This window comes from Aricia agestis, chromosome 13 (genome assembly GCF_905147365.1).
Source record: "Aricia agestis chromosome 13, ilAriAges1.1, whole genome shotgun sequence".
Classification (NCBI taxonomy): Eukaryota; Metazoa; Arthropoda; class Insecta; order Lepidoptera; family Lycaenidae; genus Aricia; species Aricia agestis.
Genome location: NC_056418.1, coordinates 2,248,738 through 2,392,916, shown reverse-complemented (window position 1 = coordinate 2,392,916; position 144,179 = coordinate 2,248,738). Strand labels below are relative to the sequence as shown.

At 38.5% G+C, this 144,179-nt stretch overlaps 3 protein-coding genes and 2 long non-coding RNA genes across 7 annotated transcripts in view; 2 read left to right on the top strand and 3 right to left on the bottom strand.

The window, feature by feature from the left end:
- Positions 1-1,308, top strand: part of LOC121733095 (membrane-bound alkaline phosphatase-like) — a 20,567-nt gene extending 19,259 nt beyond the window's left edge. The window contains exons 7-8 of the mRNA XM_042123241.1: positions 388-711; positions 983-1,308. Of these exons, the coding sequence (XP_041979175.1) occupies positions 388-711; positions 983-1,284 (626 nt within the window). The 3' untranslated portion in view covers positions 1,285-1,308. The remainder of the gene's footprint in view (positions 1-387; positions 712-982) is intronic.
- A 6,289-nt stretch (positions 1,309-7,597) lies between these two features.
- On the bottom strand, positions 7,598-27,629 carry LOC121733097. The gene is made up of 3 exons (XR_006036500.1): positions 27,619-27,629; positions 22,636-22,640; positions 7,598-7,708 (listed from the first exon to the last, which is right to left on the bottom strand). It is a non-coding gene; the product is annotated as an uncharacterized LOC121733097 (long non-coding RNA).
- On the top strand, positions 8,883-29,519 carry LOC121733096 (membrane-bound alkaline phosphatase-like). Its single transcript, XM_042123243.1, has 9 exons — positions 8,883-8,991; positions 14,847-14,926; positions 17,218-17,391; positions 18,836-19,028; positions 19,784-19,947; positions 24,831-25,155; positions 26,854-27,059; positions 27,965-28,073; positions 29,155-29,519. The coding sequence occupies exons 1-9, from the start codon at positions 8,910-8,912 to the stop codon at positions 29,343-29,345; spliced, it is 1,524 nt and encodes a 507-aa protein (XP_041979177.1). The 5' UTR covers positions 8,883-8,909; the 3' UTR covers positions 29,346-29,519.
- A 1,409-nt stretch (positions 29,520-30,928) lies between these two features.
- Positions 30,929-36,253, bottom strand: LOC121733142. Its single transcript, XR_006036507.1, has 2 exons — positions 36,022-36,253; positions 30,929-31,131 (listed from the first exon to the last, which is right to left on the bottom strand). It is a non-coding gene; the product is annotated as an uncharacterized LOC121733142 (long non-coding RNA).
- Positions 36,254-47,885: 11,632 nt separating this feature from the next.
- Positions 47,886-138,433, bottom strand: LOC121733219 (calcitonin gene-related peptide type 1 receptor). 3 transcript variants are annotated; one of them, XM_042123402.1, is made up of 8 exons: positions 138,388-138,433; positions 59,212-59,244; positions 53,433-53,558; positions 50,731-50,841; positions 50,081-50,181; positions 49,871-49,962; positions 48,905-49,667; positions 47,886-48,844 (listed from the first exon to the last, which is right to left on the bottom strand). In XM_042123402.1, exons 3-8 carry the CDS (start codon positions 53,506-53,508, stop codon positions 48,776-48,778), a joined length of 1,212 nt encoding a protein of 403 aa, XP_041979336.1. In that variant the 5' UTR covers positions 53,509-53,558; positions 59,212-59,244; positions 138,388-138,433; the 3' UTR covers positions 47,886-48,775. The 3 variants fall into 3 exon arrangements, with proteins under 3 accessions (XP_041979336.1, XP_041979339.1, XP_041979337.1); XM_042123405.1 differs by having other exon boundaries at positions 47,886-48,820; XM_042123403.1 differs by lacking the exon at positions 59,212-59,244 and having other exon boundaries at positions 138,388-138,423.
- Positions 138,434-144,179: the final 5,746 nt, after the last annotated feature.

Sequence of the window (144,179 nt, the reverse complement as noted above, 5' to 3'; positions counted from 1 at the left end):
TTGTCATAAATTATATGACACTTCCAAGTTCAAACAGTCTTTTCAGCTGTAAATAAAAGATAGTGTCTGACATTGAGCAAAGCCTAGACCCAAAAATCACAACGTGATACCACGCACAGACATCTTGACACGTTTACTTTTATTTACATTCTTAATAGATAATTACTTTAGGCTTTGATCCATGACGACTATCTAATCAAAACTGACGTCAGTAGCTTTACGAGGTTGAACCTTGAGGCTATTGTCTTTAGATTGAAATTGCAGCAGCATTTCAGAACTGTGCTCTGAATATCCTTTAAGCCTTCTAACAAATTCTCAAATTGTGGTCTTGTTAAGTCTTATTTACAACGAAACAAACACTTAATTTTTGCTATATTTAATTTTCAGGAGGCAGAATAGACCATGCCCACCACGACAGCCTAGCTCAATTAGCTCTGGACGAAACAGTGGAATACTCCAAAGCTGTCCAAAAAGCGAGAGACCTGACTAACGAAGAGGATACCCTGATAGTCGTCAGCTCCGACCACGCGCATACCATGACAGTAGCTGGTTATCCATCCCGAGGCAATGATATTCTGGGAGTGGTAGATACTACTAACGGTGATGATGGAATACCGTATACCACCATCAGCTATGCCAACGGAAAGGCTGCATCTATATCGCCTGAAGGCAAACGAGTGGATGTAACGACTCATGAAGGATTCAAATCACGTTAGTATTTACTACCTTTACTACTGCAAGTTGCCTAGCACTTGTATATTTGTATCATAGCTAGAGCTGATGTTATCCAGTTGATAGGAACTGTTTAACCTTATTTTTTATGACAGGAGTTTATCTTTACAATAGCGTTTCTAATTTTCAACCAGTTTAAATCAGCCAATCAAAAGGATTAGCAAATACATAAACCTATATTTTTGATAGGAAGCCTCAGAACCTATACGAGTAGCCGCTCCGCTTAGTAATCTTTGAGGTGACTTTTCAGGTGACGTAAACTACGCGTACCCTAGCCTGACGCCGCTCGATTCAGAGACCCACGGAGGTGAAGACGTAGCAGTATTCGCCCTAGGACCCTGGCAGCACCTCTTCACAGCCAGCTACGAGCAGGTTCTGGTACCACATATGATGGCATACGCGATGTGTCTCACAGACAATCCTCATGAAAACTGCAACTTGGAGATTCCCGAGAGACAAGGGCCTTTCTGGTCGTCTAGTAGTTTTAGTATTACGCCTAATAAGTATTATTTGTTAAGTTTGAGCGCTGTGATATTTGTTTTAAGATATTAAATAGCTTAGTCAATGCGGCAAGTACTTAAATGTTATTGACTACCCACAATTCGCTCACGGTTCCCACCGCTGCCACTAATAAAAGTGGGATTTTGTGAAAACGAAAAATATTATGATAGGGTTGAGTACGAATTTAAAAATAATATCAGTTAATAAAAGTGGATTTAACTCCAATTTTATTATTAGTATAATGAATATTAAGTAAAGCATGAGTACAAAAATTAATATTCAACGATACAACTATAACACCTAACTGTTTTGGTGTATTGTTACATTATTTTGCATTTATAATTTATATTAATTATAGTGTCTTATTCTTTCCTTTTTATGGCAGTGACGTAGCCACCAGCACGACGTACACGTTTTTTTTCTTTTCTAAATATTACGGTTTAGATAAAATTGTATAAGTAATTATTTTACCTATGAAACCTTTTTGATGATCTATTGTGTTTAGTTCGAATACAAAATACCTCAAGACTTATCTAGTCGATAACTGAATAATAACTACGGTTTACAAAAACCGATTTCATGTGAAATTAAATAATATCAATGAATTAAATAATAATAAAATATATGAGCTACGTAGCAGCTATTTTATTTTGTATTCTTGTAATTTCAATTTTTAAACTATGTTTAATAATGTTTAATTTATTGTTGTACTATTCAGTTACCTATAATATTATTATTTAAAATATAAGTAATAAAAATTATTACGTTTTTGATGTTTTGATTCTATATTCCATGTATGTATGGCTTAACATAGAAAATATTAAATCCTAACATAGCTTGTCCCATCTTATTTTTCCTAAAATTTTCTTTATGAGCATTAAAAGTAAGTAAGGGTGAAGCCAGACGAGCGTAATTTGTGAGTTGTGAATCGTAGAATTTCGGCTAGCAGAAATTCTGCTGCATTTAGTTGCTGCTAAATAAAATGCTGTTTGATTCACCCGAGCGTAATTATTTTGTGAGTCATGATTGGTATGAAAAGATATTTACGCGACCGAAATTCTGCGACTCACTACTCACAAATAACGCTCGTTTGGCTTCACCCTTAATCGTTTTTCGTAATAATTACAAGTTGATGCTCATAGTCTAGATAATAAATTTTTGAGTAAATAACAATGAGCTTTTGACTTTCACCTAGGAAAGTTCTAATACATAATATCATAATATTATGCACAGCAATATTTGCAAGTATTTTTGATTTAAAGTTACTTGCAAATAAGGAAAAGTTATTTCCTTATTTGCAAGTAACTTTAAATCAAAAACCGCAGGAGAAGATTTTCTAGCCTGCCGTTTTCTTAAAGCAAACACGCATATTACTAAAAGGACAAGGTATGTTTAGGTTTTTGAATAACAACTTTAAGAATGGGTTGCACCAACTAACTTTAACTATAATTGTAACTATAACTTTAACTACAATGCAAAATGTCAAATCTTTGGTAAACTCAATGGACGCCATATTTAACCATAAAATTGAGCTCGACAAGGCTTTGAATGAACGTGGCGAAAAAAGGAACTAACGCTGTCATCATACAAAAACGCCATTTTTGACAGTTCTCCCTTACCAGCAGCGCGCCCACGTTAATTTCAAGCCTGGTCGGACCAGCTGTCATCTGTCAAATTCTGTGGTCAAAGTTAAGGTTAAAGTTAAAGTTAGCCTTAACTATAAGCATACCTTAAAAACCAATAAAATATATCGATTAAGTTTCTTTCATAAAAATAATTAATGTTTGAATGTGTCAATCTCAACATTTGTTATTTTCTTTTTATAATATCACATTACCTCCTTCGTTTTATATATATAAAATGAAAGAGAAGACATAACATTTTAACACGCCGTTAAAACTAACAGACGTTAGTGAAATTGGGCCTTAGAGTGGGTTGCACCAACTTACTTTAACTACTTACATAATATTATAACAAAATATCAAATTAACTGTAAAATTTTAACAATGGGTAAAATGACGCCATATTTAACGATAAACATATTCTTTTGGTCGGTTATCGTTATTGTTCAATTTGAAATAAGGCTCACAGTTACGTTTTTTCTCACAACACATATTTTTTCCCGTCAATTCTATTCCCGGATAATTCATTTTTTGTGCTCACAAACTTTAACTTTAACTCCTAAGTCCTAACAATAAAATGATGGTACAAGTGACATTTGTTAAGTTCTGTGGTCATTGTTATAGATTGCTAAAATTAATTATTAACCATAACTGTAACTATAGCAACGCTTGTGGTGCAACTCACTCGTTGTTTATAATATGCAATCTTGTTATCCTTGTGAGCAAACTCAGTGAACGGCTGCAGTTCCTGTTAGAAAGTGATTAGGCATAATAAGTCTTAAGAGCTCACCTGACTCTAAAAATCAAACATCGTCCTTCTCTCTTCACACTCACGCCCGTCTTTCATATGCCAGGTGAAAAAGGACGGCAAAGTGTTTTGAGCAAATTTAGGTTTTATCAATACCTTTTTAGATATTGAAAAATATTAAAGAAAAGACAGCAAACTTCGAAGATCCAAGCAAGAATGTGTCTAAAACAAGGTTTTTTGTAAAAAAGAAACTATCGAGCATTTTTTGAGTAATCGTGTTTTCGTCTTGAGCATTTAATTTTTATGAACTGAAGTTACTTGTGTCAAAAAATCAGTTTTCTAGACCTTACAGATTTTGAGATCTAGGTTAAAGTATGTAGTCAAGTTAGGGTCATATGGGCTCTTAACTCAGAGGTTCCCAAACTTATTTTATCTGCCGCACTTTAAGCACAAATTATACTATATATAGGGGTGCTAAACCCCCATTGTTTCAATTTAAAATTCATCCTGATGAAATAAATCACCCCCCAAGCCTCTACACAACACTCCCATTTTTTTCTGGGTCCCACACCAGACCTTCAGTGCCCACAAGGGGGCGTTATCGCCCGGTTTGGGAAAGGCTGTCTTAACTGAATAATTATAATGTTCAATAAATTATAATAGATGTCGCCCGCAATTTTGTTGCGCCAAAATTCGTTTATTGTGCGGAATCCGGGTTCTTTGATGGAACTCAAAGTATCTCCATACAAAATTTCAGCGAAATCAGTTCGGCGATTTGAGTGTGAAAAGGCAACAGACAGACAGACGGACTTTCGCATTTATCTTATATCTTTAAACGAGCAATTCTTGTATATATATAAAACTAGATGTCCCGCGCGGCTTCGCCCGCGTAAATTAGAAATTTTACAGAATCCGTAGGTACATTTTCCCATAAAAAATATATCCCCCGTTTTTCCCACATTTTCCTGAGTTTCTTCTGTCGTATTAGTCTTAGAGTAATAATATAATATAACCTTCTCGATAAATGATGAGTCTTACTCGATAAATGATCTATCTAACACTGAGATAAGTTTTTAAATCGGACCTGTAGTTTCTGAGATTGACGCGTTCAAGCAAACATACTCTTCAGGTTTATAATATTAGGTAGATATAGATTTTTTTTAATTATCGCTTGACAAACTCGAGTCTCGATCTAAAAGACTATGAAATGGTATAATATGGTAGTGATGATGATGATGATGATGATGAAGAATGTAATTTGCATAGTAGCATAATATGCTTTCTGTTCTTAAAACAACGCCGAAACTCCCAAACTTGTATCTATAAAGAATCAGGAATTCTCTCAGCACCTTCCGAACCACGGTATACCAGGTATATCTCGGTGCAAAATCTTACTTGTTGGTAGCATATGCTTAGAATACTTCTCACGAAACCGAAGTCACCATATGTTTCCCTATAAGTTTTGAGGAGTTCCCTCGATTACTTATGGATCCTTCATCAGATCACCACTTTTCTGAATATAATACCAAATTGGGATGATACCCTATATACCAAAAGAAAAATTTTGAAAATCGGTTAACAAACGGCGGAGTAATCGTTGAATATAAGAAAACGAACATAACACCTCCCCCATTTTGAAAGTCGGTTAAAATTGTAGCCTATGTGTTATTTATTTAATATTTTAATCAGCACATGAATTGAATAACAAATTTTTTTTCAAATTAATCGTAGCACCATCTGTCAGGACAAACTAAAATTGAAATAGAATAATATTGAATGCGATGATAGCGCCGTCCGCCGGATCTAATGTAAAACATTCCAAAATCAACAACTCCTTATAAATAAGAAATTAATTGAAAAAACATTTTCCAGTAGACCAAACTGTAAATCTAAACCATTCTCGAATCTCCACGAACACACACAAAAAATTTCATCAAAATTGGTCCAGTCGTTTAGGAGGAGTTCAGTCACATACACACGCACACAAGAAATATATATATTAAGATATATGTATAATAATTGGAATCTCGGAATCGGCTCCAACTATTTTTATGAAATTTAGTATATAGGGGGTTTCGGGGGCGATAAATCGATCTAGCTAGGAATAATTTTTAGAAAATGTCATTTTCTTCGTGTTTTATCGAATACCGAGCGAAGCTCAGTTTAATAGCTAGTAATATTAATATGGATAACATAATATTTGTTATCGATATTAATCTGTATCGGTTGTATCACTCCCCGTGATACAACCGATAGAGGATGCAGAGTGAAGCTACATGTCGGCGTAATTCCAAGGGGTCCAGCCTGTTTGAAACATTATGGCAGTCAACAATTCGAGCAGCCCTTCGTTGGATATGATCCAGAGGGAGTAGTTGGTATTTTGGCGCCCCTGCCCAGAGATGAGAACAGTATTCCATATGAGGCCGAAAATGCGCCTTGTAGAGTTGTAGGCGTTGGTCCGGACTGAAATGCTGTCTCGCTCTGTTAAGAACACCAAGCCTTTTCGAGTTTAACTTGGCCGTACCCTCTAGATGACATCGGAACTGGACTTCTCTCTCTCAATTCTTCAAATACTGTAGTGCCCAAGCCCGAGCCTAAGAAGATACGGCATTCTCATAGTCAGCCTAGTCCAGACTAGGCTGACTATGAGTAATGAACAGGTTAGTACCATGTGTTTTTTTTATGAAATAAGGGGGCAAACGAGCAAACGGGTCACCTGATGGAAAGCAACTTCCGTCGCCCATGGACACTCGCAGCATCAGAAGAGCTGCAGGTTCGTTGCCGGCCTTTTAAGAGGGAATAGGGTAATAGGGGAGGGTAGGGATGGGAAGGGAATAGGGGAGGGTAGGGAATGGAATAGGGTAGGCGATTGGGCCTCCGGTAAACTCACTCACTCGGCGAAACACAGCGCTAGCGCTGTTTCACGCCGGTTTTCTGTGAGAACGTGGTATTTCTCCGGTCGAGCCGGCCCATTCGTGCCAAAGCATGGCTCTCCCACGTATAATTTCCTCACGATGTTTTCCTTCACCGTACGAGCGCGAGTGTCCGTATTATGTACTTAAGATCTGCAAAATGTCTCATTGGTCCCTATCGAGTTAGAACGAAAGGTCGGACCACCAAGGCCACGGACGGTCTGGTAGTCATAGTATAGGCTATAACAATATTTATCTGAGAACACAACAGCCTTAAACAAGCACGGTTTCTAAGGTGAAGTCTATACATAGGCTTAACCGCTTTTCTATTGCCAATAACTGTACATAGACAAGATTTATTCATAGAAATATTTGAATGAAATGCAAAATATTTTAATGACTTTAAGACAGTGCAGGTAGAACAAGGCCTCATGTTTTTGTGTGAAAACTTTTTGTTTAGCAAAGAAGTATTGTATTCGACTCAATAACATTTATTGTGCGGACAATAATAAAGCACGTCGTCGAAAGTCACACAGAACACCATTGTGCTCTTGAACTGTTTATTATATATTGAGAATCGACCGGACAAAAATCTATGGAGAAGCTGCGTTAAAAATTTTGGATAATTAGCTATGTCCACACCGTGCCTTTTTATGTTCATCAAGGGCATGCGTTATAGCGCAGTCAACAGCGAACGTGAGGCATGCCAGCGACTCATGCGCTCTGACCGTATTCAAAACTTTCGCTTTGTTCTTTTTTTAAGAACCAATAGAATTTTGGAATAAGGCTATGGACTTAAAACAACGTTATTGGTGTTTAAAAGGGCAGTATATTTCTTTTAAATAGCACTAGAAAGTAATAACGTCTGAGTCGACTAAAGGAGGTGATAACTGATAATAATGGCGGACCGATGGTGGCCAATGGCGGGCTGTCAAGTACAAAAAAAAAAAATGACAGATCGAATAAATATGAGTCAATTGATATCCTCACTTAATCAATTAAACATAATACCATAATTGAATAATAACATAATTAAACATAAATCAAATTGATTGATTTTTGTACATACAATCAACATAGAAACGCATCATTTGCTTGACCACGTTCAGCGCAACGATTCAGCTATTGGTTCTTGTAAAGCACATTCCTCACAACGCAGCTCAGCTCCTCTCCAGTGGAAACGCAGCCTAAGTCTTTACATTCTTATGGCTGGATAAAACTAGCTCAATAAATTGGATCACACTAATTTCTGGAGCTGACATAATATTTGTAGTCTAGACGGAAGAAATATAAATTTAACTGGGTTTACGAGCAACGAGACTGTTAATTGTCAAGTTATTGCAGCTAATTGGTTATTATTGGCAGAATTTATACCGACCAACAATGGCGAAGATAAGGGTAACAATTTTGCCAACATATTATTTTGTATAATATTTTATATATCAACATACTAACGTGCTGAGTAGGCGTCAATTTTTAAAGTTTTTGATTATTTTTACTCTACATATTTTATTGTTTTACCAAATAAAGTTTCTGTCTTCTACTATCAGAAAAGTTGATTCCTAGGCAGATGTAAGAATTTGGTCACGTTAAGTCAAACCCATCCGACCGATCACAGCTAACATTGAATTGACATAAGCCGACCAAATGACGTAGGTCCGTCAACCGCCTAGGAATCAATTTCCGCGATGCTACATAATTTCTAACCTAACCTAACCTATCCTATTATATTATGTAGGTATCAATATATATCACAATTTTAAATTCTTAATTTTAAATAATGCAATACAGTTATACCTTCAACAAACATTACTCCAACGACCTTAACACGTTTAGCTGCGATTGCATCAATAGATTATGTATACTAATTTCGTAATTTAGTTAATTGCTATATCTCTACCGGCTAACCAGCTGACCAAGAACGGTTTACGTTTTCTTTTATAACTACTTCAATGAAAATATTAATAGTGTTCTTGTATACTTAGAATTATACCGTAGTATGTTTCTCTCGTTAAAATGTTTACTTGATATTGTATTATTTAAAAGCCTACTTCGCAATTTTATTAATTTAAAAAGAAGCTCTCAAGGTATCTAAAGATGTGAGTAAGGACAGAGCTCAAAATAATAAAACAAAAATGTGTCTCTAATTTTTTTAGTATGAAGCCGCTCCAATGACGTTGTTCGCGCCCGAAATGCAGTTTTAAGTGAGATGAAATGAGAATTATTGGCAGTTACATAGTGAACGCCGCGCGATGCAGGAAAAAGCTCGAAAAGTTAATAATAATTCATTTAAAAATAATATTATTGTTAATAATATTTTAGTAATACATAATATAATATTTTCAAAGTTTGTCTCATATAAACTGATGGATTAGTGACTTTTGTGTGCGTAAAATGTGTAACTTATTGAGTTTGTTGTGTTTTGTGTGTACATGTGTGATTTCAAGTAGTCGGACTATACAGGATAGAAAAAGTCGTAAGTTATTTTAGGTATTTTTAATTAATTGGCTGCATAATTATAGTCATATTATATTTTTATGTAATATTGTATGTACCTATGCTTGAGCCTTATAATATAGAGTAGATTACTACTACTACTAGACCAGTCTTTCCCAACCTTTTTCAGCCACGGACCCTTAGAAAATCAAGCACAGTTTTCACGGACCTCCCTCATAAAATAAACAGCAAAAAATTGGTTAAGGCGATGCCTTAATAATTTGGCGGTAGCGATATCAACTTTTCTCAGCAACTAAGAAATTAAAGTTCATTGTCAGTATAATGTCTTTGTCTTTGAATTACCCATAGCATAACACGATTGGTCAACTTTTATAACACAGAATAATCAATCAAAAAGACCTCTGTAAGAAAAGGGATTCCTATTTCGCCAACAGAGGAGAGTGATTTAAGCTTTCAAAATTTGTATGTACTTACATAGATTGGTTCAAGCATACACTTTAATTTGCCCATAGCTTATACGAAATGTATTTATGGTTTTTAAATTACGCGACAAAAACCATTTTGTCGCTTACGCCCTTTCCATTTTTTGCTGTTCCATTGCTTGTTTTCTATGAGAGGCCGGCGGGCCGGCCTCTCATAGAAAACAAGCAATCTATACAAATCCAACACGGTTTTTTACTTTAACGCGGCGTCACTTTAATGTATGGTCCAAAGATGACAGCGCGAACCACCAGGGGTTCGCGGACCACAGGTTGGGAGACACTGTGCTAGAAAATGGAATTCTCTGGCATACATAATATACAATCCCGAATTTTATAGTAATTCCAGGTGACCCGGTAAACTTCGTATCACTTCCCTGCTATTATTGGGATATCCTTCCCTGGGCGTCTGCGAATTGTTCAAGACTAAAATTAGCCAAATCGGTTCAGCGATTCACGAGATTTAGCAAGACAACAAAAATGAAAATTTATTTTTATTTATATTATGTATATGGACATCTCCAATTATTGTATTGCTATATTTTAGAATTTTTAGATATAGCTTGTATTTTATCAAAATTCAAACTCTTACCAAAAAACAATGAATCTCTATAGAAACTGCTAAATGATAGCGAAACGTTTTATTATTTATAAGATTACGGAAAACGTATTAAAAATACTAGAAGATAGTTCCCTTATCGGGAACTATCTTCTAGTATTTTTATATGATAAGGTATAATATTACGTAGTGTACGCACAGCTATAATATTATGTAGCGAAAACAGGAAAATTAAGAAAAAAAAACCCTGAAAAAAAACTACTAAAAGTAATGAAATAATATTATAGTACCTACAGGTTCCCTAGAACCCTAAAACGGAACCCATAACCAGCTGAATTTTTGTATATTGATAAGTTAATAGTTATTACTTATTACTTACATACTTTTAGAGTAACATTGTCCTACAAATAGAACAATCCATATTTTAGGACCATCAAATCAAAATATTATCTAAATCCTTTCAATCTCTGTTAGCTACCACTTTCGCGATTTTTCGCTGAGGAAATTTTTGTTCATCTTATCTAAATTAACGATTTTTTTAAATGAAATAAGGGGGCAAACAAGCAAACGGGTCACCTGATGGAAAGCAATTTCCGACACCCATGGACACTTGCAGCATCAGAAGAGCTGCAAGTGCGTTGCCGGCCTTTTAAGAGGGAATAGGGTAATAGGGGAGGGTAGGGAAGGGAAGGGAATAGGGGAGGGTAGGGAAGGGAATAGGATAGGGGATTGGGCCTCCGGTAAACTCACTCGGCGAAACACAGCGCAAGCGCTGTTTCACGCCGGTTTTCTGTGAGAACGTGGTATTTCTCCCGTCGAGCCGGCCCATTCATGCCGAAGCATGGCTCTCCCACGTGTAGAAATTAGCTTGATAGTAATAAAGAAAATGTTCTAGGGAACCCCAGCTGTACCAATAGTATATTTTGCTGACTTTAACTTTTAAGAACTCCTTTAAGGAAAAATTGTTTTTACGGTGTGTCGGAGGACCGCCAAGTAAAGTTTAGGGTCAACAATTACACGAACAGCGACTTTTGCATTTTGTATCGCCGCGCTAAGGCGAGAATCGTCTCGTTTCGGTTCGGTGTAAACTGACCCTTGAACTACATATGTATGTGAAATCGGATATTTACATTGGCGTCGGCGCTGCTCCGCGACAAAATCCGTAAATTAGCCAAAACATATAACCGCGTTTAGGCTAAGCACCACCAAAATCGGCGGCAAAAAAATTCAAAACTCATAAAAAAACTAAACAATTCCGCCAATTTTGGCCGCAACGCGGTTATGTGTTTTGACTTTTTTCAGCCCTTACGTAGTACTTAACTATTTAGTAATCTTTGCCGTAGGTACTTCGTTTAAACTGAACAAGGAAACAAAATAGGAACACATATAATACTGCATCAACAGATGATTATGATTCATTTCCTTTTAAAGTTGGTTAAGGTCTTAAGGATATTAAGATGTAGTTGAAACAAAATAATACAAAAAAAATGTTTTACAATCGAAAGTAGAAATACTTGAAGTTTCAGTTTGGCCAAAGTGTGGCCTTTTTCATCAAATTAACATAAATTATTTTTCTTTTTAAAGATAAGAATAACACGATAACAAAAATGAAATTTAAGCCAGCACAATGTACACTATGCTGGCTTAAATTATTAGAAACCCTGCACAGTAAAAAACTTATGAGCAAATCTTCTTAGAAGAAACATAATTACTATGGATTTCGAATTCGTAATCATAAATTATTTATGTTTATTTAAACTTAAGAGTTAAGACCATACGAGACGCTATAGTCTATCTAGACTATGAATTATTATTATTGTCATAAGCATTAGACGAGACATAAAACATATAAAAATAAGTGACAGGAGTTACAACTAACTGTGCAATTAATTACATGTAACAAACTTCCCAATACAAATAGACCTGCTGAATATTTGAAACTGGGAACCAAAGAGCGACCAACGTACTACGCAAAACCACAAACCAATAGAACGCACCATTTACTTAGTAACATAAACTTATTTGCCTTTCACGGTAAGCAGACGCTAGATATTTAAGTCGATTAACATTTAACGACGAATTTGATTGATTAGATCATTTCGCTTAAATTGGTACTATGAGTATTGGTATAATGAATAATTTATTATGATTGCAGTTACAGTTATAATAATACACTAGAGTCTACGAATAATATAGTCACAATAGACATAACTACCAGTAGTTCAACTGCAAAGAGACGGACAGGTTTCAATATCTGTCAAATTCGTCGGGTTTCACTAGTTAACTAGGATTATGAACGGAATGTGCCCCGCGCTGGCTGATATAATTTATTTTTAAATATTTAAAATAAAGAATTCAAAATTGGATTCTGACAATTTTAATCGCATGTGCCAAAACAAACACAACAATACGATCAAAGAGGAACACGTCCAGCGAATATGTCATAGTTTTAAATTCGTAGGTTGAATTTAACAACCCTAGTGACGATTTTCGTCATAATACGTCAAATTTAAAAATTTCAACATCAGTTCTAAGTCGGCATACTCTATCATTCTGTCTACTCTGATATAGTCTTTATTATTCGTAGACTAGAGTAGATACTAGATGTTGACAAGATAAAACTATCCTTTGTTTTTTCTCGGGGCTCAAAGTATTATCTATATTATTTAGGTACTTGACTTGACTACGTCACCGCTTATTAATAAGTTCGGGGGTACTAGTGAGGGTAGTACGGATAGTAGTAGTAGCGGGGCTCGATAGGGTATAAAAGGCGGTGTTTTGGCCGGTGGCGGCACTTGACGGACGTTGTTCGTAGAGTCCACATCCTGAGGATGCTCCGGTGTTGGGGCGAAACGCGCGTCGAGGTTTTCAACCTGCATGGTGGTGAGGGGCCTTGCACGGATTTGCCAACATTATTGCTTGTGTGGTGGTGGTGTTTGCAGGTTCTTGCATGCGAGTGTACATAGGCAGTGTGGGAGGAGGGAGGTGCTGTACGCATGCCTATGCGTACACTCACTCATTTACTTCAAGGTGAAAGTTTATTTCACGGACTATTGCTAAAAAACTAAATTTTAAGCTATGGATTTCCGCAAAGTAACGCCTGATTCCATTAGCTATTAGGTTCTATTCAAAATCGTCCTTGCGGTCTAAGCATGAAGCGATTTAAACAGACAGACAGGCAAACATAGTTTTCGCATTTCTTTTTGCTATGAAAGTGGATTTTACATAGCCAGCGGACCTAAAATGGTCACATTTTGCAATTCCTCTCAAATCAATTCAGTAAATGAATTGTCAAAACTGTCAAACTGACGAATGTCAAATTAGTATCAATTACTAGACATGAATTGCAAGCATTTTGCGGTTTTTAAAAATGAATCATATTATGATTCATAATATTATGATTCTCCAAAGCGACCATTTTAGCGCCGCTGAGCTTGTGACTGACCGGGACCTCTGAAACCCCCGTGACGGGATTTTACACTTGCCCAGCAAGAGGAAATTCTTCGTTCTAGCGATAATAGCTATGATATGTTACAGGAATATGGGATTTACAATTTGTTAATGATCTCAGACTTGAAGTTGTTTTTGGAACGATGTTCCTTATCGCGTGTTCGAAGGCTAGATATGCTAGACAGAACGATATTTGACCTCGACCCTTTTTTATTAGTACCATGGTAGGGGCAGAGGGCGTTGATAGTATTCCTGTGCATCAACTAGTTGGCGTTTTTTGAGAATGATCCGAAGCGTTGTTAGTATTCCTGGGTGTCAATAGATGGCGTTTTTTATATTTTTTTGAGTGTGTGTATAAATTATGTATACAGGTTTTTAGAACATAAGAAATAACTTCGTTCCATTCGGGTGTCCCTTGACACCTCTCAAGTTTTTTTTTATAATTGAAGAAATGAGTGGATGAAGTGGGTAACTAGCATTTTATAACATAAGAGCAGTTACCTATTCATTTTTTCCCTTACAATTTGTACCAATCTAGTAACTTACCTTCATCATCTAACTAATATAATATCCTATACAATATACATAGAATCCACATTGTTTTATTTAAAATCATTTTCCCGGTCCTAACGCCTTCATTCATAGTTACCCGTTTCATTCACTTATGTCTTAAATTAACTAGCTGTCCCGTTATTCTGTAACACCTACTTATTAAATTAAAACATCATAAAAATAAATGTGTCCTCAAAGTTTTTTCAAAATTTCACGTTATCTGATACGATTATTTTAGACTAAAATATCCATACTAATATTATTGTAAATACGAAAGGGTGCCTGTTTATCTGTCTGCATGTCTGTCTGTGTGCCTGTTACCCTTTTACGCCCAAACCGCTGAACCGATTTTGCTGAAATTTATGAAGAAGAATTCATCACGGAAAAATGTACGGTTTCCGCACGATGAACGAGTTTTGGCGCAACGGAGTTGCGAGCATCATCTAATCTAATATAAATTGGTCCAAACTCCAGCCTTTTCTAATTTTAGCGAGACAGTCGAATTGAAATTTATTTAAGCAAATATTAATTCAATAGTTCGTCAGTAAACTTTAGATACCAACTTTCTGCATCTTTGCTTTTCGCATCCCCGGCGGAAAGAGGACATCGGCCGGGGACCGGGTTATATGGACCCCAGGCACAGTAGAGCTACTACGAAACCGTTTTGAGACTCAAACAATCGGACAAGAATGCCGCGTCCTGCTCTAACAACGTCATTTCACGTTTATTAGAGTAGGATGCGGCATTCTCGTTCGATTGTTTCTGTCTCAAAACGGTTTCGTGGTACAGGCCCTGGTTCTAACCACTAAAAATAAATTAAATGAAATGTTACAGATTATCATGCGAAGTCTTCGTTTGACGAGAAGAATAAAGATCACTGGCGGATACAAGCACAGATGACCCTACTGGCAAAGGTACAATATTAGTTATTACTATTACGAGTACCTAGATGACCGAGCTTTGCTCGGTATAGCAAACACTCATTGACTTCGTGTTACTTAATAACGCCATCTGCTTGTCGTTAATACAATTTGTTGCTAACAAAATAGTATTATTATTCGCCAATAGCTGTCAGGAAGAGTCATATTTTTCAGTTTATCGATTATCGATAAAACACGAATAAAAAGACATTTTCTGAAAATGATTCCTAGCTAGATCGATTTATCGCCCCCGAAACCCCCTATATACTAAATTTCATGAAAATCGTTGGAGCCGATTCCGAGATTCCAGTTATATATATATATATATATATATATATATATATATATATATATATATATATATATATATATATATATATATATATATATATATATATATATATATATATATATATATATATATATATATATATATATATATATATATATATATATATATATATATATATATACAAGAATTGCTCGTTTAAAGATGTAAGATAAGATTAGGGCTCCGTCCAAATCCTATAGTACGGTACAGTACATGCATACATCTAAATCTACATCTGAATTAATTAAATTCAGTCGAAAATAAAAACAATATGCATGCCCGATATCGACTACGAGCTGACGACCAAATCGGTCATGTGGCTTCAGCTGTATTAAAACTGCGTTAGCTATAGGTCTACCAGAATATGATGACAAAAAGTGAAAAAAGACATTGACTCTAGCAATACCGGGGTAATTGGAAGTATCAAATCCATACAAATTTAGAAATGCATCTACTTGTCGCGTTGCGGTCTGAATTGACCCTAAATAATTATTAATAGTAGGTATAGGTCTACAAGGATCTGATGGCAAAAAGTGAGAAAAGAAATTGACTCTAGCAATACCGGGGTGATTGGAATAAAACATTTTGATCCTTGTCTGTCCTTATAGCGGCTGATTCTGTATGTGAAACATGCAAATATAAAAAATTATCCAATGATCAAGTACCCACCCACGGAGTCGCAGCTGACGGTAGCTAGTATTCATAGTATAAGTCCCTTATTCATGTTTTTTTTTTTTTTTTTTTTTTTTTAATAAGGGGGCAAACGAGCAAACGGGTCACCTGATGGAAAGCAACTTCCGTCGCCCATGGACACTCGCAGCATCATAAGAGCTGCATGTGCGTTGCCGGCCTTTTAAGAGGGAATAGGGTAATAGGGGAGGGTAGGGAAGGGAATAGGGGAGGGTAGGAAAGGGAATAGGATAGGGGATTGGGCCTCCGGTAAACTCACTCACTCGGCGAAACACAGCGCAAGCGCTGTTTCACGCCGGTTTTCTGTGAGAACGTGGTATTTATCCGGTCGAGCCGGCTCTTTCGTGCCGAAGCATGGCTCTCCCACGTATAAAATGTTACGAAGTTTCCGTTGGGAGGGACTTGATCATGAAAATCTGTTACTAACCCCGGGTCTAAAGGATATATTTTTTTAAATCTGTTATCCAAATTTGCCATCAGATCTTGGTAGACCTATACTTCCCTGAACAACCTTTTCTGATAATCTGCATGCTGGCAGGCCGTGGGTGTGGGTGTAGTGGGGTGGGGAAAAAAAAAGAAAAAAAAATGAAGGTTCAGTGACTTTAATTTTTTTTCTAAACAGTTGCTCTGTGCTTCCTGTGCACCAAAAAAAATGTAAATCGATCGAGTGGTTGGAAGGGGTTGCCAGCGTTAATTAAAAGTAGGATAATTATTATTTTCCTGTGGGTTCAGCTTTGTTGGTTTTTTTTCTGACGCGAGATTAGTTAGTATGTAATCCCAAAAAGATTTCCCTTTTCACATTGAGCTCCATACGTGATATTGCTTTTAAAATGTCATAGGCGTAATTTTTTTTTTCTCTCTGAGTATTGCACAGAAGACAGAACTTTGCATTATTGGCGCATTACATAATATATTTAGAGGGTATTGACAAATGAGAGAGTGCGAGAGACATGAGCCGTAGGCCGTAGCCCTAAACTTGGTTTATGGTTCATATTATTATCTCAGACAATATTTTAAGTCACGACATTGAAACATAGATGGCGCTGGATGTATTGAATCGCCAATAACCATGAAAATACATACAAATAATAATTATTATGCTTTCGCATGGAATGCGTAGTTAATTGGTTAGTACACACACCTTGTCAACATAATATTTTCCTTACCAACAGACACTTAAACTTAGAACACGTGAAACAACGAACGAAATAAAGTTTTTTATTTTTAGTTCGTAATTGAACCAGAATTTAAAACCTTTTTTCAGCTCGACCAGTCCTTCAACATCAATGTCGCCAAGAACGTGATTCTCTTCGTTGGTGATGGCATGAGCATCACCACAGTCGCCGCAGCAAGAGCCTACCTCGGCCAGCAGAAGGGCTACCTTGGAGAAGAACTGAAGCTGAGCTTCGAGTCCTTCCCTTTTACAGGATTAGCTAAGGTGAGGTAAAAGTGACGTAGCATTTAGGTTATGATGGTAGTACAAACAGTGAGTAATCGAAAGTCCAATAGAGTCCTTCCTTTTCACGAGATTGGCGAAAGTATGGTGCAGAATTTTAAAAGTAAGAACTTGGGCTATGATAGTGTAGTCAAAGACTTCTATTTCAGTTTAAATAGAACTTTGAGTCTAGTACAAACAGCAAACTATCGACAGACCAATAGACTCCACCCCTTTTATGGGATTTGCTCAGGTACAAAGTAACGAATATTTCAAAAGTAACGTACCAATTTGGTATTACATAGGATAGTATTAGTAGTTAAGAATTATTTTTGTAAGATGCTAAATACTAAATAAATTAATTTTTCTTTCTTTCTTTCTTTCTTTCATTTGTATTTTGAGCCATTGACTATAATTGTAGTGCAGGCTGCAGCGCAAAAAGCTCAGAATCCGAAATCCAGTTTTCAAAGTTTCTGAAATCGATGGCACTTTCTACGTTTAAGCTTACGAGTATTTCCTATACTAAGGCTAACTATAATAATAATTAAAAAATTAAACCAGCCCAAATACTTTAATATTAACCCTAAATAGTCTATAATTATTATATTTACAAATCGTAATATTCTGCAATAAAATTGATCGTCTAGGTGCCATGTTGATGGAGTTGCAAAGTTTTGGCGCACACACACGATTCAAATAAAATTCCATTAAATTTACAATACAGTAATTAATAAACCATTATAATATACCTCCATCTTTTCAAACAAACATCTTTTCATACAATACCCTGTTATTTACCGAACTGCTAACGTCATTTGTTTATTGTAGAGCGCATACGCTATCAATCATCTGCTAGCGCATACATGCGCTTCAAGTGACATAAAAAAATATTTGAATTACATAATGTTAATGTTTGGGTACTTATATTTTTTACTGATATAAGATCAAAACTATTTTAGGATTTCTTTCTTTTTTATTTGTTGTAAATTCTTAAAAAGTAACAAATTTCAGCAAAATCGGTTCAACGGTTTGGGCGTGAAGAGGTGACAGACAGACAGTTAGACAGATGGACAGACCAAAAGACAGAGACACTTTCGAAATTATAATATTAGTATGGATTGTAAATATTTAAAGTCTGGACTGTTATATTTTATTTACGCACCATACGAACAAAAGGTATAATAAATTTGTCTGCGTATATCTGCATATATATACGCAGACAAAATATATCTGCATATAGCTAAACAAATGAACCAATTTCTGTTACAGATTTTTGGAAGGGAAGGGAAATTTGATGTTGTTATCGCTGACCGCGGGACCAGCGATACTGTCTATCCGTTCGCCTTCATTCATATATACATACAAACAGACACACAAACATTTTCTCGAAAACAAAAAAAAAGTTTTTTCCTTCACTTTTCCTTAGAAACCTTTTTTGTCTACACAGACGTACTGCGTAGACTCTAACGTCGCGGACTCTGCGTGTAGCGGCACGGCCTACCTGTCGGGGGTGAAGGCCAACAGTGGGACCGTGGGCCTCAGCGCCGCCGTCAAGCGCGGGGACTGCCGAGGCCAGAGGGACGCGTCGCATTCTGTGACAGGACTCATGGACTGGGCGCAGAAGTCTGGCAAGACTACAGGTAGTTTCTTCTTTCTTCGTCTTTGTTCTTTTGATGATGTTTATTCAATAATAATAATAGAATACCTTAACTCAATCCAGTTATAATTGTACCTAGCTGTTATATTTTAAGGCCATTTAAGCTCGATTTCTTTCAAATATAGAAACTTCTGCCCTCCTCCTTTTCTTGAATTTAAATCTTATAAACATAAGTTATGCAAGCTTTGCTTCATGACATTAAACTTCATAAACGCCGCATGACTGGAAAAACATCAGTAAAATGATAGGATGCGGCAATTTTCATGCGGACCAGATCCGCGTGCGGACGAGAGACGAAAGTATGGGCGCTTTTCCTCTAATGCGTGTCGCATTAGAGGAAAAGCGCCCATACTCTTTCCAAGCGAACTAGGCTTCTACACATTCCAGTGGCTTAGAGCGTGGCTCTTGGCTCGAAGGTCGTGGGTCCGATTCCTGCGTTAGAAACATGTTATTTCCAAGTTTGGTTAGGTCAATGCAGACTGATCACCTGATTGTCTGACAAGTAAGATGATCCATGCGTCGGATGGGCATGTAACAAGTCGGTCCTGCGCCTGATCTCTCGCCAGTCATGTCGGTCTTCCGTCCAACTGGGTTATGAGAGTAGAAGGAAAGAGTGCTCTTGTGTACTGCGCACACACTTGGGCACTATAAAATTACTCCTGCGTAACTGGCCTGGTTTCAACAAAATGGGGCACCGTCACCGAAACCGATGTGCGAGTTATAAGCGAACTTCTACAGGTCTGGTGACAACAACGCGCGTGACGCACGCGACCCCGGCGGCGGCGTACGCGCACTCCGCCGACCGCAAGTGGGAGGCCGACACACACATGCCGAAGCACGGCCTGCGCTGCGAGGACATCGCCAGCCAGCTCGTCAATGGACACGTGGGCAGTAGGATCGATGTGAGTTCATATTGTATTATTATAAGTAACTATAATTATAGATGACGCCCACAACTCCGTTGCGCCAAATTTCGTTTATACCGCTGGAACCGTACATTTTTTCGGAATAAAAAGTATCATTTTGTATCCTTTCCTGGGACTCAAAGTAAATCTACAAGATGTTAGTGTAAACACCGTTATCCTTGAAACCATCAAATGAGCCCGTCAAAATGAACAACTTTTTCTATGACAACAATGCTGGGAACTCAAAAAAATCCGTCTTCATACCCATACAAATTGCCGATCCGGGCATCCGTATTGGGTATGAAGACGGGTTTTTTTTTGAGTTCGCAGCATTGTTTTGTAGAAAAAGTTGTTCATTTTGACGGGCTCATTTGATGGTTTCAAGGATAACGGTGTTTACACTAACACACTGTATAAGAACCCAGCAAAATCGGTATAGCGGTCTGAGCGTGAAGAGGTAACAGACATATACACACTTTCTCATTTATTATATTAGTATGGACAATTTTAACAATAAACCGACTAAAAACGGTATTTTCTTATCATGGGACCCATCTTTCGGTATCCTCCTTCCAACAAAAAATAATCATCAAAATCAGCTTATAAACTTCGAAGTTATGCATATGTCGCAGCCGACTGGTTTAAATAGCCGTTCAATCAAACAGCTAGCCCTTTGACTGAACAACGCCATTCAATCACACGGCTATACGTCGTTTAGCCGACCTGTTGACTACAACGTTCAGCACTACAGCTAGACGACGCTTAGCCAACTGGTTTAATTGCAAATTAACTAGGGCGACCATTAGCTTAATATGTAATTTGGGAGAATAGGAAATCTTTTTATATTTTTTTGAAAGATTGTTCTCGGATTAAGTTTAATGTAAAAAGTAAAAATAAAAAATTCTGAGGCGTGTTTTGTGACGGTCGCCGGCTGCTGCCGCAGGCGCAGCACAGTCACAGTTCTAACCTAACCTACTTTTGGACTTTCTGGATTGTGTTTGTTTTTGTTTTGGCGGGGGGGACTGCGCCCCCCGAGCCCCCCTTTTATTTGACGACGGTCGCCGGCTGCTGCCGCAGCACGCTCGCTTCGCTCGCTCGGCTCCCTCTGTGTTGTGGTCTAAGGTCTAACCTAACCTAACCAACTTTTGGACTTTCTGGATTGTTTTTTTTTTTATGAAATAAGGGGGCAACGAGCAAACGGGTCACCTGATGGAAAGCAAATTCCGTCGCCCATAGACACTCGCAGCATCAGAAAAGGTGCAAGTGCGTTGCCGGCCTTTTAAGAGGGAATAGGGTAATAGGGGAGGGTAGGGAAGGGAAGGGAAGGGAAGGGAATAGTTGAGGGTAGGGAAGGGAATAAGGTAGGGGTTAGGGGATTGGGCCTCCGGTAAACTCACTCACCCGGCAAAATACAGCGCAAGCGTTGTTTCTCGCCGGTTTTCTGTGAGAACGTGGTATTTAACCGGTCGAGCCGGCCCATTCGTGCCGAAGCATGGCTCTCCCACGTATTGTGTTTGTTTTTGTTGTGACGGGGGCTGTGCTGCGTCCATCCATCCATTTCATAATCCCGTAATTTCTCCTCGAATATTTGTTGAAATTTTGATTCACTCGTATGTGCCTCCACAATTTTTGTCTCTTTAATAACACTTGTAACTTTTATTAACTACTTTATTTCCGAAAAACAACCACAAACACCAACAAACACCTGCTAGTTGAGGCCATATTGTAAATAAAACGCACCTAGCGCTGCTGCGGTGCGCGCTGAACTACTTCAATTAGACGGCGGCTTTTGAATCAGCTGTAGTGTTGAACGTTTTGAGCGACTAAAATATTCAATATAAAAGCTAGACGTGTGATTGAATGGCGTTGTTCAGTCAAAGGGCTAGCTGTTTGATTGAACGGCTATTTAAGCCAGTCGGCTGCGACACATATACCTATATCAAATTGAGAAACCTCCTTTTTTGAAGGTCGATCAAAACACATCGTCATCGTACTGTTACATGCCTAGTTAGTTAGTACAATTCGTTTACTTAGCATTTCTATCCATATTTTTCCTATTGCGTTGCAGTTTTCGTTTAGTATTCATTCTAGTTCAATTTCTCAATGATCTCCGTCAGTTAGATTCTGGAAGCCGGGCAAGTAAGGTGTGGGAAGCCGTAGTAAAGTGTAACTAATTTAATTTTGGGTTAATAAATTAGTTTAGGGTGAACTTTTGTTTTTTTTTAAAGTGACACAGACGGTGCTGCAAAACAGTACGTTATTATTTCCATATCTTCAGTAAAACGTTCACCTGCAGCGGGTACAAGTTCATTAACACTCTTGGTGAAACTCGTGTTTGTCGCCAGATAACGTCATTGTGTTGCAAAATCATGATACATACATAATATTTATTATTATGATTATAATAACAACTAGCTGTCCCGGTAAACGTTATTTTGCCATATAAAGTGTTTCATCCATATTATTTTATTGAAGTGACTAAATAAGTATGCGACTATGGCAACGTCCATCGCCATCCCGTCGCTCAAACAATGGTCGCCGTTAGTCTCGAGTTGTAATAATTTACTATTATTTATTCAACAAAATATGCAAATATAAATATAATAAAAAGTAGCCAGTACCCGATTCTCAGAGCTACTGAATATGCATATGGTAAAAATTAGTAAAGCCGTTTCGAAGGAGTACGGTAACTAACAATGTGGCACGACCACGAGAATTTTATACAGTGTGTAACAAAAATAAGTGATAATACTTTAGGGTGTGTACGTGTTCCTTGTAGAGAGTTCACTGTGAAAGTAGCAGTGCTGAAAGACGAAATTTTTTTTTCACTTTTGTATGGGCAAGGGCCCGAGCGTCACGAGTTTCCCCATACAAAAGTGAAAAAATAAATTGGTTTTTCAGTGCTGCTACTTTCACAGTGAACTCTCTACAAGGCACACGTACACACCCTAAAGTATTATCACTTATTTTTGTTACACCCTGTATACAGGGTGTAACAAAAATAAGTGATAATGATTTAAGACCAATTTTTTTTTTTTCACTTTCGTGTGGGGAAACTCGTGACGCTCGGACCCTTGCCCATACAAAAGTGAAAATTTTTTTTCGTCTTTCAGTGCTGCTACTTTCCCAGTGAACTTTAACACGAACACCCTAAAGTATTATCACTTATTTTTGTTACACACTGTATATGGGATAATTATTATAATACAAGATGACGCTGACAATCTCGTAGCGCCAAAATTTGTTTATCTCGCCGGAACCGTACATTTTTGCCGCAAAGAAAGTGCTAGGATTTTCTATGCGGGAAAAGTGTCCTTTCCCGGGACTTAAGAGGATATACCAGGGGCTAGAGAAATTAATAATAAGTACGTGTAATATCTATAGCTGTCTCCCTTATCTCAAGCCTATACCGCAGAACGCGATAGAGACAACTGCAGAAAATCCAGAAAATCAACGATTCGTTGTCCCCTGATTCCTTCTCCAAAACTTAACCGATTTAAGTACTTTTTTCATTAAAGATTAAAGAAAGGCTTGAGCTGTGTTCCTATGCTTTACTTTTTTTGAAATAATCTAGCCAAATATGTTTTCTGGATGTTTGAACACAGCGGAAAATCTGGCCATTTTTTTGGGTTTTTGAACGTTCATATCTTATTAAATAATTAAATTATGAAAAAAAAGAAAACATAGGGACATTGTATTAGTGGCTGTTGATATTCAGGAAAAAAATTATAACTCTACTAGCATTATCCAGGAAACAGTTTTTATGGAACATTTTATGGAAAACAACGTTTGTATGGAAAAAAGGGCGGTGTGGACTCCTCTTAAAGTATCTATTATGTCAAATATCAAATATGAATTATTATAATAGAGCTTGAAGTGGTAACAGATGCACGTATTTCGCATTTATAAGTAGTTTAGTATAGATTAGTGTTATGTATCATACAAAAACCCCATGCAATTACATCCTAGTTAAAATTAACTTCACAAGTTACTGTTACTACGATACTGAGTTACCAAACTAAAAATTAACACCGACTTGTGAAAAACTAATCTATACTAATATTATAATTGGGAAGAGTTTGTTTGTTTGTTTGTTTATACGCGCTAATCTCAGGAATGATCCGATTTGAAAAATTCTTTTAGTGATAGTTAGCCCATTTATTGAGGAAGGCTATAGGCTATATTTTATTACGCTAAGACTTATAGGAGCGAAGAAATAGAGGAAAGTGTGAAAAAAACGGAAGAAATTATTTGAAATGGCTTATTTGAACGCGCTAATCTCAGGAACTACTGGTCCGATTTGAAAAATTATTTCAGTGTTAGACAGCCCATTTATCGTGTATCCGAAAATGTGCGGTTCCCACACAATATACTTTTCTGATTTGCGCGTAAACGACTCAATCGATGTACGGGAAGAACTTTACTATAAACCAAAGTCCACGCGGACGAAGTCGCGGGCAACAGCTAGTAACATAATAATATGAGTCACATACAAGTTCTTGTATTTTTGTATCGAGCACGTTTTAGTATAGCTGTTTAGAGCCGATTGACACAACAATCTGTATAGAATGTATACCTGGAATATAGGTACGTCTAAACATGACTCATCTTATTATATCATCTCCTTTGGTCGTGGAAAAAACAGACACAATAGCTTATCTATTATTATCAAGGGCGCATCCAGGGGGGGGGGCGGGGTCATGGAGGTCATGACTTGACTACGTCGCGCGTCGTTTGCTCGAATTTTGTCAGTTCAACGTAATAATTACGTAATTCACTTATTTCGTGATCTGAGTTTGACATAACACAATTTAAGTAGGTCTGCCATCTGCCTATCATGGATCAGCTTCTCTGATAGTACAATAATTATATAATTACAGGTTGTTCTTGGAGGTGGCAGACAGAATTTCCTCCCAAACAAAGTAGCCAACGGCAGCGAAGCTGGCCACAGAGGTGACGGCAGAAACCTCATCCAAGAATGGCTACAGAAGAGAGAACGACTAGGTGCAGTGCCAAAATACATCAGCACGAAAGAAGAACTTCTGAATATAGAAGATAACTACGATAGCCTTCTTGGTCTCTTCTCTTCTGACCATATGCCTTATAATCTGGAGTCTAATGGTGAACCCAGCCTGGCTGATATGACGGAAGCGGCTATCAGAATTTTGTCCAAAAACAAGAACGGGTACTTTTTGTTTGTTGAAGGTAAGTTTTTGGATGATAATATCTCTTTAGTAGAGAAATAATAAACCTACAAGATGATTGTACAGCATATAATATGTGCCTATACATTTGAGCCCAAAATGCATTTTAATAGCAATTGTATTATAGCGATTACTCATATTATTGAGTATTATAATTTATATATAAAATATATTAAGTATAATCAATAATGTAACATGAAACCTTTGATTAACTGTCTAAAATATCTAAATATTGTTTACTAGAAAATTCTAGTTCTGTAAATACACTACAGACACGAAGCTGGTGAATTTTCGTAGGCAGGTACTTAGTAGTTTTTTTAATCCAATCACATTTTTCAATATCGTTATTGGTAAGTTGTGACTAATCTTTGCATACTGCGGCTGTGAGTCACAGTAGAGTGTTACTAATTCTCCTGATTAACCTTTTCTTCAAATACCGGACACATCGGTACATATCAATAGTGATTCAACCTGCTAAGTCTATATTAATCAACGAAAATAAAACGTATAAAATCCACCAAAAAGGGCGAGAATTGAGATTTTGTGCAGGTGCTAATATTTAGAATAGTTTTTAGAAATAAGCTGCTTGGACCTCAGTTGTTTACATTTTTTTTATCCATAAATATGATAATTAATTGTTGTTTTTGTTAGAATCGTATTTTTAAGAATCTGATATAAAAATAAAATTATAATTAATTAAATATTATATTTGGCTCATTTAGATGCGAAACGATCGTTCGGACGATTTTTAAGGATCTGGCAGTTTAGTCCTGCCACGAACAAAAGTATTATTATTATTAGGTTTATGTTACTAATTTTCCAGGATATTTTTTTCCAGGATAATTTTCCAGGATATAATTATTATTATTAGGTTTATATTACAAATTTTCCAGGAAGGACGATTTAGTCCACCATGAGAGCTAAATATAAAAAATTCTCTTTTTGATTTCCTAATTTAATCAAATTCACAGGAAATTACAAGATTGAATCCGACTTCCAACATAGTAAGCAATAATAAAAATTATTTTATCGCGGGCTTTGAGCACGGCGATCGAATATAAAAAAATCGTAACTAAAATAAACCTAATGGCGCATTTTCACTGGTCGATAGGGCCCGCATGCGGGGTGCGGGAGATTTCTGAAACGCATGCCACGACCAATAAAAATGCGCCATTAGTTGTCATAGAGTCAGCGTAATATGCTGTATACCGTACGAAAATGCGCTCTAACACCTTGCCGTCCATCGTCTAACGTCGTTCAGTTGCAGACTTCGGCACGGTGTTTGTGTGCGTACGACTAGAGGTATGCGAATTGTAATTGCATTAATTGATAAAAATTTGCTATTCAATAGCTATACCGCGGCAGTCCACGAGTGCCACACGTATTTTTTTATTTTATTCTAACGTATCCTTTGCATTGTGTTGTGTGATGTACCATCAATGAAATTGGTTCATAAACTGTTGTCAGATCTACGTCATTTGGATTAATAATGTGTCAATTCAACCGACGATGAGACGATGCGACCAAACTACAAGGCCGGCAACGCACTTGCAGCTCTTATGATGCTGCGAGTGTCCATGGGCGATGGAAGTTGCTTTCCATCAGGTGACCCGTTTGCTCGTTTGCCCCCTTATTTCATAAAAAAAACTGCCTATGAATCAACTTCTCTGATAGAAAATAAACGTTTCTTACATTTCAGGAGGTAGAATAGACACGGCGCACCACGAGACCAAAGCCCGGAAGGCTCTGGACGAGACGGTGGAGTTCGCCAAGGCCGTGGAGGCGGCGACGAGGCTGGTGGATGACCAGACGCTGGTAGTGGTGACGGCAGACCATAGCCACACCATGACGTACAGCGGGTACAGCAAGCGGGGATCAGATATACTCGGCCTCGCCAAGTCTAAGGTAAGAGTGACTGATTAAGGCTACTTGATACCCTAAGGCCTAAGCAATCCATGCCTGTGGGCCTTATCCGTATATCAACTAGAATCGGTCTTTGAACTTTTACTCTTCTGTTGCCCTGAGGGGGCCGGGGTCGTGATTCCCTAGACAATTGCTTAATTTGATTAAGCGGGTTAATCTGTCACTGAGGGGCGTGTGGACGAAGCCGGTAAATTACGGACAAAATATGTAAGATACCTTTTGGATGAAAAAATGATTGAGAAAACTTATTTAGTTTTATCAATTGTGAACCCTGATCATTCTAGTCCCCATATTTATCGCACTCAATTCAGGTAGAATAGGCTACAAAATGGTCCCTTAAAGTGATTCATCCGAGTGAGCTCATAACCGCCGCGCTTCTCATCAGAATCACACAACAGTTGACAAAACTTGCTACCGAATTCGGGTTTAGATAGAAAATGTTTCTAAGTTATTTTGTTCATACTCGCCGCTCATTCCGTTGCTAGATTTTCCCTTTTTTGTTTTAATAATATCCTGGTGATTGCATTAAATCCATAACAACATGTTTGAGACTATCTGTAATATCGTAGCATTGGACAGAATATCTTTAGAGGCGACTTCTTTAATAGTGTTTTCAGGTATAATTTGTCAACAGCTAGTTTAGCACCATTAAGGCCTCAGCCTCAAATTTTGCGGGCAGCGTGGTGAGAGCGGTGATGGTGGAAGGTTCCATAATAATCTTTACATTAGAAGGCGCCGCTACCGCGCCGCTGTCCGCTGGTTTCGAATCTGAGGCCTGAGGGTTATCTACTGTTTTGGCTCAATATCTCTCAAATCTTGCGCATATTCTAACAGGTTTAGCTAATTTTGCTCATTTTTAACAGCTTTGTCATTGTCGTTGTTTTCAGTTCAATACGTCCGACTACCTGCCCTACACGACGCTGAGCTACGCGAACGGCCCCGGCTACAAGCCGCACCAGGACTTCCACAGGCACAACCTCATGCTGGATGACATAAGTAACAGCTTTTGATTCTTTGAATACTCTAATTTAGATGTGAACGTCAAGCTAAATTCTATTAGAGGCAACCCTTAAAGTTTAATACTGATGGTGTCTGGCATTGGGAAGCAACTGTCACGTAGTTTTCTTTGGGATAGCTCTGGGAATCTCGACTTCCACTTGTTGCGCTGCTTTTGCTAACACTTACGACAGTTGCTTCCCACTGCCAGACACCCTTCAAGACTAAAAGTTCAAGACTGAACACATGTCTGGCATTGGGAAGCAACTGTCATAAACTGTTATACGTGGGAGAGCCATGCTTTGGCACGAATGGGCCAGCTCGACCGGATAAACACCACGTTCTCACAGAAAACCGACATGAAACAGCGCTTGCGCTGTGTTTCGCCGAGTGAGTGAGTTTACCGGAGGCCCAATCCCCTAACCCCTACCCTATTCCCTTCCTTACCCTCAACTATTCCCTTCCCTTCCCTTCCCTACCCTCCCCTATTACCCTATTCCCTCTTGAAAGGCCGGCAACGCACTTGCAACTCTTCTGATGCTGCGAGTGTCCATGGGCGACGGAAGTTGCTTTCCATCAGGTGACCCGTTTGCTCGTTTGCCCCCTTATTCATAAAAAAAAAACGTTCTTGCCTCTATAGCGGACATGTATATACAACTTTTAGCTTTTAAAAAATGAAGATCCTGCCTGCATATGGCTCTTAGGGCACTACTGCTACATCATGACGCTTTAGTGGTCCAGTGGTTTAGAGCACGTGGCTCTTGACTCGGAACTCGCGAGTTCGATTCCCGCGTTGGAGACATGTTATTTTCAAGTTTGGTTAGGACAATGCACGCTGATCACCTGATTATCTGATAAGTAAGATGATCCATGCGTCAGATGGGTATGTAAAAAGTCGGTCCTGCACCTGATCCCTAGCCAGTCGTGTCGGTCCCACTGGGCTATGACTTATGAGAGAGGAATAGAGAGTGGTCTTGTGTACGCACATACTTGGAAACTAAAAAAATACTCCTGCGTAACTGGCCTGGTTTTCCACCAGCCACCATCACCATCTGAGAGTAAATATCATTCATACTTCCAGGTAACCTCAACTACACCTACCCGTCTCTAGTGCCGACTGCCAGGGAGACGCACGGCGGGGAGGACGTGGCGGTGTTCGCCCAGGGACCCTGGGCCCACCTGTTCACGGGGAGCTATGAGCAGAACTATCTCCCGCACGCCATCGCCTACGCCGCCTGTATCGGCGACGGGAGACTCAGCTGTGACAATTGAAGAAGTGGATGAATCGCCCACTTGCTAGCTTATTTTTGCATAAATAGAGGCTTTAGGACTGGGTGAAAATGTGGGTTATATGTATAGCTAGATAGATATATTTAGCTAGGTAATACGCTAGATAATGAAGTAGGTATAGATCTACCAGAATCTGATGGCTGATGGTCTGTTTCAATTTTATATTTGCATGTTTCACACACAGTCATAATAAGCAGCTATAGAAAAAAAAGGATCAAAATGTTTTATTCCTATCACCCCGGTATTGCTAAAGTCAATTTATTTTCTCACTTTTTGCCATCAGATTCTGGTAGACATATAAGTTACAAGATTTGTTAAAATTATATTATGTTGTATAATGTTAGTTACCGACTTCATCCACCTATGTCTTCAATTAAAAAAGAAACAGCGACCAGCAAAGACCAGCGATTTTATTAATCTTAAGAAAGATGGAGGAATAGAAACTTTTACCAACGCAATAACGTCCGTACAAGTGACCAAAAATATAAAGAACGAGCTTTTGCCCGCGGCTTCGCTCGCGTTAAGAAGTATTATTATATACAAACTTTCATGCCCTATTTGAACCCCTTGGGGATGGAATTTATCAAAATCCTTTCTTAGCGGATGCCTACGTTATAACATCTACTTGCATGCCAAATTTCTGCCCGATCCGTCCAGTGGTTTGGGCTGTGCGTTGATAGATCACTATGTCAATCAGTCAGTCACCTTTGAGTTTTATATATATAGACTAAAGAAATCACCACACGAATTATGGTAATATTATTTTGTGTCTTTCTGTCCACATAATATTAACATGTATTTGTTTGTATGGCTGGCTTATATTATTGTAATCTGTATAAATCCATCACGTCATATGTAAACGGGCACTGGAATGCAATTCAATGCATTCTGGTAAAAAAATTCTGCACCTATCTCATACATTTACTGTCCCTCGGGCTCCCTTAGATCAAAGAGTTTTCAATTTTCATATTCTGTTCATCAAAGGGCATCAAAGGGTTTCATGTTCAACCTATAGTTCTTTTAATTCGTGTGAAACAGAGACCAGCCATTGTGAAACATTACAATACTACTGAGGTATACAAAATTTTAAACAATATAAAATAGATAAAGGTCGCTTGCCCAGTGATTGAAATAATTCTTTACTTTTTTGTTTAGTAATTAATAATTAGTATACTATATTTTGTATTTTTATATATAAGTGTATCGATACTGTGATTTAAGTGATAAATAAACTCTATATTTTATGGTGTTCTTTATTTTCAACAAAGAACTATACTCCACTTGGGCTAACTTGTCGCTAGCGGTCATTGACTCCCTGGCAAAAACTTGTCATTTTCCATATAAACCGCGATTGACAATGAAGTGTCAGATATTGTCAATCGTGGTTTTATATGGAAAATGACAAGTTTTTGACAGGGAGTCAATGACCGCTAGCGACAAGTTAGCCCGAGTGGAGTATAATTGAATTTTTAAAATCTTCCAGCGAAAAAAGGTTCAACTTGATAGTAGAAATAACTCAAAATCTGACTTAAATAATATTTACAGACTCTAAAAAATAGTGAAACTAATTAACGAAATGAACATTTATTAATAACAGTTCAATAAGTAACATTAATCTCCAAAATATCCACTTTGAATCTTCAATAACAAATTTCTGTAAACTCTTTATAACTTTCGCTGTGCTCCCAACATCCGGTTCTTGGGCTTCAGCAGCTCAGTAGTCGACACACTCAGGCAGATGGAACAGAAGTCCCATTATCACGTGTTCCTGAAAAGAAAAAAAAATATGATTAAGATAATTATAGCCACAAACATGTTTTTATTTGTTTTTAATACACTTTTATTAGCTTGGGCTGTATGTATGTACCGGAATCTTTGAGCACGATCTTTACCTATCTCAAGTACCTATGATAAGTAATTAATTCGAAACTTTGCATGTGCTAATGACAATGCAAAAATAATTTATTAAGTGCCTACTTATGTTAAAATTAAAAAAAAAATATATTTAAAAAAACGCATTTTTTTTTTAAATATCTTATCTATCTATTACTATCTATTACTATATTCTATCTATTACTATCTATTACTTATTGTATTATAAATTATAATAGATATTATGTACTCATTAGAAGATTACATAGCGCTGCCTCCTTCGGGAGAGATCTTTCATCGTCAGTCATTTTCGCAAAAGATCTTAAGGGGGCGACTAACCCTAAAGTGTCGATTTTATAATTCATTTTTATACTTGAAAATAAGCCCCGAATTGTATCATTTTCTAAAATTAGATACTACGTTATATTTCCGAGAATTCGATCTGAGCAAAAACACGATATCTTAAAATTTTCTCGATAGAAAAAAATCACAAAGATGCATCTAATTTTCACGAATTTTTCATTTATGACCATAACTGTGCATTAAACTAAGATAATATTTTAACACATTGTATAAAATTCTATCGTTGAGAGATCGACCTAGCGGATTTTTAAAATGTTGTATATTTATCGAGTTATTGAGAAAAAACTAATTTGGCGATGAATCCGCGTCGTCCTTTTTCACCTGGCATATGAAAGACGGGCGTGAGTGTAAAGAGAGAAGGACAATGTTTGATTTTTGGGGTTAGTCGCCCTCTTAATACATTTTAAGTTTGTCTTATTATAGTATTAGATTTAAAAATATTTTACGATAAAATAAAATCAGGAATGGAGTTATTTGCGATGCGACGCCGCAGTGTTGTGGCCTGACCCTAATGCCTTTCAACCTTGAATGCCGATAGAGAGTACTCGCACCATCTTGTAGATGGCTCTCGACCATTTTTGTATTTCCATCAAAATAGTAGAGGTAAGAGGATCTATAAAGATTACGTTTCCGTAAAGTCTGACGTCGCGTCATGGTCTTACATAATTATGCACAAGTAAATAAGTTGGAAGATACTATCAATGTAGTTGCACACAACAATATAATATTAGCATCGTCATAACATTATGTTCTTCAGGTGCTATATAGGTATATTATGCTACTTGTGCACTGACGTCTAGATAATAAATGGTAAACATTGGTTTTCTCTGTTCATGTTGGTGAAATGTGAGGAAAATTAATATTGTATAGTGTATACGTTTAATACACAACGGAAATTCTGTCACAGGTTATATTTTTATGGCGCCTTCTAAAACGTATAATACATTAGAGGTTAATAACCTTTGTAACATATACAATGTATAATTGAAATGAAATTTCCTTTATTGTTGAATAAATTTGGAACAAATACCTTTAGGATGTCATATTATATTATATATTTTATGTAAACATCTTATGATATTTTGAACAATACTACGTTCCTCCATTACATACTGATTAGTGATTACTGATAGTTCATGAAAATCGGCCAAGTGCGAGTCGGAACTCGCGCGCGAACGGTTGCATACCGTTATAGAGCAAAAATAGGGCAGATATTGTGTTATTTGTATGGGAAGCCCCCTTTGAATATTTATTTATATATTTCAATTTTATTATAATGTATTATTAAAGTACAACTATAATTGAAGACTTTGTGAATATCTATATCAATAATGGCAATAATGGCAATGGCAATAGTTAAGTGTTGTCATTATTGATATATACTTTGAGCAAAAAAGGCCAAAAAATCTCGTTAGCTTTATAGTAGGCTACCCTTAGAAGTTATTTTTTTTGTTTTTAGTATCTGTTGTAATAGCAGCATCAGAAATACACAATCTGTAAAAATTTCAGAAGTCTAGCTATAGCAGTCTAGACACAGCCTGGAGACAGACAGATCGACAGACGGACGCGGACGCGGAAAGCTAAGAAATTAACGTGCATTGTCAGTGTTCATCATGTCTTTGTCTTTCAATTACCCATAGCATAACACGATTGGTCAACTTTTATAACTCAGAGTAATCAATCAAAAATACATCTGTAAAAAAAGGGATTCCTATTTTACTAGCAGAGGAGAGTTATTTAAGCTTCCAAAATTGGTTCAAGCATACACTTAAATTTGCCCAGAGCTTATAAAATAATATAAACCTTATATGAATGTACTTATGGTTTTTAAATTACACGACAAAAACCATTTTGTCGCTTACGCCCTTTCCATTTTTTGATGTTCCATATAGAAAACAAGCAATCTAAAACATATCCAATACGGTTTTTTACTTTAACGCGGCGTCACCTTAACGGAACAACGGACGCGGACGTAAGATAGAGGAAGCTGATATGTACCTTGAGCTGTCATTCGTGCGTCGCCGCATGTGACGTAACGCAGCGCAGCTAATAAATAGCCACGTAAAATACGGCGTGTGCTGGACTCAGGGCCCGTACCACGAAACGGTTTTGAGACTCAAACAATCGGACGAGAATGCCACGTCCTGCTCTAACAACGTCATTTCACGTTTGTTAGAGTAGGACGCAACATTTTCGTACGATTGTTAGAGTCTCAAATCCGTTTCGTGGTACGGGCCCTGGTCCGCCGATTCAGAATTGACAGATTTGCACGACGTCTCACGCAATTGAAGTCTGTCAATTCAATTCAAATTTAGAAATGCACCTACGCGTCTCGTTGCAGTCGGAATTGACCCATGCGACTCTAAGGGTTGATTCAGACCGCAAGTCCGCAACGCGACGCGTAGATATGCATTTCTTCTACGTGTGGAGGCTTGTAATTGGCTTTTCGTATTCTATAATTTAGAGTAAATTTAATATAGTTAGCTGCATAAACCTATAATACGACAGTATATATTATGTCTATTGTTAGCTGTAACATGATACAATAAAATAAAATAAAATTTCTAAATTTGTATGGATTTGACAGATTTCAATTGCGTCAGACGTCATGCGAATCTGTCAAATCCATCCTAATTTAGAAATGCATCTACGCGTCGCGTTGGGGTCTGAATCAACAATTACACTCAGCTCTGTTGGGAAGGTAGACAGCTCGAGAATGCAAATAGTCACTGGCGCTGCCACTCGTCATGGCGCTGCCGCTGCCTGACGCGCCAAGTGAGCAGAAGGCCTCGTAAACGAGCAATCGCATCGTCACTAAGATGGTAGGCACCTTAGTAACGAAGTTCAGATTTTTTTTGGTAAAAAAATACTCTGGATAAAAACTATTTTAATTTTGGTTACTCCCGTTACTCCCGCAGAAGTATTTAGTAAAATATTTCTGGCAAGGAAAGGAGCATGCAGCGGCAGTGGCTGAGTGTAAACAGCCCATTTGGTAGAGCATTGACAATATTAATTTCCTAGATAAGGTTCATTGCACAAAAACTATATTTTTTTCGTAACAAACACTATCCTTTGTCCTATCCCGTCTCCGAAAGTATATCCATTTCATAATTCATCTAAATCATTGTCGACGTCTAAGGGTGAAGCTAAATGAGCGTAATCTGTGAGTTGTGAGTCGCAGAATTTCGGCTGGCAGAAATTCTGCTGCATTCAGTTTCATACAAAAGTCCTGTTTGATTTACTTGAGCGTAATTTTAAGAGTCATAATTTGTATGAACGCGACCGAAATTCTGCGACTCACAAGTCACAACTCACAAATTACGCTCGTTTGGCTTCACCCGCGTGAAGATATAACAGACAGACGGACAGACAGACTTACGCATTTATACTACTAGCTATTTGACCGAGCTATGCTCGGTACTCGATAAAACACGAATAAAATGACATTTTCTAAAAATGATTCCTAGCTAGATCGATTTATACTATTACTAATTCATGAAAATCGTTGGAGCCGATACCGAGATTCCAATGGGATTTTTACACGAAAAATAAGTTACTCACCGTTGACACAATATGGACCTACTCTTGTTTTGTTGGTTGGACATTTTGATGACCAAATGATTGCGTTTCGCTTCAATCTATCCACCACATTTTGCTCACTAAGCTGGTCGACCAGCTGGTTGGACAACTGGTTGGGCAACTGGTCTGTCATGTAGACCGCTAGACACAGATACGCTAAACACACTAACAGGCATACGCGCATGTTGACGGACCGAGCGAAATGTTGTGACTACACTGTTTATATTGCTATTGGAGAGAAAACCTGTATTTTAAATGTCACCTTATTAATTTTGAATTTATTTTTAGTTTGGTGATATCCTTTTTTTAGTGGTGTAGCTTGCAGTGACCTTGTGGCAAGGTAGCCTCTACTCGTTATGAGGAGACATATCGCTTTTAGACTTTTATTTATAATCTCATTGTGATGTTTCCTTAAAATCTGGTATGTTCGATAGTGTTAGCTATAACTCATTAGCTACTATCGGTTCGATTTCCACTTGACAAAAATACCTATGAAAAATTATTTATGCTTGACATTTATATATTTTATTTATAACTAGCTGCCCCGGTGAACTTCATGTCACTTTAAAACCTTCCCTGGATTTCTACGAATATTCTAAGACTAAAATCAGCCCAATCCGTTCTGCCGTTTTCGAGTTTTAGTGCGACTAACCCATTTAGAAATCCATTTTTATATATAAGAAGATGGTGTATTTAACGTCTAGCTACCAATTTTCAGCTCTATGCGAATTATTTCTAGGTTACGATATTTTTTGCGTCTACACCGAAATATATTGCAATTATTATGTCCCGTTTTTCTCTTACAAAGAACTAGTCACTGATATCATTGAAACGTGGGACTCACCTATCTTATTTTGATGCAATAAGGCCCAGCTCTCTTGTACCCATCGGGGCATCTGCTGCCGCCGCTGATGACTTCTCTCTTGGCGCGAACAGTTGACTTGTCGGTCAACTGGTCCACCAACTTGTCACCCAACTGGCTTAGTTCGATGGACTTCGATAGGTCTATTATAAGGCACATCGCGCACAGTAAACACAAAATATACGTCCAATACATGTTGAAGCATCTGATGTAGTGTGACGACTGAGCCTCTCGCTCCGTGTTATATGTATGAGTTGCTGATAAGTTGTGATGACTCAAGCCTCTAAATCAATATGTTATCAAGGTGATTATGTTTACAGGTATTTGATCGAAGGCGCTTAACTACCGCTATGCTCAAATTTCTATCTATAAATATTAAATCTGGGGGCACGGAAGTGCCCCCGCCAAAATGAACCAAGCGAAGCGCGCAAGGGCACTACCTACCTTTTCTCGAATAATAATATCTACTAAGTATCTAAGTACATCCAAAATCAAAATCAAAAATATTTTTATTCGGAGTAATTTTTTTACAAAAACTTTACCGAACGTCGATACTAAGGTGCCTACCACCGGTTCGGGAACTAACCCGGCGAGAAGAACGGGCGTAAGAAACTCGCACGGGGCCATCTTTTACTAAAAAGATGGAAAATTACAATTTAAAACATATAACAGTACAACACGGTCACATTAATGTACATTACATCCCGGGATGTATATCTTAACATTATATTAACCTGACGCACCACTGGAATGTACATGCAAGCATCGTAATGACGTCATCACCATGCGTCTAGTTAATTTGACTGTGTTATATAACAATATTATGACTTAGAGCTATTTACAATAGGAATTACTTATAAAAAATATACTAGTAGCTTGTAAGAACCACCCTATTCCTAAGGTGTGTTGTCGTCGTCGATGAAATCATTGATTTTATAATAAGCTTTAGTACACAAACGTTATTTTACTACATTTTTAAATTTATTGATAGAGAGATTTTGAACGTTTTCTGGGATTCTATTGTACAGGCGTATACACTGGCCTTTAAAAGATTTACTGACTTTGCTAAGTCTGATCACTGGTATTTCTAATTTGTTCTTATTCCTAGTGTTAAAACAATGATTGTCGCTTTTCTTTTTGAAACTATTTAAGTTCTTTCTTACATACAGTACGTTATCCAAAACATATTGAGATGCGACGGTCAGAATATTTATTTCCTTAAACTTTTCTCTTAAGGATTCACACGATGACATCTTATAAATAGAACGTATGGCTCGCTTCTGCAGCACGAATATTGAATTAATGTCCGCTGCATTTCCCCATAGAAGGATTCCATAGGACATAATGCTGTGGAAGTAACTAAAGTAAACAAGTCGCGCTGTTTCTACATCAGTTATTTCACTGATTTTTTTAACAGCATATGCTGCAGAACTGAGCCTATCCGCCAGATTTGCAATATGCGGACCCCACTGTAATTTACTGTCTAAAGTTATACCTAGGAAAACAGTGGTGTCCACTAATTTCATTTTCTCATCATTTAATAGTACATTGGTTTGTACTTGTCTAACATTTGGCAAACTGAACTTTAAACATTTCGTTTTGTTAGAATTTAGTAGTAAATTATTAGCATTATCCATACTAATATTATAAAATATGTGGAAATGTCCTGTCTGTATATCTGTTACCTCTTCACTCCGAAACAGCTGAACTTATTTTCTACGCCGCACAGTGTGATAAAAACCTCGATTTTGTTTCACAACGTTTTTCTTTCAAAATACTATAGTTGATAGCTATATAAACATTAGAGTAAAACTCCGAGATCGATATTCTTTGTAGTTATTTTTTTAAAGAGTGTCAAAGTTGGCGTTTTTCCGGGTAAAAAATTTGCATAAAAATTAATAGAAAAAAAACTAATCAAGTAACATTAATTTTGTTTATACCAATTAAACAAGCACTTAATACTTGACTTTTTTTCCGAATTTGGTTAACCTACTGTGATCAAGTAGGCAGATATTTATTTATTTAGTAATTTTAGTTTTTTATTTGTTATTTCGCGATTAGATCGAATTAGAAAAAGTTTTAAGCATGAAATGATAGTGTGAGTTTACCTTTATCAATGTTATCAAAAATCACACTCTAATAACCCCTGTGTCAGAAGTAATATCCAATTCAATTTTTTTTATAAAAATTCGGATTTTTTTATACCTAGGGTTGTCACTAAAGTTGATATTTTATTTTCCCCGACTACATCAGAAGGTGATTACTGATTAGATACTGTTTGAGCATATAAAATCATTAATTTACGTCATATTTTTTCACTTTTTAGATTTTTTATTATTAGACCTACCTAAACGTGATCCTGATATTTTTTGTATAGGATATCGATTGCGAATTTGCGTATCAACCGGATAAATCACACAAGAGACCTTTAGTGACAACCTTAAGTACAAAAAATCCGAATTTTTATTAAAAAAAAATTAAATACGATATAACTTCTGACACAGAGGTTATTAGAGTGTGATTTTTGATAACATTGATAAAGGATTACTCACACTATCATTTCATGCTTAAAACTTTTTCTAATTCGATCTAATCGCGAAATTTAAAATAAAAAACTAAAATTACTAAATAAATAAATATCTCCCTACTTGATCACAGTAGGTTAACCAAATTCGGAGAAAAAGTAAAGTATTAAGTGCTTGTTCAATTGGTATATACAAAATTAATGTTACTTGATTAGTTTTTTTTTTAATTAATTTTTATGCAAATTTTTGACCCGGAAAAACGCCAACTTTGACACTCTTTAAAAAAATAACTACAAAGAATATCGATCTCGGAGTTTTACTCTAATGTTTATATAGCTATCAACTATAGTATTTTGAAAGAAAAACGCGGTGAAACAAAATCGAGGTTTTTATCACACTGTGCGCCGGTGGTAGGTGAAAAACCATATTATGGCTGTCTGTATTTCTGTTTGTTTGGCTGTCATAAATCATAAATTCCTCTTCACTCCGTGTAAACTCAATTGCATGTAATGAGAGTTCTATAATTACGTTGTTAAATATCCAGTAATATAGAACCTATTATGTTAAACGAGTTATTACTACGTCTTTAATAACAGAATTATAGAGTATATCGACTTAGAACTGAGGTTGAAATTTTTAAGTTTGACGTTTTTTTTTTTATGAGATAAGGGGGCAAACGAGTAAACGGGTCACCTGATGGAAAGCAACTTCCGTCGCCCATGGACACTCGCAGCATCAGAAGAGCTGCAGGTGCGTTGCCGGCCTTTTAAGAGGGAATAGGGAAGGGTAGGGATGAGAAGGGAAGGGAAGGGAAGGGAATAGGGTAGGGTGGGGAATAGGGGATTGGGCCTCCGGTAAACTCACTCACTCGGCGAAACACAGCGCAAGCGCTGTTTCACGCCGGTTTTCTGTGAGAACGTGGTATTTCTCCGGTCGAGCCGGCCCATTCGTGCCGAAGCATGGCTCTCCCACGTATTATGACAAAAGTCGTCGCCAGGGTCGTTACCGACAAATTAAGTTGTTGTTTATATTTTGGCACACGCAAAGAAAACTGTCAGAATTCAATTTCAAAATCTTCATTTTAAAAATAAATTATATCAGCCAGCGCGCCAGCCCTTAACTTATCCTGGCGAAACCCGAAAGAAATGACAGATTAATACACGTCCGTCTCTTAGCAGTCGAAGTACTGGTAGTTATGTCTATTGTGATAATAACTAATAAGTGACAATATTTTTTTTAATTCTCAAAAATATATCGAAGGTGGAAAGGCAGAAGTTACCAAGCGACATATAGCTATTTTTACAGGAGAGTCGTTTAAAGATTCATTTTCTCTTTAAAAAATCGTAGAAAATTAGCTATTAGAGATATTTTAAAAAATCCAACGGATTTTTAAAGTATTTTAATGCCTTTATTAATTGATTTATTAAAAAAAAAAAGGTATTTCTGTATACTTAGCGTAGAAGCGGCGTTTGGTTACTATTTACCTAAATTTAGAAGCAGGTAAAAGTTACCAACAAGAATATATTAACAACAACAACAAGAATAAAGATATGTAAATATATATTTTTTCCAAATGGTTCCAAATTATTTTTATTAATTGAATAAGCAAAGGGGTCTGAATTTCATAATATTCCATTATTATAACAAGCAATGTTTACTATACGACAAATAAAATTCTGTTAGTGTAAGTAATTATTTACCTGCCGCCAAATAAATTTGAGCTAGAACTCAAAAGTTTTTACTTTTTAGACTCAGTTAGGAAATTTACTGAGTATAGTTATGCTGCAATTGAAAATAACTGAAGTTAAACTGTTGAAGAAGAACCTATCAACTATACAATATTTGAAATAATATGCCTTTGAATAAATAATTTTCAAACAAATAATAAGAAGCCGAGTTCCTCGGTAAAAACAATATTTAGTATTCCAATGAACCGTAACTTACTTACCGACTTCTAAAATGTATGAAGATTGAGTACAGATAATATTATAGTTTAGGCTTAGTCCAATCGTTAAAATCGGCCAAGTGTGAGTTTGACTTGTGCACAACTTGAAGGGTTCCGTACCATTATAGAGCAAAAATAGGCAAAAATAGGTTTTTTTGTATGGGATTATTTATCTATTTTATTTTAATTTTATTATTAATTATAAAAGTGCCTATCTGTTGCCATTATTGATATCTAGCAAAAAATGCCAGAAAATCAGGTTTGTTGTATGGGTTTTTTTTTTAGAATTTGTTGTTACACCGGCAACGGAGGTACACTATCTGTAAAAATTACAGATGTCTAGCTGTAGCCGTTCTTGTGATACAGACTGGAGACAGACAGACAGACATCGAAGTTTTAGTAATAGGGTCCCGTTTTTACCCTTTGGATACGGAACCCTAAAAAGGCAGTACTATAAAATAAGCTTTTTAGTTTATTCATAAGAATATTAATTTTGTTTTTGCCAAGGAAGTCAGTTCCAATTTTTTGTTTCAAAATAATTTATTTTTCTCTTTTTTACGGCTAGTCAACAAGGAACGCTTATAGTTTCGGTCTGTCCGTCTGTCTGTCCATCTATCTGTCCATCTGTCTGTCCGTCTGTCTGTCCGTCTGTCTGTCCGCGGTTTTTCTCAGAGACTATAAGGCCTACAAAGCTTTAATTCGGCATGAACGTACATCTTAATCAAACCCACAAAATGGTAAGTATATAAAACCTTTAATTTTTTTGTGGTACCTTCGATACACATTAAGTGGGGGTGATTTATTTTTTTATTAAAATCATTTTCCGATTTCGGGGTCCATTTGTGAAATATGAAGTTCTAAAGTGGAAAATTTCGTTAGAGTCCAGTGCCCCGCCCCCCAATTCTACTGTGGATGTGTCTAATGGAAATGTGAAAATTCACGGGAGTAGCAAAGATGCTGAATTTAAAAGGAAAACACTCACGGCTAAGAAGACTTAAAAAGTTATTTAGTAATAGTCGATGACATAAACAAAATGTATGAAAAGTATAAAGGAATTTTTCGTTAAAATTCCTTTTTAAAATGTTACTGAGATGGTGAAAAATTATCAAAAACTAGCGTTACTACGGAACCCTATTATTGCGCGTGGCCCGATACGCACTTGGCCGGTTTTTTTTTGTTATCTAGATGTCTATTACGCATATTGTACGCAGTCAGTGGTGGATCATTTTATCTAAGTGTATATAACTATCACAAAAGTTAACTGTACATGGGTGTATTTAAAAAAAATACACATTATTTTGATGTGATTGATTTATGACCATGAGAATGCGGTGCGTGCAGCGTGGCATAATAACTTTATGGTGATGATGATGAGTGATGACAATTGATGAAATTGATATATTGGCATATTTTTATGCTTAAATTAGTTGTTTAAATGCTGAAATCCCTGAACATCTATCTATGAGGATTGAAAAATTCTGTACAGGACCTTCGGAACCAAGGTACCTATATATTTTTGCAGAATGTTACTTTTTTGGTCGCCGAAAATAAGAAAAATACCCGTTTCCACGGAGTTCCTAAGCGACATCAAAAGTGCTCGTAGAGACATGGGACTAAGACCAATCGATAGAGAAAAATTCGCTGATTCCGAATATATATATATAACTCATTTTGACCCCTAGTGTCGCTTGGTAACTTTTGCCTTTCCACCGTCGATATATTTATTAATTTAAAAATGAAATACTTTATACTTCCTGGCTACTATACTTTATTAGGGTTACTTTTGTTGTGAATCCCAAATCAGTTTAGCTCCCTCGGATCCAAGGATGAAGAGATCATAATTGTTATATCATAGGGTTGTCGGTTACCGATATAGATACATTATGATAAAAAATCTTCATTTGATTACAGTCAATTGCGTGCGACTTCACGCAAATCTGTTAATTTAATACAGTTACGTCGCGTCGCGGTCTGAATTGATCCTAAATAATAGAGGTCTACCAGGATCTGATGGCAAAAATTAAGAAAATAAATTGACTGTAGCAATACCGGGGTACTTAGAATAAAACATTTTGATCTTTTTATACCTTATGGCGGCTGATTCTGTGTGAAACATGCAAACATAAAAATTTATCCAATGATCACTTATAATACCACAAGAGCTTCAAAATTATCGGTCGTATTCGTGTGATATTCGGGGGATTATTTTTCCGTCCCAAATGTCGGCCAATAGAATTAGAATTTGTTTTTTATATATAGCAACTACCAGAGAAAATTTTCAAAAAATTATCAGTATAATACCATGTAGGTTGTACCACGTGACGTCGAATGGTGCAATTCTATTGGTCGATATTTGGGTCGGAAAAATAATCAGTATAATACCATGTAGGTTGTACCACGTGACGTCGAATGGTGCAATTCTATTGGTCGATATTTGGGTCGGAAAAATAATCAAGGATATTTTTTGAAAATCTGCCATCCAAAGCCATCAGATTCTGGTAGACCTATAATTATTGTCTCTGAGCTCTGGGTGCACGTGCTCCGTTAGCGTAATTAGAGACCACTCAGCGACATCTAACGGCGACTAGCGGAGATGAAACACGCGTCACTGTTCTCAGCTCAGAACGCTATAGCTATCTGGCGGAGGCTGGAAGAATTAAGATTATACATAGTTGGAATGAATTTCAAACCTGAAGTAAAGCCTTTTTCATTGCCGCATTAAAGAAAACGCAGAGTGCCAGATGGCGCCTTTGCGACTCTGGGTTAGATTAGCATTGCATAGTTTTAGAAGTTACATTATTAAGACTATTAAGAGTCTAATAATTCTCAGGACTTTTATTAATCTGATTAATTGATTGATTGATTGAATAATTATTGTCGAATTTATTTAGTGTTTCAAAACAAAAATTAGTACAGCAAATATTATTGGATTTAGTGATAAAACACTTAGTTTTTGTGCGTCAGAAAATTTTGTAATGCTTAGTAGTTAGTACGGTATCAATAAATTATGTATGTTTGCATCATAACTCCATCATAGTCCTTCGGCAATATTAAAATATCAGTTATTACATTTTTATAATGATCTTATGAATTAAAGTTCTACACATTAAACACATTAACGGCCGTTCCCAATATTCAATCTATCTCTGGTTTGACATACAACCGATCGCAGCTAACATTAAATTGACATAAAGTATATGTCTCTAATGTCTAATGTGAGCTATTCCTATCTCTAGTAGGGCAAAACTAGAGATAGATTGAATATTGGGAACGGCCGTAAATAAGCTTTATCCTTATCTGTCAACTGTTACTTACTTTTCTCACGCATCAGACCCTTGACAAAACAGTATATATAAGTAAACGTACTTAAGTGTGAATATATTTTTTTAGTGGAGACTTTATTTAAAGTGGTTATTTAAAGTAGTAGAAGGCTTTATTACAAGTATAACATATCTCGGCAATCAAGGGAATCATAAGAAGTGATGATTAAATAGACGGTTCAAAGTTTTATCGGTGGAAATGGATGAAGTTTCGATGAACATTTTCCAATATCCGTCCTCCGGGGACGTGTCGTGTCGAAGTGAGGCGACGGCGGCAGGAAAACGGCATGCGAACAGCTACGCGAACGGCAGGCGAACGGTAGACGAACGCAAGTGACCGGTAGGCAAACGGCAGGCGAAAGGTAGCAAGCGGCAGTCGAACGGCAGGCGGACAACAGGCGAACGGCAGGCGGCAACAGCAGGCGGCAACGGCAGGCGGCAATGGCAGGCGGCAATGGCAGGCGATCGTAAGTGACCGGTGGGGAACGGCAGGCGAAGTGCGAACAGCAAGCGACGGGGCAGCAGCAGTTCTCTTTGTGTGACAGCACTCAACAGAGTCGGCTGTGGAATCGTACTTCAGTTAATTGTCTATCACCTCTATGTCTGACACATGAGAATTCCGGTTGTGCGCACAGTGCACGTTAAAATTTCAATTTCACTCAATTACCTACCCATTGCTGTATCAATTTGGCGAGAAAATAAAATCAACCGACGCCCACAGTCGACACCGCAACAGTCACTCCATCTCCCATTGACACACAAATTCTCCAATTGAAAGTGCACCCCTGTCCTCAATTCGACTTATAGACTTAACTAAAAACTTTGGCCTCACGGCGCAAAGCAACCGTCTAAATGGCAAAAAATGACATCTTTTCAACCCCCCTTAGGCTGCGTTTCCACCAGAGCTGAGCGGAGCACATTACGTAACACATTACGAGGAATGTGTTTTTAAGATCCAATAGCATCGCCGCGCTGAGCGAGGAAATGACAAGCCCACGTCAATGAAGCGATTCTATTGGTTCTCAACAACACATCTCTGGTGGAAACGCAGCCTCAAGGGGCATAAAGTACGCGAAGTATTTAGGACTGAGGACAATAATACTTATAATATAATAATTAAAATAAATGATTTCCTGAATAAATGATTACTTCTGTATCTCTTTGGTAGTTATATCGACTATGTGACAAATATTTACCGCTTACTAATAAATATATTTATGCAGGGAATAACTAAACAAAGTGTGTTTGCCTGCAGGGGTGCAGTATACCGAAGGTTGAGATAAGGAGAGGATGCCTCGAAGCTCGCAGTTTAAAGCAGAACCTAACTATTGCCTATCTGCCTTCAATGGGGTGTTGGGGGTACCGCGACTAAGATTTTGTTACAGACCAAACGCCTGCCATTCTAAAGGTGCCGGTTGGCAGCCGACGACATGAAGCAACCGCAGACGACGTTTCGCAGCGACACTACTGGTGTGCACCTATGTATTTCTATGAATGTCGTGTTGTTAGCTTCCTGTCGCTAGCTGCGGAGGGTATTTCATAGAAATACATACAAACCAGTAGTGTCGCGACGACACGTCGTCTGCGGTTGCTTCATGTCGTCGGCAGCCAACCGACACCTTTAGAATGGCAGGCGTTTGGTCTGTAACAACCGACACCTTTAAGGACGCTATCAAATTTTTTCACAAATATCTGTGATTTTCAGATACCATTTTAAAGAATTAGGAGTCACACTGCAAGGATATTTTGGTTTTAAATGAAAGATAATATATTCATCTCCACGTCTAAACCATAAAAAATTTATAGCCGCATACAAAATGTTCACATAATAAACGTTTTAACCATCACAATAATCGCAAAAAATTAAAAAAATTGGGTTTGATTAGGTACCATTATAGCTAAATACACTGAACTAAGGAAAATAAATATAAAAAAAAATTGTTGCTTATTTAGTCCCCTATACGAATAGCTAAATATTTTATATAAAAATAAATGACATTCCAATTTATAAGAAAAATAAGAAACGCTCTCCTTTATAGTTACATTTTAGCCCTATCAAGAACGCGGCGAGCGTCGTAACCGCCACTGTACAAGGCGCGCTGATATTGAATGTTATTTTAATGTCCTTAACGTCGATATTAGTACTGACCTGCTAATTTTTGTCATAATTTTTGTGACAGCGTCCTTAATCACGCTAACGAAGATTCTGAGATCGGCAAGAGAAGATGAGGAATATTCCCGTCTGAAAATATGGGTTTCGGCCTGACTGTAACAACCTGGCTTGGTCGGAAGTGTGTGGCCTCCACTCATATTATTACCACAACTAGCTATTTGACCGAGCTTCGCTCGGTATTCGATAAATCACGAATTAAATGACATTTTCTAAAAATGATTCCTAGCTAGATCAATTTATCGCCCCTGAAACCCCCTATATACTAAATTTCATGAAAATCGTTGGAGCCGATTCCGAGATTTCAATTATATATTAATTTATATATATACAAGAATTGCTCGTTTAAATATATAAGATTTTATTCCTCTGCGCAGACAGGGGTGCAATCAGCTATCAGTTTGGTGCGCCAAATGGTTGTGACCTTAATCGCCCTCAAAATTTAAGACGTAAGTGGATGAAGTGGGTAACTAACATTTTAGAACATGAGAGCAATTACTAATTTTCTACCTTATAATTTGAATAAACCTTGTTACTTACATAATTCATCATGATTAGCTAATATAACTAGCTATATATAGAATCTACATATTCTGATTTTGAATAATTTTACCGGTCGTAAAGCCTCCATTTATGAAAGAAACAACAGATTTCAAATTGTTACTTACCCACTCCATCCACACATATCTTCAATTATGAGGTCGCTCGATCTGCATTTGGGTGCTCATTATATAACTGTCTCCGAAAATTGATGAGTGCGTTTATAAAATAATCATTGGAATATAATTCGTCTGACGCTCGGCAGTGAAGGCTGTATTGATTTTCATTTAGTGATCGTTTTATGAGGAGCCCGACATTCCATAGTCCAAGTTCTACTCAGTGGTTGACAATCGAGTGCTTTCATACTTACTTACTTACGTCAAATAGCTAGTTCGTATTATACCGAAAGGGTGTCTGTCTGTTCGTCCGTCTGTCTGTCTGTCTGTTACCTCTTCACGCCTAAGCTGCTCAACCGATTTAACATGGAGATACTTTTACATATGTGGTAGGATAAATTTTAACCTGGAAAAATGTACGGTTCAAAAAACTAATTTTGGCGCAACAGTATTGGCTGTTGCGAGCATCATCAAATAAGTATATACTTTAGAAAAATGCCGTAAGAAAAAAATATTAAAAAAAAAACTGTGTGAACAACGTATGACATAATATCCTTGTTTAATTTCGTACCCCCGGCGTTTTCATTTCGTCTGAGATGGAATTTTAAAATATATCATTCCGGACGCGCTTTGATGTTGCATGTTTACTTTATTACCGTCTCTGTGATGACATTGACGAGAGAGAGGCTAATATTATGATAATAATTGTACAGTGGACCCCCGAGGCATTGGATCTGGGCTGGTCAATGGCCATGTAGGTTTCTACATGTAATTTTTCAGTAATACGAGATGCCGATGGACAGACAGACGGATAGATATCGAAGTCTAGTTATAGGGCCTCGTTTTTACCCTATGGGTACGGAACCCTAAAAATGGAGGCTTTAGGAACGGAAAAATGATTTGCAATCAATAAAATATATAACATGATGAAGTGGGTAAGTTACAAGATGTGTACAATCAGAGAAGTTGATTCCTAGGCAGATGGCGGACCTAAGTATAATTTGGTCGCGTGTCATAAGCCGACCAAATGACGTAGGTCCGTCAACTGCCTAGGAATCAATTTTCTCGATGGCACAAGGGATAAATAAGTCATTATTGCTCTTATGTTGTAAATTGTAAAGTTTATCCACTCATAATATGTTGTCTCCAACCCTTCTCTAAAAAACAAATCCAAATCTAAAAAGTCCTCATTCAATTAGCAAACTGTGACACAGAAAAAATAAAAGAACGTCAACACTGTACCTTTATTTACAATTTACATTATGTACAAAATGTGTTTACAAGTTTAGTTACACAACAAAGTCAGCAAGGCATATTCTTATTAAGCCATTCTTTACATTCACCATTTTAAGAGATAAGACATCTATTAGATCATAATATAAATCCAATTATTGTTCGCCAATACTCATAGATTTGAAGGAAGTTATTAATTAACGTTACAAAAGCATTAATCACAAATGAGGAGCTGTTGATCGAGAAACTCTCCCCTCCGGCCGTTCCCTTGTAAACCTAAATAAAATGACAGACTCAAATTAATCCAAGACAAGACGAAAAATCGTTTGAAACCTTAAATAAAGCCCTAACAGCCGTATTTATTTAGCCATGTTTCAGCAACAACTTACAAACTAACAACACAATTAAATAACGTCATCATCAGTAAAATCTTGCGTTATAAATACATTGCACATTGTTCTATTAAATAAAATATAATACTTACATCCATAACATTTAACTATCAATATAACAAACTTTCACATTTCATAACAAACATAAATAAATAATTAAAATCACTCTTTTGTAACGAGCATCGGCACCTATCTAGATATTTACAGTTTCCAACACTATACACAGTTTTACTTAACACATTAGCTCTGTTTATCTAAAATAGTCATTCGGCACACTTGTCACGTTGCACTAATGCGGCGCGGTGCGGCGCGGTGCGGCTCGGTGCGGCGCGCTCACAGAAGGCGCGCGTGCGGCGGCGGCGCGTCGTCGTCGCTGTCGACGCTCTCGAAGCGGATGCGGCGGCCGTCGGCGCGGGCGCGCGGCTCGCCGTCGCCGTCGCTGTCGCCGCCGCCGCCGCCCTCCGCGGCCCCGTCGCCCGCGCCGCCGGCCCCTAGTCACACCTTCTCCTCGCCTGCGCCCGGCGCCGCCGACCGCACGAACTGCAACCGACCGAGACAATGTACCTGATCAGAGCGGAGCTATAGTAGACTCCTCCCCGCATCCGGCGACCGGGCGACACTCACCGACACGGTGGTGTTGGTGGTGGAGTTGGCGCGCGGGCGGAACGTCAACACACGCCAGCGCCGCCGCAGCTGCGCCAGCACCTCGCCGTTGCAGAAGCAGTACAGGATGGCCACGCAGAGCCCCTGCAGCGACGTGGTCAGCGCCGCAGAGTACTCGTACAGCAGGTACCAGCTGGCGGTGCGCTGCGGGCGGAACGGCGTGAGCAGGTACTGCAGGCCAAGCAGCGGCGCCAGCAGACACGTGGCGCGCAGCGCGTGCAGCGCGGTCGCCGACGGCCGCGACGGCCCGGCGCCGCCCCCTGCGCGCAGCTTGGTGCACAGCACGCGCACAATGTTGCACAGGAATGCGAGATTGAGCAGCACGGCTACGCACACGATGACGGCCAGCTCGAGCGGCGGCGCGCCCTCGTCCGCCCAGCAGATCTCGTCGCCGGCGGCGGTGCGGCGCCAAGCGTTGACGATGGCGGACGGTAGTGGAAGCAGCCAGCCCACGGCGAGCAGCGCGCGCAGCAGCCGCCGCTCGGACACGAAGGCGCTCACGAGCACCGTGTGCAGGTACACACCCTCGCACAGCATCCACGTGTAGTTGGTGAGTAGCGCGTACTGCAGCGTGGCGTTGAGGGCGCGGCACCAGGCGGGGTTCGCAGCCACGGTGTCGGCGGAAGCCACCACAAATCCGTACCACGCCAGCCACAGCGCGTTGTTAAGCGCGAACGAGGCGAACAGGTTCATATGCACCGTGATGCGTGCGCACCGCAGACTCCTGTGGACAGTGAGCAGGCGTCAAGTAGATTAGTGGGAAGATGGTCGACACATTTAATGTCAGTTTACTGATATCATGATGTCGGTAAAGTGATCATTAGCAAAGCGGAAACACACATTTAATAAACAAAGCCGACATATTTAATGTCAGTTTACTGATATCATGATGTCGGTATAGTGATCATTAGCAGAGCGGAAACTAACCTGAAGTAAAACAGGATGCCGAGCGACAGCAGCAGTGCCACAAGCGAAATACTGTAGCCCGCCTCGAACACCGCAATGATGCTCGTCATGTCCTGCAAAAGGATTCATTGTTATAAGATCATAAAGTAAGTACTATGCGGAGAATGATTGTGGTCGCGTTGACAGATGGGCAATAACTTGTGACGTCGCCTTGTATTGTGGTGTACTCACATCCTCAGGCTTGACGCAAGTGGTGTAGTTGGACCAGGGTCGACCGGTGTCGGGGTGCAGCCACCAGCTGCCGTTCGCCATGCATTCCTTGTGCGCGAACACTGAGGGGAGGAAGAGTATTAGACATAAAACGAGAGACGATCAAAGGTCCTGAATCACGATATCGCTAAATTAATTCCCAAAGGGATACATCCTCTGGATTTCACATCTATTATTATCCATTTACCAGCATCAAGTGGCATTTATTTTAGTCCAGTACCTATCCATTATCTGACATCCTGTTACACATACGCTGAGTAGAGCTTACGGAATGTTCATTACGAGCTTTTAGCAAATTAAATCAGAGAAATGTATTCCTAGACAGATGGTGGACCTACAATCTACAGAATGCTGATGTTATGTCAAGTCCAGCCACCACGACTATCACTGACCAAAATAATAATAACATAGGTCATATACCTATGAATCAAACTTTTCTGACGGTAAGTATTAGAGAAGTTGATTTATAGGCAGATGGCGGACCACCGTAATTTGGTCACGTTTATCAAATCCAGCCAACAGATCACAGACAGAGAATTTACATAACTCGACCAAATAACGTAGGTCATCTGCGTTTAAATCAACTTTTCTGATGGTAGAGAGCAACTCACGTTCAGGGCTGAAGCCGGGCACGAAGGCAGGGCAGGGCGCGCTGGCGGTTTCCCCGGCGCGCGTGTGCGGCCAGCACGCCCATGTGTCGAACGTGCCAGGGCAGAACACACCTGAAACACCAACATGTAGATGTAAAAAATAACCGGGAGGTACGCAAGTTACTCGAAAATAAACCATGTTCAAATTCTTTATTTACTCATACAACAATACACAGTAGCACAAATAATAATAATAATAATAATACCGTTTATTTGCAAAAACATAGTAATGACAATATTAGATGGTACAATGAGAAATAGAGCTCATGTTTTGTCGGATACATCTCGACGTGCAAATATTGTGGAAATAAAAGTTACATTTAATTTTCTTAATTCTTTGACACATAATATTTAGTTGCAGTTAGTTTTTATTATTCACAGGTTAGCTTTTATTATTCAAAGAAGATAGTGTACATCACGTCTAGTCTTTTTCGGTGGCGAAGTGGTGCACGCTTCATTGGGGACCCTTCCCCGAAAACTTACACACAAAATTTACACCGGAGAAATACCACGTTCTAACAGAAAACCGGCGTGAAACAGCGCTTGCGCTGTGTTTCGCCGAGTGAGTGAGTTTACCGGAGGCCCAATCCCCTACCCTATTCCCTTCCCTACCCTCCCCTATTCCCTTCCCTTCCCTACCCTCCCCTATTCCCTTCCCTTCCCTACCCTCCCCTATTCCTTTCCTTCCCTACCCTCCTCCCCATTATCCTTTTCCCTCTTAAAAGGCCGTCAACACACCTGCAGCTCTTCTGATGCTGCGAGTGTCCATGGGCGACGGGAGTTGCTTTCCATCATCACCAAAAACACCGGTAAACTACACCGGCGGGCCAGAACTCCTCCTCTTCGAGTGTGGACAAAAGGTTTATTGGTACTCTTAATACCACAAAGGAACCGAAGTTAACTTTGTATGGGCAAGCGCCTCAGGTCACGAGTTTTCCCATACAAAAATGAAAAAAAGTTGGTCTTTCAGCGCTGCTACTATCACAGTGAACTCTCTACAAGGAACAAGTACACACCCTAAATTATTATTACTTAGTTTATTACCCTGTAGATGGAATACTAACATCGCATTCTTTCCTTTTTCGGTAAATTACGTATCCTGGGACAGGTATGCAAAAGGTGTTCCACTATGCAATAAATGCCGTCTTTCAGACACTATTGTGTAATAATATCTGCTGTCAAATGTCTGTTGTAAAGCTGTCACAAGATACATTATCATTCAATATAAGGCAAACAAATTGGTTCGTTTATTCATACAAATATTTATGATGTGTGGAAGAATATCTAGCTTATTTACTGACGATGCCCTTCACCGAGCTCATCTTCTATTGAATGAATGATCTGATACCTGATCTAGAGAATATGCCATAGCCATATTGGATGTAGAAAGACATTACATCTGTGGAAATTTCAGAAGTCTATTACTATAGCGGTTCTTGAGATACAGCTTGGAGACCCGAGACAGACAGACGGACGGACGGACAGACGGACAGGCAAGGTCTTAGTAGTAGGGTCCCGTTTTTACCCTTTGGGTGCGGAACCCTAAAAACGATAAATTATGTATGAAAGTATATTAATATAAACTAATAATAAAGTACGGATCAGTTACGTTATCAATTATCATGTCAACATTCCTAGATAATTAGTATAACTAAAAAAATATATTCATATCGATATTATTTATCGATAACCTGATGCAGCCCTAGTGTAAAATAGATGAAAATTGTTTACACAAAATATCCTTAAATTGTGCACCATGGCTAGTCAAGTTATGTCAAACATATATAGAAGTGAATTATCAAAATCAATACCAATAACTCGTAGGGAGTTGGAAAAATAAACTTAAAATTAGATCCTATCGATGTAGAATAATTCACCTGTGAAATGAATATTTGTCCGGGTTTTTTCGATGTGTTGTACCACAATCGGTGACCGAACAAGTTACCATATTGTTGCGAAAGCAGTATTACATAAAATTATTCACTTTAACACATAAAATCACAATTTTTCTGAGAGCCCAAATTGACAACGTGCCGACCGGATCAGACAGATTGTCAAACAACAAAAACAGATGAAAAAAGTGGTATACCACCTCAAATCACGCTTCTCTCTCTACCACGCAGTGTTACTGATAATGACATCTCGCTTGCTCAGGCCTGTGTACTATTACCGATAGGTAATATTAACTCTATGGCTGAACCTTATCCTTAATAATTATAATTAATAGTATTTTAAAAAGATAAACCCGACTTCAAAATTTTAGTAGTTGAGTGTTAAATTTTGTTATCTCAAAAACTACTGAACCGATTTTGATTTAACTTGCAGCAATCTCTAAGTTGAACAATGAAAATACAACAAAAAAATCGGGCTTGCAGTTCCTGAGATATGCGAACACAAACATAAAAACAGACATACTACACTTTCGGGCACAATTGTTCAGACGCTGATATAGACTGACTTATATGAAAATTGGGCAGGTCTGGAAAATATTCATACATACAAGGGTCAAAAAAAAAACAGAAATATAAACTGATAACTTGTACTCCGTCATTACGTGGTTTTTCTGTTGGTACAATTTTTGTCCATTACAACATAATGATAAATAAATAAATTTATAACCTCCTTTTTTTAAAGTCGGTTAAAAAGAAACTAAGCTACGGTACCTGCAGGAGGCTCAGTGCTGTTGTTGACCAGCTCGCACGCGAGCCCCTCGCGCTCGATTCGCTCCTGGTCGTCCATGTTAATGGACCCGCTTTCAGACGAGTCACCCTACACGCCCATACTCATATCTGAAATGGAGAAATGAAATTTCAATTTGATTATGTAATGAACAATCAGCTAATATATTCGAGTAAACACTGCGGGGGAGGAGGGTTAGGGAGGGAACCGTCAATTAACTAATTGCTCCATAAACATTAGCAAATTCAAGAGTTAGTCCGGCGCGGGGTGACGCGATGGTTATGTATTGCAACTTGGGTGAAGACTGGTCGCCATAAAAGTGCTAAAATTCATTATTTTGCTTCCTTACTAAATAATATTACTAGATGTTCCGGCAAACCATGTTTTGCCATATAAAGTATTTCACCCATATTATTATTGTATTGATGTTTCCCGTCAGCTAACAATGGGCGCCGTCAGTCAGGAGTTGTAATAATTTCCTATTATTTATTCAACAAATGCACTTACCAATATAAAAAGTAGATGTTGTCCGATTCTCAACCCTAGCCGATATGCTAGCTGAGATTCAAGAAAATCGTTCGATCCGTTTCAGAGGTGTTCAACGACGCACCCCGTGACATGAGAATTTTATATATTAGATTATTAATGCAAAAAAGTGTCCATCTGTTACCTCTTCGCGCCTTATTAGCTGAACCGATTTAGATGCAATTAATTATGAAGATACGTTAGGACTTAGGCATCAGCCACGTAATCAGCGGGCAGCGAGGCGAGAGCGCCGGAGGTGCGGGAGCGGCGCGTTTCAATGTATAATATATTATGCACAGTGTGTTAGTGTAAACACCGTTATCCTTGAAAACATCAAATGAGCCCGTCAAAATGAACAACTTTTTCTATGAGAACAATGCTGGTAACTCAAAAAAAAAATGCTGTCTTCATACCCATACGGATGCCCGGATCGGCAATTTGTATGGGTATGAAGACGGATTTTTTTGAGTTCCCAGCATTGTTCTCATAGAAAAAGTTGTTCATTTTTACGGGTTCGTTTGATGGTTTCAAGGATAACGGTGTTTATACTAACGTCTTGTATAATTGTATATGAAACATGGCCTCGAAAGCAGCGGCGCGCGGCGTCCGGCGTACTAGACAGCTTCCCGCGCCGCCGCCACAGCTCCCACCCCGCTGCCCGCGGTCTGAAGCCAGAGGCGGGAAAGGGCATATGATAGTTTTTGTTTAGTCTTTTTGTCTATCACGCTGAAACTGAAAGCTGAAAAAAAATGGCTATAGAGATAGTTTGAGAGACAAGAAAAGACATATTTAGATTTTCAACACAATGGAGTTGCCGACATTTAGTCTATCTTATATATAAAATTCTCGTGTCACAATGTTAGGCCGCGTACTCCTCCGAAACGGCTTTACTGATTTTAACCAAATTTTATATGCACATTCAGTGGGTCTGAGAATCGGCTACTGGGTACTTATTATAGTGATAAGTGCATTTGTTGAATAAATAATTGTAAATTATTACAACTCGAGACTGACGGCGACCATTGTTTGTGCGACGGGATAGCGATGGACGTTGCCATGGTGACATACTTATTTAGTCACTTCAATAAAATAATACGGGCGAAATACTTTATATGTCGCGTGTATAAGTCGCTTTTTTTTCCCTCATATCCCCTTGTTCCCTTTAATCTTTAAAACTACGCAACGGATTTTGATGATTCTTGCAGTGTTAGATAGCCCATTTATCCAGGAAGGCTATAGGCTATATTTTATCATGCTAAGACTAATAGGAGAGAGGAAATAGAGGAAAATGTGGACAAAACGGGGAAAATTATTTGAAAGGGCTAACTTGAACGCGCTAATCTCAGGAACTACTGGTCCGATTTGAAAAATTATTTTAGTGTTAGATTTATTGAGGAAGGCTACAGGCTATATTTTATCACGCTAAGACTAATAGGAGAATGTGGAAAAAACGAGGGAAATTATTTGAAAGGGTTTATCTCGCGAACTACTGGAGCAATTTTTATGTTATTTGGCACAGATAAGAAGTAGACCACGTGAACGATCATAGGGTATCGATTTTAATCATTTTTTCACTGGCTATATATTTTATAGCCGTGCGACGCCGGGGCGGGTCGCTAGTATATAATAATATAAAACCATCTAAACACAATAACAGTATGCATAAACCATAACTGTATGCACAGTACACACAATACAGGCCACAGGGCTCTGCGCGTTACAGTATAATCCCAGTTCTGGCGACCGAGGCACGTCCAGAAGAGGTGCGGGGAAGGTGGCGGGGTAAACACCACATATTGAAGGATACGGACTCTACAAACAGATAACACGAAATATAAATCTGAAGTTATTACTGGAGTGGAAATCCACGTGAAATATTTGTTTTTGGTCGAGGTATAGTTTAAGGTCCGTGTACATACCACTCTTAATCTCCTACTTAAGAACAATCTTGGTTGTTTTACTCTCAGCGTCTCAAGATAGTCTTTAATTTGTGTTTGATCGACTTTGACAGGACCTATCTTGCATCAGAGTGCTGATAATTGACATAAAAACTGTAATTGTATGTCCTATTAACTGAGTTCTGCGTTAAGTAGCCAGTGCACAATGGCTCACGATAGCCCATTGCTGTAGTGGCAGCAGGCCATCGTTAACTGTGAATCACAAGTAAAACAATAAACTTGAAAGTTCTATCATCCGCCATCAAACACAATTTCCCTATCTACTCAATGGCGATGGCTTGTTATGGGCCAGCATGGACCATTGTGAAGAGGCACCTTAACAATTGAGTTAACAAAAATCTAAAATAAATTTTGAAGTCCAACTATTGCTTGAGAAGCTTTTCCTTGAGTGTGGTAAACGTTACATGCTGGATATCAAACTAACAATTGAAGGCCATCTTAAGACGCTGATAGCGTATGGCGATTACTTTTGAGTAGGAGTATGGGAATCGTTTTTTTTTTCGGCCTAAGCCGTTTGAGCGTGAAGAGGTAACAGACAGACAGACACACTTTCGCATTTACAATATTAGTATGGAAGTATGGATTTTACCTACATATTTGTATTTTGTATTGTATGACAGTAATCCATCACCTTTCCACCATCCTACACCACAAACTGCCAGTTAAGTTGTGGTAAAGTAAACACCGTGCGCAACCCGGCACAGCGGACAAGGGGGGGAACTGTCTGTGACACTCGGTTCATTTCCTGCCGCCGGTGCCTGGCGAAGTGTCGCGACACCGCGATATTCGATTTCGGAAACACGTGACTCGTGTTTCGGTGGCAGGCATAAATTAGGTTGTTTGATTCGGTAAAATGCAGTTAAATGTTAACCCATTAATTACTATGTACTGGACGCCTGAATTTGCGCATAAATTTGTTTATCGCGTAGATACATCTTTCCGGGATAAAAAGTATGAGGACTCAAACTGTCTATCATAATTGGTTTAGCAGTTTAGACGAGAAGACGGACAGATAGACAGATACTTTTGCATTAATTTCTTGGTATACATACTACATACCAATAAATTAGCACACGGCTATCCACACGTTAATACGTGGGAGAGCCATGCTTCGGCACGAATGGGCCGGCTTGACCGGATAAATACCACGTTCTCACAGAAAACCGGCGTGAAACAGCGCTTGCGCTGTGTTTCGCCGAGTGAGTGAGTTTACCGGAGGCCCAATCCCCTAACCCCTACTCTATTCCCTTCCCTTCCCTACCCTCCCCTATTACCCTATTCCCTCTTAAAAGGCCGGCAACGCACTTGCAGCTCTTCTGATGCTGCTAGTGTCCATGGGCGACGGAAGTTGCTTTCCATCAGGTGACCCGTTTGCTCGTTTGCCCCCTTATTTCATAAAAGAAAAAAAAAAACATGGTCGTGTGGACTAGGCGGCGTGTTTGATCAGTGGATGACTGCCTTTTCACTCAATATATTTACGTTGCGCTGTTTGTTCGACCGCGGTCGCGGTATTGTGGCCATTGTACAGTGTACACAGTATATTTATTACTAGACGTTCCGTGCGGCTTCGTGTAAATTTGGAATTTCACGGAAACTGTACATTTCCCGCAAATAAATAGCCTTTGTCTCACGTGGTCTTTACTCTACATCTGCGTATTTTGTACATTTTCCTCTGTATCTACACTCCTATTGGTCTTGGCGTATCCTATAGCCTTCCTCGATAAAATCATACACTGAAAGATTTTTTAAATCAGACCAGTAGTTCCTGAGATTAGCGCGTTCAAACAAACAAACTCTTCAGCTTTACAATAATATTATAGTATAGATATGGCGCCTGCAATTGTGGTGTTTTCGCATGCCAAAATAATTTCGTAAAATTAAGGGTTGAAGCACAGTTGAAGCGTCTATCTTTTGAAGAGCAGTAGAGGCGATAAAATTTTGATATTTTTCCGAGTTGATACTTATAATTCGATCTTTTTCCGAATTGATATTATAATAATAATATTATGTGCTATGAGTTATTACCTTATATGGGGTAATTTGTATAATATTATATTGCAAAAGTTTCATCACTGTAAATGAGCAAGCTACGCGGGGGCTACGCGAGTGCTAAGCAGGTGCTACGCGGATGCTATGCAAGTGCTACGCGGGTGCTAAGCAGGTGCTACGCGAATGCTACGCGGATGCTATGCAAGTGCTTCGCGAATGCTATGCAAGTGCTTCGCGAATGCTATGCAAGTGCTTCGCGGATGCTATGCAAGTGCTTCGCGGATGCTATGCAGGTGCTACGCGGATGCTACGCAGCCCGCAGGTGCTTAGCGGATGCTACGCGGGTGCTAAGCAGGCGCTACGCGAATGCTACGCAGGTGCTACGCGAATGCTACGCAGGTGCTACGCGAATGCTACGCAAGTGCTACGCGGGTGCTTAGCGGGTCTACGCGGGTGCTACGTGGGGGCTACGCGGGTGCTATGCGGATGCTACGTGGATGCTACGAGACCTCCATTGCTACGGCAGTATTGCGGCTCTAATATACTGCCGCCCTGCTGTCTTAATTGGTCTCGTGCAGGCTATTACGCAATAAAAAAAAATTAATGCGTTCAATCCTGAGTAGCCTATCCTACACTACGGCCTTCTAGCATAATAATGAATCAGTTGCGCAAAAATTCATTTATCGCGCGGGAACCGTACATTTTTTCGGGATAAAAAGTATCCTATGCTCTTTTCCGGGAGTCAAAGAATCCCCATAATAAATTTCAGCAAAATCGGTTAAGCGGTTTGAGACTGACATACTTTCGCATTTTAAGCTATTACAAAGCTTAAATCGTGGGCTTTGAGCGCGGCTACCGAATCAAGATAATCCGTAACGAAAAAAACCTAACACACCCCACTCTGACTGGCGCAGCGGTGCGGCGTTGCCAGAGAAATATAATTGGTGTTGTTGGCGACTAGACGGATGCGCATTACAATTGCATAAGTTGATAAAAATGCTATGCAATAGCTTTACCGCGGCAGTCCCCGCGTGCTCCACGTATTTTATTTAGGAGTAGTACTAGATGAGGCCCGCTGCGACAAAACCCGTTTATCGAGAACCGTATATTTTCCGGGACAAAAAGTATCCTATGTTCTTTCCCGGGACTCAAAGCATCTCCATGCCAAATTTCAGCAATAGGTTCAGTGGTTTAGGCGTGAAAAGGTAACAGACAGACAGACATACTTTCGCATTTGTAATATTAGTATGGAAGTGTGGATTAGATTTTGTGGATATTCACACAAACTCACCGCCGCGTTTTCTCGTTGGCCTGACGCAGTTGTCTGAAACAACAAAACTTTAATTAGTTTGCCTCTCTCATATTATGTGCTGGCATGTTTGCTGTTGTGTTCATTTTTCTCTTGATATTAATTTTAGTTAGGAATGGGAGACAAACAAAAGTACATTTTTATTTTAACTTCAAATAAAAATGTATCTTTATACATGACTGGAATAAACAATTAAATAATCAAACTCACTTGAGCACACGTAATTCAAAATAATAATAATTATTATTATTATTGAAGATTATTCAATGAACCAATTAATGTTTGCTTGTTATATTTTTAGGGCCTTCTTATACCGGAAGCGGATATGGAAGTTTTCTGACAAAAATACAGTTTTCAAGTTAAGAATAAGTAGTTTTCAAAATAAGTAGTTTTCTATCATTTTTTATTCGTCTATTTAACCGACTTCCAAAAGTGAATGAGATTGTATGTTCGCCTGTAGATATTTTTCAACATATTCTTCATTAAGCACGAACTTGTAAGAGTTATCTTCTAAGAGCAGTGTTAATATTGTATCATGTAATCCATCGCGAGCCGGGAGTGAGGATTACATAGTACATAATGTATGTTTTAATATCACATACAGCAGCCTTTAACGTGAAAACTTGGACGGTTCTTCATGCTACTTGAAATTATAATGTACTCGTAACTAGATGACGCCCGCAACTCCGTTGCGCCAAAATTCATTTATCGTGTAGGCACCGTAAATTTTTCGGGGATAAAAAGTATCCTATGTCTTTTCTCGGGACCCAAAGTATCTCCATACTAAACAACAAAATATTTTTTTTATTTTTTATTATGAAATAAGGGGGCAAACGAGCAAACGGGTCACCTGATGGAAAGTAACTTCCGTCGCTCATGGACACTCGCAGCATCAGAAGAGCTGCAGGTGCGTTGCCGGCCTTTTAAGAGGGAATAGGGTAATAGGGGAGGGTAGGGATGGGAAGAGAAGGGAATAGGGGAGGGCAGGGAAGGGAATAGGGTAGGGGATTGGGCCTCCGGTAAACTTACTCAGTCGGCGAAACACAGCGCAAGCGCTGTTTCACGCCGGTTTTTCTGTGAGATTTTATCTCAGAAGTTTGGACGTGAAGAGGTAACAGACAGACACACTTTCGCATTTATAATATTAGTATGGATTGTTTTGAAACGGTTTACTTTATGGAGGCGAGTTGGACTCGCCCATGAAGGGTTCCGTAGCAGCAATAAGGTTTATTTCTATGAAATTAAAAGGTTTTTGATTTATTTTTATATCTCAGTTGATTTAATGAAAGTTAAATTAAGGTTAACCATTTATGACGTAAAAAAGTACTTGCTAGATCTCGTTCAAAGCAATTTTTGTTGGTAGTTTTTATAGTAATGTACATCATATATATTTTTTTAGAATTATCATCACTTTAGAAGTTAGAGGTGGGGGGACACATATTTTACCACTTTGGAAGAGTCTCTCTCGCAAACTATTCAGGTTAGAAGAAAATGATATTAGGAACCTCAATATGATTTTTTAAGACCTATCCATAAATACCACTCACGCATAGGTTAGATGAAAAAAAAAATGATTTTGTTTCAGTTGTAAGTACTTATGGAGACCCCTACAATTTTTTATATTTTTTCCATTTTTGTATCAAAATCTTAATGCGGTTCACAGACTGCATCTACTTACCAAGTTTCAATAGTATAACTCTTATAATTTCGAAGAAAAGTAGCTCGGACATACGGATGGACAGAAATACAGGCAGACAGACATGACGAATCTATTAAGGGTTCCGTTTTTTGGCATTTGGCTACGGAACCCTAAAAACGACTTAAAATATAGAAATTAGAAAAAAAAGGTCATGATGTCCACATGATAACACTATTTTCCCGGCTCGAGTGTCCTCTCGACTGCTGGAGCAAATTTCACGAGGATTTTTTCACCAGTGCTGTTCAGTTTCCCGACAATTTTTCACATTTTATTTTCAGTATTTCATAACTTGCCAACCATAAGCTGAAATTCGCGACTTTTGGGTAGGTATAATATATGCAAGTCAAAGACTACACACAACGATGTAGGTATAAATGTCAATATATGATCACCAATCATCTGATCACTCAGAGATCGTCAAAACGCGCGTACTTTAAGGTCGCTGATTGGCTAATTATTATTCCCCTAATTTTCCCGTTATCCTTGACATTTGTAAAATCCATACTAATACCAGCTGATAGCTTTGTGAGGGCTCGCGTGATTTTTCTGCGTATAGTCTTTAAGGCAGTTTTTTTTTAAATATTTTAATAGTAACCAAACCTTGAATGAGCGATGATAGCACATCTGGATATCCATACTAATATTATAAATGTGAAAGTGTGTCTGTCTGTCTGTCTGTCTATCTGTCTGTCTCTTACCTCTTCACGATGAAACCACTAAACTGATTTTGCTGAAATTTGGCATGGAGATATTTTGAGTTCCGAGAAAGGACATAGGATAGTTTTTATCCCGAAAAAATGTACGGTTCCACCGCGATAAACGAACTTTGGCGCAACGGAGTTGCGGGCGTCCTCTAGTAATTAATAAAAATTACTATGTTAAAGCGCAAATCAATAGGCGTGATAGTTTTTCCGTAAAGTGTACCACAAAAGTGGGATAGGTTGTGGGATTTACTAGGGCTCGCTTCGCTCGCCCTGATTATAAATACGAAATTTTCGTATAAAGCATATTCCAATATATCAGTACACTCCCTTGTTCACGTAAGTACATCCTTTCTTACTTAAACTTTAACGAGTTGAGTAACTGCTGATGAGTTTCGCCGAGATTACCTCTGCGCCGCCTCGCGTCGCGTAGCGCTGCAATACGAGGCATTAGGGATGTCTTCACATGCATAAATATTACACTCTATATGACTTGCTTACATAGATTAAGAAACAAGGAAATGTCGGTCAAGTACGAGTCGGACTCGCGTACGTAGAGTTCCGTACTAGAAAAAATAGGCAAAAAATAAAAGATGGATGGACGGTGAGTTTTTACTAATCTTATATTTACCCTTAGGGTACGGAACCCTCAAAAACTCGACCGCATTTTGATGAATCCACACTTCTCCGAGAGCTAAATACCAAAATAATAAACCTACATACATACTGTAATAATTACTACGTTAGTTTTACTGCAGAACTCTGCTCTATCTCTCTTTTGTTTCACGTCAGAAGAGTTTAATCACCACGGTTGTGTTATGGTAATTGGGCTTTAAAATAAATGAACCACGACGTCTGTATTATCTCACAGGCAGCGGCTGCGGTATTGTTATGCTAACACATAATGGCGCGTGACATGAGCGGTGTGGTGACCAACGTGCCATAGACACCACCTACCACAAGCGTCAGACTTTGAGATCTGGTATCGCTGGGTATAAGAACATAAAAGATAGAACCCAGCGACTATAAAATAGAACTAGAAATCGAAAATGTATGGGTTTGATTACTTGATATTGAAATCGACTAGAATTTTCAACAATATATTGCTCAGAGTGAAATTTTCAGCGCTTTCCATTTTACCGGAAGTTTCAGATTTCAGCAATTTTATGGAGCCAGCCTAGAAAGTACTAAACAGTAAACACATACCTATGATGTAGCAGGTAGAAGAATTCTCAATTCCTACCAAATAAAAGCGAGAAAAGCTTATCATGAGCACGAAGGTGGTAATAAACACTTATATCAGAGCCAAAATTGTTTCACACAGACTTCAAACAGAGTTACTATCCTCTAGAAATTAACTAATCAATCAAAATCATTCTTATTTGCAAGGAATATCATACAAAAGGTGTTCGTATTTTCATTCTCTACATAACATCTAGTAACATTCATAGTAATAAGTATAATATTAGTAAGTATTTTTGCAGACCTTGGGTTGATGGATTCGAACAATTTGCTCGCTATATAGTTAAGCCTCGAGTGAGTGTGCACGTTACAAAAGAATACTCGTATGAATGTACGACACATATTCCAAATATCTCGCATAGAACGTTCGTAGCTTGGACCCGTGTCAATCTTAATGAAAATAAATGCCCCAATATACCTGCCAGCTTATTACATACTGTTATATTTTGCTACGAGGATTCTACAGGTTTATAGGACCATCACAAAATCGAGCTTGAACTGCTTTGACAGGGTTCTGTGTAGTAAGATGCGTCCAAGCGTAATTCGTGGCAAGAAACTAAAAAATAAGATAGGTACAAAAACTTCTATTCTGATTTCTAACCTAATGAATTTGAATGTTAAGTATATTATACAAATATTTTTTTGGATCGATTCTAAATTAGGCTAAAAGGTTTTCCAAAAACGGTAGCGTGATTAGGCTTGCGACAGCTGTGTAACAGGGGTTTGCCAGCAGCTGATATTGCATAATAAATAATTATGATACCGTCAAAATTTTTGAAACGTATAAAAGAAAACCGGCGTGACACAGCGCTTGCGCTGTGTTTCGCGAAGTGAGTGAGTTTACCGGAGGCCCAATCCCCTACCCTATTCCCTTCCCTCCCCTATTTCCTTCCTTTTCTTACCCTCCCCTATTACCCTATTCCTTCTTAAAAGGCCTGCTACGCACCTGCAGCTCTTCTGATGCTGCGAGTGTCCATGGGCGACGGAAGTTGCTTTCCATCAGTTGAACCGTTTGCTCGTTTGCCCTCTTATTTCATAAAAAAAATACAGACAGCGCAGTGCCAGTCTTAGAAGGTAGTAAGGCTGGATACTGTGCAATATATCTGCTGTCAAATGTCTGTTGCACGGCTGCCCGGCTGTAATGTTTATTGCATCTGCGGGCATCTCTATAGCTGTCCACACTATGCGCTTTCGTCTTAAATTTTCGTCAGCTTCTTTCATTCAACTTTCGTTTTGACGCATTAAATAATTGAATGCGTCAACGAACGCAACGCCAACATTGTCATTTTTGTTTTTTGGATACGGTCAGAGGGCACGCGTCGCGGGCGTGCCTCACGTTCGCTGTTGACTGCGCTATAACGCATGCCCTTGACGAACAGAAAAAGGCACAGTGTGGACAAAGCTATTAATCTTTCTGCGGGGCTATATTTGACGGTCAAGTGCCAGCGTTATCACAACTGGAAGCTGATCGATACATTCCAAAGTGAGAGTTTTACCACAAGTATCGCAGGAGCGACGCCAGCCGGACGCATAAATAAATATTTATTACGCTGATTACAGGCGCTTTTTATTCCATTTAAATGGTAATACAGACGGATATATTCTAATTTATAATTGTATCAGAATTACGTATCCCCTGAATTCACGATAAGCCTACCCAGATTTGAAAGAAAGAAGATTTTGTTTGGTATTATTGCATTTTACAATCAAGACTTTAAAAAAAACTTAAATAATACCAAAATATGCCGAATACCAAATTGGTCCCCACGCAGCAATGTTGCTTTTATTGGGTAGATTCAGACCGCAAAGCGACGCGAAGATGCATTTCTAAATTTGTATGGATTTGACAGATTCGCAAGACGTCTCACGCCACTAGTCTCACGCATTATCTGAAAAAATATCCCTAATTAAAATAGACCCCTATTTAGACCGTAACGCGACGGGGCGAGGTGCGGCGCGGCATAAATTTGTATGGATTTGACTGATTTCAATTGCGCGAGGCGGTATGCCAATTTGTCAATTCAGTACAAATTTAGAAATGCATCGACGCGTTGCGGTCTAAATCAACCCTTAGGGTCAGTAACATACAGTTTACAACGTAACGAAACGGTGGCTCTTTTGAAAATGCATTGAATCGCCTAGCCATGTCGTAATATGAACTGACCCCTTGTAACTATCGCCCAATTATATTGTCGACTAAAAAACATAGACTATCTACTAGATGACTTCGTTGCGCCTAAAATTGTTTATAGCGCGGGAACCGTCCTTTTTTCCGAGATAAAAAGTATTCTACGTCCTTTCCCGGGACCCAAAGTATCTCCATGAATTTCAGCAAAATGGGTTGAGCGGTTTGGACATGAAGAGGACAAAACAGACGGACAGATAGACAGGCACACTTTCGAATTTATTACATCAATATGAAAATTAATGGCCAATCAGGAAACATTGCCTGGTTGACTCCACTTGAGTCGATTTTCGAAACGGACAGACCCAGGTGGTTTGCTGACGTCATAGCTCTAACAGTCCTGAAGCTATGCATATTCATATGTTTACCATCCACTAACAAGACTTCATAATTAATTTATTCCATAGTTTGATGAAAATACTTGGACATGAAAAATTAACATAAAATAAGTGAATATTTTAAAGAATTCACAATAATTTTATATGAACAATAGGTAATTACTTTATCTGGGACAATCTGGGACGTTTGTGCTATTGTCTTTCTTGAATGTCCTGCAACCAGCCAAATTCATGTCCACCGTACATGGAGAGTAGGATGACACATTTGACTTTACTTTCTCAGGTCGATTACCCGAGTTGGCGTCATGACACTTTTAAGGAGGAATCAAAACACACAAGTTACTAATACATGTCCGTGCCAAAAAAGAAACACTAGCACGATATAATATTATTCTGGTACTTGGATACAGAGTCAAAGTAAAGGACATTAGGGGTCACCATGTCGTGTCCAAAAAAGCAACAATAGTCCGCATAATGGCAGACATGTCATGGATATTATAGCACTCAGACATTACCCGCGTAGGCAGGCAGAATTGCAATATCACAATATTATTATGTGCATTTGCCCAATTCGGCGGGATAATAACGTATCAAGATACGTCTGCTGTTTAATTTTGCTTACCCGTTGCAAGCAACGGGTAAGCAAAATTAAACAGCAGACGTTGCTTAATATCTGCTGCCAAACGCTCTGTTTTACAACGATTTGGTATTATTTAACCAAAGATTAACTTCAATTTTAGTGTCTAAACACACCGCCTTTTTTAATGAAATAAGGGGGCAAACGAGCAGACGGTTCACCTGATGGAAAGCAACTTCCGTCGCCCATAGACACTCGCAGCATCAGAAGAGCTACAGGTGCGTTGCCGCCTCTTAAGAGGAAATAGGGTAATAGGGGAGAGTAGGGATGGGAAGGGAAGGGAATAGGGGGTAGTCCGGTAAACTCACTCACTCGGCGAAACACAGCGCGAGCGCTGTTTCACGCCGGTTTTCCGTGAGAGCGTGGTATTTCTCCGGTGGAGTCGGCCCATTCGTGCCGAAGCATGACTCTCCCACGTCTAAATGCAATAATTTAAAATACAATGCACTGCAATGTATTTTAAATTACCGATGACACACCATGCCGAAATTCCGTCGCAAACTTTAGCATAGTGTGTTTAGACACTAAAGGTCTAGTTTTATTTGAAGTCTATTTCCTTAGTTTTAGACGATATACACTTGAATAAAACCGTTGTTGTGTATCGCGACCTGTCGCCACAAATACCCAGTTATTTCGGTTAAATCGGAGCTGGCAGGGGGACAGGGGGGGGGAGGGGGCAGGAAAAGGAGGGAGAAGGGGGAGCTAATGCATTAGCGGCAAGTGGCAACTGGGGCATTTGTTTGAATCGCAGAACTGCATTGATTACTGGACGGGAGATTTAAATAGCCACCTCTTTTTAGAATCGTTGGAAAGACCTGAACTTTTTTAAAACGGTAATTGTGCTAGAAATTAAAGCATTAGTTTTCAGGACAATCTAGACTGACCTGAAAGGCTAAATGCTTTAGCATGAAAGCCTGAGGTTTTTGACAACGGCCAGCCTGTAGCTCACTTGAGACCACTATACAAACCACGATATGTAGAAATAAATATTTTGTATTGCAATAGTCTATATAAAGACTATCGTGTCATGAGCGTTTCCTCGATTACTATTAATTTTTGATTAATCCATTATTAGGATTAATAATTCTAAAATTCTTTATTTATTTTTCCTTACAAACAGTCTTAAGAGCTAGATAACATTTTTAATCAGCATGGTACATACATAGGTCTGTGAGGAGCTGGTGTTTGTGTTAGGCCAAAGCCTGTGGTACAAATCACCAGATCCCCAACGGACAATACAGTGAGACAAATCAATAGTTACGGATACGGAATTAGTAGAGACAAAGGAAAAAAAAACATACATAATGATAAAAGATAGACAAACAAGGAAAACTAAATTAACAACTAGTTATTAATGTAAATTAAATTTTCGGTACTTTTGTAATTTTTTGCAACCAATCCATGACTGTAAATTTACATTTAGTTTTGTTTAAAGGATATATGGATAAGATCCGATTTAAATTGTTGTAAAGTTTGGGTCCAAGGAAACAGAAAATTTTTTGGGCAAAGGTGGTTTTATATAGAGGCACATGACAAACTCTATCTCTTCGACGGATTTGTAGATTTGGATTAAAAGTTACAAGTGGGTGTTGTTTTATAATAACTTTTAATATAAAGAATTGACGGACTGTTAATACCTTCCATTTCAAATAGAGGTCCTTAGTTGGATGGTAATATGGAAGGAACAGGGCTACTTTCAGAAGTGACCTCTGGGCTCGCTCGAGTTTCAGAAGGGATGTTTTGCACACGCCACCCCATGAAGTAATGCATTATTCCAATTGAGACTGACATAGCGCGTAGTATACTGTTTTAATTACAGATTTTGGAGCAATTTGTCTCAGGCCTTTAAAAACAACTATTAAACGACGTATCCTCACTAATAGGTTCATATGGTCATTAAATTTCAGATTTTTGTCTATGATCACACCCAGGTATTTTGTGGCTTCTATATGTTTAAGAAAAGGACATTGACAACATTTATCGTACGGGTTTGAGCATGAGTGCGAGACTAAACGCAGGCGAGAATCTGACTTATAATAAGGTCTGATGGAAAAGGTTATGTAGTTTGATTTTTCGACATTTAAGGTATGTATATTATTATTTAGCCATTTGGTCACAGTGTCTATCCCACTTTGAGCATTTGCAAATGTTTCATGCCAAGAAGAACCACTAAAGAGAAGTGCCGTATCATCGGCAAAAGTAACAGTTTCTGCATCAGGGAGCTTAATTTGGCATAGATCGTTTATATAGATCAAAAACAAGGTTGGACCTAAAATGCTTCCCTGAGGCACCCCAAATGTTACCGGAACTTCTTTACTTATGACGTTTCCGATCTTTACGCATTGAGTTCTGTTCGTGAGGTAGTCTTTCATTAGTTTGAGCTGTATGTCCCTAATGCCGATACGTTCTAGTTTGTTCACTAAAATAGGGATAGAGACAGTGTCAAACGCTTTTGCTAAATCCAAGAACATGCCTATAACTTTCATTTTGGAATCTAACTTAGTAGAAATATAATTAGTTAGTTCTAAGACAGCGACTGATGTTGAACGTTTTGATCTAAAGCCAAACAAACTGTGATGGGGATAATAGATTTTTATTTTCCAAATATGTAACTAGTCTCTTGTTTATAATGCGTTCCAGAATTTTTGAGAGAGTGGGAAGAATAGAAATCGGCCTATAATTGGTTATATTGCCTCTGTCACCGTTTTTGTAGATCGGTTGTACTCTCGACTTCTTATATATTTTCGAAAATACCCCGGTTGAGAGAGACAGATTACACACATAAGTTATTGGTGTCCTTAGTACGTCGCTATTCATTTTCACTATTCTGCTAGAAATCATATCCAATCCAACGGAGCAGTCGTTCCTCAGATTAGATATAAACCTCTCAACTTCGTCTTCATCGGTTGGAAGAAGAAAGAAAGAGTCACGAGTCGGATTCTGAGTAACTGATTCTGCTAGAGGGTTCTTATTAACAATTTTTTCGGCTAAATTCTTCCCGACATTAGCAAAATAACTATTTATGTCATCTACTGCTTTTTTAGGCTGATCAGTATCTATTAGCTCCAGAGGATAGTCTTGAGGTTTCTTAGAGTAGGTAATTTCTTTAACAACGTTCCAATTTTTTTTTAGGATTTTTTCCGGCGTTTGTAAATTGTGTTTTCTCATAGTCTTTTTTAAGTTTTTTAATAGCTTGGAGCAGAAAGATCGACATCTGTTATATGTTGCTTTAGCTACGTTATTGTCCGGATACTTTTTTACTTTTAGGTACAGTCTATCACGATTTCTTATACATCTCAGAATCCCAGGAGTAATCCAAGGTTTGAGTATTGTATTCCTATTTGATACTATTACTTCACTAGAATTATTTTGAATAGCCGTGTAAAGTGTGTTGTTGACAAAATTTGCAGCTTCATTTGCATCATCGATTGAATACAGTGGAGTAAAGTCAAATTTCCTAAGGTCTCTATTTATGCTATCGTAATCTAATTGTTTTACTTTTTTAATAGGTTTAGTTTTTGGAAGGCTAGCTAAATTGGCATCTTATTAATCCTAATAATGAGCCAGTGATTCACAAAACATTAGCGTCAAATGTATGAAATTTCATGACTGGAATTATTTTTTGGAGTTAGTTACATTTTCTAGCACATTCATCACGTACACAAAAAGTCGGAGTTATTCCAAAAATATGAGTATTTCGCTAGTGCGAGGTGAATAAAAATGTAACTAGTAGGAACTAGGAAGTCCTCGGATGATGCTATTGTTGAAAATTCTCACAAACACTGCGACCGCGTGGGCCAGAGCGTCGCACGGAAGTATTAATAGATGCTATAAATATAATGAAAATTTATTTTTCGGAAATATTTTATGACCGCCCACCGCCGTCCGCCAGTCCGTCCGTCGGCGTCCGGCAGCTGCGCGTACTCGCATATAAACATAATAAAACATCAAAGTACCTTGGAGCAGTTGCACCTGTCTATACTTTATACCGATCACACTTTACTATTTAACAATAGCCTAAGTACGAGGAGGCCTAGTAAAAATATAATTTAAAAACTCCCGGGGAGTAATTTCAAATAGGCTAGCGTACATTGGTACTTAATGTAGTCACATGCAGTCACTCATATTTTGCACCATTAAGATCGTTTTCACTTCGTAATCTTATCCTATAATAAGTATATAAAATTCTCGTGTCACAATGTTAGTTTCAGTAGGTCTGATAATCGGCTACTGGCTACTTTTTATATTGATTAGTGCATTTGTTGAATAAATAATAGTGAATTATTACAAGTCGACACTGACGGCGACCATTGTTTGTGCGGCGGGATAGCGATGGACGTTGCCATGGTGACATACATAATTATTTAGTCACTTCAATAAAATAATATGGGCTAAACTAAAAAATATCTACTTTCCCTAATAAACTGCGGATAACACCGCGGGGTACTGCTAGTAATGTCAATATTATAACTAAACGTGAAGCTAGCGGCACTTACTGATCCATCTAGTCTCGCTGAGTCTGCGATCCTGTAATACCGGAGAACACATTACAGCGAGGGCTTACGACGCAATCTGTAGACAGTACTTACAAAGAAGATTACTTGCTGAACCTAGAATAATTGATAGCGGAACGTAAGCCGAAAATTAGAGAAAAATAGATTAGTGCTATTGTTGCACTCACATTTAATGAGTAATTTAAACTATACATTTAATAATTAACATAACTCCCGAATAAATAAATATTTATTGAAGAGTTTAACATAATTTCTTCTTATACATTTTGTGAAACTAACAATTATTAAATTCAAATAATTAAATCAATCACAATACGGCTGTTTTGATCCTAAGTGATATTTAATGATAAAGGTGCCGGTTGGCAGCGGACGACATGAAGCAAGCGCAGACGACGTGTCGCAGCGTCGACACTACTGGTTCCTATGTATTTCTATGAAGTACCCTCTACAGCTAGCAGCGTTACCAGATTTTTTCGAGCCAAGGCCGGACTTTGAAACTTTTTGAGTGAAAAAGCGAGATTCTTCAGTCAAAAGCGGGACAAAGTAAAAAAAGGTATAAAATCAAAAGTTTTTAATTTTTTTTCTCTTTTTAGTTGCGTTAAAATAACGTTTACGTGACAATAGATAGCTAAAGTAGCCAAAGAAAATCCACGCCTCTAACTCCCACACTCTTATCTTCATTACGCACGCACCTTTCTTCGCTCTTCGGGCTTTCGGGCTTTCCCCGAAGAGCGAGACTGAGCCTGTCCTGCGCGGGACATTTAATTTTGATGAAAATATCTGGACGTCCCACCAAAATCGGGACGTCTGGCAACGCTGACAGCTAGCGACACGAAGCTAGCGACTTCAAAGAAATACATACAAACCAGTAGTGTCGCGACGACACGTCGTCTGCGGTTGCTTCATGTCGCCCGCTGCCAACCGGCACCTTTATCATTATATGTATATCACTTAGGACCGAAACAGCCGTATTGTGATTGATTTAATTACTACAATATTTTAATTTCCATCCAAGTATCATTCCAAGGAACACTCTGAAGCTCTCATTAACATTAGAAGATGGCAGCATTAATTCTATATAACTACTACCTGTCCCGGCAAACGTTGCTTTGCCATATAAAGTATTTCGCCCATATTATTTTATTGAAGTGACTAAATAAGTGTGTCACCAAGACAACGTCCATCGCTATCCCGTCGCACAAACAATGGTCGCCGTCAGTCACGAGTTGTAATAATTTACTATTATTTATTCAACAAATGCACTTATCAGTATAATAAGTACCCAGTAGCCGATTCTCAGACCCACTGAATATGCATATAAAATTTGGTTAAAATCAGTAAAGCCATTTCGGAGGAGTACGGTAACTAACATTATGATACGAGAATTTTATATATAAGATTTTAAAGTGGAGTCACAGATTACTAAATAGTTTTTACGTAAGTAGAGTGCCAAAAGAGCCGTGTAGCGCTGTATTTCAACAATGTTTCGTTAGCTGAAACAAACTTTCAGCACAGTCAATATTGTATGTGCACTCCGCCCGCCCAGCGCTGCCCCAGGGCGGGCTCTAATGGAGCTGAAAGTACACATCACACCTCGACTGTATACTGTTTGCATTAAAATGGGTTGATTTTACAATTTACATACAACACTAAAGTATTAATTTATGATTTTTTAAAATTGAAATCTCGTTGATAATAATGATAATAATCCCACTCCCACACCGGTTTGGTGACAGTGCTCGATTTTATTGAAACCAGGACATTTACGCAAGATTAATTTTTATCTCTAGCACTCTCTATTCCTTTACTCTCATAACCCAGTGGGACGGAAGACCGACACGACTGGCGAGAGATCAGACGCAGGACCGACTTTACATGCCCATCCAACGCATGGATCATCTTACATACTTGTCAGACAATCAGGTGATCAGCCTGCATTGTCCTGCATATTCTAAACTTAGAAATAACATGATTCCAACGCAGGAATCGAACTCACAAACTCCGAGTCGAGAGCCACGCTATGAAACACTGGACCACGGAACCCGTTGATATTTACTCCTAGATATTTAGTACAATTAAGTTTTTAGATTGATTGCTAGACGTAATTCACGAGACATTAAAATAGAGCTTCGCTGGACATAGTTTTAAAGGTCTATCTTAGCGAACAGCAAATAATAACTACGTAATTTATATAAACTACCTCTGTTCTGGCATAAAGCCTTTTAATATTGTGTCATTTTAAGTACCTCCGTTCTTGGAAAAACCTTTTAAGTTTCTAGGTTTTTAAAATACTTCACATTAGCCTAAGAAGTACTTTTCTTCAGTCTGTACTCTGGCCTAAATGAGCTTAAGAATTCGTAATAGAAAAGAAATAAAAAACAATTATCCCACGAGTCGTGACACAAAATGTCACCTAGGGGTCCGATTCTTATACCTACTTCGAATACCACTACTGGATCTCCTGTGTCGCCAGGACCAACAGCGGTATCTTACCACGGATTAAATCTCGCAGGATTTGACAAGACAAGATCGCAGATATGATCCCAGGGAGCCCAAGGAACATGCTAAAGCTATCTATTAAAAAAAATGTCGGGTGGAGTAAGAAGACCAGGATGTCTTACTCACGAAGCTAAAACAAAGGTCTTACTCGCGTACACACAATATACCTTCTCAGGGTCAATTCAGACCGCAAAGCAACGAGTCAATGCATTTATTTGTATTGAATTGACAGACTTGCATCACTTGCATGTCGTCTCACGCAATTTAAGTCGGTCAATTCAATACAAAAGAAATGCGTCGCGTTGCGGTCTGAATTGACTCGCAAGCGTGAGTGAGACGGCCTGCGAACTTACATTCGAGGCTAGAAAATTGGTCCCCTGGACAAGGTCGAGTTGATGGGTTAGTGTGGCAGTTAATTGCGTTTAAAGTAATTAGTGTGGCAGCCGGCGACGCGGCGACGTGACGCTACACCGACCGACTAATTACGGCTAGTACGTAGCGACAGAAGAAAAGACTCTTGCCTTATGAATAATCCATACTATAAATGTGATATTATAAAATAAAAAGTCTGTCTGTCTGTCTGTTACCTCTTCATGAATCATGTCCAAACGGCTGAACTGATTATGCTGAAAGGAATGGTATCGTACCTTGACTCACGGGAAAGGATAAAGGATACTTTTTATTCTGACAAAATGTACGGTTCTCGAACAGACAGACAGACAGATAGCTGGATAAACAGATACACTTTTGCATTTATAATAATAGTAAGGATATTCATATAACAAAGATGTATACAATTCCTACATGTAATCACAGTTTAATTAAACTAGATTAGATTGTAACCAAAAGTGTATATTTTACTCCTGCCTTTGTAGGTTTAAACTTAATTAGAAGCTTAAATAAGGTAAGCTAATAATTTGTATGTTTGTTTTCGGTACATTTATGTGGGTGTAGTGTGGGTGGGCATATTGAAAAATATTGTGTAATCATGCCTTTTCTTTCATAAAAACGAGAAATAATATCATTTAACCCAAGGCTAAAATATTTAACTTAGAATGGCGCTAGTGGGCCAGATCATACTCGTATGAACTCCCTTTATGTATGTAAAAGGTAATGTTAAAACAGCAAAATGTTTATTAGTGACGCAAGAAAGTGTGCACTCTCTTAACTTTTCATATTATGGGAAACGGTGAAGTTATTTGAATTTACAATATTGTCATAGTAAAAAGAGGGGAAGTAAGTTATCTTCATGCAAAGGCACCGCGCGCGGCTTGTATGTGTGCGCAATAGTATCAATGCGTCGCCACGTACGGCACACAACAAAATCTCGGCGGTACCAGCCTTATAAAACTGGCCGAGATTTTGTTGTGTGCCGTACGTGGCGACGCATTGATACTATGGCGCACACATACAAGCCGCGCGCGGTACCTTTGTATGCAGATAACTTACTTCCCCTTCTTTTACTATGACATTGTCTGTAGCTTCTAGCTGCTGCCAGCAATATCCTCTAAGCCGATTGTGGAATATTAGAAATTATTGTTAAATAAAGACTAGAGCGAGAGAACCAGTTATATAACATTTTATAATCTATATACATAAAAATTGATTTTCAATCGTGTTAGTAACGCTAAAACTCGAAAACGGCTGCACGGATTGTGCTAATTTTAGTCTTATAATATTCGTAGAAGTCCAGGGAAGGTTTTAAAGTGACACGAAGTTCACCGGGAAAGCTAGCATTTTATAACATTTTTTTCGCTTATGATTTTAACAAAGTACAAACCTCGTAACCTACCTACTACATCATCCAGCTTATCTGGCTATACATAAAATCCAGTTTTTTTAAATAAGGGGCAAACGAGCAATCGGGTCACCTGATGGAAACTTCCGTCGTCCATGGACACTCCCAGCATCAGAAGAGCTGCAGGTGCGTTGCCGGTCTTTTAAGAGGGAATAAGGTAATAGGGGAGGGTAGGGAAGGGAATAGGGGAGGGTAGGGAAGGAAATAGGAGAGGGTTGGGAAGGCAAAAGTCACCTCACTCGGCGAAACACAGCGCAAGCACTGTTTCACGCCGGTTTTCTGTGAGCCCGTGGTATTCCTCCGGTCGAGCCGGCCCATTCGTGCCGAAGCATGGCTCTCCCACGTCTAAAACTTCATCACTGATCACTCTACTAATATAATAATCTGGCTACACATAAAATCCATAGATTTTTTAAATTCAAATCATAATTTAGGCCCTAAAGCCTCCATTTAGGCAAAAAACGGCAATTCTGCTTCTTCCAATAACGTCTTCAAATGTGAAGTGTAAACACTTCAAATTACTGCAAGGCGACACGATTTCGATAAAAACGATATTTGGCGACACGCCCGCATCGGTCGTGAAAGGTTACGAGCAAAAATTCATTACAAAAGATAACAGAAAAATAAGATCTTCTAAATTTAAAAAATCTCATTTTTAATCTTATGTTTGATCTTATTTCAATTCTGTAACAGAAATACATATCACGGTAATTGGAAAAATTCTATATAACAACACATTACAGAACGTGACACTTTATTAAATATTAAAATTAACCAAAAATATTACAATATTTTTGGTTAATTTTAAACGTTTATTTTAAAAGTTTATACTAGATGATACTCGCAACTCCGTTGCGCCAAAATTCATTTATCGAGCGCGAACCGTACATTTTTCCGGGATAAAAACTATCCAATGTCCTTTCTCGGGACTCAAAGTATCTCCATGCCAAATTTCAGCAAAATCGGTTCAGCGGCTCGAGCGTGAAGAGGTAACAGACAGACACACTTTCGCATTTATAATATTAGTATAGTATGGATTTAAATTGTTCTTTTTTATTTTTTATGGCTGGACTCGTTATTTTTTAAAATTGTATTAGTATAAATGTTTGTATTTCAATGTTGTGTAAATAAATTATTTTGAATCTATCCTATTGTGCTACGGATCAAACATGTTACAATAGAAAACAAGAAAAGAAGGATTTTTTAAAATATTTAATTGGCCTTTACAATATTAAAAAAGTTTAAATATCCATATCAATACATCATCATCATCATTATATTAATACGCGAACGAAAAACTTTGTAACCCTTTTTTCGAAAAATGGGGAAACGTAGGTGCATGAAATTTTGCACAGTTATAGTTTATATGGTGAAGGAGTGCACCGAACTAATATTATGTTGAAATTATGCTTTTATCATACATTTTTTAACAAATAAAACATTACACACATGAGAAATGACAGATTTTTGAGTGACAAACCTATACATACGAGTTATACTCTTTTATTTATAGTTGAAGTCTGTTGACAACAAGTTGACAAATTGAAAATGGATTATAATTTATAGTTTTTTTTTTTGAATCTAAGATACTATTAGACAATGCTTACACGGCCAGTCTGAGATCAGCTAAGTCCCAGAGGCAAGAGTTGAAAAAAATTTATATTCAGTCACATATAATTTTTTTTTTAACAAAAATAGTAAATACGTACCAATTTTACGTGTGTCAAGAACAATCCTAAATACGAACAATACAACACAACACTTTCATGGCGACAATTTGAACACTCGTCAACAAAGTTTATAGAGTAGCGCGGGACGGGACACGACTCTGTCGTCAGCTGACTACAGGCGACTGAAGCCTGATGTCCAGCGCCGAAGTTCGGGCATGACGTTCTAAGCCGGCCCCTAGACGAACAATTTATATTGTCAACTAGCTGTCCCGGAACTCTTCGTGTCACTTTAAAACCTTCCCTGTACTTCTACGAATATTTTAAGACTAAAACCAGCCCAATCCGTTAAGCCGTTTTCGAGTTTTAGCGCGACTAACACATTTGAAAATCCATTTTTATATATGAGAAGATATCACGCTTAAATTTTATTGAACAGTTTATTTGAAGACACGCGATGTCTAGACGATCAAAATAATATTACGCAATTCGTGATATAGACAATAAAATTGCTCGTCTAGGGGCCGGCTAAGATTACGGTTTCCTAGACGGTCAGTCTGGCATCATTTAGGTCAACTCTAACCCAGTGAATCCCAATGTGGTTCCCAGAGGTTTCTCTTATTTGAAAGCATAGGCCAGGAAAGCGAAGGGTTTGCTTTCCTGGCCTTATCATTGATTAGGTACTATTGTAAGTTGTTTAAGTGGGTCCGCAGTATGTACCAAAATGGGCCACGAAACAATTTAGTTTAGGAGCCTCTGCTCTAACGGGTTGATTGACGGACTGATCTTTGTTTTATTATGTACTTCTCAGCCATCATTCTGGCGTCAGTCTCAGACTGATGGACTGAACTGATGCCAGACTGACCGTGTAACCGTAGTCTTAGAAACTCTGTACAAGACGTAGGTAAGTGCTTTTTCTGTGTGATGTAATTACTATTATAAATTAGAATGTGCGTCTGTCTGTTATCCCTAAACGCTCAAACTTGATAGATAAAAAAACTTTAATATAATGCAGAAATAAAGTATAATTATTAGTTTTTGTTATTGAAACTAACAAAAACTACTTAACGTTTTATAGTATTATGTCGTGCCGATCTCAGAAATTGAGATAAAAGAAATTAAAAAAGTATAATGCACTTTTAGGTTAAGTATATTATTTTTTTAGTATTAAGTAAAAACTTAGTGGAGTATACTATTGTTTATAATGTTATATATATTTTTTTATGAAATAAGGGGGCAAACGAGCATACGGGTCACCTGATGGAAAGCAACTTCCGTCGCCCATGGACACTCGCAGCATCAGAAGACCTGCCACATGCAGCTCTTCTGATGCTGGTGTTGCCGGCCTTTTAAGAGGGAATAGGGTAATAGGGGAGGGTAGGGAAGGGAAGGGAATAGGGGAGGGTAGGAAAGGTAATAGGGTAGGGGATTGGACCTCCGGTAAACTCACTCACTCAGCGAAACACAGCGCAAGCGCTGTTTCACGCCGGTTTTCTGTGAGAACGTGGTATTTATTCGGTCGAGCCGGCCCATTCGTGCCGAAGCATGGCTCTCCCACGTAAAAAGTTATATTGTTTATATATTATGTTATATATATAATAAATTATAAATTGTTTATAAAAATTATAATAATAGTTTAGTATGTCAGTTCTTTGTATATAGTGAGTGTGGCAAAGCGCGCCACCCTGGCTACACTATTTCATTTTTATTAGAGATTTCCAATCAGCAGTATAGCTATAATTCCATACTGCTGATTGGAAATCTCCAATAAAAATAAAATAGTGCGATTCGTAATAATTGTGTGCCGTTTAGTCCGTACATAGCTGATATCTAAATTCCGAGCTTTGTGGCTCGCGTTGTTTTACCGCGCGGTAATAATCTTTAAAGACTGCTTTTTAAATAGTAGGTAACTAAACCTTGACTGACCAATGACAACACATCTACATAAAAATAAAATTACTATGTTAAAGCACAAATGAATAAGCGTGATTTTTTTACCCGACTGCCTGGACGGCATTTTGTAGTCCACTTTCATCTTCTACATGTTTCTATTTATCTTGGCATGAAACTCGTAAGCAAGAGTCGTATCAATTAAAACATGGATTAGACGCCTCCGGCAGATTTAGGTTTTGTTTCGATCTTTTTAGTTAAAATTGTTTTGCAGTCGGGTTTTTTTTATTTTTGAATTAATTTATTTATTCCGTAAAGTGTACCACAAAAGTGCTCAGATTGCATCAGGGCGAGTGAAACGAGCCTATATCCCTAGGGCTCGCGTCGCTCACCCTGATTAGGCATCTAATAGCAGTACCCCTTTTTATGACATCTAGTAGGGCAGTACGACCATAATAGCTTCCAACTGTCATAAACCATTAACAATATTATCTTTACATATTTTGACAGGTGACTGACGGCGCCTGCTATAATGATCATGTTTACAAGAAGCCTGTGTGTTCTCTGTAGTGGCAGCTTGATACATTCGCTGGACCGGCGCCAGCGCCCGCGCAGCGCCGTATGACGTCACGTGACGGTAGATTAAAATGTCTTTGATGGTGTAGTGGGACTTGTACACAGTGTTTGAGGGAAAATAAATGATGTAAGCAAGTGAACAGTGTACACTGATATCTGATACTGTTATTTTAAATATACCTTTTTTGTTATGAAATAAGGCGGCAAACGAGCAAACGGGTCACCTGGCGGGCAACGTCCGTCGCCCGTCGACATTCGCAGCATCAGAAGAGCTGCAGGTGCATTGCCGCCCTTTTTAGGGAATAGGGTTTTAACGGCGGCCGAAAAGGGAGATCTTCCGACCGAGAGAGATAGCATGCTCGGTCAGGCCGAAGCCCACTGACGTCATTTCAGACGTTGTATATATCTTGCCGTTCTCCGAAACTTCGATAGCGCGATGCAGGATTGTTAGGCGAATTGTGGGTACTGCCACAGGGTAAAAGGGGAGAGTAGGAATGGGAAGGGAAGGGAATAGGGGAGGGTAGGGAAGGGAATAGGGTAGGGGATTCGGCCCCCGATAAACTCACTCACTCGCCGAAACACAGCGCAAGCGCTGTTTTACTCCGGTTTTCTGTCAGACCTTTTTTTGGATAAATCAAAAATTTGTGACCTATTTAACTCCAAACTCCATGCTAATTTTAATGTCATGCAGATCGCTGACCGTAGACGCAAACACCAAAATGTACATATTAGTGCAGCTATGCGTAATTCAAAAACGCTTCCTAGAATTTCATACATCCTGGGTCATCAGCGCTGATGGTCAGTGCGACTCTGAAATCTAGGGGCATGGTCTAGCCGCCGCCGAGACGATTGGCTTTACGGTGAAGCCAAACGAGCGTAATTTGTGAGTTGTGAGTCGCAGAATTTCGGCTGGCAGAAATTCTGCTGCATTCAATTTCTTACAAAAGTCCTGTTTGATTTACACGAGCGTAAAATGAGTCATGATTTGTATGAACGCGGGAGAAATTCTACGACTCACGTCTCACAAAATTACGCTCGTTTGGCTTCACCCTTATTGTTATTCATGTTCTAATGGACCCTGCATGTCCCAGTGTGCCCTGGCATGTCCCAGTGTGCCCAGTGTGCCCCAGCCCTATCACGTTACAGTCACGTCCCGAACATTAGCTCTCACGTTAATGGCCGCTTCCCGCCCTCCGTCCCGCCCGCCCAAACTTCACTAGTTTTAGTTACGCGACGTAAGTGTTTCAGATCTCACTTTGCGCACATTAGTCTCATATTTAGTTACCATTATGTACAGTTACGTTTATTACTGTTTGTAATTGATGTGTATTAAATAACAATAAAACCATAATATTATAATGCTCATTACTAATTAAGTAATACAAAGTATTGTAACTTCATAAAATTATAAAACTAGCTTTTCCTCCAACAAAATAATGTGACCGCATGATCAACTGCAATCTACTTTTTTGGACCTTTGTTTTATGCAGAGCTAAAACTGTTATCATAACCAGGAATCAATTGGTTTTTACGTCCATCACAAACTCATATATGAGTTTGTGATGGACGTAAAAACCAATTGATTCCTATATATGTAACCTAACATCTTTGTAATACTCATTTACCAATGAAAATGTTGTTATGATGATACGTCATGAGTCATGATGACGGCGTCTACTAATTCGTCCTGTCATATGCTATGACATAGTGTAGCAGCCGTAATGTATCATGTAATGGAGTGCCAGGCACAATGGTGAATAGAAATGATAGATTAAGGCTCACAGCACACAATATAATATTATTATCAACTCGGAAACAGATCGTAATCGTATCGAATCGTACCTTAGTATTCTTTGTATGAAATTTCCTACTACAATGCACTAATCGGTATCGTAACGTACTCGCCTCGCCCCGGAATACTTATAATGGCTCGTGCCTCGTGGTTACGATTCAATGCCTTTCCGAGGTGATATGCCTGCCCTTAAAGACGAATCAGTGAAATAATGGTTTCACGTTTCCTCTATATGTAAGATAATTACAAAATATACTCGTAGCATATTAAATGTACTAGTTATACATCCAAAGGTATGAAACTTGTAAGTTATAAGACTTTCTCGCCAAAACTACTGAACCGATTATAATGAAATTTTCTAAGGCCTGAGAAAGGACATAAGCTACTTTTTAACTGGAAAAAGGGGTTACAAGGGGGTGTTTATGTGTTAATTTGTTCAAATTAAGTTAGTTCCAAAAATTCATAACAGATGGCGCTAAGAGTCGCCTACATCACGCTAGCGCTTGCTCAAACGTCTTTCCATAAGACGTAGTACCATTTTAAGACAGATTTTTCGATTCTTTCTATTGTTATACACGTTTAAATAACTCACTATTCAGTACTTAATACTTTATCTATGCAGTGACCGGTGACGCTTATGGGTAAAGTTGTGTAATGGCTTTAAAGCTAAATAAGCTTTAAAATCTGGCATAAATAAGTTTAAAAAAAATATGTGCACACTGCACAGCTGTTTTTGGCTATTTTGATTTAAGGGGTACCAGGGTTTTAAAAAGCTTTTAAATTTGACACCAAATGATTGAAAAATATACTCACGTCTTGATTTGTAAAAAAAAAAAAAAAAAAAAAATTGTTGACACCGCGCACTATAAACTGAAGTCCACTCGGACGAAGTCGCGGGCAACAGCTAGTGATCAAAATAAATTATTATATTATGTACAGATTAGATCTTTACATCATTTCTCAAAAGTGATAACTATATCTCATAATACCACTTCCTATAATGACATAATAATAATAACGTCTTCTAGATCTTTTTGCTAATCCTAATCATAAGTTACAATAAATTCTAGTCTCCTTGGACTAGAATTTATTTTAATTTAATTAAATGTATAAAGAGCTCACGCCGTCAAACAACATACCAATGTAAAGAACAGTGACTCAGTGAAGCGTCACACTGAGGTCTGAGCTCATAATTAGTTCACCAAGAATACAGAGAAGCTGAAAACTGGAACTTCCAGCTGCAATTTGAACTCTAATACCTGGAATTAAGGTCGCAAAGCTACCCGGCGACAGAGAAGTCGAGAACTGAAACTAAATCTGCAGGATCAACAGCTGCAGTTTGAACTCTAATACCTGGTATTAAGGTCGCAAAGCTAGGAGTGGTATCGACTGTATTTTGTACAACTTGGGCAGTTTGTTGGCGTGTATATCCACCTGTGCATAATGACATACAACTAAAGTTTGTAATAAACAGTAGTAGCATAGTAAAAGGAGGGAAAGTAAGTTATCTTCATACAAAGGCACCGCGCGTGGCTTGTATGTGTGCGCCATAGTATCAATGCGTCGCCACGTACGGCAACAACAAAATCTCGGCGGTACCCAGCCCCTAAAACTCGCCTCCCCCTTTTCTCCCCTCCTTTTACTATGGTAGTAGCAGGAGTAAGTATGGTCCAAAAGTTTCAAACAATACCTGAAACCTACCTACCTAGTCCCTACCTGCCTCCGCAAGTAAAGTGTGAGCTGGAAGAACATACATCTGCTGTCACAGGTAAAATAAGTCTCAACGGACTCTACTTAACAGCTGTACTCATTCTCTAGTTAACAACTCAAAGCACTCATACAATAATTTATTTATTTGAATTTTACCATTTATTTCAGGCATATGCCCATAAATCATAATACAAATACCTTACAGACTAACATACATATTCATATTAAAATAAATACCTTAAGGACTAACATACATATTATTATTATATATTATGTACCATCGAGGAAATTGATTCCTAGGCAGTTGACAGACCTACGTCGTTTGGTCGGCGTATGTCAATTCCATAGACATAATATATACTACTATATTATGTCTATGGTCAATTCAATGTCTGCTGTAATCGTCGGATGAGTTTGACTTAACGCGTCAAAATTACTTAGGTCCGCCATCTGCATAGGAATCAACTTCTCTGATAGTACTTAAAAACTACACTTGTCACGTGTTGACGGCTACATGACGCGCTTCGTTCCGGAGTCTCCCCCGGAACCTCCGGTAGACCACATCCATCGGCCAGAAAAGTGGTAATACTCGTTAGTAATATTATTAACTCAGAAAAGGCTCGTAAATCGTAACTGTATCGCCTGAAGCCTTTCATGATTGTTTGTATGACACTCTCAACTGCAATGCTCACTAGTCACTAATCAGGAGGCCTAAATATCAGAAACGGTGTATTCAAATCTTCGGATCCGACCGAAAGCCGAAGTTTAGAAATGACCTTACTTCGAAGTTACATCGGGCACCCTCGTAGTCACGTGACAAACTTCGTAGGCACATAACAAACTTTGGTCGCCCCACGCCCGAACTTTCGTATGAAAGTATTGCGGAGTAGGAAACGGCCCGATCACAGTGCTCTGAGAGTGGGGTCTCTGGCAGGACGAAGGAACTACAATGCTAAACAACAACAACCTACTCTGTACATCTGGTGTCGCATACTACGGTGATCTCGTGGACAGCGCTAGGAACTTCCGTGCCTTCAAGCGTTATTGTCACAATTACTATTGGCAACAGTCTAACACAATAAATTAATTTAGCTCTAGCGTAGTAGTCACTATTATTATTAACGTTAATCCCGTGGTGCTTCCCCCTTCAGTTCTTTGACTTTCGGTTACTGTAACTTTGTGCTGTTTCCGGCTTTATACGGAGAGGGAATCTGGAATTCTTCCTACTCCTCTCTTCTGATTAATTTCGTTGCGGATCCCAAGACAGCTTTAGCATGTCGGGCTCCCTGAGATCATATCAAAGGGTTTTCGTGGTTGGATACCGCGGCTGTCGATCCTAGCGACACGGAAGATACAGTGGTGGGAATGTGTGGTGGGCCAAAGCTCGTTAAAAAAATGGCCCAAACGGCAAAAAAACGGATTGGCACTTCGGAGTAGGCCTGCTGAATCGTAACGTAGTCGTCTCGCCTCGGTGTACTATTATCTTTCCTAACTGATATTATGTGTCTAATCTTTATTGATAAAACTGGATGTGCCGCGTCAGGTATGCTAGGAGTTATGGGAAATAGTAGTTCTTGACGCTTAATATTTATTCGTACAGAATAATGAATAAAGGTATTATGCCTTTAGGGTAATTTCCTTTGTGTTGGATCATAAATCTTTTTAATTTATGATTCAACGTAGACGTAGAGTACTTTGTACTATTGTATAGTATTATGTATGTCATAATACAGAATTTGAATTGAATATATTATTATTAATTATCTGTGAGTTTTAGAGTATTTGTTTGACGTCATCATACTTTTGTAATGATACTAGAAAATACTTTTGTGATATATTTTGGGTCATATTTAAATAATAATCCACTATTTAGCGAGCCAAGAGTATTTATTTATAACCTTTTACTATTCATGTACTATTCATTACTGTAGTTTTGTTGCAAAAAGTCGCTTCCCTTCCACTCCGCGGCGGCATAAATTGAACCGTAGTATGTACCCGCTGCCAAAACCTTTCCTTACGGCCCGTGGCGGTGCTGTCACGAACAACATCGCAAATACGGGCTGTAATCCGCACATAGCCTGAACGGTTTAAATCGACGCGCCATTTCAAATCCAGTTAAAAATTCACCATCTCCGGGGCCGCGTTTGAGCGCTCTATTCGATTACAATATTGAATTTTTCCACATTTATGGGAGCTTTCATATTATAACTTCGTTGTGTCCCCCCTGGCACCTCCCTACACAGGAGAATGTGAAGTGGAAAATGCATTTTTCAGACTGGCGATAGACTATTTACGCTTAGAAAGTAAGTCACGTTAACGTTTAAATCCGTACTAATATTTAAACGTGAAAGTGTGTATATCTGTACCTCTTCACGCTGCATCAATTTTGCTGAAATTTCCTTTTCATCCCGGAAAATGTTCGGTTCTTGCGATAAATGAATTTTGACGCAACTGAGGTGCGGGCGTCATCCACTAATATTTTACGTCTCTACAAAGTGATGTTTAAAGTTATGTAAATGCTTGATGTACTTCTTTGGACGGGACGGGCGCCACTTGCGCAGCCTGCACTTGTTTGGATGAAACTCAATCAAACACTGTCTCAATCAGTGAATTGATTATTATGCAGATGGCGGACCTACGTAATTTGCTAGCGTTATTTATTATCTTGCTCACATAATATAAGGAACTAACATTAAAGTCCACTTGCGCAGATCCAGGTTAAAGTTAATATCGGTTTTTGTTTTTTTGAAGTTTAAGGGCCTGTTTCACCGATTCCTGATAAGGCTATCCACCACTTAATTTGACAGATGGAGTATGGTAAATCTGTCAAATAACCCTATCGGGCACCTTATCAGGAAGCGGTGAAACAGGCCATTGAAATAGCGACTTTGAAGTGATCGAGCCAATGTCAATCGAACACACAATATTTTTATAACTGCCATCGAAAATTCATAACGAAATTCTATGAGCTCACTAACATAATATTACGAATATATTTTGTAATAAACGTGGGAAAATTGTGGAAAATTTCTGAAACATATTTGTCCCAGCAACGGGGTATTAGCGAGCGTAATGTCACAATGGACATAACTACCAGTAGTTCGACTGCAAAGAAACGGACAGGTTTCAATATCTGTCAAATTCGTCGGGTTTCACTAGGATTATCAACGGAATGTGCCTGCGCTGGCTGATATAATTTATTTTTAAATATTTAAAATAAAGATTTCAAAATTGGATTCTGACAATTTTAATCGCATGTGCCAAAACACAAACAACAATACGACCAAAGAGTAACACGTCCAGCGAATATGTCATAGTTTTAAATTCGTAGGTAACAAGTTAACAACCCTGGCGACGATTTTCGTCATAATACGTCAAATTTAAAAATGTCAACATCAGTTCTAAGTCGGCATACTGTATCATTCTGTCTACTCTGGTAATGTTGTCGTTATTGAATCTCGTGTGTTTTTTTATCAACAAACGAGATTACGAAGCAATTCGGCACGGATTGTCTGGGGCCCCGGAGACCAGGGAACGTTGGATATACTATATCAACCAGGGATAATGTTTTCAAGTTCTAACCGTCCTGTTTTGTTGTAGATTATTGAAAATCTGTACTAATATTACTAAGTAAAAGCAGAGCTTTGTCCCTCACATCGTTTTTCTACGTGGTAATAATCTTTATTGCAGTTTCATTATATTTTAATAGTAACCAAACCTTGACTGACCGATGATAACACATCTACATATAAATAACAATTACTATGTTAAAGCACAAATCAATAGGTGTGATAGTTTTTCCGTAACGTGTACCACAAAAGTTCTCAGGTATGGGATATAGTATATCATAAGTAGATTCATGCATAAGTCTATCAGTCTGTTTCTTTTTCACGCTCAAACCGCTTAACCTTCAAGCAGTCGCGCGGCATCGAATCGACTCCCCTCAATACATTTTCGTTGATATTATCAACATTTCTCGTTGAATCTGTATCATTCTCTCAGTAGCTTTTCATAATTTATCTATCTACAAAATAAAAAGCTTACACTTACTCTCCGCACCCCCTTTGCAGCAAGGACCTCAATTGTTTTCGTCTCGGCGACGGCGTCTAAAATACTCCGCGCGCCTTTCTTATAATTTTTTATGTAGTTTTCATATAATTGAGGCAAATTCTATGTTTATTTATAAAACTAAGTCGTCGTTGACCGATAACACCGAGTGTTATTGCTAGATAAAGAAAAATTTGGAATTAGGATAAGAAAATTCCGATCACTTTTTCTGCCGCTGTTCACACAAGATAAGCTACTTTGGATCACCGGATTTTATAATTAAGTTTTTACTAAAAATACATTTAATTTTCTGGGTGAACTGTTTACTTTTAAAATGAGTAATAATTAAATTTATGAAATAATACATAATGTTGAATGAAAAGTGTTTTGTTTCCCGAATTCACCTACGACGTCTTTTAGGATAATGTAACATCGATAAATACATAAGTCGATAAAATTACGTAGGTCCGCCATCAGCTTAGGAATCACCTTCTTTGATAACACCTATTTTGCTTATAAATCATACTAATATAGTTTGTGTCCATCGTTCCTGCTAGGTCCACCAGCCGGGCTCCTCAAAGGAGCACTCTGTCATTCATGGAATATTCATCGAACTAGGAGAAAATATAAAGTCAATGTTGACTTGGTATAATGGTCGCACGGGGACACATCGCCACTGCGGAGATTAGCTATGTCCACACTATGCGCTTTCGTCTTCAAGTTTCGTCATCTTTTTTCATTCAACTTTCGTTTCGTCAACGAACGCAATGCCAACATTAGCTATGTCCACACTGTGCCTTTTTTTGTTCATCAAAACTTTCGCTTTGTTACTTTTTTGACAAAAAATTACAATGTTGGCGTTGCGGTCGCTGACGCATTCAATTATTGAATGCGCCAAAACGAAAGTTCAATGAAAGAAGATGACGAAAATTGAAGATGAAAGTGCACAGTGTAGACTATCCATTGGCTATCCATTGTCATTTTTGTTTTTTGTATACGGTCAGAAGGCATGCCTCACGGGCATGCCTCACGTTCGCTGTTGACTGCGCTATAACGCATGCCCTTGACGAACAGAACGAGGCACAGTGTGGATAAAGCTATTATGAATTATAATACACTAGATGAAACCCGCAACTCCGTTGCGTCAAACGTCTATCAATTATCGCGCGTGAACCGTACATTTTTCCGGGATAAAAAGATTTCTATATCCTTTCCCGGGAGTCAAAGTATCTTCATTCCAAATTTTAGCAAAATCGGTTTAGCGGTTTGGGCGTGAAGAGGTAACAGAAAGACACGCTTTCGCATTAATAATATTAGTATGGGGATTTATCTACAGGTTGTTATGGGTGCGGGGAGGCCTGAGTGGAGCTGATAAGGTGATAATTGGGAGGAGTGGGCCTGCTGAGAGAGGGGAGGGTCCACCCGAAACCGCCGGAACAAATCGTGAGGAAATCTCAAGACAAATAACGATCGAGGAGTTAAGGCAAAACTGTTGTTGCTTATCAGTAAGTATGAAAAAACACAAACACATATCGAATAATTTATTTCTCCTCCTCCTTTTTAGAAGTCGGTAAAGAGCTATGTACATTGTACGTCTATGATACTTCTTCAAACATATTGCAGACTGCAGTATAATATGTAGAAACTAGAGATAATAGAGACTTTTTGTTAAGGCTAGCTGCCACGAATACCTACATTTTAATCCATACTTATATTATAAAATATGCAAAAGTATGTCTGTCTGTCTGACTGCGTGTCTGTCTCACTGTCTGTTAGTCTGTCTATTACCTGTTCAAGCTTAATCCACTGTACCGTGTCCAATCCATTTTGATTGAAAACTTCGAGTAGGTATAAGATGAGTTTTAGGATTGAAGAAATAAAAACATCGTACGAAAAAAATACAATCATACACAGGTCACAATATAGACGTAGATTTTATTTAAGTTCTAGTGAATTTACTGAGTAAGGTCTTATTACTTTTAGCACATGTTATTAAAGTTTTAGGCTGGCGGCATATATACACGTTTTCCGTATTAGTTTTCCTAATGTGGATTTTCGATTTGAAATTCCGTCCGTGAGACTAACGCAAATGTTCGTTTTTCTTCATGAGCAAACGCGCCGGCTTGCATTCGTAACGCACGTTCGGAATTTATTCCGTTCAGTAAAAAGCAAACCATAGAAGCACGTCACGTGCGTCAGTTAATGTATTTTCTATTGATGGCATGCATTCGATAGTCTGAATACGGAAAACGAATTCGGATATCGAATATGGAAAACGTGTGTATATGGCCAGTCTTAAGTACTTACTAAATTAAAATCTACTTAGGTCCACAGTGACTGCGATGTTGACAGCTAAGTTTAGAACATAATTAACATAACAATATTATTCGAAAACCAAAATATCTTCCAACTCGTTATATATTATAGTAGAGGAGCGGAGGGTGTTATTTTTGTAGTCACTTGAGCGTCATGGAGACTTAATAGGTTTTGTACATTAGATAAAACTGATTAAAAAATAATAAGAGCGTATTTTTGTGGTGGGTTCAGAAACTGCAGCCATTTTAAGGTTTTGAAAAAGAAAATAAGTATATTCAGAAAATTGCTTATATAAGTCAGTTATAAATATATTTTACACAGCAAGGACTAAATCAAATATGTAGTTTAGTGCAAAATAAAATATGTATCTGCGAAACTTAGGAAAATATGAAGCTTTACTTTTTTATATTTTAAAATGTCAGATTAAGATACTGGATTTTTAGTGTACCCCAAAGAAGCTTCCATAAAAGCACTGACGATTCAAAGGTTTGGTAAGCCTCTACTGATCCAGACATTTCAATGTAAACAAAAAAAAAATAACCCACCACATGATCTGATCTTAGAAATCTGATTTTATACCATGATAACTAGATACATGTCGGAAGCCTATACAAGCTTAATCTGACACGCTGGAGCTACTCCCAAAATCCCCTCTTCCCCTCCCCAACTATTATGAACGTTGTTATATAAACTGAGTAAGAATCCAATTCCCAATATCGTTGGATATTGAACCAGCTTATGCTTATGAAGCACCAGAGTTTGTATTGAATACATAATATTATTACATAGATTACTTATTGTGTAAGATTAAACTTATATTTTGATTATAATTTATTTAGATGTTTTGTTAGACTGGTATAGCGCAAAAATAATAATTATTTAAATACTAATTATTTGTGAACAAAAAATGTTGATTGGCTTAGACCAGCTTGAGTAACCCGGATCTTACAACCAACATCACCTAGCATAAAGGCTATATATCCGTACTAATATTACCAATGCGAAGGCATGTCTGGCTGTTAAATTTAACGTAACGGAGTTGCGGACCCTTTAATGTTTTTAAATTATTACTAGCTGTGCCCCGCGGTGTTACCCGCGTTTATTAGGTAAACTAAATTGTGTATTAATATATATCTATCCTGACCGATTTCGGCCACAGCGACTTTGGGTCTACGGCTATTGCAAGCGTCGTTCGTGTGCTCGCAGGTGACTGACGTAACCGATTTTTGCACTAAACGTGCGAGAACATTGAGCGCAAGTCAGTACCCCTCCTTCATAATGATAGTGTATGGCTACAGGTGGTCGAGCCTTGAGCGCGTCGCGTTTAGCATCTAGCTCGGCCACACGCACTTTACGCACGCACAGGTAAATAGTTATTGGTAATTAGAGACAAAATGAATTGAGTTTGATCATCGGAAACATCAATTTTTGATGACTGAGGGATGGAAGTTGATTTACTTGTCATATGCTATTGTTTTTAACCGACTTCCAAAACGAAGGAGATAAAAATATATGTTTTATGTTCAGATGTGATTTTTTTATGATTTATGATTAACTTCGCTGTCTGTGAAACGATTACCAAACATTTCGCAGTGTTAAGGACTGTGAAACGAAGGACGGGACGGACGGGCGGCATATCTATACTAATATTATAAACCTAAAGAGTTTGTTTGTTTGAACGCGCTAATCTCATTAACTACTGATCCAATAAAAAAAAATCTTAACCCATTTACCCAGGAAAGCTATATTAGAGTGTATCAAGAGTTTCCAATCTTTTTGAGGCTGCAGCGCAGTTACACGTAGGAGACAGGACGAAAGCCTATTATTCAAATGACACTCGAAATCCGTATGTAGAGATTAGGTTAGAATAAATTCACTTTTATAATCAATTACTCAGTTTGTTTCTAAAAAGGATAATTAAAACTCAGCACTAACGAAGCGATACCATTTCGTTAAAAGCAACAGCTCCAGGAGGTTTGCGGGGGCGCAGTCCCCCCAAGCAGGCGACGGGGCGAAAGCCTATTAATCAATTTAAAAAATGAACATAACACCTCGTCCGTTCCGGAAGTCGGTTAAAAATGTAGACCATGTGTTAATCCAGGATATCAGCTAGCGGCTTGTAAATTTTTGTAGAAATCGGCTCAAAAACAGCAGAGTAGTCGTTGAACAAAAAAAAATCAAATGAAAATGATCATAACACAAAAATCAAATGAAAATGATCATAACATCTCCTCCATTTTGAAAGTCGGTTAAAAATGTAGCCTATGTGCTAATCTAGGATGTCAGCTACCTCCTTGTAAAATTTTGTCGAAATCGGTCCAGCCGTTTAAGCGTGAAGAAGTAACAAACATACAAACTCACAATTAGTAGGATTATTTAGCACAATAACATGGTGTAGCAGGTTATACTTTCAAAGACTTTTGACTCGTTTGACAAGGTAGCTATTTGTTATACGATACCTTATCCATAACCAATACCCGTTATCCTGAGCACAATAGAGTCGACAGACTGACTGTACGGTGTTCTGTATCAAAGATCCCACGCATAGGACGTCTAATGGAAAAAGCTTTCGGGTAAGTTTAGCCTTATAGGTCGTGCTTACAATCAGGTGATTGCCGCCCACATTGTATTAGGGTCAATATACTTACTCAATTCAGACCGCAATGCGATGTAGATGCATTTCTTTTGTGTATTTAATAATTGACAGACTTCAATTACGTGAGACGTCATGCAAGTCTGTCAATTCAATACAAATTTAGAAATGCATCTACGCGTCACGTTGCAGTCTGAATTATATTATATCTTATACATACAACGTGGCGGAGCTAGGCGGGTGGGGCGTATAGGTTCTAAATACTAATATCTAAAATAAATAAAAACATATTTATATTATAGACATAATAAATAATTATTGTACCTATTTGTAAGTTCTTGTACTGAATCTCACTTCGATTATTTATTAGGTTGTCCCACTCTCATAGTTTACTATAACGCAAAATAATAGTTCTAGCAACCAAGTTTTGTAATTTACTTAAAAAAATGCTACAAAAATGTAGTTCGGGGTTGCTTGGGGCCATATTTGCATAGAAATTGTAATTGACTTTTAGATTCAGACCGCAACATGACGCATAGCTATGCATTTCTAAATTTGTATGGATTTGACAGATTTACAAGGCGTCTCACACTCACGAAATCTGTCAATTCAATACAAATTAAGAAATGTATCTACGCGTTACGTTGCGGTCTGAAGATTTGTTTAGCCATTCATTACCCTTCAAGTACATCCAAGTGTCTTTTTTGACAAGAACACAATAATTTTCCGAACGCAAAATCTCTTTGTTTTGATTAATTGGATATAAAGGCTTTTTAGCCTTTATGCGAACCCAAAACGCTCAATTACCACGGAAAAAGAGGATTTATTATCTCTGTTTTTGATAACGTCGAGGGGTTGAGGGGGGGAGGGGGGATGCTCACTTCAGCAACTTGCAAATTATGTGATGTGACAAGTCGTGAAGCCTACATTACATATTACATTACTGTCACCCGCTCCAGTAAAAGCTTTATAATTAGAGGCGTGAAACCCTGATAAAAATGTAATCAACCGTGGGGTAAATGACGTGAGGCTCGGGTTACAGAGACACTACACGAACGCACGTTCACACACACATGTACATTGAACTATAAGAGAAGTTGATTCCCAGGCAAATGGGGGACCTAAGCTACGTAGTTTGGTTGCGTTAGGGTCAATTCAAAGTGCACCGCGACGAGGCGAGGCGAGGCGCGGCGCGGCATAAATTTGTATGGATTTGACACATCTGGAAATACATACAATACGATCGAATTGATAACCTCCTTTTTTGAAGTCAGTAAAAATACTATTACTCAGTTAGTATTTTTTAGTTCCGGCTCGGCGGCGGACAAAGGCTCTAAACGATTGAGCGCAAACGCGCGAATTAAGTTGATTCAAATGAAGAAAATTCTGAAAACATTTTCTAGAACTATCCGAGTCGCTTGTGTTGGCGGGAAACGCTTCTTGTTTGCCCGGGGCCCCGGCAGGCGGTTGAGGCCCCGGCTTTGTCCCGGCGGGGCCCCGCTTTTGTGGTCTCGCCGCTACTATCGATTTGATTCTAGTTTTTGTTGCGATTTATCCTTGACAACTACTTCCAAATTCCAATAAATCTAATTGAAAACTTTACTTATGGCTTCGTCCTAGATTTTATAGCTAGACACAAGTTTTTACCTACACCTCGTCGAAGAGTATACGTCGAACATAATTTTAAACTATCTAAAAGCCGAGCTTTGTGAGGGCTCGCGTTGTTTTTCTGCGTGGTAATAATAATCTTTAAAAAGTTTTTTTTTAATATTTTAATAGCAATGAGTTTCTAAAATACTAGAGTAGCAATGTCTTACAAAAGATTCTCAGAAATGCGTAACCACTTTTTTGTTCAAAAGAAAAAGACAAAGTCAAGTCATATATATTCGTTATGTCATTATGTATGTGAGATATGCCTGCAGGCATCTTCGAAGTGGCAACGCGTTGCTACCGTAAACTTCCAATCTAGTTACGTTAGTAACATAGAATATCATTGTTTAATAGTAACCAAACCTGACAGATGATAACACAATGTCTAGACATATAAATAAAAATTACTTTTTTAAAGCACAAATCAAATAGGCGTGATAGTTTTTCCCGTAAAGTGTACCAAAAAAGTGCTCGGGTTGTGGGATATACTAGGGCTCGCTAGTCGCATAAAAAGTATTAAAACCTCTTAAATTAAATAAAAAATATGTCAGAGTGTTAATAATCTATACTAATATTATAAATGCGAAAATGTCTATCTGTCTGTCTGTCTGTTGCCCGCGCCGCGCGCGGTAAACTAATTTTGACGCAACGGAGTTGCAAGCGTCATTTAGTGTAGTCAGCTTTGATCAGCTGTAATCGGAAGCCGGCTTACCCCAACACACGTCATCAGTATTCCAAAATTGCCAAATTAAATTTTGACTAGCGGTCACACTTGTAAAAGTTTGTGGCGAGTTTTGTTCGCGGGTAGAATACGAAATGAATGAACGAAAGGATCCTAAGTACAAACATAGTAGATTGAGTTAAGCCCACTTCCGCCAGTTTGAGTTAATATTGTTCCTGTTATTCTGAGTAGTTAGTATCTAGAGCCTTCTCTTATTTTCATATACTAGATGACGCCCGCAACTCCGTTGCGCCAAAACTCGTTAATCGCGCGAGAACCATTTTTCGGTATAAAAAGTATTCTATGTTCTTTCCCGGGACTCAAAGTGTCCCCATACCAAATTTCAGCAAAATCAATTCAGCGGTTTAGGCGTGAAGGAGGTATATCGGCAAGACCGGAAATATAATAACCGACTTCCAAAAAGGTGAAGGTTATATGTTCGGCTGTGGATATTTTTTTTTACAGTTTGAGTATGGATGTCAAAAATATGAAATTCTATGTCTCGTCATTTTTATTATGGCCTAGTAAAAATTGCGCGCATTTGCTACTCTTAGTAAAATTAGCTTACCAGGCTGTTTCTCTGTGAAAGCTTATTTCATTCCTCGCTAAGACTTCAACTGCTAAATCCCGCTGAGCCCAAATCTTTTACACTTCAAAATGCTTTTGCTGTAAACTGGGTATCGAGTTCTTCACAGATAAGGCGCATACCCGTGCCAATAACCGAACAGATTCCAACAGATTCCAATAAAATTCGGAACATAAAATATATCGCTCCTTCCGGTAAAATATGGTTCCCGTGGGATTCGCGGACGGCTATAAATAAACAAACACGTCTAATTACAATTATAAGATTAGCCGAATAATATATTGTTACGTGCTAGGGTTCGAAGGATTTAGAGAGAAAGACCTGCTGACTCTCTTGAAGACTTTATTCACAAACACTAGGACTAACACAAAGCACTAGGTCCAAAAGACTAAGCACTATCACTTTCCTAGGTCGTAGCCAAGGTTTCACTAGAATCACTCTTAATCACTTATTTTCACTCCGAAGTCGCCTTGATGAAAGCTCAAACTGAACTGATTGATTGGCCCGCCTAACGGCTATTTATATGGGTCGAGGCGAATCCCAGAATATTCAAGAGAGTTCATTTCTAGAAAATACCTGACTCACGTAAACATGGGTTGAACGTTTCTAGAAAATACGCGCATGTTATCGTACAACTAACACAATTTAGTATCGAGTAGGGATTTATGTTGTCTGTGTTCCCCCGATAAGTTCCGCTGGTTTGACGCTGGATGGCACTATGTGTCGAAAGTTCGTAACAATATTGTTACGTGCTAGGGTTCGAGGATTTGGAGAGAAAGACCTGGTGACTCTCTTGAAGACTTTATTAACACTCCACTAAACACTAGGTCACAACACTTAGCACTAAGTCCATACACTAATCACTAGGTCCAATCACTAAGCACTATCACTGTCCTAGGTCGTAGCCAAGTTGCAGGTTTCACTGGTTCACTCACCATTGATCACTTGTTGTCACTCCAAAATCGCCTTGATGATAGCTCGAAACGAACTGACTCGCCGGGCCTGCCTGCGGCTTTTTATATGGCGAGACGAATTCCAGAAACGTTCACATTCACGTAAACAAGTAAACAACCGTGGGAACTTTCTAGGAGGCTCGAGCATGTACCACAATAAACGTAAACAACTAAACACGTAAACAAATATTGGACCTTTCTAGAAGGTTCGAGTATGTACTTGCGCACCTCATGCCATCTAGTATTGAGTAGGGGATTTATGTTGCCTGTGCTCCCTCGGTAAGTTTCGCTGGTTTGTCGCTAGATGACACCATGTGTCCGTATACCATGTACCGTAACAATATTAATATTATCAAGGTTGTAGAAACAAAATCCCAGCAGTGGTTTTACTAAAATAGTGCACTTAATATTTTTATGCTTTACGTTTAATTTTCTACCGACATTAGTCTAGCGACCCCTTCCGCCGTTGCTTTGTAGTGGCGTAAAGAAAAATTAAACCTGTTATAGCCCGTCGTAAAGTGGCATTTTATTTGAACTTTTGTCGGTTGTGGTCGCTTGCCGCGAGGACCAAAAAGCTACCTTTCGAAAAGCCAACTAAGTCAAAAACACTTTCATGCTTTCAATCGGTTTTCATAGAATTTCTTTAGCTCTAGCTGCGATTTAATGATAGACTTGGAGCCACATAATATTTCAACGGTCAAATACAATACGAGAGTTATAATTGGTCTATATAATATTATTTCAGTTTTCATTTTCATTTTCATTGAAGATTAATTTACGTGTGTACCACACGTAAATTAATCTTCAACCCAATCAACCATGCTTCCCATGAGACGCAATAATTTACAAATATATCAAATGATTATTGACCGACATAATTGGTCGAATATCGCGATAACCGAGTGACATTATTGGTTAAGGTGATCGCACATATATCAGCACGAACTCGCCGCATTTTAGAATTTGTTGTTTGAAATGAAGCACATTCGTCCGCACCATACGCGCCGCATTTCTGGTACTATGGTCTATGTGATGCATTCGGCGCGTACAGCGCACCGTACGGTGCGGACAAAATATGTGCGATCGGCTAATGACGTGACCGGCGACCCAGATGCGGCACGAGCTGTCAGTGTCACAGCCATTACTGTGACAAACGACTGGTGCTGTCACCGCCGTCACCACCAGCTCATCACCATACATCACGCCCCCGCCGCCCGCCGCGTCGCCGACCCCGCCAAGCTCTGATTTACATTTTATGACATTAAAAATGATTCTAACAAGCCATTTTATTGAAGTACTAGATGACGCCCGCAACTCCGCTGCGCCAAAATTAGTTTTTCGAACCGTACATTTTTCCGTGACAAAGGTATCTCCATACCTTCAGCTTAATCGGTTCAGTGGTTTGGGCGTTAAGAAGTAATAGACAGACAGACGGACAGACACACTTTCGCATTAATAATATTAGTACGGATCTTCATGATAGCCACTGATTGTCATTGTCTTAATCTCTACAAAGTTATCAGATCTAATGTAAGGACCTTATCACACTGGCGATTAGCAAGCGATTTGAAAGCGACGCGACTGCGCAGCGCACACGCCGCGATGACGCCGCGATTTCGCGGCGTGCACGCAGCTTGCCTTCGGCGTTTTGGACTCTTGGCAGCAAAATGGATTCTGACGTCACTCCCTAGACGAGTCTACTATCTATATAGGCTGCAATTTAACCTTCCTGCCAAATTTGGATATATTGATCCTTGTTAAAAATAAAAATACACGTATTTATTCTTTTATAATCACTCCGTACTAAAATTTTGAGAAATAGCCTCCGAAAGTTATCCTACCAAACACCACAAAATATGGACACATGCGCGGCCCGGCCCCGCCCCGCCCTTCTATTGACATTCTTGGATTAAGACTACTTGATGCCCTAAGCAATCCATGCCTGTGGGCCCCCCCTATCCGTATCTCAACTAGAATCGGTCTTTGAACCTTTACTCTTCTGGTGCCCCCTCAGACGTGATGTCCTAGGCAATTGCTTAATTTGATTAAGGGCTAATCCGTCACTGCATTCTTGTTATTATCATAAGTTGCGAATTTTCCCTTCATACTTTGACGAACTTAGGACCGTCAAATGTAAATGACGTAGACAGGTAAGTTAAGAATAAAATTAATTAATACACATCAAAAGAATCGAAAATTACAACTTTTTAATTACGAAAAATAAGCACTTTAGAAATTAGAAATTTATAATAAATCTAAACCATATCCTTTGCATTTAGGCGTATTTAAAAAAATCAATTAACTTATGTACACAGCATAACTAATTAAAAAATACAAATCAAAACAACCCACCTCTAAATCTTATGTACTTCCATCTTGTCTACACTTAGCATAGTTCAAACGAGTTCAAACTGCAATCCGTTTTGCTCTAAGCAGAGTCTAGCGCATTTTGCATATTGTCTTTTAGACTTTAAAAGTTTGTTAAGCACAAATTTGTCACTTTTAACCTCGTCAGACGCATGTCTTCGAGGCTAGCTAGGCGTGTGCATATGTTGCGAAGTGCGAACTGTCCATAATCCGAGTCTTTGATTGTCTCGAGAATCATCAATCAGCTGTTACGAAGACGAGGAATGCTTTCTTGCTCGTATAGTCTCTGGGTTAGGCGTAAACTTTCGCCACTCAAAATGTAGCACCTCCACCTACGCCTACACATTTCATAACACTCGATCGTGGATAGGGTACATTGTAACAGACACTAATTAAAGCGCAGGGCCGGGGGGGCCGTGACAAACAAAATAATTACGTGTCAGCTATACAACTACGCGCGTGGTACTAAACGGTCGCCGGCGCGTCACCTCGCGCGTCACCCCCGCTTTACCCCTACGCATAATCGGTCTCGACTGGATATCTATGCGACGCGATGTACTAGCTCGGTCGCAATATCGTAATTATTATTAACTTATGAAGTGACCATTGTGCATCATTTTTTTTTGGGATAAAATATCTTATTGTAAAAAATTTAACACCCTATTGTTTTTGGTTTAATGGACTCACCTAATGATACCTAAGCCCCAAAAAAAAATTTGGCAGGTAGGTTTAATTGCACCCTGTATATTAATACGTGAGAGAAAAACTTTGTAACCCTTTTTACGAAAAATGGGGAAACGTAGGTGCATGAAATTTCGCACAGTTATAGTTTATATGGTGAAGAAGTGCATCGAGCTAATATTATTTTAAAATTATGCTTTTATCATATATATTTTTAACAAATAAAACGTTACACACACTACGACACTACTACTAGGAAAGTTACAGATTTTTGAGTGACAAGCGAATTATACTCTTTTATTTATGGCTGAAGTCTGTTGACAACAAGTTGACAAATTGAAAATAGATTATTGTTTTTTTATTTAATTTTAGATAGGTACTATTAGACAATGCTTAAACGGCCAGTCTGAGATCAGCTGAGCCCCAGAGACAAGAATTGAAAAAACTATGATGAAGTCAATATTTTTTACAAAATATAGGTAGCAGTCCTAATGTCGTTGCAAGTAAGGTCGAATTTCGACCATTGGGGGATCTCTAGTATATAATAATAATCTGTGTAGACGAGTGTATAAAATGGCGTCCACGCCACGCTGCGACGACGCTGCGCTATCGCGACGTGCACGCCACGTAATCGCGGCGTGTGCGCTGCGCAGTCGCGTCGCTTTCAAATCGCTCGCTAATCGCCAGTGTGATAAGGCACTTGTAAGCCAAGTATCCGTCTCTACCATTGGTCGTGTCCTACTTAAATACTTTTAAGTTAAAGAGAGCCTTTGTCCTTTATATTTTCTATATTTTTTCAGTACAATAATAATTAAGCAGTGGCTGTACCCAATTGGGGCCATAACTAATGTCTTCTGTCGGCTAGTAATTCGACGAAAGGATTGCCAACAAAAAGGGCTTGGATAATTCCCTCTGTGGCCGAAATATAGCGGTTCAAATTTATCGCCACAATTTGTAACTGCAATTTAATCTGCCCAACTGTTGCCGGGGCCTTGGTAAAAATATTATAAAGTAGCGGCCCCTGTTGCGGCCCTGTAGCACCCCGATCCCCTCGGCGGGATGCTGAATACTCAACGAATTCTCATGAAAAATAGCGCGGTAATTTTTCATTGCGTGAATATGTTAACTTGATAAATGAAACGTATAAATTGGATAAAACAAATTTATAGTAACAATCTAAATCTTATTTCTAAGTTTAGCATTAAATTACAACGTTTTAAGATTCTACAAAGAGAATAAATCGTTCAAAGTGGAAGTTCCAATTCGTTTGATCGTAATCCCGATAGGAGCCGACAGTCGATTTCGCCGTAAATCTGTAGCGAAACGAACACTCTTAGTGGCTCGTCACCAAGTCTCGACCGATTGCTGATCAATTTGCACCTCTATTACCCATTTAATGCTCAGCTTGTGAGGTTTTTTGACAGACAGACAGCAGACAGATCGTTTGGCGTTGCTGATTGGTGCACATCACTATTTTGAAAGTGTTCCAACAAAAAAATATTTAAAAGATGTTTTTGTACCAGTGTAAATTTTTTTCTAAAAAATAATCGACCAAGTGCGAGTTGGACTCGCGCACGAAGGGTTCCGTACCATTATAGAGCAAAATAGTTAAAAAATGTGTTTTTTGTATGGGAGCCCCCTAAATATTTATTTTATTTAAATTTTATTATTAATTATTAAATAAAAAATATAATTAAGAATATTGTGAGTATTTCAAGTGCCTACCTGCTTCCATTATTGATAACGACCAAAAAAGGCCAAAAAAATCACGTTTGTTGTATGGGAGCCCCCTTTTAATATTTATTTTATTTTGTTTTTATTACTTGGTGTTATAGCAGCAACAGATACACACAATCTGTAAAAATTTCAGAAGTCTAGCTATAACAGTTCTTGAGGTACAGCCTTTTTTTATGAAATAAGGGAGCAAACGAGCAAACGGGTCACCTAATGGAAAGCAACTTCCGTCGCCGGAGTGATGGACCCCGTTACCCCCGTACCCAAAGGGACCCCTTTGGGTACGGAACCCTAAAAATGCAACATCACCAGAAGCACCTAGGTAGCCAACTGACTGAATTGAAGTCATTGTATCCTTCAAAAGAATTCGATGCAATAGTATATTAAAGTGCTGCTGCGGTGCATATCTAGGACTTTTATTGGAAATCCCGACGTTAATTCCTTTCAGTCTCGACGTTTGATTCAATTCGATAAAAATAAAAAAAATATTTTTTTACTTCCTAGTAAAAAAAAATCAGTTTCAACCGTGTCAAAATTAATTTTAGCCGAGTAAGTTCGCGAACTTAAAACCCGCGTACTTTAAGTTCGTACGTCTATCAGGCACTTTAAGCTTCTTCAGAAGGAACGTAAAATTATAAAACGACTATTTTAAAATCCTTGACTTTATAGCTCAGTTGCCGGTAAATAATATATTTTTCCAGGAAAATGGCTGGTTGAGATAGTTTTAGAGCAGACATAAAGTATAAACGCTGCTTTAATGCTGTGTTAGTGCTGTGTTTACTGCTCGATATGGAGAAAGTAAAGGGAAATAGCGAGTAAGTTTTTGTTCGGAAAATCTTTTGTATTTTATAACCATGATATTAGTACATTAATATCATTATAATATTATAATCAATACTTACCATTATGTTAAAAGATATAGGGGTAGATTTTAAATAGATAATGCAACTAGATGACGCCCGAAAGGCCGTAACTCAGTTGCGAAAAAATAACCGTACATTTTTCCTATATTCTTTGCCGGGACTCAAAATATCCATACCAAAAAGCAAAATCGGTTCAGTGGTTTGAGCGAGAAAAGGTAACAGACAGACACACTTTTGCATTTATAATATTGGTATGGATTAAAAAAATGTAAATTAACTACATCTAAAATTTCAAAATAATTTACCGAAATGTAGCCCCTAGTGAATATTATCTAATATATTAAATTCTCATGTCACAATGTTAGGCCGCGTACTCCTCTGAAACGGCTTTACTGAGTCACTTTACTATTTTTTTTTTATCTGCGCCATTGGACGGTTCTAGGTTGACAGCTGTCTAAGGTCGGACGCAGTGGTGGTTACTGGTTAGGGGACAGCAAATTTCCTTTTCTTATTTGGAAAGATTTTGAGATTTTTCAATTTGACCTTAGATTTTGGGGGGGTCATGTCCCCTGTCCCCCCCCCCTTCGGACCGCGCCTGAAAGTTCATTTATTCAATAAATAATAGTAAAATATTATTACAACTCTAGACTGGCGGCGACCATTATTATTTGTGCGACGGGATAGCAATAGACGTTGCTATGTTGCCATACTTATGCCATGAGTCACTTCAATAAAATTAAAAAAAAAATGTATTAGGTACAACTACAAATAATTTATATGGCAAAACAACGTTTGCCGGGACAGCTAGTATGTACGTAAAATAAGTTGGTAAACAAAATATAGTATAAAACATGTTGTAATCTATAAGCTTCATAATTTCTATTCGATTTCGACATTCTCTTCGAGTTTTTGCTTCGTGAATTTTAATTTCGCAGGTAAAAATTCGGAATGGTGTTATAAGAAATTCTTTAATAATAAAGAACGATCTCAAAAGAAAAAAAAAAACCAAGTTAGTATTTTGTGTACAGCTGATAAGGCTTTCACAGTTTTAATATTTTGTTCCTTTGCGAGTCACCCGCAGCCCGCAGGTTAGGATCGCGAAAATAAACACGCATTAATTTGTGGTTTGACGAAAAGTTCACTATCGTAACTTTTTTTTTTATGTAATAAGGGGGCAAACGAGCAAACGGGTCACCTGATGGAAAGCAACTTCCGTCGCCCATGGACACTCGCAGCATCAGAAGAACTGCAGGTGCGTTGCCGGCCTTTTAAGAGGGAATAGGGTAATATAGGAGGATAGGGATGGGAAGGTAAGGGAATAGGGGAGGGTAGGGAAGAGAATAGGGTAGGGCATTGGGCCTCTGATAAACTCACTCACCCGGCAAAACACAGCGCAAGCGCTGTTTCACCGGTTTTCTGTGAGAACGTGGTATTTCTCTGGTCGAGCCGGCCCATTCGTGCCGAAGCATGGCTCTCTCACGTATTTTACATATTTTTTTAACAACATTCGAGATCGATCATTAGTCTTATCCAATGCTTTTTTTACCTATAATAATCCTAAACTCTATTTAAAATCGACACAATGAACAAACGTCGAACTTCTCGATCCTTATTAGTGAGAAATTGGGCCACCGCACGATCGTGCGTTAGTGATCGAGATAATTCGATTTAGATCAGGATTGTCTTCAATGATAAACTTCGAAGTAGAAATAATAAAACCTGCAAAAAATATATCGAGATAACGAAGCTTGTAGTGCGAATAACAAGCTTACGATAAAACAACAAAAAATTGTATGGAAAGTTTTCGTCAAATATAATGTAAAATATTCGGGATTCGGGAGATAAACAAAGGACTCTCATTAGGTTTTTTGTTGGACTAAACTCTGAACCAAAGTAAGGTGTTATAAGTTTTTGCTACACGTAAATGGCCTTTACTATTGCAATTCATAATGACTGGTCTAATGACGTCTTTTTGTTATGTTTGTTTGCTTATTATTATCTATATATAAACAATATTATAACATACCAGCTTCGAGAAGTCCATTATAAAATATAATTAATTTCTATCCTATTTACTAAGGTTGGGTTGCACCAGGGGTGTGGTATAAGTTAAAGTTAGTTTTATAGTTAAATATGGCGTCCTTTAACTTTAACCTTAACTTTAATCGGAAAAAATCACGTATGAGCGGAGATAAGGACGCCATATTTAACTTTAACCAAAGATTTGACATTTTACACTGTAGTTAAAGTTACAGTTAAAGTTAAAGTTAGCTGGTGCAACCCAGTCTTAGTTTGCTGTTTTTGTCTGTCTTGTGACTTATCTGAATGTTATTATTGCAGCTCTAATTTTATGAAAAGCTGGATTTATATGCGTCCGCCCGAACGCGCGGTTTGGCCGCTACACCGCAAGACACGTCATACGGACACACACTAAGGGCCGATTCACACCGGAATGGCAGCGCAGCGGCGAGCATATGTATAGAATACTAAACTTTAAAACCTAACATAACAATAAATCTAAAGGAAATATCGCGTAGTAAAACTTGCAATACTTAATAGTAATTGAAACATAAAAGGTATCCGAGTTTACGGTCACGCTGCATTACGTACAACAGAAACGTCAACACGTAGATTGCCGTAAAGCTCGTAAACCGTTCACGTACGTTACGGTATTTCCAGACGATAGGCTTTGAAAACGCGCGTTTAATAATAAATAGCATTTGTACGGCCTGAATAAATTTTAGTAAGCGTACATGCGCGTTATAATAAATGATTAATTAAGATATTTTCCGATAGCCCTTTATTACTTTAACCTAAATTAGATAATCCAATAGCACTGAGCAAGCTGATGATGATAAACTATAGCTAAGGACACTCGATCGACCATAATAATATGACCGAGAGTGTTCTTGTGTATGTCATATTTCAAAAACATAAAACTAGATCAAATCGGTCCACCAGTTTGGATGCTATGATGACACAGACAGACACGTCAAACTTATAACACCCCTCTTTTTGTAGTGGGTTAAAATTTAAAAACGTGTGTTATTGAGCGCTTGTCGTCTGAATGTACTTTTAGTGTCTTAATACACTATGCCGAATTTCCGCGGCGGAAGTTCGGCATGCATGCAGATGGACTGCAATGTACTTTAAATTACCGATGACACACCATACCAAAATTAAGTCGCGTTATATTGTATGAGTTTGACATTGCTGACGTAATCATGCGGAATTTCCGCCGCGGAACTTCGGCATAGTGTGTTTAGACCATAAAGTTAACATACCTCGAGCTGTCAAACGAAACCAAAATTGGTTTTCATCTGTGTGAAAAATATGTGTACGTATACACTTACACAAGCATCATTGAAAATGAATTCTATGCGATTAAATTGTCAACGTGCGGCACGTGCCGACTGAACGTCAAAAAAAGAATGCTACTGTCATGTATCAACGTCTCTTTTCACCACGCAATGTTACTGATAGTGACATCTCTCTTGCTCAGGCCTTTGTTTCTCTATTCCGCTAGGTATATTAACTTTATGGTTTAGACGCTAAAGGTGACTTTCCGATCTTTGCCCCAAGCGACTGCAACCGCCAAAAACTCAAATAAAATGCCACTTATACTCACTTACGAGTATAGCAGTTATAGTGTTCTGTGCTTATAAAGCCTAGTCTATGGGTTTTATTCTGATCTACGCCACTACAAAGCAACGGCGGCATGGGTCGCTTGACCAACTGCGGTAGAAAATAAAAGCTATAGCCTAGATCATAAAGTTGCATTTTGTTTAAATTTTTGTTGGCAGCGCCGCCACAGATCCGCCAGCGCAAGATCGGAAAGCCACCTTTACTGTCGCGTGTCCGATAGTAAACACGGGAGCTACAAGGCCACAGGGGCACAGGGAAAAAAAGACAAAAAAGATACGCTAAGGATTAAAGGAAAACTTTAAAAACAAATATTTGCGTCAAACGGCCGTTCTTATCAGTTATCGCATTAGATTAAAACGACTTCAACGTCCAAGGTTATCGGATTATACAGTTTACCTGCCGTAAGTTCTTTCTAAAGGTAGGTCGCCTTTCAAACCCATGTCACAGATGCCACGTAAGCATGCAGTGCCGGTTTCAGCACTACCAGCGACCTGGACGAGATTTCTTAGGCGCCCGTTTTGTCTGCCTTTGGCGTATTTTAATAGCGCCCTGAGGGCCTAGACAAGTGGCGAGCGATTATCGTAAACGCCAACGCCAATGCCACATAATGTATGGGATTTGACATTAGTATTTGCTAGCGAAGTGTCAAATCGCATGCATTTTGTTAGGGTTTACGATAATCGCATGGCACGTGTCTACTAAGACTGAGCGGTCGCCTAGCGTCTTAATATGACTCATACAGTTTTAATTTTCGTCTTTTAATTATTTATAATATTATCAACAAATTATTTTGATACTATTATCGTCGAAAACCGATTATTTGTGAGTTTTAATTACATTCGATCTCGCGCGGATATTGGAAAATGTATCATTTACTTTACCCCGGAAAGTTTTCTCAACAAACAACAAGAAGTGTGAGCCGAGCGATATAGAGCCCCACGCTTTGCTCCCTGCAATCTGTCACCTGCACCCAACCTGCAACCTAGACGCGGTTTCAGTCTGAAATTTAGAGGTCACAAACAGCTTACTATTTTTAACAGACTTTCAAAAAGGAGGAGGTTTCTCAAGTCGACCGTATATAATAATGTTTATTTTTTTTAACTTGCGCGCGTCATCACCAATATAATTTATAAGTACTTAAGTACTATGTTTGTACACTCAATTTAAGAATTTTGAACCCCTACTATTCGTCCTGCAAATTCTGCAACCTAGGCGCGGTTTCAGCCTAAAATCTACAGGTCACAAAAGCTTACTATTTTTAACAGACTTCCAAAAAGGAGAAGGTTTCTCAATTCGACCGTACCTATATAATATATTTTTTTAACTACCTACTATTATTATTAGGTAACAACTAAGGAGTGTTTCGTATTATATTATTTGACTTTCTTTTTAATACCTTTATATTTTATAATAACATATAGGATATAATTATAATTAAAGGTATTAAAAAGAGTGGGGTGGAGAGTTAGGGTCCATCCACATATTATGTGATTGGACCCTAACTGGAAAATTACCTGTCGAAATAAAAGACTGACGTTGTAGTTACTTGATTTTAGGAGGGGGTTTTAATATTCCCCACGACACTGCCCTCCCCCCACCCCCATGTTTACCCGCTGACACCTGGCACCTCGCAAAGTAAACTCTGTGCCTCGCAATCCTTTAATTAAAATTGTAATCTCCGATAACACAAACAAAAGTGATTTATTTCTTTGCTCATGAGATTGGTTCGAATGAAATGTTCTGCGACTTCGCGTATTTACTCTATACTTTCTCGAGAGTAGTATAAGTCATAAGTTATGGCTTATGAGTGCCTTCGAGAACTCGGGACTAAGACAGGGAAGAAATAGGTATTTTGAAGTAGAAAATAATTAAAGTAGTCTATTAAATATTCCCAATTTAATAGTACTTTTCTTTTCTTCTTTAAAATAGCTGCGGGGCTAAAATGGTCACATTTAGCAATTCCTCTCAATCAATTCTGCAAATGAATTGTCAAAACTGTCAAACTGACAAATGTCAAATTAGTACGACTTGCATTTTGCGAATCAAAAAAAAATGAAAAATATTATGATTCATAATCAATGATATTCTACTTATACAGATCTGTTACGTTCATACTATTTTCCGGCTTAAATTTGACAAATTTGACAGATAAGTGAAACAAAAGATACGAAATGCCATTAACATAAAAGAGACATACTAGATAAAGGACGACCCAATTGGGTCGTATTTGAAGCTTCACATCGCGCGCGGTAGTAACATAATATCTGCTTTGAGTTTTTTATTATTATATCATTGTTCATAATATGATTCTCCATAGCGACCATTTTAGCCCCGCTGTTTTATAGAAAATTGGTACGAAAATCAAAGCTGATGAAAATACAATTATATAATACAATTTTTAACTTTCATAACATAATAACTGACCGCTGGAGTCTCCAGCTTGAAAACTGAAAATACAAAAGTTACACGAAATACGCACCTAGTATTGCATTTTGTGAAACTGTTTATTTATTCATAACATTCATACTAATCTAAAATACTAGCTAAACTCCGAGTTTTGTGAGGGTTCGCATCGTCACACCTTGACTGACTGATGATAACATATCTACATATAAAAAAACCTTGACTGACTAATGCTAACACATCTTTATATAAATAAACTAGATGTCCCGCGCGGCTTCGCCTGCGTAAATTAGGAATTTTACAGAAACCGTATTTTCCCATAAAAAATATTTCCCCTGTCTTTCCCACATTTTCCTGAGTTTCTTCGGTCGTATTAGTCTTAGCGTGATAATATATTATATAATATAGCCTATAGTCTTACTTGATAAATGATCAATCTAACACTGAGATAAGTTTTTAAATCGGACCTGTACCTGTTCCTGAGATTGACGCGTTCAAGCAAACATACTCTTCATATTATATTAGGTAGGTATAGATTTTGTTGTGGGATATACTTCGCTCACCTTGATTATTAATGCGAAAGTGTGTCTGTTTCTTACGTCAGCAAGATCAAACCGTTGAATCGATTTTGATGAAATTTTGTTAGCAGACACTTTAAGTCCCGGGAAAGGACATAGGATACTTATTATGCCGGAAAAATGTAAGGTACCCGCGCGAGAAACGGAGTTGCAGGCATCAGTGCCCCCGCTACCATATGTGCAATGTGTGCAATGCACACGGGCGCCATCCTCTAGGGGCGCCAAATCGCCATCATTAGGGGCGCCAAAAGCAAGTACCCAAAAAATTAGCCTAAAGGGGCGCCAGAAGCCCTTGGCTGGCGTCAACTAGTTTATTATATTTTGCAAGCAAAGCTCAGCTAATAATTAATATTGTGTGGAGTATAAAGTTGTATAGCGTAAAGGAAATCCTCCCAGGTAGGACGCGGGCGTTTCCGCCACACAGATAACTGATATAAACTCTCCGTACTTCCGGAGCTGACGAAAGCGTCAGTATGTCATAAATAGAATCCCTTTAATATTAAAAATGTGTCCATACTCTTTACTTATATGTATTATATTATTACTATACTGTACTCGGCGAAACAAGGCGGTAGCGGTCATTGACTCCCTGTCAAAAACTTGTTATTTTCTATATAAACCGCGATTGACAATGAAGTGTCAGATGTTGTCAATCGTGGCTTTGTATAGAAAATGGCAAGTTTTTGATAGGGAGTCAATGACCGCTACCGCCATGTTTCGCCGAATACAGTATAGATGCTGCCCGCGACTTCGTCTGCGTGAAGGCTCTACAGCACCAAAAGTGGTAGCGTGTTAATAATATGTAGTCTATTTATGTTGACCCGACTTCTTAGTAATATTCATGCAAAAGTAGTAAATCCATGCAGTATTTTTTGAGTTTAGCCCGGATTCTATGAGAATTTTTGTCTGTCTATACAGGGTGCAATTAAACCTACCTGCCAATTTTTTTTTGGGGCTTAGGTATCATTAGGTGAGTCCATTAAACCAATAAAAATAGGGTGTTAATTTTTTTACAATAACATATTTTATCCCAAAAAAAATCGATGCACAATGGTCACTTCATAAGTTAATAATAATTGCGATATTGCAACCGACCTAGTACCTCGCGCCGCACAGATATGGGAGCATACCCATACTACGTGACCTACTTTTTAAGATTTTTTGACCCCCCCCTGGTATGAAGGGAAAATTCGCAACTTATGATAATAACAAGAATGCAGTGACGGATTAGCCCTTAATCAAATTAAGCACTTTCCTAGGGCATCACGTCTGAGGGGGCACCAGAAGAGTAAAGGTTCAAAGACCGATTCTAGTTGAGATACGGATAAGGGGGCCCACAGGCATGGATTGCTTAGGACATCAAGTAGTCTTAATCCGTCACTGCAAGAATGTCAATGGAAGGGCAGGGCGGGGCCGGGCCGCGCAATTGTCCATATTTTGTGATGTTTGGTAGGATAACTTTAGGAGGCTATTTCTCAAAATTTTAGTACTGACTGATTATAAAAGAAGAAATACGTGTATTTTTATTTTTAACAAGGATTAATATATCCAAATTTGGTAGGAAGGTTAAATTGCACCCTGTGTGTAGACAGGCAAAAATTCTAAAAATTAAGTTTTTGGCTTTGATATCTACTGTAGATCTGTAGCTCTACCATGAGTATAAACCAGTATTTATCGATACTCGATACCGACTACGTAATTAGTATGGCGATTTTAGTTCCTCAAGTGACCGCTAGAGGTGCTATAAAATCTGCCATACTAAATATTTACGTAGTCGGTATCGAGTATTGATAAAAAATTATAGCTTTAAACTCATGGTACAGCTAGTCCCAAGCATACTATATATAAGCTATCGTCAAGTTATAATATTCCTTAGTTGTACGATGTATTCTTCTAGTATGAAATTGACACTATAAAGCTATGTACTCACACTGCTTTGCTTGATCGAGCAATAACGTCGAGCAAAACCCGCAGCTCGGGATTTCGTCCACACATTCAGCATTGCTCGATGGTTTTTTTCTAAATCGATATATTTATTTGCATCAAGCCGGCTCGATGCGATCCTTCGAGCTGTCAGTTTTGCGGTCCACACAGTAATTATTACTCGATTTGGAGTATAAAATTATCGAGCAAAACCGCATGTGAGTACTTAGCATAACAGTGGCTTGAATGTCAGCAGATATGCTGCATGTGGCTAACTTAATGGCTTTCATTTTAACTTGTATTCAGTTTTATTAGTTTTTTAACTGGCTATAAATGTTATTATCCATTCTAGTCTTGATCTAAAAGATGATCAAAAAGAATAACATAAATTCATCTTAATACTTTATCGGTTTTTAAGTAGTTGGCATAATACCCATATGAATCCTATGATACTGCAAAATCGCAACCAACACTCCAAAAATAAAAATAAATATCTGTCAACTTTGACGACTCGTACCACAGTATAGCAATATTAGATATGTCATATTGCTAAACTGCGCTCGTACATACTTGCTGGATTATAATATTATATATGCGTTCCCTCGAACGAGTAGAGATAAATAATTGAGCCTCACATGTAACCTTAGGTTAGGTTTACACGGCATTGTCCTGCACGTTTCCTGCACTTTTTTTTGCAGTATACATATTAACGAATAATAAAACAGTGGCGTATACAATGTATAATTTAGAACCATTCACACGTCGATTAGCTTTGTCCATGACTCTGTACCTTTTTCTGAAAGGTTAGTGCGAGTTTTCGATCATACGCATCGAGCACGTTTACGCGAATTTATATGGGATCAAAGCAGTATCCGTTACGTTAGCCACTAGATGGCGCTGCTTTGATTCCATATAAATTCGCGTTAACGTGCTCGATGCGTATGATCGAATAAAACTCGCTCTAACCCCTCTGTTCGTCAAGGGCATGCGTTATAGCGCAGTCAACAGCGAACGTGAGGCATGCCCGCGACGCCATGCCCTCTGGCCGCATCCAAAAAACAAAAATGACAATATTGCCGTTGTGTTCGTTGACGCATTCAATTATTGAATGCGCCAAAATGAAAGTTGAATGAAAGAAGATGACGAAAATTGAAGATGAAAGTGCATAGTGTGGACCACAGTACAACAATTAGGGACTAATATTGCTATACTGTGGTGTGGACATAGCTATTAAATTGCATGATTTGTTGTATCATTAATGGCAAAAAACGTGCAGGATTGTGCCGTGTGAACTTAACCTTACGACAAAATTGTAGTACTGTATTGCAAATGGGTATAGGGTTAAGAATTAGGATAATTAGCATTGAAGACTACTATGTTGCAGTTAAAAGAGCAAATTATTTATAATATGCAGAGCAAAGTTCTCTACATGTCCTGGCTTTCTTCAGTGGAATTTTATCTTGTAATTAAGATCGTCCTAGTTAAGACTAACGACTAACGACTAAAACGTGACGTCTGCATTTAATTGCGATATTTTTTTGTACTCTACAGACGACGTGGTGCTCCGTGTGTCCGCAATACAGTTTTAGTCTGCATCTAATTAAAGTTCTTTGTGTTCTGAAAGTCAGTCTTTTGCTCTGTTCAGACACCTGTTAAAAACCTTTGAGTGTAAAGCTGGTAGACTTCTTGTATGGTGAAACAAAGAAAGGATCAGCATGGAAGAAGGAAAGAACATAGAATTAATAATAATAATTAATGGAGCATTGACAAAGCAGCTAATTGTTTCACAAAAATCAAAGGCAATACCTCAATAAAAACGAAAGAAAAAGACACAATATTAATTTGAATTTTTTTCTCTGTGACTTATTGATTTGCCTCCACCTGGCCCAAAACCTGAGTAATTTGCCCCCCCCTGGCCGAGAACCTGGGTACGCCCATGCCAGCATTTTCTTAATTTTTGTATAGGAGCCCCCCTCACAAATTCATTTTATTTGAGTTTTACCATTAATTTTTAGATTACAAAATATATAAATAAGCATTTATAAATTAATGCCCACTTTTTGACATTATTTATATCGAGCAAAAAAGACCAAAAAATCACCTTTGTTTTTAGTATTTGTTGATAGAACAGCAATAGAAATATACAATCTGTGAGAGATCTATCGAGGTTTTTGAGATTCAGCCTGGAGACAGACAGACAGACGGACAGATATCCAATTCTTAGAAATAATGTCCCATTTTTACTCTTAAGTACGGAACCCTAAAGAGGTACATTTTATCATTGCTTTTGTCAGTAATAAAGGTCGATCGACAAACGACTGGAGGCTGTACCTAATTAGGGTCGAGTTTCCGGTACATTGGTCACCGGAGACCGGAGCTGGATAGAGCCGGTCCGGCACTTACCGGCAATTCCGGCTAATGAACTCCAGTATCGGCTTACAATCAACTCTAAATAAGCTTTGTTTATTCTTGTCTGTTTTTTGTCTCTTGTAACGGGCCAACCAAGTTTTGTTAAATACAGAACCCTATAACGGAACCCTATCAAGCTGATTTTTTGTATATCGATAGGTAATTACTAATTAGTTATTTAATTTAAGAGTAACATTGTCCTACAAATTAAACAGTCCATATTTTAGGACCATCAATTCAAAGTATGAAATCCTTTCTATCTCTGTCAACTACCACTTTCGAGATTTTTCGCAATTAAAAATGTTGTTCGTCTTTTCAAAATGAAAGCTACTCAGTACTCACAAAAAATGAGCTTGATAGTAATCAAAAAAATGTTTGTTCTAGGGCTCCCGTAATACTGGTGTAAGCACAGATTAATAAAATATCATAGAGGTACTAAACGACAGATGACAGTACGTAAAATTATAGTACAAGCATAGAGGAATAAATATATACTGGTCTCTGGTATAAGTAATCTACACTACTATTATAAAGAGGAAAGATTTGATTGTTTGTTTGTCTTGAATAGGCTCCGAAACTACTGGACCGATTTGAAAGATTATTTTACCATTGGAATCCTACATTAATTCCGCTGAACATAGGCTAAATTTTATTTTGGAAAAAATAGGGTTCCGTAAGATATTTGGGATTTTCGGACGCAAGGTGTAAAAAATCAACCAGAAATGTTACTTTTTTCGCGTACGCTGCCTAAACTATAAAAGATAGAACCATAAAATGTTCTAAGTAATTGTAGATCTTTTAAATATCTACAAAAAAGTCCGTGACTCACTATACCTATCTATGTTGAGTGAGGCACAATAACCATTTTTTTATTAAAAAATCTTGAAATATTTTTGGACTACATTTAAATGCCTTTATTTTACTCATGGCATTAATTCTTATCAAAATAAATTATTTCATTACTAAGTACAGTTAATGTAGATAATATTTGGTCTTTGAATGATTAAAATTGGACGTTTGGTTTTAATGTTATGGCGAAATTAAAATATTACGATTTCTGCTGCACGTTGCGAATTCGGCGTCGTCAAGGCGCGCCGCGCGGGTGTGCTCGCCCGGAGAGTCCACGTAAATATTAATTATTATTACCTCGATCATGGGAATCGCAGACACAATAGATTTATAATATAATAGTTATGCGACAGCCGGGTGCCGCTTCATTGATGCAATAATATTATAGTGCTTCATTAATTCATTACGTTTAGTGTAAACCATTTTTATGTTCTGCTTAACATAAAGATTGACTAAGAAATAAAGATTGAAAAAAAAATATTTAAAAATCAATGTCCACCCGTGCGAAGCCGGGGCGGGCCGCTAGTAAGTACATAACCATATTCCCAAGCACGTGCACGTAGATAAGGGTGATTTTTGGATAAGAGAGCAAAAAAGTAGTGTATGCGAAAAATTCTGGAGTTTTCGGCTTTTCACGTGAAAAACCTGCCCAAGAGTTTTTGTTTTATTTTCTACTGTTTCTACTGTTCCTGTCAAGTTTCCCAGGCATTCCCGACAAAAAAAGGCCTTAAATTATTTAGCGTCTGAATATTATGATTTCGTTCGCATTTTGTTCGTAGACAGCCGGCCAAATATTATTACAATTATGTTTCACATAATTGCGATAATATTTGCGTTTGCCGGCGACGTCTGTGTTCAATACTCACCCCTGCCTCTTCCCCGCCCCTCCCCTCTACTTCCAACCTTTCCACTCTCTTTACCTCTGTTCCTCACTGACTATGATTCTTAATATGTTGTTTATTAATAAAATTAGGGGCAAACGAGCTTAAGCGCGTTACATAATTTAAAAACAACTACCGTCGCCCATGGACACTCGCAACATCAAAAGAGTTGCAGGTGCGTTGCCGGCGCTTTGAGAGGGAATACGCTCTTTTCTGGAAGGTTTGTAGGTCGTATACTGGTTGTTGTTCTAGTTTTGAATGGGTGTGTGTATTCAGGTGTCGCATTCGTCTTCACCAACGGAAGTATTGTTGAAGCCTACTTTATTTATACACCCATACTACTATTATAAATGCGAAAGTGTGTCTGTCTGTCCGTCTATCTGACTGTCTGTCTGTTACCTCTTTTGCTGAAATTTATATTTATCTGTCTGTCTGTCTGCCTATCTGTCTGTTAAGTGTTACCTCATCACGACAAAACCTCCGAATCGATTTTGTTGAAATTGGTATGGAGATACTTTGTGTTCCGTGTAAGGGCATAGTTAGGATACTTTTCATTCCGGAGAAACGATAAAAGAATAAAATTGCGGGCGTCAATATACTATGAGAAGAAAAAGTGCGTTTGTTTGTTTGTTTTATATCCAATAGACTGCGAAACTACTGGGTCGATTGGACTACATAAGAAAACAACGACTAAAGTCATATTATTAGGATACTTTTATGTCAGGAAAAAATGAACGATTGCCACGAGTTTATCAATGTGATTTTTACTTCCAGTGTAAATTGAATCTTACATATAAAAGGTGTTTTTAATTATTGATCTCTCGTTGTAAAGGCAGGTTGTTTTCAAGTGTTAGTAAACAGACTGCAGCCAACAACAACAAGCTTGTTTACTGTTTACCAGCTCAGCAGCAAACAAACAGCTGTGCTGGATGGTGTGTACGAGGTTTTATATATACCACGTTATATATGTAGTATAAATCATACAGTAGAGTAACGTGGATGTCTCCTTGAAATTAAACTCACTCAACAGAAATATGAGTCTTAAGTTAATATAATACTTCCCCTGAGTCCCGAGACCACCCCGAGACAGTCTAAAATCGAATCAATTCAATCTCAGTAGGATTTGAGTTTTGATAAAGTTGGAGTTTGACAGCTGTTGATCAACGTGATCTCATCTGGTTTCGAGTTGAATAGACTTTAAGTTTAGTGGGTGAGAGTTAAGTAAGAATTACGATTTTTTTGACCATTCGAAAATAGGAATATCGGAAAAAATGCCTTTGATAGCTTAAAAACTCTCCAAGATATCCATACAAAATATTACCTAACTGTGACGTCACGCTTAGGTAGTTTGTTCGATAGCTATGTTAAATATTGCGTTTATGAAAGTGGTTTCATGAGATTTTTTATAAATTGCATAACTTATCGAATGGTATACAAAAATTAAGGCATTTTTTTTTTATTTGACTTGACTATCCAACTTTGAAGGCTCATAACAAAAAAAATACATAAGTTTTGAAGCTGATATTTTGAAAATACTTATATTTTATCGCAATGTCTTTATTTTATTTAAAAAACAGCTAATCTTTGACCTTGTCGGCATCCCTATTATCTTCGTAATTCGAGGTACCTAAAATTACGATAAACTTAAGCTACAGAACGGTCTAGTGTGAAGATAGTCTACTTTTAATTATTTACATTGTACTTCATACTAGGTGCTATACTCGCTCGAGTGAGTAAACATGATTAAAATATATTGAGAGGACGTATAGGCCAGACCGCTGGTATAAATTGAATATAGGTACGGTGCTATTATATATATTTTATACCTAAAGGTGGCTTTTGGATCTTTGCCGCGAGCGACCGCGACCGACGAAAATTCAAACGAAATGCCATTTTATGACATAGGCGATAGGTTTCATTTTACTCTACCAACTAGCTTTTACGCCGCCGCCGGCGGCAGCGTGGGTCGCCACCAAAATGTCAATAGAAAATGACACTTATATTCTATATCATAAAGTAGCATTTTATTTGAATTTTCACCGGTCGCGGTCGCTCGCGGATAAATTCATACCGCAACGCGACGCATTTCTTTTATAGATGACACATTGACAGACTTTGCGTGAGACGTTCTGCAAGTCTGTCAATTCAATACAAATTTAGAAGTGCATCTGAACGTTGCGTTGCGATCTAAAAAGTTGGAAGCCGGCTACAACATGAAGTTGCAGCAGACGACGTGTCGCGGTGTCATTTCTATGTATTTCTATGAACTAGAGATCGCCCAATGGTCGAAATTCGACCTTAGTTTCAACGACATTAGGACTACTACATTAATTGACTTTGTCATAATTTTTTTCAACTCTCGTCTCTGGGACTCAGCTGATCTCAGACTGGCCGTGTAAGCATTGTCTAAGAGTATCTAGAGTCAATAAAAAAACTATTATCCATTTTCAATTTGTCAACTTGTTGTCAACAGACTTTTGCCATAAATAAAAGAGTATAATTCGTATGTATAGGTTTGTCACTCAAAAATCTGTCATCTTGAGTGTGCGTATTGTAGTGTGTGTAACGTTTTATTTGTTAAAAAAATATGTGATAAAAGCATAATTTAAAAATAATATTAGCTCGATGCACTCCTTCACCATATAAACTATAACTGTGCAAAATTTCATTCACCTGCGTTTCCGCATTTTTCATCAAAAGGGATACAAAGTTTTTCGCTTGCGTATTAATATATAGATGTGTCGCTATCTGCGCAGGGTGTTTCATAGAAATACATACAAACCAGTAGTGTCGCGACGACACGTCGTCTGAGGTTGCTTCGTGTCACCCGCTGCCAATCGGCACCTAATCTACAAGTAAACAATTTTATTAAATACTATGAAAGAATAAATGAGTTAACAAATAGTTTCACAATCCATGAAATCCATCCCTAGGATTCTTTTTTGTGGAACTTTTGAACTTTTAGTTGGTTATCAAACTCGGGGTCGATTAAATACAATTTTCGTTGCCCTAGCTACTTATAATTAACTGGAGTCATAATAAAGCGACCAAATTTAAGTGAGGTACATTTCTATCTGTATTAGTTAAGTATAAATTGCGCTAAATTTCGTTTATCGCGCGGGGACCGTAGGTATATTTTTTCCGGTATAAAAAGTATCATAATTTTGGCCTTTCTTGAGGCTCAAAGTATCTCCATACGCAGAAATCGGTTTAGCGGTTTGGGCGTGAAGAGGTAACACACAGACAGACGCACTTTCGCATATATAATATTAGTATGGATGTGTTTCTATTAACATCATAATGTTTTTCGGTAGACTCAAGCTTTCTCGAGGTTGTACATTACTCGGTGGTAACGACCACGATATTTCAAACTAAGGACCATTGACTTTTATGGTGGAGGCCTCGACTAGCTTTTTATATTCAGGAGTCGTTAACATAGTATTAAGATGAAGGTTCATGATTTTTCCTTGGGGTTTTTTTAAGAAAATTTTGTTGAATGTTAAGCGATGTTAGAGTTGAAATAAACGCTATTTTTTCCGTCACTTGCCGAATTCATCTGAACGTTTCCTTTAGATAGGTAGTTTGACCGTGCTCTTAGAACTAGTACCTCTCTTTACATGGGCAGTATCTGCCCTGACGTGTGAGCTATTTACACCGAACATTAAATCTTTTCCATCAGCCCGCGCCGGCGATAAACCCGATGTTTACGTAGAGCCACATGGCGGCCCTAGCGCTAGTGTTGTGCCGCATTATCGATAAATACGGTGACATGTTAACGATAAAATAAATAAAATATCTTTTTATTCAAAATGGGTATCATGATACACTTTTTGAAAGTCGAACGAAGAAACTACGTTGCCTACCACCGGTTGTTTAAGTATATGTAATAAACCAAGATGGTTAAAAATAGGGGCGTTAACACTTAGGATTCTTATGCTAGCGTTGGCGGCCTCGGGGCGGGACGGGCAAGAGAATCACAGAGTACGTGATTTACAGAGAACTCATCGCGAATAAAATCTTTTTGTACCATATTCTGGAAATTTTTTTTAACACTGTTATAATATTGCGCGTCCGCGGCGTATTCAATTCAATTAAAATTTTGAATTGAATAAGGCTTTGTAAGCTCGCTGCGCACGCGCTATGAAAAGGTGTCGTATCCGCCAAGAGGCCACGACGTCTTCGGTGTGCAACCGCGGTGTGTTCGCGATGTGCTTGCGACGTGTTCACGGTGTGTTCGCGACGTGTTCGCGATGTGTTTGCGACGTGTTCGCAACGTGTTCGCTGCGCGCCCGCTCCACCCTGAATCTGCACGTCAACTCATAGTTTAGTAGTAATCTAAACATTTCCACCACTGCAACAACTGTATCGCCAGAATCAACAGTAGTAACCACAATCCTTTGATATAATCTCAGCCCGAGAAACAAGCTAAATCTGTCTTGGGAGTTAGGACCCGCAATGAAATTAATGAGGAGAAAGGTCAACTCCTAGTATGATAACGGCTTAAATCTCTACTATAGCCAGCGAACTGCGCTGTCTTTTGTTTTGATATATGGTGTTGTGACACATGACATCTACACCCATTTGTTGAAATAATTTATTCAGAAAAAGTATCACAATGGGTTATTAGTAGACCATAAATAATTTCGGCGCCTAAAAATTGCGTAACAGATAGCTGACTGCATTTAAATAACAAATGATTGAAGACGTAAGAATATGAAGTGGGTAAGTAACAATTTGAAAACTGTCGCTTTTTGCATAAATGGAGACTTTAGGACCGGAAAATGATTTTAAATTGTGATAATTAAATCCAGATATAATTAGCCTCTGCAATTGTGTATCACGCGTTTCCCGTAGTCCCACCTTCAGGAGCAGGAATACCGTTGGGGTTTTAATGGGTAGTCCCGGGTGCGAATCTTCCGTCCGCCCCGGGTAGTCCCACATATCTCGGTCATCGGTGGTCCTCCTCAGGCCCCGGGGATGCGTAAACGCATTCCCGCATACGAAAAATGAGTAATTGCTCTTATTTTGTGAAATTTTAGTTACCCACTTCATCCACTGTCTTCAATTGTGTCGTATCGGATATCGTTTTGTCGCGGCCATTACTAAGGCGGTCACACCGCGATAGCCACTATCGATGTTATTGATATCGCAATGTGGGACGATAATTAATTTTTACACCTTGCTCAGTAAATTGAGCCTTATAGCTTATAGCCTATAGAGGTCTTCTCAGAGGTAATATAATTTAGAATGCTATTTAACGTGCTGCACGCCTTTATTGAATTTAATGGCGTCTCTGGTCAGTAAGACTATAAAAGGAAACTTCAAGCGATAGATTATGGTAGAATGCCGTTTTTTAATCGCTTTCAAATGATAGCGATATTCACGAAAGAAAAAGACAATTTACTCACCCTCTTTTTCCTCACTTAAGGCCGCCCCTGAACATGTAAGTGAAGTAGATATACGCAAATATTAATCCACAATTTTCTTGGTCACGGCATTACGCGTAAACAGCTTGTATCGATTCCGATAAAATTTAGCACAGATATAGAGTAGAGCACGGAGAGGGACATAGACTTTTTTATTGTTACAAAATGCACGGTTACGGTATTTTATTTAACGAAAGCAACGTGTTAAAAAAAAAAAAAGATTATCGATAATGAAACTTCCCATCACTAGAGCCGTGAACTTCTCGGAATTCGGCGAGATTCCCTGCCCCCGCTTTCCCGCCATCCCCCCCTCCCCCCTGCTCGTGTAATAACAAAGTTCCCGTGATAAAAGTCTGTTCTGTTAAAACTCCGTTAATGGCGCTTGTACATATCTCGTCCTGTTTCTAGGGTTCCGTACCCGAAGGGTAAAAACGGGACCCTGTTACTTCGTTGTCTGTTCGTCTGTCCGTTTGTCTATCTGTGTGTCACCAGGCTGTAACTCAAGAACCGCTATAGCTGGACTTCTGAAATTTTCACAGATTGTGTATTAATATTCTGTTGCCGCAATAACAACAAATAAGTACTAAAAACAAAATAATAGCGGGGCTCCCATACAACAAACGTGATTTTTTTGGCCTTTTTTGCTCGATATCAATAATGGCAAATAGGTAGGCACTTCAAATTTTCACAAAGGCCTAAATATATGTGTACTTGAATAATTAATAATAATGTTTAAATAAAATAAAAATTTAAGGGGGTCCCCATACAAAAAATACAAATTTTGGACAATTTTTGCTCTATATCGGTACGGAACCCTTCTTGCGCGAGTCCGACTCGCACTTGTCCGATTATTTTAATTAGCTAGAAAATAATGCTATGACTGATTATGACGTGTATTGTAAGAAGTTTAATATATTCAAAGAGAAGGTAATTATGAGTTGAGAAGTTGTACTGAAAGAATACTACGCGCGTGGTACCAGTGTAGCGGCGAGTGTAGGTGTAGGTTCTGACAATCGCTATATAAACAGCGCCGCCACTTTCACAATGAACTCTATATACAGACAGGTGTAACAAAACTAAGGGCCTTTCCACACGACGTATTTTTGGCGCACTGACGACGCGCGTTTCTGAGGCGCTCGTCTTCTGCGTGTTTTCATCGTGTTTTGGCAGATATAAAGTTGCGTTTGTATCGATACAAACGTGCGTAAAAAACGTCGTACGGAAAGGCCCTAAGTGATAATACTTTAGGGTGTTCTATATCTTATATCTTTAAACGAGCAATTCTTGTATATATATATATATATATATATATATATATATATATATATATATATATATATATATATATATATATATATATATATATATATATATATATATATATATATATATATATATATATATATATATAAAATTGGAATCTCGGAATCGGCTCGAACGATTTTCGGTCTCGGTCAAACAGCTAGTTATATCCTAAAGTCACGTCTTTGTTTTGCCGAAAGATTTAGTACGTGGGGCGGCAGAAACAAAATGGCCTACATTCTTAAAAAATATAAATTCTGAGTATAGTCACAGAATATATATTAGTAGTAGTATAGTGTAGTAAAATATTAAAATAACACTACATAGTGGGCCATGTTACTGTAGCCTCTGGGGGAATCAGCTGTGTTTGCGCGCTGCGACCCGCGAGGCTTCTATTCCAGTTCCTCTGTTCTCATCTATTTTGTGGTAAAAAAATGTAGAATTCACCTACGCATTGTTTTGGGTATACAGCACGGCCAGGCTTGCTGCTGGTGTAGGAATGTTATAAACAACGCCATTTTCTTAAATATTCCGTATTACATTATTATTATTATTTTTTTGAAATATGGGGGCAAACGAGCAAACGGGTTACCTGATGAAAAGCAACTACCGTCGCCCATGGACACTCGCAGCATCAGAAGAGCTGCAGGCGCGTTGCCGGCCTTTTAAGAGGGAATAGGATAATAGGGGAGGGTAGGGATGGGAAGGGAAGGGAATAGGGGAGGGTAAAGAATTTTGGGCCTCCGGTAAACTCACTCACTCGGCGAAACACAGCGCAAGCGCTGTTTCACGACGGTTTTCTGTGAGAACGTGGTATTTCTCCGGTCGAGCCGGCCCATTCGTGCCGAAGCATGGCTCTCCCACGTATAAATGTTCTTAATATGACGGAAAAGCGCCACAGTCCCTGACTGAGGCAAATTCGCGCCCGAGCCGCATTACCTGAACTTGTTTTTCCCTTTTCCCATCTAAAATTTATTTAAATGACAAAAACTCTAATAAAACAATCACGGAATAAGCACGCCATTCTCTCAAACATGGAAAAACCTAGAAAAACGTCCGTCTAAAGTGTCCATATTGAATTGACAAAAACTCTGATAAAACATTCAAATAACATATCTGATAAAACAATGAAATAACACGCCCAAATATTCCTTGTCGTGTGTAATGTGTTCCTAATACGACAAAAAAAGTCTGCCCTAAACGGTTGTTCAGCTAACTTCAGTAGGCCGCGTGGGCCCACCTGTTGCCGCCTCCCCCTCTCTCCTTCCCCCGCCCTGAGTGCCTCCCTCGAGGAACGATATTACCCTAATAACTTCTGAGAGTACAATTAAATGACACGAAATATTGTGTATCGAGACGTGATTCGAAGAGTTCAGGCGGGAAGAAACTTTGTTTAGGTGTGACTGATCTTATATTGGAATAGCATTTCAGAAGTTTTATTCAATTTCAGCTTTAGGTGTTATGAGATATGTATTTTATTTCAGTTGAAAGTGTTATTTGGTATTTAAAAGCATAATATAAAAACTTTTCTTGCAAATAGCTGCTAACATTTTTCACTTCAAAATTCATAAAATTCATGTGTTCAATAATAACATAATATGAAACTTCGTCCATAGTTCACTTAAATATTTCAAATTCGAATTCGAATATTCTCCTTTATTACACTTTACCATACAATTTTTATTCTCGATGGAACAAAGTTAGCAGACAATAACGATGTCAACACTAATCATAAATGCACAAATCGAGAGACGAGCCAACAGGAGGTAAACGTTGTAATACATAATATATGCCATAATATATTATACAATGGACCTTCGAGCCCGAGTGTCCGGGAACCCTATTCGTTATTCACAAAAACATCATCTCAATAAATGCTCTCTAGCCCTGTATAAGTAGGGATAAGATAATATTATATTGTGAGTAAAATATATGGGTATGTTTTGTTATTTGTATTGGTAATTTTAAGACCTCTGTGGCTCAATGGTTAAGAGCGTGTGGCGGCTCAAGCCGGGGGTCACGGGTTTGAATCCCGTCGACGGAACAAAATTTTTTAAAGTTCCTGGGTCATGGATGTGTATTAAATTTGTGTATCTTTAATACAGGGTGTAACAAAAATAAGTGATAATACTTTAGGGTGTGTACGTGTTCCTTGTAGAGAGTTCACTGTGAAAGTAGCAGCGCTGAAAGACCATTTTTTTTCACTTTTGTATGGAGAAACTCGTGACGCTCGGGCCCTTGCCCATACAAAAGTAAAAAAAAAATTTCGTCTTTCAGCACTGCTACTTTCACAGTGAACTCTCTACAAGGAACACGTACACACCCTAAAGTATTATCACTTATTTTTGTTACACACTGTATAAATAATGTTTTGCTAAGCGCAAAACTCGAGAACGGCTGAACGGATTGGGCTAATTTTAGTCTTAAAATATTCGTAGAAGTCCAGGGAAGGTTTTTAAGTGACACGAAGTTCACTGGGCAGCTATTAATATAATAAAAAAACTTAAGTGTATGTTACATAGTATAAAAATATTCAGTATATTTCCGTTGTCTGGTACCCGTAACACCAGTCCTTCAGGTACTTCGCATGGGGCCAGACTGACGTGGTGTGAAGCGTCCATAGATACTATTATATTATTTTTACGGCTACGAAGCCATTGCGGACGGTCACAGGATGGTCGTCGTTCCATGAACAATCGTAGAAGATTAAAATGCCACTCCAATTTTGGGCCTTTATACGTGGGAGAGCCATGCTTCAGCACGAATGGGCCGGCTCGACCGGAGAAATACTACATTCTTACAGAAAATCGGCGTGAAACAGCGCTTGCGCTGTGTTTCGCCGAGTACTCGAGTTTACCGGAGGCCCAATCCCTTATCCTATTCTCTTTCCTACCCTCCCCTATTCCCTTCCCTTTTTCTTCCCATCCCTACCCTTCCTTATTACCCTATTCCCTCTTAAAAGGCCGGCAATGCACATGCAGCTCTTTTGATGCTGCGAGTGTCCATGGGCGACGGAAGTTGCTTTCCATCAGGTGACCCGTTTGCTCGTTTGCCCCCTTATTTCATTAAAAAACGGACATTTTGAATATTTCCAAATGTAATGCTATACAAGCATGGCCGGCTTGTAGCCAAACTAAACCAACGAAACGTCTCTAAAAAACGTATATGTACTATGTATGCACGTTTTTAGAGAGTTGACCGGCTATTTGGTTAGTGGACATGCCGTCTGCACACTCTTGAGCTAAAGTGCGCTTATATTCTACAGAATTTCAAACTGTGAATCGTCTAGTTACAATAACTTATATAATACCCTCCCCTATTACACATATTCCCTCTTAAAAGGCCAGCAAAGCACCTGCAGCTCTTCTGATGCTGCGTTTGTCCATGGGCGACGGAAGTTGACGTTCCATCAGGTGACCCGTTTGCTCGTTTGCCCCCTTATTTCATAAAAAAAAAAGATCCGCGAAATCATCATCCTTCCAGTTAAGTCACTCTATTTAATAAAGAAAACCGCATAGACATCTGTTGTCTTGTTTTTCAGATTTAGGCATACAAAAAAAGCGACTTTGTTATTTTTTTATACTTTGTTGCGATAAAATTATGTACAATGTACAAACTCTTACTCTTAGGAAATGTGTGACACTTTCATCATTTGCACAACAAAAATGTACAGCCTGAACCCTTATGTGGTACATCATTAGGGACGCTCAGACACACAGCAGAGAGCACTCAACAACGGAAATCAGGAAAAGAACATTTTCACCGCAACCAAAATCAAACGCGAAATAAAATATGAAATATGTTGTAATGCGGCTTTCAAAGTAGTGATCATACGGATCGCCTGATGGTGTTTTCCACGATGGTAGATCCATACTAATATTATAAATGCGAAAGTATGTCTGTCTGTCTGTCTGTCTGTTACCTCTTCACGCCCAAACCGCAGAACCGAAATTTGGCATGGAGATACTTTGAGTCCCGGGAAAGGACATAGGACACTTTTTGTTCCAGAAAAATGTACGGTTCCCGCGCGATCAACGAGTTTTGGCGCAACGGAGTTGCGGGCGTCATACATATAAGTATTTTAACCTGCAGGTTTTTAGTGTAATTCTAATTTCTAAATTGAGTGTAATGCAATCAAAATATTATGAAGTACGTGACTATATTATTATTAGTATTCGTGTTATCTCTCTCGTTTTCGTATACAACGAAGAAGCCATGATGATTAACAAACGATTAGCAACCCAAATGTCCAAGTGGGCCTCAACGTGACGAATTTCTTGCTGTAACTCCAAAGGAGTTATTTCAATATTATAGTTTACGATCGCGCCGCCCGCCCCCGCTCGCGCCGCCCGCTCCCGCTCTTGCCGCCCGCCCTCGCCGTAACGTTCAGATTACGGCGGGCTGCCGGCGATAAACCGTTATTAGTTTCCACAGCTCATGATAATAGTAATTAAATCATATTTTATTACCGTCGTATAAAAATAGTTCTTAAATCTATATATTATACCAGCTGTCCCGGCAGACGTTTCTTTGCCATATTATTTTATTGAAGTTACTAAATAAGTATGTCACCATGGCAACGTCCATCGCTACCCCGTCGCACAAACAATGATCGCCGTCAGTCTCGAGTTGTAATAATTTACTATTATTTATTCAAGAAATGCACTTATCAATATAATAAGTACCCAGTAGCCGATTCTCAGACCCTGAAATAGCCATAGCTAAAATTCGTTGTGGGGATATTTCGAGTTTGGTTTTATCTCGAAAAATGTACGGTTCTAAGCAAAAATTTCCCCGCGAATGAGTTTGCAACACTGGTAATGCTGAGCTGGGTTCAGTTTTGACGTTACACAATATTGTAATAGGTTCGTTATTTCTTTCTGTATTTTCACTTGTTATTTAATGTGTTATATTGTGATTGTCAAAATAAACTTAATATTCTTATTCCTAAAATCTATTACTGTGTAAGTACTGTGCAAGTTCCACAATTTAACCCAGTATACTGATTATTGCTTGTGACGTCTAGAATCGATAACATAACATCCCATTTCGTATATCTAGTATCATATACTGCACTAACGTTAAATATCACGTTGTTGGAATATCATTAAAATCCGTCCCTTGTCTCACCAGCGGCACACCTGCACAACATCGTCGGGCTCATGACGTCACGACTGGCGAGTATACTGGGTTTTGTTTCGGAACCTACGCAATGAGTGTAGTCCCAATTACTCATAAATCCATCTCGCTGAGCTCAGACTGACTGCGGGTGCTCAAATTACTTTTCCTTTTAATTGTACCTCCTGCTCAGAGACTAATTGTACAATCAAATGAAAAATTCATTACAAACTCTTATATTTATCTACCTGATTTGATTTCATTAGCATGGAATTTGATAAATTAGTCCGCAGAGAGTGTTCTTTATATTACTTTTCATTTTGGACCGAAATTCGTTAATTAAAAGCACCTAGAAAGAAAATTAATCAGGTATTAAATACTACGGCCGCAGTCACTTAACAATTATAATTACTCAACTTTAGCCCAAAAGCCCCAAGCGGCCACTGGCGGCCGCGTAACAATTGATTAAAAATGAAATAAATAAACGTTAATTGTTCAACAAAAAAAAAAAAGAAAAATATCTATTGTGTCTGTGATTCCCACCATCGATATATTAATGTAATGAAAATTTTGACATAAGCTCCATACTTTTTCGGTCAAAGTATTCATTACAGTTTACATTAGAATTAATTAATCATTAAACGTTATAGTTTAAAAATACCTAGATTACTATCCAACTTGCTTCTGACGTCCACGCCAGTGCGGGAACCATTCACAGCTGTAACAATAATGGCACGCTGTTTCCCACACGAGTTTCACACGACGTCACTCCTAGAATAACGAATACTAATATTATACTAGATACCTATCGAGTAATGCAGTGGTAGTTACATATATAATTATTATAATATAATATAGTATATTCACGCCACTAAACAAGACAAAGTTTGCATAACATATTATAATAGAAAGGTGTACTTTAAATAGCGGCTAAAATTGATGTAATATTATTTTATTTACAAAAATAATAGGTACACTTTTAATTAATTTAAGTTTGACAGCAGTTGATATTGAACAATCTTAAAATACAAATTCTCGTGTCAGTGTTTTTGCGCGAGCTCCTCTCAAACGGCTTAACCGATTTTAATGTATTTTATATTGATACTAGAAATAATATTTTATAAGATAAAACAACGTTTGCCGGATCAGCTAGTTAAATATAATAAAATGCGTATGAATAATTTCTAGTATAATATTGTTAGTACCTGGATGACCGATGCTCGGTATAGCAAACACTCATTGACTTCGTGTTACTTAATAACGCCATCTGCTGGTCGTTAAAACAATTAGTTGCTAACAAAATAGTATTATTATTCGCCAATAGATGTCAGGGAGAGTCATATTTTTCAGTTTATCGATTATCGGTAAAACACGAATAAAAATACATTTTCTGAAAATGATTCCTAGCTAGATCGATTTATCGCCCCCGAAACCTCCTATATACCAAAGTTCATGAAAATCGTTGGAGCCGATTCCGTCCGAGATTCCAATATATATACAAGAATTGCTCGTTTGAAGATATAAGATGTTGTAATCGCAGAATGTTCAGTATATTCTCGTGTGTGTCCTGTGTTCCTTGCCTGTTTGAGGCCTTTAGAAAATATATATTTTTAATATAGTTTAAGTACCGAAACACACTATGCCGAAGTATATAACGCGACGTAATTTCTGCAACTCTAGTGTGACATTTCACATCTATTTCCATACGAATGCTCAATATATTACAATAGAGTGTTTCCGGTACAGTTGCAATATGTCGTCGTAAACAACTATTATTTATCAACATTGTATCGGCTTTATGTGGCGCGTGATTTGGACGCGATGTAGCGTGTGTAACCCTACCCAAGTCACAATATTTCTGGTTCAGGAAGCCCTGATGGATTTCAGATCGCTATTGGTAAACTGGTTGTTATAGACAAAGGTCATGATTGACTAGAATTAACGTACTGGCCAAACTACGAATAATAAAAACCATGGGCGTATATAAGGGGGGTGTCCTGGGGGTCCAGACCCCCCATTACTATCCATCTTACTTGTCCAATTTCTACAATATTAAATTATGTATCTCGCCGATTAAAATCGGTGTGGTACAACGGTACATGTATAAAAAATATTTTTGATTTCCTAAACACGTTGCCTATTTGCTGCTGCGGAACCCTTCATGGGCGATTCTAACTCGCACTTGGCCGCTTTTTTACGTACTTGCCCCCCCCCCCTTATCAAAGCTATATATACGCCCGTGATAAAAACTAGGTCCTAAAAGGAACCGTTTTAAATTTGGTTCCTTTTAGCACACTAAAATATGCCAATAGCAACGAAACACACACGCACGAAATAAAGCCGTTGACATTAATAGTCACTTCTATATATTTACACAAAATTATGTAAGGTGGTAGGCACCGTAGCTAATATTAACATTCTGAAAGTATTTTCTTAAAATCTACTCAGAAATAAAACATTTTTTATTTTTATTTTATTTTATTTTATGTATTACATTTTGTAGACTCGTGGAAAAAAATTTTGACGTGCATTTACTCTTCCTTAGTTTTTATTATTCGTACTGGCCAAATAATAAATGTACGGGTCCGACGAGATTTCAATATTTATCATTTATGTAACAACTAGATGATGCCCGCAACTTTGTTGCGCCAAAATTCGCAAATCATGCGGAAACCATACATTTTTCCGGGATGAAAAGTATTCGATGTCCTTCGCCAGGACTCAAAGTATCCATACCAAATTTCAACAAAATCTGTTCAGTGGCTTAGAAGTGTAGAGGTAATAGACAGACAGACACACTTTCACATTTATAATATTAGTAAGTATGGACCATAAAGTTAATATACCTAGCGGAATAGAGCAACAATCTCGAGCTGTCAAACGAAACCGAAATTGGTTTTCATCTGTGTGAAAAATATGTGTACGTATACACTTACACAAGCGTGATTGAACATGAATTCTATGAGATTAAATTGATAACGTGCGGCACGTGGACGTCAAAAAAAGATTGCAGCTGTCATGTATCACACGTCTCTTTTTACCACGCAGTGTTACTGATAGTGACATCTCGCCTGCTCAGGCCTTTGTTTCTCTATTCCGCTAGGTATATTAACTTTATGGTATGGACACAGAATACATATAGGCCTAAAATACGCGGCCGAAGTTCCGCATGATTACTTCAGCAATGTCAAACGCATACAATATAACGCGACGTAAATCGTAATTTCGGCATGGTGTGTCAATCGCTCGCGGAGCTGCACGAGTTTTGCGAAGGGCTTGGACACATTGAAAATATCTGCGGGGCTAAAATGGTCGCTTTGGAGAATCACATTTCTTAATGTGTAATAGTATGATTCATTTTTTTAAAATCGCAAAATGCAAGTCTGCTTGCAATTTATGTCTACAACTCGACAAGTCTTTAAATGAACGTGTCGAAAAAAGGAACTAATGCTGCCATCATACAAAAACGTCATTTTTGACAGTTCTCCTTTACGAGCAGCGCCACCGCCAACGTTCATATTTAACCTTGTCGCACTGTAGTAATTCGTACTAATTTGACATTAATTGCCAGTTTGATAATTCATTTGCTGAATTGATTGAGAGAAATTGCTAAATGTGACCATTTTGGCCCTGCAGGTCTACGGTATAAATTACAAGTGTAATTTTAACGTACCTCAACCAACAGAAAAAGGAGCTCCACGAAAGCAGTGTACACCGCCCATTGTTTATTTAATTTGATATTTCAGTAAACAGGCTTCTTCTCAACTTTAATTAATATTTTATCTGCCGGCAACTTCTGAGGACACTCCACCGAGTTTTGTTTCTTTTTGCGGCAAGCGGGATGAAAAGCTAATTACACAGCAATAAGGAATATTATTGTATTATACTTTAATTGGTACTTAAAATCTTTGAAAGTTTAATAAACATTTTGTAACAATTTCAGAGAGATTAAATGAATTCCTACTCTTAAAGTATTTTTTTTTTATGAAATAAGGGGGCAAACGAGCAAACGGGTCACCTGATGGAAAGCAACTTCCGTCGCCCATGGACACTCGCAGCATCAGAAGAGCTGCAGGTGCGTTGCCGGCCTTCTAAGGGGTAATAGCTCCCCTATTAGGTAGGGAAGGGAATAGGGGAGGGTACGGAAGGGAATAGGGGTGGGTACGGAAGGGAATAGGGGAGGGTACGGAAGGAAATAGGGGAGGGTAGGGAAAGGATAAGGGTAGGGGATTGGGCCTCCGGTAAACTCACTTACTCGGCGAAACACAGCGGAAGCGCTGTTTCACGCCGGTTTTCTGTGAGGACGTGGTATCTCTCCGGTCGAGCCAGCCCATTCGTGCCGAAGCATGGCTCCCCCACGTCAAAAAATGTATAAGTAATATTTCAGATTGCGATGGTTACTTACTGACAAGACGTGGGAGAGCCATGCCTTGGTTTTTTAGGTTTGAAGACATTTATTCTCATACGAATTTACATAATTTCACTTACATGAGAAAGACAATGAAGTAAAGAGATACAAACAATGTAAGTTATATGCTTCGGCACGAATGGGCCGGCTCGACCGGAGAGATACCACGTTCTCACAGAAAACCGGCTTGAAACAGCGCTTGCGCTGTGTTTCGCCGAGTGAGTGAGTTTACCGGAGGCCCAATCCCCTATCTCTTCCCTACCCTCCCCTATTCTCTTCCCTTCCCATCCCTACCCTCCCCTATTACCCTATTTCCTCTTAAAAGGTCGGCAACGCATCTGCAGCTCTCCTGATGCTGCGAGTGTCCATGTGCGACGGAAGTTGCTTTCCATCAGGTGACCCGTTTGCTCGTTTGCCCCCTTGTTTCATAAAAAAAAACATTTACACAGCAGGTGTCTCAAAAGTCTTTGTCCGTCTGTCTGAAATATCGCGTATATTTCCGATGTATCTGACAAAGACAACAGACCTTGTATAGTTATAAACTGTGTAAATAATATTTTTATTACTAAGGTGTTTATTGTTTAAATATCTTTTGAGTTGCATTGTGAAGCATAAAATATGTTATTATAGCTAGATTATAAAGTGGCTGGAAGGTCAGAAGTCAGAAGTCATCGACAATTAAAGCTATGGTAGTATTATTTTGTTCGAAGTCCTAATGACTGACACTACAAATCATTACGTAGTAATAAGTCATAGAATATTTTTATTCCGGAAAAATGTGTGGTTCCCGCGCCATTAATGAATTTTCACGCAACGGAGTTGCGGGCGTCATATCTTATATTTATATATATGTATAATTGGAATCTCGGAATCGGCTCCAACGATTTTCATGAAATTTAGTATATAGGGGGTTTCGGGGGCGATAAATCGATCTAACTAGGAATCATTTTTAGAAAATGTCATTTTATTCGTGTTTTATCGAATACAAACAGCTACTAGCTAGTGAAAGCAAACAGCTAGTGTTGTATTAATTAATTAATTAATAACTCCCATACCGGTTTCGGTGACGGTGGCCGGTTTCATTGAAACCAGGCCAGTTACGCAGGAGTAATTTTATAGTGCCCAAGTATGTGCGCAGTACACAAGAGCACTCTCTATTCTTTTACTCTCGTAGCCCAGTGGGGTGGAAGACCGACACGACTGGCGAGAGATCAGGCCGCGGGACCGACTTTTTACATGCCCATCCGGCGCATGATTACTTGTCAGACAATCAGGTGATCAACCTACATTGACCGAACCAAATTTGGAACTTACATGTTTTCAACGCGGGAATCGAGCCCACGACCCCTGAGTCAGGAGCCACGCTCTTAACCACTGGACCACGGAGGCGTTATTCATGTTGTATTATTCAAATTATGTCGTAGTACAGAATGTGCGCCTATTGTATAAGAAAACCTATAAATGTAGCGTTTTTTTTAAACACAGTCCCTAAATTAGAATTCTTTATAAATAATGTTTGCCTTCAGCGCGTAACAGTAGACATTTATTTTAACACTCAATTAAATACTAGCAATAAAATATTTTATTCTCGTATATCAGTACCTATTGCTAATTTGGGTTATTGCTAATGGTTTGCTTGAAAGTCAAGTCTTACATATAAGGCGAACAAACACTTTTAAAAATATTCCACTAATCGCATTACTGATTCGGAACTTTTGAATCGACATTCGACAGAGACAATAAAATCCAAATTATAGTTTTTAATTGGCTTTAGGGAGCACACGGTGATATGTAGCGATGTTATTGCGCGTTTTGCGAACGAGCGAGTGTAGTGATGCAAACGCCCGATTGCAGCGATGAAATCGTGTTTGTATTGGGTTTGCATCGCGTTTGAATCGCGTTTCTATCGCGTTTGCATCGCAACCGAATGAGCACCCTGTGTGCTAGGGACCTTAACCCCAAAGAGAATATAATCAGTACGTTTTACTTAACCCAAACCTGTCTACTCTGCCCAAACTGTAGCAAGTGGGCTTTAGCTGACATAAACTTGACAATTGGCACGTTCTAATGTCACGTCATTGACCTTTGAGGGTTGATGTCATGTTACAATAGAAACGTCAAACGGTTCGCATTCAGCACGTCAATATATTTTAATGTGCTGAGAAGCGGGCGACGTGACACACTCTATGGCGTCACGTCGCCCGCTCCACAGTGAGCGACGTGACGCCATTGTATTTAGTTAAATATCGCTATAGGTTGATGTGAACGCAATACTGCAGTTATACGTACACTGTGTGTATGTAATAGTTTCGTAAATTGTATTGTGTTATTAAAATACAAACCGACTATGCAACGAACTTTATACACTTACATCACAATAATTATTAATTAAGTGATGCAACGGAAGTGTCTTGGCGAAACCAGAAACGGAAACAGATGTCAAAAGTAAATTTTAGCAGAAACGGAAACGGACACGGATGCAGAAACGGAAGTGTAAATAATATGAAAAAAAGTATCAAATACACCAAATCTAGATTAGAAATAGATATATTAGAAATCTATTATAGAAAACAATATTGCAACTTTGCAACTGAACATTTTAATAATATTCAACATTTCTCAGCCGTCGGTTGTAAACTTCCGTTTAAGCCCGGCCGCACATTGTCCGAAATTTCTGATCAGAAACAGTTAAACGTCCGCGCTGTCTCTTACATTTTGCACTAAGCCGAGTGAGCTCGAACTCGCCGGAAGGATATTTCGGATAGTGTGCGGGGTGGCGGTCCGGCGAAATTCAACTGTTTCTGATCAGAATTCGTACAATGTGCGGCCGGGCTAAATCTCCGTTATAAAAGTTGCGGAAACGGATGTTGAAAATCGCGTGGAACTTCCGCACTTGCGGAAACAGTCACATAGATCCGTTACATCACAATAATTATACATAACAATGAATAAGCTAAGTAAGGCTGCGTTACGTGCATTCGATGGCGTCTATGAGGCCGCTGAGAAAATTATTCAGTAGAAATTCAAAGCAGTAGCTTTATGCCATATTATTGAAATAAAGAGATAAAGAGAACAATCTCGCATCGCGTGCACGTCGCAATGTGCATTACTCTATATGTCACGTCGCCTGCTTCATGTCACGTCGCCCGCTTCATGTCACGTCGCCTGCTTCACCAACCGCGGCCCTCAGCGCGTGACATCTTATCTAAGAAGCTAATGGCAGCAATAAAAAGCCGAAAATTATACATTTTATTAAGGCTTTAATCCCAACAGAGCTGACACAATATGATAGGACGAAATTATAATTATTGGTCTATCAAAGTACTTAAAAAGATAATAACCGAGTAAGATTCGTGCCGATCTTATATTTTGCGACCTAAAATTTATACTTTACTAGATGACACCCGCGCCAAAATTCATTTATCGCGCGAGGAATGTACATTTTTCCGGGATAAAAACTATCCTTTGTGCTTTCTCGGGACTCAGTGTATCTCCATGCCAAATTTCAGCAAAATCGGTTCAGCGGTTATAGTATGAAGAGGTAAGATACAGACAGATAGACAGACGGACAGACAGACGTATACACTTTCGCATTTATAATATTAGTATGGAAGTATAAGAAGAACTGTTGAAGAGTTTGTTTGGTTTGAACGCGCTAATCTCACGAACGATTGTAACGATTTTTATGTAATCTAGCACAAACATAGAGTAGATCACGTGGAATCACGGGCGTACCCAGGTTCTGGGCCAGGGGGGGGCAAATTACCCAGGTTCTGGTGCCGGGGGGGGTCACATCAGATTTTTCATAAGCTAGGTGTTTATAAAGAATAAAAAATTTATAATTTTTAGCTGTAAAAATATTGTTTAGCCAACAAATGGCAAAAATTCGTTTTCTTAATTTTTATAGATAAAAGTACTACATAATATACTTAGTAGGGACGTGATACAGCATGATCCAGGGGGGGTAGCTGCCTCTCCCCCCCCCCCCCCTCGGTACGCCCATGCGTGGAATGATATGTCATTCCACGTGATTTACTCTATGTCTGTGCTAAATTACATAAAAATGACATAGAAATATTTAGGGTTTCTGCGAAATATTCAATGAACGCGGACAGAGCTACGTGAAAAGGAATCGGAATAAAAGTTCATTTCTGTCCGAAAACGTTAAGTTTCCTAATGGTGAAGTTTCCTTACATGAACACCTGGTGCGGTTCTTCGTCTTCATCTTAGAGTAATAAATTCCCTTCCTTCGGTGGGAGGACTTCTCAAAATCGCATCAATCATCGTCCCTTGTCGAGATTTTTGATTTATTTATGGGACAAACTTGGTTTGGCCGATATTACATTAGAAATTACCGCTGATTTACAAAGCCTTGATAGTCTGAAGCATATGGTGTCCGCCATACTCGTCAGTTGAAAATGAAATTACAATATGTAATCGGAATGATTAATTAAAATAAACGAGTGACGAGCATGCATATTTCAATATAATTAAATTATTATAATTACGAAACAATATTATTATTTAACTATATCTACAGAGAGTAGCAAAACAAAGTGATAATAATTTAGGATGTGTATGTATTTCTTATAATATAGAGTTCACTGTGAAAGTAGCAGCGCTATTATCACTTAATTTTTTGACAGCGAAGTGTCAGATGTTGTCGATCGCGGCTTTGTATAGAAAATAACAAGTTTTTGACAGGGAGTCAACGACTGCTTCCGCCATGTTTTGCCGAGTACAGTAGTTAAGTTTATGACCCCTTATGCTGGATTTACACGGGTGACTAAAGCCGCACGATTTACGCCGCACGGCGAAAATCGACCGTCTAAATGGCAATTGCGGCCAATGGCCGCATGCGGCTGGTGACTAAAATCGACCGTGCAAACGCTCAGTCGCAAGCGATCATTTAGTGCAAATACATAAGTTTGTCGGCACTGTAGCGAGCGGCACAGGCGATTTTTGTAGAATGTGTAAATGGGGTGGCGATTCCGCTTGGACAGGCGATTCGACTGGTGACTTGCCGCGCGACTAAAATCGACTCATGTAAATACAGCATTACAGCGAAATGTAGAAAGTGCTACGTCGGTGCTACGCAGGCTCTACGAGTCCTCTACGAGAGTGCTACGGCTACGTAAGCGCGTGACGTCACAACTTTCGCAGCCGTTTGTAATCCATACTTAAGAGCTCACCTGACTCTAAAAATCAAACATCGTCCTTCTCTCTTCACACTCACGCCCGTCTTTCATATGCCAGGTGAAAAAGGACGGCGCGGAATCATCGCCGAGTTAGTTTTACTTGAATAAAAGACGAACTATAATGATTATGAAAAAAGTGTTTTGAGCAAATTTAGGTTTTATCAATAGCTTTTTAGATATTAAAAAATATTAAAGAAAAGACAGCAAACTTCGAAGATCCAAGCAAAAATGTGTCTAAAATAAGGTTTTTTGTAAAAAAGAAACTATCGAGCATTTTTTGAGTAATCGTGTTTTCGTCTTGAGCATTTAATCTTTATGAACTGAAGTTACTTGTGTCAAAAAATCAGTTTTCTAGACCTTACAGATTTAGAGATCTAGGTTAAAGTATGTAGTCAAGTTAGGGTCATATGGGCTCTTAATGTGAAAGTGTGTGGGCGCCTTTTCATTAGTCGTTAACTCGTACGGTATACAGCATACGGGGAGTCTATAACAACTAATTGCGCATTTTTATGGGTCGTGGCATGCGTTCTATCGACCAGTGAAAATGCGCCATAACCTCACGCCCAATCCGCTGAACCAATTTTGTTGAAATTTGGTACAGAGATACTTTGAATCCCGGGAAAGGACAAAGGATACTTTTTATCCCGTAAAAATGTACGGTTTTCGCGCCATAAACAAATTTCGGCGCAAGGGAGTTGCGGGCGTCATCTAGTAAGGAATATAACGCAAAGGATACGTGGAAGAGCCATGCTTCGGCACAAATGGGCCGGCTCGACCGGAGAAATACCACGTTCTCTCAGAAAACCGGCGTGAAACAGCGCTAGCGCTGTTTCACGCCGAGTGAGTGAGTTTACCGGAGGCCCAATCACCTACCCTATGCCCTTCCCTACCCTCCCCTATTCCCTTCCCATCCCTACCCTCCCCTATTACCCTATTCCCTCTTAAAAGGTCGGCAACGCACCTGCAGATCTTCTGGTGCTGCGAGTGTCCATGGGCGACGGAAGTTGCTTTCCATCAGGTGACCCGTTTGCTCGTTTGCCCCCTTCTATCATAAAAAAAAAAAGAATATTGGCAATAACGTAGTTAAACTATAAAGTTAATATACCTAGTGGAATAGAGCAACAATCTCGAGCTGTCAAAAGAAACCGAAATTGGTTTTCATCTGTGTGAAAAATATGTGTATGTATACACTTACACAAGCATGATTGAACATGAATTCTATGAGATTAAATTGTCAACGTGCGGCACGTGCCGACTGGACGTCTAAAAAAGAGTGCTGCTGTCATGTATCACACGTCTCTTTTTACCACGCAGTGTTACTGATAGTGACATCTCTCTTGCTCAGGCCTTTGTTTCTTTATTCCGCTAGGTATATTAACTTTATAAGTTAAACACAAACAAAGCCGGCTTCGTTTTTACGTAAGTTTTAACCGACTTCAAAAAAGGAGGTTATCAATTCGATGCGTAGACCGTATGTAATATTTCCAGAACTGTCCAGTTTTTGTATATGTTAATCTATAGCAGCTTCTGAACAAATGTGCCAAATTTCAAAAGTTACGTATGTATAATGTATGTTTTTATGTATGTGCACGGATATCTCCGGAACTACAAGTCCGATTTATAGTGATTCTTTTTTGTTATACTAAGTATTGTTCAACTTAGGGAATACTGCAAGTTTCATCATAATCGGTTCCGTAGTTTTTGAGACAGGAAATTTTAATTCTTAATTACGTATAACTTGAAGTCGGTTAAATTATCTCTTTAAATTACTATTATTATTGGAGTGTTAACATGCATGTTGTTGAATAGTCATATCGTTAGTACCAGCTTTTAAGGAGATTTTTTGATAATGATTTCATCACTATATTCATCACTAGACCGGTTGCATGCAGTAGTTTTAGGCCCAATTTCACCAACGACTGTTAAAGTTAATGCTCGAATTAGTATCACGTTACCTCTTTCATCATATTAGTGAAAGAGAAGACATGACATTTAAACAAGCTGTTAACACTAAAGCTAGAAACAAATTATCGGACGCATCCATAAGTCGCGGCTGATGGATGCGGCTTAACAATGTGCACGGTTCATCCGCGGACGTCCGCGGATGCAAAAACATCCAGCCAGCCAGATTCTGTTCAGACGTCCGAATCCTTAAGGTCGCGTCCGCGACTTATGTCAGACAATGTGCACAGCTTAGTGTATTTTATATTAATCAGATAAAAACAAGCCGCATCCGTCAGCCGCGACTTATGAAAACGTCCGATAATGTGTGTCCAGCTTAACAGACGTTGGTGAACCAATTTCACCTTAAAATGAGGCGATGATTCGTAATATGCTGCTAATTAAAACTCCGTTATAATTTTGTTGTGTCATAGTATGCAACTCAATGTTCAATTCGTAATCTAACTACATTCACGTAGTTCATGAACTAAATTCAGCACACATCTATTGTACGGAGTAGTCAATAAACTGCTGTACAGTATGCATAATGCAACTAGTTCAGTTTAGTCACGTTATGCATGGAGTAGCAGAAGCTAATACCGACCCATTGAATAATATATTATGGCGTAAATATTATATTGAAAATCTCCAATAACTTTGATGTCGCAACTAATATCCTATGACCGGCGAGAAACAGCGCTTGCGCTGTGTTTCGCCGAGTGAGTGAGTTTACCGGATGCCCAATTCCCTTCCCTATCCTCCCCTATTCCCTTCCCATCCCTACTTTTCCCTATTACCCCTATTCCTTCGTAAAAGGCTGGCAGCACTTCTGATGCTGCGAGTGTCCATGGGAGACGGAAGTTGCTTTCCATCAAGTGACCCGTTTGCTCGTTTGCCCCCTTATTTCATTTTAAAAAATCTAATGTAACAAAAACTATATAAATAAAAATTAATTTGAACTAGGTATGTAAGCCTTGTTAAAACTCAAGAAAGACTGAACCGATTTGGATAATTTTCATCTTGAAATGTTCGTGGAAGTCCAGAAGAGATTTATATTAGGAGGACAGAGATACGAAGTTCAACGGATCATCTACTGAATAAAAGTGGCGATAAATAAAAGTGGTGATAGGTAATTAATAAAAATTAAGTCTATATTTTTAGAAATTTATTTCTAAAAATATAGACTTAAAATTACTGGTGTCCTTACACTGAGCACAGTATACATAAATCATAATTTTGTACTCACGTAACTTCTGTATTATTTTGGGTTCCAATTAGTTCTAAATAATTAAAAAATTAAAAAACAACAAAGACTTACAACTTTGGGAAGTTTCTGTTGGTAGTTGATGTGTTGAGGAATTCTGTAACAAAACAAAAGTAAAATAACTTTAATTATTACGTTGGTACAGTTCTTTGTATATGGAGTACAAACTAAACAATAATAAATTAGAATGCACGCCCACGCAATGCGAACTTATAATAATATTCAAAAATGCTAATATTGTGCACCAACAAATAACAAGTTTAATTATAATTGATATTCTAATTAATAAAAACAATTTTTCTCTGCTAATATTAAGATGACGCCTGCAACTCCGTTACGTCAAAATTCGTTTATCGTGCGGGACCCGTACATTTTTTCCAGGATAAAAAGTATCCTACATCGTTTCCCGGGACTCAAGGTATAATTTCAGCAAAATTGATTCAGCGGTTTGGGCATGAAGAGGTAGCAAACAGACGGACACTTGCGCATTTATATTATTGTATGTATTTGTATAGAGATATTATCTACTTTAAGTCAAAAAGAATATAGAATGACTCTCACGGAAAAAATTAGTTTCCGATAAGCGAATTATTGCACGAAAAACTTAAGTGACTATTAAATATCAATACTATACATAAAATAAACATAAATAACATAGATTACGTCATACGCTTCACGTCCTATGTGAGTTTTTGTTTTGCTTCTTTTATCTTTTTTAGTTTACAGACGCACGTCATACCGTGCTATGTTACATCATATGTTTGAAAATTATTTTTTTTACGTTTGTTTGTAAAGATGACCGTCATAATATTATTATTGTTGGAACGAAGTTCCTTATGGCGCATTCGGCGTTGCGAAAGGAGGATAGAGAGAACGATATTTGACCTCGACACTTTTTTATATTTTAATTTTTATCATTGAGGTATAGAGAATACTGAATGAGGGTGTCATCAATCATCATCAACATCCGTTGCGCCAAAATTAGTTGATCACGCAAAACCGTAACTTCTTCCGGGATTAAAAGTACCCTATCATATTATGTCCTTTTCCGGGACCTAAAATATTATCTCAATACCAAATTTCATCAAAATGTGTTAAGCGGTTGTGGCGTGAAGAGGTGACAAACAGACACACTTACGCACCAACATTATTAGTATGGTTACATTTTTATGCTACTGCAAGCATAATATATTCCGTATTCACTCCTCGTATATGAGGGAATAAATATTTCAAGCGTGATTCGAGAATAAAATCATAAAATGTATCCCTTATCACAGAATCAAATGCTAGCGCGTGCGAGCGACAAAATAAGCTAGTCGTATTGAAAGCAATCTAAACTTTTGCATGAAATGTAATAGTCAGCTGTACGGCTCTTTTTATCAAAATTTCGCCAGAAGTTCCGGACAAACTAACACACAAATATTCCCTTTATAAAGAGAATTTTAAATATTATACAGAAAATACAAAATAGATTTCGATAAAATTAGGCACCGTCATTGAATATACAATAAAGAATTTGTTTATTGTATGTTTTCGGAAGTAAGTATGGCTATAATAATATTTATTATAGTATTTCGTGCGCTATATTATTGGACAATAAGGATGCAAATAATGGACGGTAAAATAGTATATTATTTCGTGCGCTATAATATCGGACAATAGGGATGCAAATATTTGACGCCAACGACAATTTAGTCTCCCGTTTGCGGTGTCAGTATTACCAATATAAAAGTCCCCTAGCGGTATACAATGTGTGAAGTAGTTTATGATCACGAAGAACGTAACATTGGTGTTGTAAATGATACCACTTAGCACTGGTGTAAAACTTGTTGGTTGTAAACCATCGAACCTTTTTTGTAAGAACCAAATGAGTTTACCGTTGCATGTAAAAGTCTTTCAAAGTCGTTTGTCTATGAAGCAGGTTTCAGACTACGCTATAATATTATAATAGCATATAGTATAGTGCCTGCATGACTGAGCTTTGCTCGGTATAGCAAACACTCATTGACTTCGTGTTACTTAACAACGCCATCTGCTGGAATAGCTTTAGCTGTTGTTGTGTCGTTAAAGCAATAATTTGTTGCTCACAAAATAGTATTAGTAATAAAAATAAAATTTGTTTTATTTCCGAATAGATTTGTAACAAATCCTTTCAGAACGTTGATACTACTGGTATTCGCCAATAGATGTCAGGAAGAGTCATATTTTTCAGTTTATCGATTATCGATAAAACACGAATAAAAAGACATTTTCTAAAAATAATTCCTAGCTAGATCGATTTATCGCCCCCGAATCCCCCTATATACTAAATTTCATGAAAGTCGTCGGGGCCGATTCCGAGATTCCAATTATAAATATTATATATATACAAGAATTGCTCGTTTAAAGATATAAAATTATAGCTCATAGTACAAGAGTATCGCGCACCATACATTGTTACGGACACGTTCACACTGTACTATACTTTATATTATTGGCTTGCTATACGCTATGTATGGTGCGCGATATTCTTGTGTTATGAGCTATATAATAAGCTATTATATTTTTATATAGCGTAGTCTGAAACCTTTAACATTCATTTATAGCTTTCTGACAAACTTTATAGCGATGTCGCCATAAAGCTTGTCAGAAACATAGCTATTTAAAATAATAATGTCTATTAAGAGGAGTCCACATCGCCCTTTTTTCCATACAAACGTTGTCACCTGTTTCCTCCCTGGATAATGCTCGTAGAGTTATATTTTTTTTTCCTGAATGTCTACGGCCACTAATACAATGTCCCTATGTTTTCTTTTTTTCCATAATTTAATTATTAAATAAGATATGAACGTTCAAAAACCCAAAAAATGGCCAGATTTTCCGCTGTGTTCCAACACTCAGAAAACAGATTTGGCTAGATTATAAAAAAAAAACATAGGAACACAGCTCAAGCCTTTCTTTAATCTTTAATGAAAAAAGTACTCAAATTGGTTAAGTTTTGGAGAAGGAATTAGGGGACAACGAATCGTTGATTTTCTGTAGTTGTCTCTATCGCGTTCTGCGGTATAGGCTTGAGGTAAGGGAGACAGCTATAGATAGATATTACACATTCGAACCCAAGCCGGGGGTCGCCCCCGGCTTGGGATACCAACAGCCCACCAACTGAGCCACAGAGGTCGTCAACGTTTCTGTCAATATTCTGATATTATGACGTGTGCAATGCCTACTTTGATCCTTACCTAATATTCCCTACTAGACGACGCCCGCAATTCCGTTGCGGCAAAAAACGTTAATCGCGCGGGAACCTTTCATTTTTCCGAAATAAAAAGTATCCTATGTCCTTTCCCGGGACTCAAAGTATGGTTTAGGCGTGAAGAGGTAACAGACAGACAGACACACTTTCATATTATAATATTTACACTTTATTGCACACAAAAACCATTAAAAAGTAACATAATATTGTAAAGACGACACACAGGTAGGTATCTCTAAGAAATTTCTTCCAGCAGTCCTAAGTACAGTTTGAACAGAAACATCAGATAGGGCGTGACAGATAATAAATAATATTGATGAACAATATATTATAATATTAGTTTTGATTCATAAGGTCGTAATTCTGTTCAATAACTACTAGTAGAGAATGTCAATGTTAATATTGTATAACGAGCTAGAGAAATAGTCGTCGGACAGTTAAGAATTGTGACGATCATAAAACGAAATTATATTACTAAGTGCTAACAAGAAATGCCTGCAGCTGATGACACAGACTGTTGTGAATGCTTCATTGAAGCGGGTCATTCACAACGTCTGTGGGATAATAATTCTGGTGAACACGATATACAGGGTGCAATTAAACCTTCCTGCCAAAATTTGATATATTGATCCTTGTTAAAAATAAAAATACACGTATTATTTCTTTTATTATCAGTCACTACTAAAATGTTGAGAAATAGCTTCCGGAAGTTATCCTAAAAACACTAAAATGAATGGACACTACGCGTCGCCCGCGCGTGGCGTGCCCCCGCATGTGTCACCCCCGCTCATACCCACCGCCGTGAGTGACCGTTCTGCAACGATTTTAAATGGGATAAAATATGTCATTAAAAGTAACACCCATTTTTTTTGGTTAAACGGTCTTTCCTATCATTAGGAGAGACCATTTAACCTAAGCTCTGGAAAAAATTTGGCTGGAAGGTTTAATTGCACCCTAACGCCTCGTTCCGACGTGCGCGTGTTCTGCGCGTGTTCTACTATAGCGTATGGGAAAACACGCGCGCGGCACGCGCTGAGCCCGCGCAAAACCTGCGCGCAGGCTGCGCGCGTGTTTTCCCATACCGTGACTCTCGCAACAAAACCAAAATTCGTCTATCACACTAGAACGGAATTTTATGTCCTTTTCCGGGACTCAAAGTGTTTCCATACCCAGCAAAATCGATTCTGCGATTTGGGCGTGAAGAGGTAACAGTCAGCACTTTCGCATTTATATTGTTACGGTACATGGTATACGGACACGTGGTGCGCAAGTACATACTCGAACCTTCTAAAAAGGTCCAATGTTTGTTTACGTGTTTACCCTTTATTTGTTAGCGTGTTTGAATTTAGACCTTATGACTGAGTCCATAAGGTCTAAATTAAATTCAACTTACTGCACTTATCGCAAGGACGGCAGTTTTATTGTGGTACATGCCCGAGCCGCCTAGAAATTTCCCACGGTTGTTTACTTGTTTACGTGAATCGGGAAATTTCTGGAATTCGTCTCGCCATATAAAAAGAGCCGCAGGCAGGCACGGCAAGTCAGTTCCTTTCGAGCTATCATCGAGGCGATTTCGGAGTGATCAATAGTGAGTGAACCAGTGAAACCTGCGACTTGGCTACGACCTAGGACAGTGATAGTGCTTAGTGATTGGACCCAGTGATTTGTGTTTGGACTTAGTGCTAAGTGTTGTGACCTAGTGTTTAGTGCAGTGTTAATAAAGTCTTCAAGAGAGTCACCAGGTCTTTCTCTCCAAATCCTCGAACCCTAGCACGTAACAACTGGTGTCAGAAGTGCGATTTGGAGATGCCATTGACTCCGAGAGAGGACTTCAAGGGGAGTGTCAGGACAAGGGCGCAGCGAGCTGCTGCCATTGACTCCGAGAGAGGAGTTGCGGAGGCCACACCCACTGGGGACCAAGCTCCGCCCACTGAGGGACAGGCCCCACCTACTGGCCCCGCCCACATGGCTCCGCCCACTGGCCACGCCCACCAGGCTCCGCCCACCTTGGCTGAAGCCACGCCCCCTGGCCCCGCCCACCGGGACACGCCCACTGGCCACGCTCCTCAGGCTCCGCCCACTTTGTGTGAAGCCACGCCCACTGGCTCCGCCCACCGGGACACGCCTACTGGCCACGCACCTCAGGCTCCGCCCACTTTGGGCGTGGCCCCGCCTACTGGCCCCGCCCACCAGGCCACGCCCATTCAGGCCACGCCCACTCAGGCCACGCCCACTCAAGCCCTACCTACTGGCTCCAGCCACCATGCGTCGCCTGTAGCTTCTACAGCCCCTCAAATGGCTCTTCATTTAGAAAGTTTAATTGAATTAATGGAGCTGCAAAGAGCTGAAATGAAGGCAATGATGGAGGCCCAAGACCGCAAGCTCGGCGCTTTACAAGATTCTCAAAGAGCTGAAATTCACGCTTTGCAAGAGTCACAAGACCGCAAGCTCGGCGCTTTGCAAGAGTCACAAGAGCAACAAAAGGACCTCCAAGAGAAAGCGCTTTTAGCTATAAAGGATGTCAGTGACACGGTGACTAAGCTTCGTAAAGATGTCGACGTAATCGACGAACGAGTTACCGGGTTAGGGGTTGATGTGGAAAATGTGAAAACTG

Excerpts from the sequence above, each read along its gene's own strand:
- LOC121733096 (XM_042123243.1), top strand. The coding sequence starts at position 8,910 with ATGTGTAACTTATTGAGTTTGTTGTGTTTTGTGTGTACATGTGTGATT. Across the intron at positions 8,992-14,846 it reads TATACAGGATAGAAAAAGTC|ATTATCATGCGAAGTCTTCG; the intron begins GTAAGTTATTTT and ends GAAATGTTACAG. Across the intron at positions 19,029-19,783 it reads GAAGTCTGGCAAGACTACAG|GTCTGGTGACAACAACGCGC; the intron begins GTAGTTTCTTCT and ends GAACTTCTACAG.
- LOC121733219 (XM_042123402.1), bottom strand. The coding sequence starts at position 53,508 with ATGGACGACCAGGAGCGAATCGAGCGCGAGGGGCTCGCGTGCGAGCTG. Across the intron at positions 50,182-50,730 it reads GCCCGGCTTCAGCCCTGAAC|TGTTCGCGCACAAGGAATGC; the intron begins GTGAGTTGCTCT and ends TCCTCCCCTCAG. Across the intron at positions 49,668-49,870 it reads GGCATCCTGTTTTACTTCAG|GAGTCTGCGGTGCGCACGCA; the intron begins GTTAGTTTCCGC and ends CACTGTCCACAG.